At 39.8% G+C, this 144,179-nt stretch overlaps 6 protein-coding genes across 14 annotated transcripts in view; 1 reads left to right on the top strand and 5 right to left on the bottom strand.

Moving 5' to 3' along the window:
• Window positions 1-15,632: 15,632 nt before the first annotated feature.
• On the bottom strand, window positions 15,633-23,422 carry ALKBH7 (alkB homolog 7, RNA demethylase). The gene is made up of 4 exons (XM_026681967.2): window positions 22,960-23,422; window positions 20,245-20,418; window positions 18,160-18,284; window positions 15,633-16,994 (listed from the first exon to the last, which is right to left on the bottom strand). Exons 1-4 carry the CDS (start codon window positions 23,233-23,235, stop codon window positions 16,859-16,861), a joined length of 711 nt encoding a protein of 236 aa, XP_026537752.2. The 5' UTR covers window positions 23,236-23,422; the 3' UTR covers window positions 15,633-16,858.
• A 1,317-nt stretch (window positions 23,423-24,739) lies between these two features.
• Window positions 24,740-48,112, bottom strand: LOC113421556 (afadin- and alpha-actinin-binding protein-like). The gene is made up of 12 exons (XM_026681989.2): window positions 47,900-48,112; window positions 44,173-44,388; window positions 42,009-42,119; window positions 40,343-40,478; window positions 37,918-37,993; window positions 36,924-37,074; window positions 36,419-36,503; window positions 34,314-34,453; window positions 32,479-32,652; window positions 30,873-30,999; window positions 26,289-26,460; window positions 24,740-25,255 (listed from the first exon to the last, which is right to left on the bottom strand). Exons 1-12 carry the CDS (start codon window positions 48,098-48,100, stop codon window positions 25,126-25,128), a joined length of 1,719 nt encoding a protein of 572 aa, XP_026537774.2. The 5' UTR covers window positions 48,101-48,112; the 3' UTR covers window positions 24,740-25,125.
• A 5,277-nt stretch (window positions 48,113-53,389) lies between these two features.
• On the bottom strand, window positions 53,390-58,671 carry CLPP (caseinolytic mitochondrial matrix peptidase proteolytic subunit). Of its 2 annotated transcripts, none has more exons than XM_026681984.2 (7): window positions 58,607-58,671; window positions 57,623-57,724; window positions 56,956-57,027; window positions 56,164-56,260; window positions 54,607-54,794; window positions 54,288-54,393; window positions 53,390-53,834 (listed from the first exon to the last, which is right to left on the bottom strand). In XM_026681984.2, the coding sequence occupies exons 1-7, from the start codon at window positions 58,622-58,624 to the stop codon at window positions 53,665-53,667; spliced, it is 753 nt and encodes a 250-aa protein (XP_026537769.1). In that variant the 5' UTR covers window positions 58,625-58,671; the 3' UTR covers window positions 53,390-53,664. The 2 variants fall into 2 exon arrangements, with proteins under 2 accessions (XP_026537769.1, XP_087813115.1); XM_087956989.1 differs by having other exon boundaries at window positions 58,248-58,619.
• Window positions 58,672-66,286: 7,615 nt separating this feature from the next.
• MISP3 (MISP family member 3) lies at window positions 66,287-91,854 on the bottom strand. Of its 6 annotated transcripts, none has more exons than XM_087956982.1 (4): window positions 91,745-91,854; window positions 76,499-79,095; window positions 73,980-74,062; window positions 66,287-69,926 (listed from the first exon to the last, which is right to left on the bottom strand). In XM_087956982.1, exons 1-4 carry the CDS (start codon window positions 91,819-91,821, stop codon window positions 69,831-69,833), a joined length of 2,853 nt encoding a protein of 950 aa, XP_087813108.1. In that variant the 5' UTR covers window positions 91,822-91,854; the 3' UTR covers window positions 66,287-69,830. The 6 variants fall into 6 exon arrangements, with proteins under 6 accessions (XP_087813108.1, XP_087813109.1, XP_026537767.2 ...); XM_087956983.1 differs by having other exon boundaries at window positions 73,998-74,062; XM_026681982.2 differs by lacking the exon at window positions 91,745-91,854 and adding an exon at window positions 81,512-81,612.
• Window positions 91,855-91,923: 69 nt separating this feature from the next.
• PALM3 (paralemmin 3) lies at window positions 91,924-132,267 on the top strand. Of its 2 annotated transcripts, none has more exons than XM_087956988.1 (8): window positions 91,924-92,071; window positions 108,015-108,066; window positions 114,423-114,503; window positions 115,176-115,300; window positions 118,530-118,629; window positions 122,874-122,904; window positions 123,614-123,721; window positions 128,653-132,267. In XM_087956988.1, exons 2-8 carry the CDS (start codon window positions 108,022-108,024, stop codon window positions 131,004-131,006), a joined length of 2,844 nt encoding a protein of 947 aa, XP_087813114.1. In that variant the 5' UTR covers window positions 91,924-92,071; window positions 108,015-108,021; the 3' UTR covers window positions 131,007-132,267. The 2 variants fall into 2 exon arrangements, with proteins under 2 accessions (XP_087813114.1, XP_026537744.2); XM_026681959.2 differs by lacking the exon at window positions 91,924-92,071 and adding an exon at window positions 100,672-100,874.
• Window positions 132,268-138,911: 6,644 nt separating this feature from the next.
• The window catches only part of IL27RA (interleukin 27 receptor subunit alpha), a 19,275-nt gene continuing 14,007 nt past the window's right edge, over window positions 138,912-144,179 (bottom strand). For both annotated transcript variants that reach the window (XM_087956980.1, XM_087956981.1), the window contains 4 exons: window positions 142,366-142,494; window positions 141,040-141,115; window positions 140,797-140,911; window positions 138,912-139,833 (listed from right to left, as the gene is read on the bottom strand). In XM_087956980.1, coding sequence (XP_087813106.1) covers window positions 139,609-139,833; window positions 140,797-140,911; window positions 141,040-141,115; window positions 142,366-142,494 — 545 coding nt within the window. In that variant the 3' untranslated portion in view covers window positions 138,912-139,608. The remainder of the gene's footprint in view (window positions 139,834-140,796; window positions 140,912-141,039; window positions 141,116-142,365; window positions 142,495-144,179) is intronic.

The following is a 144,179-nucleotide window of genomic DNA, read 5'->3' as shown; positions in this document are numbered from 1 at the left end:
CAAACGTCCCAAGTTTGATTTATGTTAGGAAATCACTATCTCCCAGCCTGGAACAGTAGCGGCATTCCTCACATTGTTCCTTACATGCTAATACCTACTGTGGTCTCCACTGGCAGTAGAACAACTTTATAGATGTCCAAGCTAAAAATAACTGGCTTGGGATAACACCTGCACAGAGACAAGAGTTTCTAGCTGCTTCAGGCTTACGGATGAGTGTCAGCCAGTGGGTCACTGTGCCTGTAAATAGAGTAGTTTTCATGGACTTTCAAAGACAGAATTTGTACTCCTTCTGTATTAAAGTCGGTAAAATTAAGTTGCATGCAGCCATCTAGCCTTTTCTAGGACAAATCCAACAACTGCAACTGACTAACCCTGTAAAGATTCTTTCAAAACTTAAGCTGAACTTCACTATGACTATTCTAAGTGTAAAGAAACAACCTAAAATGGCACAAGTATATTGGTGGGTCTTAGTACTCACAGCACCTAAACCAGACTTCTTCTTTTTTGTAAAAAAAAAGTTTATATTGCAGTTTATATTGTTAGAATAATCTAAATGTCAAATAAAAAAGACCTACACATCAGTCAAAAGGAATGTGGGGCTCTATGCAAAGTGAGGTCTTAACTGGACAATAATGGTGGTGAGTTATTAAGTAATGTTGCTTGTCCTATATAGTTATAAACTATAACTACCAAGATTTATATGTAGATCCATACTTAGTTTTCAGTGATGAAACTAAGAGCATCTCAAATTGATAAAAGCACTTTAAAAAAATTGCAAATTCCTTAAAATAAATTCATTCATTCGTATCAGTTCAAAACATGTAAATCATACTCAAGGTAAAAACAAACTCACCAATACCAAATCAGCAAAGCTACTGTAGAGGCTTAGTCATACCTTATGATTCTCAGGCCCACTGACTATACTAGCAGAGGTTGAAGCCTCACTCATGAATGCTGAAAGAACCATCCAATTGCCCCTCAGCTACTCTTTCTGGAATTCAGAATAACTCACGAAATCAATATTTTAAGAAGATTCAGAAAACAATGGTTTGTATTTGGCACTGAATAAATATAAAAGGAAATATGTTACAATTTTATGTTGTGTTAAATGTAAATATCAGTTAAAGTCTTCTGCTGAATTTGAATGCTTTGATCAACAAGTTTGTTTCTACAATGACCACTCAGATAACAGATAACAAATAATCAGAGTTGGAAGGGACCTTCTAGGTCATCTAGTCCAACCCCACACCCAATCGGGAGACCCTACACCATTTCTGACAAATGGCAGTCCAATCTCTTCTTGAAAGTCTCAACTGATGGCGCTCCCACAACTTCCGAGGGCAAGCTGTTCCATTGGTTGATTGTTCTCACTGTCAGAAAGTTTCTCCTTGTTTCCAGGTTAAATCTCTCCTTGTTCAGTTTCCATCCATTATTCCTTGTCTGGCCTACAGGCGCTTTAGAAAATAGCTTGACCCCTTCCTCCCTGTGGAAGCCCCTCAAATATTGGAAGACCCCTATCATGTCTCCCCTGGTCCTTCTCTTTACTAGACTAGCCAAGCCCAGTTCCTGCAACCGTTCGTTGTATGTTTTAGCCTCTAGTCTCCTAATCATCCTGGTTGCTGAACTTCAGAAGGTGGGAGCACTTAGAGAATACTTTGCTTTGAGCTGATACCGGTGGGAAAACAGCCTTACAATTATAGGTAGTCCTCAACTTCCAATCATTCATTTGGTGTTTCACTTAATAACTGTGGCAAGAAAGGTTGTAAAATGGGGCAAAACTGAGTTAGTGTAGCAAGAGAAATTTGGGGCTCAATTGTGGTCAAACATTGAGGGCTACCTGTCCAGCAACATATATCATATGGTAAAAGCATCTTCAGACATCCTTGTCTGCAAAGTTTGCTTGACCTTATAAGGCAAGAAAAAGAACCAAGGAGCAAGTCATTGTATTTAAGAGGCATACACAATATTTCTGGGTTCACACCAATACTTAGAAATAACTACCTCCTCGTAGCCAAGTACCAGGAAGAAGCAACAAAGAGGAAATTTTCTTGCAAATCTACTTGCTGCAACTCATTCTTCTGAAAGTAGCAAGCTTCTTACTTTTAAGTTTGAAAATGGGGAATGGATGAAAACCAGGAAATAAATGGAATAAAACCAGGATATGTTGTTCAGAAACTAGAGGAAGCCAAGCACATACTCACAATGGAAAAGAATTTTTCATTTTTAAAAACAAAGGGCTGCCCTTCTTTCAAGCATTCCTTCATGCACTATTTATGGGTTTCCAAGAAGGCCTCTGCTGGAAATAGGTTGGTTTTTTTTATGCACACCCCCACACACACACACACATGCATACACACTTACCTTTTTAAAAAAAGATTTTTATTATAAAATATTAGAATTTCTGCATGCTATCTCCAGATGTGTTGAATTACAGCCTTACAATTATAGGTAGTCCTCAACTTCCAATCATTCATTTGGTGTTTCACTTAATAACTGTGGCAAGAAAGGTTGTAAAATGGGGCAAAACTGAGTTAGTGTAGCAAGAGAAATTTGGGGCTCAATTGTGGTCAAACATTGAGGGCTACCTGTCCAGCAACATATATCATATGGTAAAAGCATCTTCAGACATCCTTGTCTGCAAAGTTTGCTTGACCTTATAAGGCAAGAAAAAGAACCAAGGAGCAAGTCATTGTATTTAAGAGGCATACACAATATTTCTGGGTTCACACCAATACTTAGAAATAACTACCTCCTCGTAGACAAGTACCAGGAAGAAGCAAGAAAGAGGAAATTTTCTTGCAAATCTACTTGCTGCAACTCATTCTTCTGAAAGTAGCAAGCTTCTTACTTTTAAGTTTGAAAATAGGGAATGGATGAAAACCAGGAAATAAATGGAATAAAACCAGGATATGTTGTTCAGAAACTAGAGGAAGCCAAGCACATACTCACAATGGAAAAGAATTTTTCATTTTTAAAAACAAAGGGCTGCCCTTCTTTCAAGCATTCCTTCATGCACTATTTATGGGTTTCCAAGGCCTCTGCTGGAAATAGGTTGGTTTTTTATGCACCCCACACACACACACATGCATACACACTTGCCTTTTTAAAAAAAGATTTTTTATTATAAAATATTAGAATTTCTGCATGCTATCTTCAGATGTGTTGAATTACACATTCCCGAGTTCCTACGGAGAGCATCAGAAATTTGAATTAGATAAAATTATGCTTTTTATCTAGTAACAGTTATTAACTAAAATAATTAGAGTAATATATATCCTTCATACCAAATGGTACAAACAAACAAAGGAAAAAGGTGCCACATTTTGCTGATTCAAAATGTCTTTTGGACCAAAAGAAGAACACTAAGGAAATTGTTGTGATCTGATTTAGGTTAATGAGATGCAGGTCAAGTTGTAATCCACTATTAAGAGGATTAATAAAATAGCAAATCAATGAGATGTTGGTTGGGAAGCTGTAGACTGTCCATGCTAGACTTCAACTAGCCTTTCAACCAGCAGAGTCAACTGCTGCCCAAGGTAATGGAATTTGTACCACAAAATATATAGGCAACATCTAATTCCAAGTGTCTTGGGGAAATACTCTCCCTCATTCCCATTTAATCAATCCCCTCCCAAAGTAGAGTGACAAAAACTGAAAAATGTAATCTTTCTGTGTTCATCTCTGAATATGTATATTAAATGGGAATATAAGAAAAAGCTAGGTGCAGCACAAACTTCTATGCTACATTTCAAGGAACTTCAAGGACTCACCTGCGTCCAAGAGCATAAAAATCTGATAGTTTGACTGTCATTTGAAGATATCCTTTGGTAAAGTCAGATTCTGAATCTTATTCTTTTCGTAGGCCTAACTGAATCCAAATTCGCCTGTGCAGTTTCAGTTTTTTGCCCTTTGATATGTGTGTGTGTATGTGTGTGTGTGTGAAAGAGAGATAGGGGGTGGGGTGGGAGAGATGTGAAACCTCTAAAGATTGTGGCATGGAATAGGTGGTGAGTCTCTACATCATATTCAGTCCTTACAATATAATGTGAAGGTTTGCTGGACCTCAATACAGCCTGTACAAAAACATATAAAGGTGAAACTCAAAAAATTAGAATATCGTGCAAAAGTTCATTTATTTCAGTAATGCAACTTAAAAGGTGAACCTAATATATGAGATAGACTCATTACATGCAAAGCAAGATAATTCAAGCCGTGATGTGTCATAATTGAGATGATTACGGCTTACAGCTCATGAAAAACCCCAAATCCACAATCTCAGAAAATTAGAATATTGTGAAAAGGTTCAATATTCTAGGCTCAAAGTGTCCCACTCTAATCAGCTAATTAAGCCATAACACCTGCAAAGGGTTCCTGAGCCTTTAAATGGTCTCTCAGTCTGGTTCAGTAGGAATCACAATCATGGGAAAGACTGCTGACCTGACAGTTGTGCAGAAAACCATCACTGACACCCTCCATAAGGAGGGAAAGCCTCAAAAGGTAATTGCAAACGAAGTTGGATGTTCCCAAAGTGCTGTATCAAAGCACATTAATAGAAAGTTATGTGGAAGGGGAAAGTGTGGAAGAAAAAGGTGCACAAGCAACCTGGAGAGGATTGTCAGGAAAAGGCCATTCAAAAGTGTTGGGGACTTTCACAAGGAGTGGACTGAGGCTGGAGTCAGTGCATCAAGAGCCACCACACACAGACGGATCCTGGACATGGGCTTCAAATGTCGTATTCCTCTTGTCAAGCAGCTCCTGAACAACAAACGTCTGAAGCGTCTTACCTGGGCTAAAGAAAAATAGAATTGGTCTGTTGCTCAGTGGTCCAAAGTCCTCTTTTCTGATGAGAGCAACTTTTGCATCTCATTTGGAAAGCAAGGACCCAGAGTCTGGAGGAAGAATGGAGAGGCACACACTGCAAGATGCTTGAAGTCCAGTGTGAAGTTTCCACAGTCTGTGTTGATTTGGGGAGCCATGTCATCTGCTGGTGTTGGTCCACTGTGCTTCATTAAGTCCAGGGTCAACACAGCCGTCTACCAGGAGATTTTGGAGCACTTCATGCTTCCTTCCGCAGATGAGGTTTATGAGGATGCTGACTTCATTTTCCAGCAGGACTTGGCACCTGCCCACACTGCCAAAAGCACCAAAACCTGGTTCAATGACCGTGGGATTACTGTGCTTGATTGGCCAGCAAACTCGCTTGACCTGAACCCCACAGAGAATCTATGGGGCATTGCCAAGAGAAAGATGAGAGACATGAGACCGAACAATGCAGAAGAGCTGAAGGCCGCTTTTGAAGCATCCTGGTCTTCCATAACACCTCAGCAGTGCCACAGGCTGATAGCTTCCATGCCACGCCACATCGAGGCAGTAATTGCTGCAAAAGGGGCCCAGATCAAGTACTGAGTACATATGCATGCTTATACTTTTCAGAGGTCCGATATTGTTCTATGTACAATCCTTGTTTTATTGATTGTGTGTAATATTCTAATTTTCTGAGATTGTGGATTTGGGGTTTTCATGAACTGTAAGCCATAATCATCTCAATTATGACAAATCATGGCTTGAATTATCTTGCTTTGCATGTAATGAGTCTATCTCATATATTAGGTTCACCTTTTAAGTTGCATTACTGAAATAAATGAACTTTTGCACGATATTCTAATCTTTCAAGTTTCACCTGTAATCTAGAACATAGCCTGCACATTGAAGAGGATGCTTAATAAGGTGACAGGCCTTCATTCAGACAAACTATAATTAAGAATGACTTTCAATATTGTGTCCTTAGCAAAAGTCTGAGAAAAGCCAGGATTTTTCTAGATACTTTTAAAAACTGTCTTCTAGAACCTGATTTTCCAGTTAAACTGAGGTTATCCTTTGCTTTCCACAAGAGAAGATGGAATCCAACTTTCCTTCCACATCAGACCAAACCTTTGGGTCCAAAAAGGTCACATTTCCTGGCAGTTAACAAGTTTCCACCTCCTATTTATATTAATTTAAAAATAATGAAGGGGAAGCTAATATCCTGCAAAGCAAAGTTCAAGCATAACCTATGTATCTGAATTTACATCTGGATTCCATATAGACCCAAGAGGCATCTTTGGGGGGGGGGAAATGATAATGGTTTGAGCCTGAATGCTTTGTTATAAAGTGTACCCATCTGTCATTTTTTCTAAAGAAAAACAAATGTGAACTGTACTGGTAGGAAGTATTTTGAGAGGATAAAAAGGTAGGGTCTTTTGATAAATGTGTTGTTACAATTGGCAATACCCACAAGAGCAGACATTTTGTGGAACTTCCGTTACACATTTTCAAAATTCCAAATGAGCCCATTGGCTCAAAAGATTGGGGTCCCTTGGCCTAACCATAAGAATCCACCTAACTTCCAGTCTGTTCTTCCGTTCTTATGATCCTCCAGACTGTTTCCACTCCTGCTAAGCCTCCATTGGGTCCTGTTGTGGTATGTGCAATGCCAAGTGGAAGGAATGTACTGTTTGGAGAGACCAAATGCAAACAGCAGAGATCCTTCTTGTGTCAGCCTGATGATGATTTATGGGCTCTACCATGCCACATACAAGCCCTCCTAGCCTCACTAAGGCTCAAGAAGATGTTCCATACACCACAGGGCTAAGCTGACAATCAGATGACAGCTCGCCTACCCCAAATTCCTCTTCTTCCTTTGCTGACCTTTACCTCGGCATCTCAGGAACGCTAGCAGCCATGGGGGAAGCAGATTCAGAATGTAAAAGAAGCCCAAAACTATCAAATACACCAAGGAGAAGCTCTTGAAGGTAGAGCAGCTATTGACCAATAACAACCACTTCTTAGTCACAGACAATGGTGAGTCTGTTCTGAATTTAGCAACTAGAGAATTTCAGCTCATAGCAGAATTGAGCACAAAAGCCATAGAGCATCTCTAGTTTCAGTAGCTGCCTTTTAATTGTGATCATGTCTCTCTCCCTCTCCGGACATGCTATATGATACGATATCTCCTAGAACACTGACCAAGACCACTGGAGGAAAGATACCATCACCATTCTCCTACTCTTTATTTGCATGGCACAAATTGAATGTTCTGAACTTCTGAGCCGAAAACAGTAAGATAAATCATAAAAAAGAGAACATTTTCAAAAAGTAATAAATCTACTCTAAAAATATCAATCCCAACAGATCACAAAGTGACAAGAATGAATTATACAGTCATATACCTGCTAGTTCACCCAATAATCACAACATACTTATGTCCTGAGGTAAATGAACTAGTCAGGTTTTCATTGCTTTCCTGAAACTCAGGAGATTAGGAATAGACCCAATCTCCATAAGGAGGCAGTTCCAAAGCATCAGGGTAGCAGTTGACAATCTCTTTAATGTCATCTCAGATGACTTTCTCAGTTAAATGGGACTGGGCGGCGTTAATCCTATTAATCTGATCAGAGATATAAAAATACAGGAAAATGTGGTCCTGTAATTTACCAGGTGTAGGGCCTTAAAGGTAACTACTAGCATTTTGGCATCAGAACTCTTTTTACAAACTTATCTAAAAAGAAATATTAGAAATCAGACTAACGTTGTCCAAAATAATTGGACTTAGTGAAGGCTTCTTGAGCAAGAGGCACAGAAGAGGGAAACAGCTCCCTCCCCATAAAAAAAAGTGTTTAATTGCTGCCCAGATCTAACCCCGTCATCTCATAAAAGGCCTTAACTAGCCATGAGGGGCAAGGATCTAGCTGGAAAGTGGTGGAACCAACATCACAGGAGTTATATTGACTTCCTTAGATTCCTTCTAGAATCTGAGCAGGAGCCCTTCTATTTTAGCCCCTCTTACTATATTTAACAGCAAGGTATCAGTAACAGAGTCTTTCAAGTTTTGGGGTTCTATAATCTCCTGGATTTGAAATAGAGACATTGGAACTATCATTAAAAAGATATAAGAAGAAATGTTCTTCCTGTGTCAACTGGACTATACAACTGCAACACAATTAGTGAAGTCCATATCTTCCAGATTGCTGCTCCTGGAGGCCCCCTCGACTTCTATAGAATCCTACAAATGACAGCTGTTCATATCAAGGCATAAATACAAAGCTTTCTGCATCCCATGTTGGCTTCCAATGCCACTGCAGGCTATTCCTCACTATTCTGTGTCTGATTCAAGATATCAAGAGTGGAATCCATATCTGTTGTCCACATTGGAAAAATCACTGATGGACTCCATATCCACAATATAATAATCAGCCATGGAGTCCACATCAGATAAATCACTGATGGACTCTATATCCATAGCATATTAATCAGCCAATTATTAGAGATTTTTCCAAAATAAGGGTCCACAATTTTTCTGATCTGAATTCCATGGCTGATTATTATGATGTAGATGTGAAGACCATTAGTGATTTTCCCAATGTGGACTGTTAAGGACATTCAGGATATATAAAAAGAGCAACAACGTATTTTATTTTTGCAGCTCTCACATGAAGAAAGAGCCATTTGTCCGTTTTGTCCTATTCACTATGCTGTGTGCAAACTCAGAGACACCATACCTGATACATCCCTCCAATTCACTCATCCAGAGAGCTGAGAGAATATGTATAGTTCCCTTAATGAACTAAGGACAAAAGAACTTAGGTGCAAATTTGTATATGATGTTAGGCAATGCCCACAATAGGTTGTCTCCATTATGTTGTAGCCAGGGAAGTGTTAATAGCAGGGTAATGAATAGAATAGCTCCACTCAGGGCTTGAGATAGAGTACGCAGTTCCTATTGCTCTAGCCTCAAAAAGAGCAAAAACATTCAACATTTATCTGCCCAAAACAGATAAACACTAAAACATAGGTTTTGAGAAATGTCATTTGAATGAAATGGAGTACAATGGGATTCACTGATATACTCCTATTCAGCTAAGTCCAAATGATATATCAGATTCTAAAAGGGTGTATATCAGAGGTGGAAAGAATAGCATTTGCTTATTTATTTGAAACAGTCTTTATATTATGTATTTCTCATTAAAGGAAATCTCATAGCTCTAAGTACGTTTTACTCCATTTATGAAATTTATTCACCACCTAAATCTAGGTAGGTTCTAGACAATTTCTATTCTATCTTGAATTTTTCTTCCCACATCCTGCTTTTTTATTAATGGTGAGAGAACAGACTTTATACAAGCAGACAACACTGAAGGCCAACATGCTTCAACCATGAAACAAAAAATAAGAAGTGACTGGAAGTAAAAGGGAAAAAATATTTGGGAGAAGATATTGGAAGGAAGCTAAAAAGGAAAATATGGGAGAAAATTAAATTTGAAAAATAATGTCTGGGAATGCATTTTGAACAGTATTTGGAAGAGAATACTGAAACTTTACAGAGAAAGTGTTTTATTATAGCAGGTTATCTAATTTAATTATTTCAAAAGTGTGTAGAATGGTTTCTGTTGGACTATATCAGACCAACATATTTTTAACCAAAAAAGTCACCCATATTTCTTTCTTCTATGTTCCTGGTATCTAGTACTAAAAGATGGTGCATCAGAACGCAAGTTTCTGTTGGAATCTAAGGCATCTGAAAGTTATATTTTTCAATGTACAAAGAATCAAGGAACATCACAACTGCTCTGCAACTTATTTAACAACTGGATACATTTTCCTTTCAAACCATGTGGCTGCGCTTCATTGTCCAGTTCAGTGTCCCATCATGTGCACACCAGGAAGTATATGTTTTCCAATCAGAAGCAAAAATCGTCACTATCTTCAAGTTCTCTCAAGAGGAAGGCCTAGATCCATCTCTTTACCAACCATCTGTGCATGAAAAGGGAGTCCCTCTTTCAGGATATCTCACAAAAGCTGTATCTCTAAAGCTAGGGCCAAGAAAGTCAGTTCAGCATGTTCCATATATGAATAATTTATGGAGTAGCCTTTCTTTCCTCCACACATACCCCAACTCCTTTCAAAGGCATTTCAACACAGCAGGTCTGGGCATAATCAACTCCAGGAATTTCCATTCAAGGATTCATGTTTTTTTTTTAAAGATTTAACTCAAGAGTTCCAAAATGTGAAACCCACTATTTGTGGGCAGGATTAGGCAATGATGTTTCAACTGCCACAAATGAAAGACAGCACCTGAACTGCAATTCTGGAGAAGAAATGGAGGACAGTGTATGACTTCAAATTGGTGTAACATTACAAAGGACATTATTTTTTTTAGTGCATCCTCAAGATATTGCAGATGTCAGCATTATCAGGTACATCAGTAATGGTGAACTTTTTGGCCTCAGCATGTCCAACAGTCAGAAAATACTTAACCTGACTCTGCTGCCATGTCATGTACTCCACCCCTTGAACAAAAGAGAAACAATTATTTACATATTCATTTTTAAAAAAAATATAGTCTAATCACATGTGGTGCTATATATTATATAAAAAAACATCAGATAGTTTCAAAAATGAAATAAATGTAAATCAAACGTAAAACAAATTCATTTTCGGAAGAAGCCTGATAGCATGTTCCTTTTGTGCAACCTCTGGAGGGTCCAGAGCCCGTGAGAAGCAAACTCCATTCTTGCAGTCACCAAAAATTGTGTGAGAATATGGCTGCTGGGGGTTGGTAAACACTGGCATGTCATTCAAAAGATTGTGGCATGTCACTTTTGTCATGTGGGTCATAGGTTTGCAATCAGTGCAACAGACCACACAGGAAATATGGCCAAATAAACTAGTAACTGCAAAGCTACATTAACAGAATCTTGCAAGTCTGAAAGTAGCATTCTCCTACTGCCATCCTGATAATGTAGGGAGCATCCCTCCTGAACCTCTTGATCTTTATGCTCCCTCTTATCTAACCATACCCTAGACAGCATCTCTTTGCTGGGATATCATGAAGTCTGCTGCTGCTTCAGGTGATCACTTGGGCTTTGCACATTGTCAGGCAGGCTCAATCTTTTTCTTGGCAAGGAGACTGCAGTGGATGTTTGCCATGTTCAAGCATGGCTATCAATTGTTTCTTGGTTGAGAGGCTCTCACAGTGATCTAGAGGAAAGGTTAACAGGCTGTTGGAAAGCCTGTCCTGAATACAGATCTCATCAAAGCCATTATGATTTATGTACTGAGCGTCTTAAGCCTGCTTGGAGGAACCCTGTTTGCATGATCTGTAACAGTTTAAAGGGGCATGGGTTAATACTTTTGTTCCAACCAGTCTACAGGCAATTCCTCCTCCCACCCACTCTTTCAAAGAAGATATAAAGGAAGAGAAAGATTTATCTTCCCTATAGAACTTGGCCTTGCTCACTGGGGAAGGAATGGGCACACCTCAGCTTGTCTACGGTCTCTCTCTCATCCTGTTGATCCAAACGACTCCTTCCCAACTCACTGATGGCAACATGATGCAAAAGTCAGGCACCTGGATCAGAGACGTATTACAGAGACAACTAGGTATGACAACAACTGCTTGGAAATAGGTTAAGGACTCCTACTATTACTGACTTGATTCACCAAGACATGGAACTGCCATGCACTAGGACACCAGCAATGGTGATAAAAGGTTACTCAGTTGACAGACTATAGCTCATTAATCTTATATTTAAGCAGCCTAGGTTTAAATACCTACTCTTCTGCAAATTTCCAGGGTGGGTTGGTGCATCATGTTAAATCAGGTCAAAAGACGACCACGAGGCTCCATTTCCCTAATTTACAGCTTGCTATTTTTTAAAAAACTTTATTATAGTTTTCTGTGCTATAATGTATTGGGCAACTTACAGTGTATTTAATGTGTTGCATGTACATGGAAATGGATTAATTTAGTAACCAAAGTAAGTACATCATGTAAACTCAATTCCTATAATGTTCCAGAACATTGCTAATGTTCTGAGTTTTACAGAAGTCTATCTACTTTGGCAGTTGCAGAGAAGATTTTTGAAGTCCTAATACAGGAGTATAAAATCCAAAAGGTGCATTCTATTTATAAATCACAGAAGATGCTGAGAGATTCCTGGAAAAAGAGAGTGGCATGGGGAGGTAAACAGTGGGCATAAATAGTAATAGCAACAATTCTAAACGCTGCATTAAATGAAAGCAGAAGGACGTTTCAGAAGAGGCAGGTGAAGGAGAAAGGAAGGGCAAGTAAGAATGGAATAGAGTCAAGAAAATCAAGGAGGTTGGGAACATCGTGGCTAGATGTGGGGGGATAATGTAAATGGAACAAAAATAGCATGAATGAAAGAAAAGGCTATCAATTGCCAAATGAATTTTTAGCATCAGGGTATCAGTAACCAGAATCTTACAAAACAAAATTATTGAATTGTTTTAGGCATCCAACACCTAAGAAATACCTGTGCCTTAGGTCACCCATACATTAAGATTTCTATCTATTTTATCATGGTACTTAGAAGATGAGGGAGGAAGAGAGATCTCTCTCTTTTTTCCTTCTTGTTGAACAATCTTACTACACTAACCTTCTTCTCGGGAATAGAAAGATATGGAATGCACAAACACATACACACCCCAAGCATTGCTTGAATTAGAATTAGTTATCATAGCATAGCCAAAAGTAAGTAATGATAAAAAATATAATGTAGTATCTGAGGCACCACAGGTTTCTTGAAATGTGACATTGTTTGTTTGTTTTTGCCTTTTTCATTAATTTTAGGCAGAGACAAAGTTGAAGGAAATGTTTGGTATACAGGGAAAAGCATGCACTGTGTGATATTCTCTCTATTTGGTAGATGTGTATTGATATCCATTATTCACAGTTCAGAATACAGTACATGCATTTTATAAGGTGTAATATGTATTATTAACAGGATAACTGACAGCTTTTGATAAAGTGGACTACTGCTAAAATGATAGAAATGTAGACCAGTCCAATGACATGAAAACTGAGATGGTGTGGATTTTCAAAGCAACAACAGCTCGTTGTCCATCACCAGCCTTTTCCTCTAGGCACTATTCTTTTAGACCTTGTCTACTGGAAAAGAGGCTGAAAAGCCCATGGCTTTTCTTTTTACAAAACTTGATCTACTCATGTCCCTTGTTTTATATCTGAGTAGCTTCCTTTTTAAATACCTGGAACTCCTGTTGGCATACCAGCCTTGGTTCTAGTTTATAGTCCTTGTTTCAATCTTAGCCATGAAAGAGAGATCCATGAACTGAGCCATGAGCTAGAGACAATGACATCTCCCTCCCTTTCTGTTGAGAGCTGACAGCCCTCTCAACAGAGGTGGGGAATGGAGATATCATCTATCTCCACCTACAACAGTCCTTTCAGCAGTTCCAAGAAGGCTCCACCTCCATTTGCACTACTCAGGCAACCCTGAGGACACAGAGAAGCCTCCAAATAGCCTCAATGACCCTCTAAAAGAATGCAAATGACCAGCTGCCTGCAAGGAATATAAATCTTTCCATTCCCCACCATCCAAAGCTGAAGAAGCTACTTCAAAAACAAAACAAAAACAATAAAAACCCAAGGAAGTTCAGTTGCCTTTTGAAAAAACACCTTTGGACCTGGAATGACTGAGACTCTCTGTAGACATCTTCACTAGCAATTCTAAAGTAGTGTGTGCATATGGATTAATCTACTAAATATTTCTACTTTGGGGCATATAAACTGCATTACCCTAGGTGAGATAACTGGATCACACAGATTACTACTAGGCATAGGCTCTTCATAATCTTTTTCTGCTACTCTCTATTGTGTTTCCTGTTTTATTCAGAGGTAGTAGATATTAACAGTAATTCACCACAAATTAAGAAAGCACTAACTATATTAATGTTAGTGTAGTGTATGACTACACTAACATTAATAGGAAAATTCTGAAGGTGTTGCCAGATGTTATTTATTATACAATCATACTGCTTTATGTTGTTCCTGACCAAATGTTCTATTTGTAACATTCTTTTTTTCCTAGCTTTTTCTAGTTTTCTTTTCCACAAAGTAGACAATAATGAAAAGGTAAAACATATAATTAGTAACTTTAGGAGTGCGTGATAAAGAAGCATACTCTGTCTTATTCCATTTCTTATTCATATTTAATGTGCAAAGGGAAGAGAACTTGGATTTTTATTGCAAGCATCAAAATGCTGTATTTGAGTCTACCAACCTGAATTAGGTTTCTTTGGTTATTTTAATCTAACCAAGCAAGGGTTAAACACTGATGTATTATATACACACAAGATGAATTATTTATTTCCAACTCCCACACTTGCGCACTCTCAGAACAATACACATAGAATCCTTTCCTGGACATAAAGCCTAAGCATTCCGGTTGCTTAAATCTACTAATGGCTAGTGCTCCTATTCAAAGTAGATCCAATACAGGATTATGTAAGATAATGCCCATTCTTCCTTTAATTTTAGTGCTTCCTCTTTTTCTCATTACAGAAACACAGTTCTTTAAAGGAACATTCACCAGTGCCACAACTCTCCAGAACAAGCCTTCAAATCGCCCAACCCCATTGTTCTCTGGCCCAACCAGGATTAGGCCAAAGAGGCATACGTGGGAGAGACCAGAGGAACAGGAATGTCAATTACGAAGTCTGCTGGTTCGTATCAAAGATCTAAGTTTGGGCTACAACTCTGAAGAGACCATCCTTTTCAAGTATTGTAGTGGGACCTGTCCCAAGGCACATAGTAACCATGACTTGACCCTCTCAATTCTGTTGCAGAAGAGTGAGATCCCGGCATTGGGAAACCCCTGCTGTCGTCCTATACACTATGAGAATGTAGCTTTTCTGGACGACAGCCACCAGTGGCATGAAGTGGAGAAACTCTCAGCCTCTGCGTGCAGTTGTGTGGGCTGATGGTTATGGAGGGGGGAATGGATGCAGACTTATATGGCAGCAGCAAAGCATGATTGTATATTTAGCTACAGAACAAAGCTCTATTATTTTATCTCAATCCAGTCCTCAGCACTTACACAAGCTTTTAAGAGGAAGAATTGCAAAAAACCCTACCATGTGATGTCTACATCCTTCACTTCAAGCACAGAACAATTCTACAGAATGACCCCTACTTAGCAGAAAGCAAGAAGTACGTTCTTGAACTGGGCATATAATCTATCAGTCTTTTCACACTCTTCCCAGATATATTTCACTTAAACACATTGCTGGCTTGATGGAATCCTGTCTAAATTAGATCTGAAACGCTCGGGCAACCATTCAAAATGTTTATGGATTATTTCTAAATTCTTTCTTTCCTGAATTCCTTCCCAATTAGAGCTCCCCTTGATATTGTGTTTAATTTATTTGTTTCTTTTCTTGGAAGGCTGAAGTTATTAGTTCCAAACTTGCATTATGAATGATTGATTGATATGTACATGCTGGTATCAATGAAATAAAAGTAAAGCAAGGACAAAAACAGTGTCTCCGGTTCTGGGGTCAGGATCATTCATTGGGAAAAATTTTTTTTACATTATTTACATTACTGATGCCCCAAACATCTTAATATTGATCATTGATAGTCATTCAAACCATCATGAAGGTAAGCAGTCAAGATCAGACTAAAGCCACATGCCTATATTTTTAGCAAAAGATATATAATACTTCTTTTTAAAAACAAAATATCACTCATTAATCCCAACAAAGCTGTCTCAGCCATTTTTTTTTTGTTTTGTTTAGCAGCATAAGGGATTGTCAAGAATACTGCAGAGATATAACAGGGTTTCAAGAGGTCTATTTTTTTTTTAGGAAATGGAGGGAGGAATAATAAAAACAATACAGAGAAGAGTCAGGTGTAAATTTCTGGGTTGTAAATAGAACTGGATTCTAGTCCTGAGCAACAGGATTCAGCCCTAGACTTTTCATATTTTACCACATCCCAATTTTTTCCAAGATTAGATAAGTACTATTTATTTTCACATTCCTCAACACTTCCTTTTTTATAATCATGACTCTTCACCTGTCTTCCACTTCTTCACTACCTCTTTTCTCTTCAGCATTTTGATGCTGCAAGTCAAAATGTGGAAATTTCTCCTATTCCCACTCACTGAATACCTACCACAGTGAAATCCTCATTTAGAGATACTCCAATTTAGCTTTATTTAGTTTTAGATACATAAATGTTAAAGCTAATCTTGTGCTTATGACACCTATCAGAATCTCTGAAATCATTTAATTCACAGAAATGACAACATATTCAGTTCCAACATCAATTGTGAGAAAATAAAAAATTCAAGTACTTTTTTTACCATCTGAAAAATTGGCAATACATTTATAAAGAAAAAAAGGTGTAATTAGCTTAGGCCTGGCTCTCATCTACATATTTGATAGCTGTAAGCATCAAAGATGTAATTCTCTTTTTTAGCCAATCTCTTTTATAGAAAGAAATCATAGCACTGGAGAACAACTGTATAGCTGCTTTGCCAGATTCACTATTTTGAGGCTCAGCATGTGTGATACATTTGAATACTGAGCTGAGAAGAAAACAATGTTCAATAGTTCAGTAACTGGAAAAGCAATTAAAGGATAATTTAAAAATTACAACACACTAGTAACCCCTTAAAACAAATCTGTATGTTTTAATTCTTAATTTCATCTCTACCTATGATCGCAGCAACACACATTACAGAAAAATGTTACTTCCTGAGTTTAACAGTGTTGTGGTTCATTTTAGTTAGATCTACTTTTCAAATTGTTGCGAAGTTCCTTCTTCCTACCTGTTAAGTGCAAGAGGCAGAACACTTTCTTAGACTATGTACACTTTTAGGCTCCCTTTACTGCATGGAGGAAAGCTTCCATCACTTATTGTTGGACAGAAAACCAAAGTTCTGTGGAACAGGAGGTCAGAGCAACTTCTTTAGAAAGAGCACCACGTCAATTAGACAAAAAACTGAATTCCACTGGGAGCAACAGTCAGCCTTCGCAGTATCACCTGGCAGTTCTAGGATGATTCTTCTGGTAAGGGCAGGTTTCGACAGATGACAGAGATCCTTCGCTCCCTGGCGACCTTCCTTCCATCAAAAAAGGACTCCTCGTCTTTAAGAATTTCATGAGTGAATTCATAACGAGCAGGCCCTCTTTATTCAAAGACATTAGAGAAGACATCAGTAAGTTACCATATCTTGGAAAAGAGTTTTGTCCCAACTGAAGCCATACACAATTAAGAGTCTGAAAAGAAGACTCATGATTCAGAAACAAAATTCTTAAAAATATCTCTAGTTCTGTTCTCAGCAAATATCCAGACTATTTCATGCATATGAACAGTTATAGCTTTTCATTAATTTCTGTAAGCTATAATCAAATTAGATATTTCCTATATCTAATATCTAAAGCACCTGCAAGGAAACAACACAAACTCCTCCTTATTAAACAAAGCAAATTTCCATTAATTCCAAAGTTAGGGAATTGCAATCTGACAGAACAACCCCAAATGTGAAACTACAGCTTGATTTTATTTTATTCTAACAAACCAGTCTTCCTTAGGTTTTGATGTAACAGGGCACCATGATTTATTCACAACAGAAATAGACATTTCCAATCTTCTCTTAGCAATAGAGGAGGGAAATATGCAGTATATAAGCTCAAGACTCATGAAGCTGCATACCTGTCATATTAATTAATTAATATTAATACACACATACACACACACACTCATTTTTCCATATGCTTAACAGCATTTTCCTGCAATGTAATACCCTCTGAATTAACTGAACGTAACTCCTATTAAACATAACTAATATGATGAGATATCAGGTCTGATAGAAGTTGTAATCTAAAATATTAGAAGAGTGCCAGGTTCAATAAGGTATTTTATAACTATGGCAATGGCAGAAACTATGTCTCATGTTTAGGGAGAAAAATTAGTGCATTTGACTCATGATTCTTAAGTGAAATCTCTACTTAAAGTTAGTACATCTCAAACTGATGGATGAACAGGCATTGTTCAAAGAATTTCTCTGAGCCAATAAAAAGTAGAATTTGTGTAGTTGCAGGATAAAATATATATGGAACCCAGGACTGATCTTGGGAACAGAATACATTCCAAAAAATGATGGTGAAGGATATCACAATTAGTCTATCAAAGGCTGATAAATACAATAGTTACACTGGACTCCATATATAGAAACGGTGTATCTCTGAAAACCATAACCACAGAAGCATCTACTTAGTCACTATCGGGAAACAAGATTCTAGACTAAATGGCCACTTAACCTGATTATTTAACAAAGCAATTTTTATTACCTAAGAATGTAGAGAGATCGGCGCTCCAGCAGAAGATCCAGCCAGTCCTGTGGATTCTGTTCACTAACCAGGTGCATTACACTTGTGGACAGGAGGGACAGGCCTGCAATGCTGCAGCCACAGAACTAAGCAAAAGGAAATATAAACATTATGGGATTAGAATAATACAAATTATCTATCACTTATTAACTAATATTAGGACGTCAAGTTGTCCAGAGTCTCATGTTGCAACTGGACATAGACATTCTTTTTCTATCACCTAGAAAAAAACAGTATTAGGACATTGTGGAGATTTGCCATCAGATTCATGACATGAATACTAGGAGCAAGATACCAAATTTAAAAAGACTTTTTCCAGTGACTGAATCACATTTTCATGCTGTCAAAGATGGGGCTTACTACTGTGTAAGCATGTATAGAACTGCACAGTTGATTTATTATGGAAGAAGGCTTCAATCTTCAATCTCCTTATCAGAACAATCAATTTCTCATAGGAACCAATAAGTCCACAGAGGAATAGATGAGTGCAGTTGCCAATGTTATTTCTTTAAGTTTATAAAAATTGACTACATTGAAGTTGCATATGGAAGTTCACATTACCAAATTCTGTAGAGACAGACAGATATGGAATATAAGGAAGATTACCAGTTTGAACCTTTCTTTCTTACAGAGATAATATTGCATTTCATGGAATTGTTCTGCATAAAAATTTACAAATTTACTACTTTATCTTAACAACTAAGGGCCACTAGTACAAATGAATATAGTTACAAAGCCAACTGCTTTTCTCATTAAAAAGCAAACTGAATTTAAGTCCCAAAGGTGCTTTGTCAAAAGGCAACTGAACTTTGTTTTTCCTTCAGTTCTGACTGAAGAATGGAAGCTGGAAGGGTTTATATTCCTTGTGGTCATCTGGTTGTTAGCACTCTTTCTGAGAGTGATTAAAGCCACTTGGAGTTTTATCTGTGCCTTCAGGGTCTTGTGGATAACACAAATGGGTGTGGAACCTTTTTGGAACAGCTGAAAGTATTGTGTTATAAAGACAGTGTTGAAAGACAGCAAAGTCCACATTCTAGATGAGAGGACTGCTGGATTGAAAGAGGGGTTATAAAGACCATCTACAATAAAATTAAACAGCCCTCTCTCAATAAAGGGGGAGGGATACAATACTACCTATCTTCTGTTTACAACACAATAATTTCAATTATTCCAAGGGCACAAATAAATCTCCAAATGTCCTCAATGATTCTCAGAAAGAGTACTAGTGACCAGATGACTGCAAGGGATATAAATCCTTCCATCCTCCACCATTCAAGTCAAAATTGAACAAATTTCTTGGATGAGAAGCAAAATCCCTTGAAGGAAAAACAAAGTCCAGTTGCCTTTGAAAACTTTGGACCACCATGACCTGGATGACTGAGAATCTCCATAGACAAACTAAATTTAAGGACACTGCTAAAAAGTAATGGATTCTTGCACTACCTTCAAGAATCATCTCTTCAATTTATAGCCCATCTTTGGGAACTCTTCTTAATCTGATTAATATCTAAAACTGCTGCCACCTTCATTTTACATTTGTTTTTCTGATCAAGGTTAAAACACATTTCCATTGGCAAGTAAATTTATAAAACAAACTTTCAACTTGATGAGGCCAAGCTGTATGCATCTCAGCTAAATGTTATTTCTCAAAGGGCAGATGCCTACATCTGCTTCAGGGCAAACATGTTTGCTTATCCTGAAGTTTACTAGGGTTACAGAAAAAATGTTTGACGCTTAATATTGGAGGAAGTTCTGGAAATTCAACCAAAACATGCTTATTATGTAACTTTCCCAAAAGTAACGAATTCACCTTTTTCCAATGAGAATTTTTTCTTAACAATCAATTCAAGTTAAAGAATAAAATTTCACAGGAATAGTAAAAAAAAAAAAAAGTCATTTTGAAATAAATTGCAATAAAAAGATTTTATTGTATGTGCAACAACTTATCAAGCCCTCCTCCAAGGTCCATCATGCAATTCTACGAAACTACCAGAAAAACTACAAAATAACACTTTCTCGGCATCTATAGATTCTATGCTATCTTACCTTGACACTGTCTACATGAGGCTTTATATAGCCACTTTTATCCAAATCCAGAACGTGGACTTGAGCGAGCTGTGGCACTCCGGGAGGAAAAGCAGCATTCCGGACTCGTTGTAAGATCTCATTACATTCTTTGCTCCAGTATGATTTTTCTGTCTCCCGATACTTATGAATAGCCTACAGGAGTGGAAAGAGATGGCATGAATATCTGGAAAGAAAATGAGATAGCCATCTACAACTTTGATCACCCATATATATGCACTCCTGTGGTGACTACAGAATCTCATGCTAATCACTGAGATAAAACACCAAATATCATGGATAACCTTTTTACATTGCCTTACATACATATTTCAGTTGAAACAGCTCATAATCAAACCGAGTAATCAGTTTGAGAATATGGTACCATCTTTTCTAAAGAAAGATGAGGAGTGTGGACAACTTGATAAGTGTTCATCTAACATTCATTCCCATCCCACTATACTGAGGTTTAACTTTGGTTAATATGGTTTATTATGTAATATGAACCCAAACAACATAGCTTTTTCATTAAACTATTTCTAAACAAACCATAATTTAGCATGTGTGAACTCAGTCAAGCACTGGGCATTTCCACGAACCAAATTTTATATCATCTTTAGCCAGTAGTTTGGGAAATATAGAAAAGAATAATCTTTGCTATAAAAATAAACTGCACCAAAACTATCAGGTTTTGCTTTAAACTGACCGATCAAATGCCAACAAATGTATGGTTTGCAAGAAATGAACATAGCATTATAATAAATGATTAAGGTGCAGAATTATGTATTACTGAGCCATTTTAAAAAGCTGTTTTTACTGTGAAGAGAAAAGATGGGTAGGATATAAGAGAAAGAGGGAGAATACAGATGAAAGAATTGATCTTAAACACTTATTTGCAAATGAACATTAAAACAATAAATTTCCAATAAAGGAATTTAGATTTAAAACAAAATTTAGATTTAATATTCACATCCTGATTTATTAGTAAAGAGCTAGTTCATACCAATAAGATATAGCCCAGATCTATTTTATTTAATAGTTTGTATAAAATTGCTCAATTTGTATTTTCCAAATGCAAGTAGTCCTCAACTTATGACCACAATTGAGCCCAAAATCTATGTAGCTAAGTGAGAAATTTGTTATTTGAATCATTGCAGTTGTTAAATTAGTAACATGGTTAATTGAATCTGCTTTCCCCATTGATTTTGCTTGTCAGGTCACAAAAAGTGATCACATGACCCTGAGACACTGCAACTGTCATAAATGTGAGTCAGTTGTCAAGTATCCGAATATAAATCGTGTGACCAGGCAGATGCTGCAATTGTCGTAAGTGTGAAAAACAGTCATGTTACTTTTTTCAGTGCAGTTGTAACTTTGGTCACTAAAGGAACTGTTGTAAATCAAGGACTACCTGTACTTCACATAAAAAGGATACATGAAATAAACATTAAAGTAGGATAGAAATACATCACCAAGTTAAAATTCTATTCACTGACTTAATATATGCTCAAGTTTACAAACGAATGGCAATTAAACATCTGAGCCAAATTCATTAAAAAGGACATTTAAATCAAGCAATGAAGAAACTTATTGCATAGGCAAGATTGGGTGCAATAGTTAATATGTTGGATCTTCCCATATCCCACCCCCTTTCAGTTGATATTTATACTTCTAATCCATGAACAGCACAACACCTGGACTGGACATATTTATGATTATTCTGAATGATTGAACCTTAAGTAAACTATTATTTATATTGTCCATCTCTCAAGCCACAAATAAGGAAACATTAACCCACGCAAAATTAAAACTGTACAGAATGTTGAGTGCAGTTTCCCAGTACTTCCCAACCTCAACTTCTTGAGAAGTCCACAAGATATGCATAGTTTCCTGCTGTACCATCTCAATAACGAGCAACAAAGACATACTTGTTAGCATATTGCCATCAAAGCAAACAACTTTCAGTAGCTTCACCAAGCAGCAGCCAGTAGCAGCAGCTCTTGGGTAGCGGATGAATGCAAGAAATCAACATTCAGAGGATGTATAACATGCCCAGACTACAGATGTCTTCAAACTCAATCCTACCACTTCCAGTCAGAAAAGAAACAAGTAAAAACAATATCAGGCTAGAATGGCTATATAACAGTAGAATACAACTGTTTGTATCCTCTTTGGGATACTATTTTTAAATGGGGGGGGGGGGGCAAGATATTTCCTTTATACTTATGTTGTTCCACACAGTAATATTGTCCCATAATCTTACAAAAACTAGAATGCCCATCTTCCCATTTTGTGACCACACAATATTCGTTGTCCGTACAAGGCACAATAAACTACAAACTAGCTAGCATCATTTTAACCCAACGTATTGGGCAAAGTAGTCCAAAAGGCTTGTTTATGGTTTATTATAGTATGTTGTGTAAGCCCAGAACATGTGGTTAATTTGGGAACCCATATGCATGCTTAGTAAGATCCGTTAAGACTACTTGGTCTCTCCAAATATGTTTTAAACTGGGAAGCTTGAAAAACTTAGGTTCACTCCCGTAAGTGGTTTGTTGAATAAGCACTCCAATCCTAAACGGCGCAAAGGCCAGGCTCACACAAAACACGAAGCCGATCTTAGCCAAGCCAACTACACTTCAGCTTCAACATGGGAGCCAAGGATCCTTTCCCTCGAAGCCACGCAGAACCACCCACCCCGTCCCAGTGTTCGTCTTGATAGCGGTGTCGGCGCAGCTGCGGTTCCAGCTCCCGAGCCAGCAACGCCTCCTCTTCCTCGCTAATGAAGTCCGGCGTCACCGAAGCGCCGCCGGCCTGCAGCTTTAGCCAGAGAGCCTCGCTCGACGCACAGACTTCGGCCGGCCATGGACGCAGCTGCACCTCCTCCGCCGCGCAGAAGGCCCGAGGCGCTGGCGCGGACCGCCACAGAAGCCCCAGCAACCGTCGCCCGGCGATCTGACCGCGCGACAGCATCGCAGGTAGGGCACCGAGAAATTAAAGCGCCCGCGGTGCATGATGGGCCCGACCTCCGTTCATTTGCATACTGACGTTCCGCTTTGGCATAAGAGCGAAGGAGCCCGCGTGGTGCAAAACGTCCTTCAAGGTGCCTTTTCTACCTGGACTCAGAAGAGCTGCTGGAAAGTTGTCTGTGATTGTGTCTACGTATCACACGAGGAGGCGACGTTTGGCCTATTCAGCCTGGCACTTAGAACAAGTAGAGGTCTTGGTAAATCAGTAACCATTGCTACCTTTATGGGACTGAAAAGAACATGTGGGAGATGCTAGTCTTCACTGTCCAGGAAATATGACTTGTGTCAAATTGCATACAGGCCTTCAATTTACGACCACAGTTGAGCCTAAAATTTATGTTGATAAGTGAGCAATTAGTTGAGTTGTGCCCATGTTTTACAACCTTCCTTGCCACATTTGTTAAGTGAATCACTGCAGTTGTTAACTTAGTGACAAGGTTAAGTGAATCTGGCTACCCCATTGACTTTGCTTGTCAGAAAGGGGATCACATGACACTGACGCCATAAATTTACGTTCAGTTGTCAAGCATCTGAATGTAAAACACGTGACCATGGGGATGCTGCAAAAGTCATAAGTGTGAAAAATCATGTCACATTTTTCAATGCCATTGTAACTTCGGTCACTAAGCAAACTGTTGAAAGTTGAGGACTACCTGGACTTATCCAGTATTATAAGAGCTACCTTACAGATATATTCACATGATACACAACTGTAAACTGGGCAGTGTTATTTTAGCCTACTGTAATAAGTAGGGGACGTGCATAAGCACACCAATGTGCCTACTGTCCCTGTCCTAATGTTTCTTTTTTTTTTATTCGCGTCCATTTCATGTATTCGTAACCATGTTTATACTTATACCTGTTATCTAATAATCGCTTGACAAAATAAATAAATTGGATTCAGTTAAAAAAAAGGGGGGGTGACCAGTCTTATTTTGTGGGAAGAGCCAGAGGTTCAAGCCGTATATTGGATGGCAGGGATTTTGCAATTATCTTCTTTAGCCCATTTATATATTTTGTAAATTTTGGATAGGTGTGTGTAAATTTGAGCAGTCTCTCATGCAGACAATTTGAAGTCCAGATCAACTTCATTTCAATGAATGTAAAATTCAAGGCAAAAACCCTTGAGACCTCAATTGCTCTTCATTGTCCCACACAGCATTATGAAAACAGAAACATGCCATTGAATTAGAAGACTTTGCTCAGTTTTATAATCAAGTATATTGTTTTTAGAATCTCATCAGTATGGAAATCACAATTTTTAAAGGAATGGAGAGTTGACATCCCTCCAGATACTTGAACCACTGCAAATATTTTTATGCAGATCTTAGGCAAGGCACTTGGAATTTTGTCCTCCTCAAGGTGCTGACATAAAAGAATGGTTGTAAGAATATAACAGTCATCTTATTAGAACAGAACTGAATTAGAATCGAAATCACACATTCTTAAAAATATATGTATATTTATTAAAAGAATAGGAACACCCAAAAGAAATCTACTTCATTTTTGGTCCCTGTTTCCACATGCTTAGAAAGGTACAAATGTTAACAAATACAGTCTAATAAATTTAACCCAGCATGTTCATAAAGACTATTTTCACTTGTATATTCTGTGCTGTAATAAAATTCAGTTGCATGTCAAACAATAGTTCCCAGTATAGGCATTTATTTCTGTTGACCTTTCTTAAAGTAGAAGCAATATGTTACGTCTAGAACACAACTAAAAGAAGGAAATACGTTTTTCAATTTTAGTTCAATAGAACATACATTTTGATACAGTCTTCATGACAACATGCATTGAAACTAAATTAATAAGAGTGTGGTGAAAGAAATCCCTAGAAGAAACTGTTAAGGAAGCGATCCAAACTATCATTCTGGAGATCATCCTTCACAACTATTTCTGTTTGGCAAGCTGTATGTTGGTAGGTTTCTCTTCTTTTGCTGAGCTGTTGTGGAGAATTTGGCCTAAAAAAGGGTAAATAGACAAATAAATAAACGTGCTTCTACTCTTCCTTATGAATATGCCCAAATCCAGAGAGGGGACAAAATTTAATTATTCCATAATATCTATTTTTTAAAATCCTAAATCAGTCTTTGTCAGTACAATTAACTGATAGACTACTATATATTATGTATTGTGCTATAATGTAATAATTGGTTTCATTTTAATGTGAATCTGAACCCGACCTTGGTTTATTAAAAATACCATGGTTAAAAACAATCCTATTTAATACAGTATATGAACCTCATCACTGTCATTCCTTCTTCCCATTGCCAGAAAGTGTCTCTTTCATATGCTGCAGAAATACACCCCAAATTAACTGAACTTAAGAGGGGGGAAAATAGACAAATTCCAAGTTACTATATATACTTATTAAAGATGTTATTAAGAACTTTTTAAAAATCAAAGATTTTTTTTAATGCCACAGCAAACTTAAAACGTGGACACAACCAACCGAGATCAGGTACAGACGTATTATCTTAATTATAAATTGATACACTATCTGTAGTACACAGGAGTTAGAAGGTATTCCTAAATAGGAAAAGGTTATCATCTTAAAGCTACAGGTGGTCCTTGAGTTACAACCATTGGTTTAGTGACTGTTCAAAGTTACAACAACTCTGAAAAAAGTGACTTATGACCATTTTCACATAACCGTTGCAGCATCTCCATGGTCATGTGACCAAAGTTCAATGCATGGCAATTGGTTTATATTTATGATGGTTTCAGTGTCCTGGGGTCACATGATCACTTTTTGCCATTTCTGACAAGCAAAGTCAATGGGGAAGCCAGATTCACTTTACAACCATGTTACTAACTTACCAACTGCAGTGATTCACTTAACAACTGAGGCAAGAAAAGTCATAAAATGGGCTAAATTCACAAATGTCTTGCTTAGCAACATAAATTTTGGGCTCAATTATGGTCGTAAGTTGAGCACTTCCTGTACTTTAAATGTGTTATTCAACAAGACCAGGAAAAAATATAAAATATTACCAGTTGTCTGAAAGAATATGCTCCTTGCCTGTTACAGGGCTGCTAGTTTTACAGGAAAGCTGCTTTCTTTTAAAGAGGTCTGTTGGGGTGTGGCATGGTGTGATACGAAACTTGGGGTATGGTGTACAGACTGGTCTGGCCCACTTTTTTACTCTGGGTGACTCTTCACAGTCTGCAGTCAAAGAGAAAAAAAGCTGAAGTTCTGAAGTTCTGCTGTGTAAGGTCAAAGATTTATTTTGTCTAGCATCCTGTTGCCACTAGCAGCAGATAGATTTCTCAGGTAACCTTACAAACAAGAGCTTTCTTATCCCCACCCCCTGACTCCACACAATAATGGTAAGCTGCTACCATTAATGAACATTAAGCTTAGTTGATGTTCTTCGGGCCAATGGCTGCATTCACTAACATTGCAGATGCAAGTTAGCATGAAAAAAGGAAAGGAGAAACATCATAAAAGAGGCATGGTAGAAAGAAACAGAAGGTTATGTATCTTGATAAAAATGATTAACTGGAAACTTCCAAAAGCTATAGAAACTCAGAAACAATTTAGAGAGATAGCATACTTTTATACGGTGATATGTTTACCACCATTCCCATACATATACACTCATCAAGTGACTACATCAATCAAAAATATTTCTGAAGGACATTATATGAAATTTATCCATGTCTTAAAAGATCCTATTCAAAATATCTGAATATCAAAATATTTGACAAATTTCCATTTTTTGAATTTCCCTCAACACTATAATATTACTATTAGCATTACTATTACTATCAATCCGCTCATCGTTCCTATCACCCATCCCCTCCCACTTGTGACCGTGTGACTGTATGACTGTAACTTTGTCGCTTGTATCCTTATGATTTATATTGACTGTTTCCTAGTATGATTTGATTGCTTATTTGTACCCTATGACTATCATTAGGTGTTGTACCTTATGATTCTTGACGAATGTATCTTTTCTTTTTGTGTACACTGAGAGGATACGCACCAAGACAAATTCCTTGTGTGTCTAATCACACTTGGCCAATAAAGAATAAAGATAAAGATTTCTGATCCTTTGCTACGACAAGACATTTTATCTAAGTTGCTGAGAATCAATTGCAAAATAGAAGGCATTTGTCAGCATGGGAGTTGCCCACCTTAGCTGTAAACTGCTTTTAGATCTGTCTCCAAGAATTGGTCCATTAAAAGAAGCCACCTATGGCTACAACACCTTATAGAAGTACATTTCAGAAGGTAAGCTGTGTTCTGTATAAAGCAAATTTCATTATATTGCTCCTGACTTATGACCAATAGATAAGTTTGAACATCCAAGGTCTAGCATTACATATGAAAAAGTATATTGTCTGCATTAGGTTATTTGAAGGAGTGTCTTTTCCCAATCGGATCTACCCAGCCCACCAAAGTGCGGGAGCAGGGAATGCTATCAGTCGCCGTTCTAAAGAGATCCATCTGCTGAGACCAAAAGGAAGGGCCTTCTCCATGGTGGCTCCCTCCCTATACCTCCCTCTGCATCATCCCTGAAGAGGTAAGATTGGTCCCCACTTTGACACTCTTCACAAGGTTGAAAAGACATGGTTCTGCCAATGACCATAGGAACCCCAGAATGATAGGGAGGCAATCAATCATTTATTGTTGTCAACAGTGAGGTGGGGTGGTTATTGCTTTTTGTATGTTTTTTTTGTATTGGGATTTTATTCTTGTAATAAAATTGTGGGTGAGTTCGCCAGCCATATAAATTTAAATTATAAATAAACAAACAAAAAACAAATAAATGTAGCTTCATGAATTTACATTATATCCACACTCAATTTTTATAATAAATTAAGTAAATGATCTTCTTAGTTTTTCTTGTAAGGAAAATGATCCTATCCCTTTCTATTGAAACAAATGAGTATGTTATTCAAAAACTTGGAACATTACAAAATAAAACATCTTATCCCCTGGAGACCTGAGATGAAATTAGAATGGAGAAGCCACTACAACAGCTTCAGAAAAAAATCACCAGCTTCTGGAGTAGAAAAGAAAGCAACACAAAAACAAGGAGAAAAAGGAATAAGGCAGGGACTATGCACAGTGTAAAATAAGGAAGAACAGAATTTTTTTATTCCTCCAAAGTAAACAAAAATTGCCCTAAAACTACTATTATCAAGAGGGCAATGCTTGTGGAATTTCCAGAATTGGAATGTGGAAACAATTTGTGCAGATGGATAGAGATATATTAATCATTTGCAGCTCCGATTGTTGGAATCCTGGAGATTCATCAGTATAATCTCATTGTCACCACTTCTCACAGACATTCCCCAAAGTGGTGTTTTCCAAATCTGTTGTTATACACCTTCCAATAGCCATGCTATACTAAGCTTAAGGAATGTCTAACACATTTTGATAGAAGAAGGCTGGGAAAGACTCCATCAAATGCTTTCTCCCAAAATTCTTCAGAAATGGCAATTAATATTGAGAGGGAAAAATACTGTTTTTCTTTATACTGGATTTGCAGAGGACAGGGGCAGTCTTCTGCAACAGACGCTTTACTCAAGTGAAATGCCTCCTTTCACAGATACTGAGTAAACTCAACATAGGGCAGAGATGCCCTTGTTCCTATTTGCAGGTTATACAGGAACCTGGAGGGAAGGCAAAATTTCACTTGTAGCATCAGTGCCCCCCAAAAATGAAAACCCAAAGTAGAAACAGAACACATCTATAATTGCCTTTGGCAGAAGCATGTCCTCCAACAATTGCAAAGGATCTGGGGAAAGGTAAATTGCAACCTCTAATAGATCTTAGACTACTAATCCAGGCTCCGTGTTTTGGAATTCATAGACCTTGAATATTCCAAGAAATGTGGGTCTCTCTCAGCAAAACTCTACAGCAGCGGTCCCCAATCTTTTCGTCTTGGCAGCCTGGTGGGGCGGGGAAGGGAGAAGGGATGGTTCTGTGTGAGAGGCAGGCCCGCGCATGAGTGCATGCAGCTCCATTTACGCAAGCAGTAGATGCACGCACCCACCACTCGCACAAATTGAGCTTTGCACATGCACGCAAGCACCCACTGCTCACTCAACAGGAGCTGCACATGAGAGAGTGCCTGAACAGGCTGCAGCCCAGGACCCCTGCTCTATGGCAGGGGTCCCCAACCGCCGGGCCGCGGACCGGTACCGGGCCGCGGAACAAGCCTTACCGGGCCGCTGGTTGCTGGGCGCCACCATCTTTTTTTGGTAAAAAAGCGCTTCTGGTGAGCTTTTCTGGGTAGAAAGCTCACGGAAGCGCTGTTTGTCATAAAAGATGGCGGCGCCAGCGTCTGGTGAGCTTTTCCGGGTAGAAAGCCATTTCTACCCGAAAAAGCTCACTAAAGCGCTGGCGCCGCCATCTTTTTAAACAGCGCTCCGTGACGTCACGGAAGCGCCTTTTCGTCATAAAAGATGGCGGCGCCCAGTTGACGCGTACCGGGCGCGGCGCCAGCTGATGCCGGAACCGGGCCGCGGCGTCGAAAAGGTTGGGGATCCCTGCTCTATGGCATTAGTTGATAAAGTGGCAGAACCAAACATAGTTCTTTTAAGAACCAATCTGATGTTCTCCAAATGTATTAGGCTACAATATCATCCTCAGCCAGCACGTGGAAGCTGAAAAAGGCTTAAATGTATCACCCATTTTAAATATCCCATCACCCTCATCACATTGGCCTGCCGAGTGCTCCACCACATTTCTCAATACCCCCATCACATCAACTGTCCCACTTAGTCATGCAGGGAAATTATGTTATGGATTCTGCCAGTTAAAGAATTTGGATTGGCGGGGTCAAGGAAGAGACCTTTTCTGTTGTTGCCCCTATCCTCTGGAAAAACCTCTCCCCCCCCCCCGGGGAAGTGAAGCAGGCCCTCACACTCCTGGCCTTTTGAAACAGTTTGAAGACCTGGTTCTGCCGGGGGATCACAGAATGACACACAACTCTAGGGTTAGGGTTAGTCCCTTGAAATCCCTCCCCGATCTTTAAAAAGTTATATTCTTTTTTTTTTTTTTACCTCACTCCATTTATTTATTTGATTTTTATCCCAGTTTTATCATTTTTGATAAATAATTAAAGGTGCAAACATAATGCTCCTTTCTCCTATTTTCCTCACAACAACCCTGTGAATTGGGCTGAGTGAGTGTGACTGGCCCACGGTCACCCAGCTGACTTTCATATCTAAGGCAGGATTAGAACTCGCAGTCTCCTGGTTTGTAGGCCAGAACAACCAAGCTTAACTGGCTCTCACCCATTTTTCCTTTTTTTATTGATACTTTGTCTTTTTATGTCATTTATATGCTTTTATATTTTAGATGTACAACTCCCAAAGTCACTCTGAGAATGAGATGGGCAGTACCTAAATTTGACAAATAAATACTGGTAAATATTTGTTTTAGGAAAGACTGTAGGTTGGTCATTGCCACATTAAACAGGCAGCTATTTGAAGATACACTATTGTTTATTTCTTTGTTCAATTTAGCTTCTGCCTTCCCTTCAGGAACTCAAAGTGGTGAAATAGCATTCCTTCCTCCCATTTTTCCCACAACAACCCTGTGAAGGACAATATAGTTACCATGCTCTTCTCTAAGAGGAAGTGGTGCAGAAAGTCGCCACTTAGTATTTCTCCTGTCTAGTTTTGCAAATGACTTCAAAAATTCTTGCTTCAGGAACTGAGCCTTCTGTTCTTCGAACTGTTTCCTCTATCAAGAAACAAACAGGAAATATACTTATTAGGATTGTGCAGAGCTTTGCATTCAGGCCTCAAAAGTTGCTTTGGAATATTCAGGTAGCATTTGCCCAGAATAATTTAAATCACTTCTGTCTTTTCCTAAGCTAGTGTCGTGGCTTTAAGGTGCTGCAAATACAGTATATGTTCTGGATGCATGCTGTTGAATCACATGAAGCAGAATCTCAAATATTGAGCTGCCATTATCTATTCAAATCAGTAAGAGGGCATACTGAGTGATACCTAGAATGATACACTGAGTGACACCCAGCCACTCACTGTTATTACTGTATAGTTCACTACATTGTATTTTATCCTAGTGTAGCTTTAAAAAGAAAAGTCTCTTCTCATTTTCTCTTAGTCCCTTCTCTTAATCTCTATTGCCCTTTCTGCTTTCCCTTTGTTCAATCTAATCAATACCCTAACCTAAGCCTAACTCTGATTTTATCACAAGCATACGTTTAAAATTCTTCCTGTTGCCCTCAAAGCTTGATTGGGCCACTATCTCAATACGTTTTTTGAGTTATTGTACCTAGCCCAGTGCAGAATTGTTCGACCTCCTAGCCATTAAAAAAAAGCTCCCTCTGCCATGGTTTCTAGATTTCTTCTCCTTGTTTGCACTGTCCTATTGCCTCTAAAACAAGAAATCCCTCTGCTACACTTGTCCCACTGGTAGAATTTAAAATAAACCATCATTGCTGTTCACCTTGCCTATAAGTGCTGCTAATTTTTTAAGCAGTATAGGTAAACCTCGACTTACAACCACAATTGAGCCCAACATTTCTTTTGCTAAGCAAGACATTTCTGTTGCCCCATTTTACAACCTTTCTTGCCACAGTTTTTAAGTGAATCATTGCAGTGATTAAGTTAGTAACATGGTTAAGGGAATCTGGCTTCCACATCAACTTTGCTTCTCAGAAGGTCACAAAAGTTGATCACATGACCCCAGGACACTGCCAGCGTCATAAATACGAGTCACTTGCCAAGCATCCAAATTTTGATCACATGACCAAGGAGATGCTACAAATACAGTCATAAGTCACTTTTTTCAATTCCATTGTAACTTTGAACAGTCACTAAATGAAATGTCATAACTCGAGGGCAACCTTCAGGAGTTTCTTTTGGGGCCTACAAACATTCAAAATTTGAGAATAACCAGGGAGCATTGTCACTAAAAGTCTTCCATGTAAAAGAAGGCTCTAAATGTTCTATCTCTCCCTCATTTACTCCAAGTTACTTAACTGTTTCTCCTCTGCCCATAATATTGGTTGATTTTAACAAAGATGATTTTTTTTTCTTATGGGCTACCATAAGACGATACTCCCAAACACAAAGGGAGAAGTCCAGATGAAAATCTAATGTAGGTTTTAAAGAGGAATTGCTGGTGTTGGCTATAATATAAAAGTATCAACTTGGCCTTGAGGAAGCAGGGGGGATGATGACAGCTCTCTACCTCCCATCCTAGTCGAATGGCTGCTTCAGTAAAATTCTTCCGTTCCACTTCAAACGTTTGTTTCTGCTCCTCAAACAGCTCTCGCTCCTTCTGTAGCAGCTGTTGTTCCTCTAAGAAGTAGGAGCCCTTCAAGTGAGCAGGCAGCTCTGAATTGGCAGCAGACATCAATTGCTCCTGAAAAAAATAATTGAATTAAATGTACAGACAGATCCATAGAGTTCAAAAACATGAATTTTTCATTAAGGCCAAGCCTTTGTTCCAGACCTACAGTTAAGCTATTGCTTTACAATAGCCTAACTGTTACAACTTTCCTTAGCAAATCCAGCAGATGTATACTTTGACGAGGATAATTAGAATTCTGCCATGAAGAGTGAAGTGGGTCTCTCACAAAACTACAGCTCCCAGCATTCTTGGGAAGAACAACAAGTTTATTAACTAGATGAATAGAGTGTCTTTTGCTGCTTGAACCAATAGAGGGAACTAGAAGGCTAACAAAAGGAAAAAGAATGAGAGTTTCTTTGAAATGCCCCAATTATGAGAACTAAAGGTATGTTCAGTGTTTAATTAGGTTTTATAGCAGCATTTTACTTACTGTGCTGCTAAATCGCTTTTTAAAAATTAATATTCTTGGACTCATTCAGAAAGGCCGTTTATATGCAAATAAATGTGTTTGTTAATTCAGTAACTGAATATGCAATTAGGTGATATCAAACTAATGCAGAGTAGACCACAGAGCATAGAATAATAGGGTTGGAAGGGACCTTGGAGTCTTTTAGTTCAACCTTCTGCCCAAGCAGGAAACCCTATACCTGTGATGGCCAACCCATGGCATGCATGTCACAGGTGGCACCAGGAGAGGGCTTCAAAAAATTTAACTGGTTCTCTGCCTGGTTGCTGGGTAGGCATGGCCATGGTGAGCGTGGCCTAGTCATCCTCCTGCACCATGATGGGGGGGGGTATTTTTGCCCACCCCAAGCTCCAGAGGCTTTCCTCGAACTCTGGGAGGGCGAAAACGGGCTCCCCAGGCTTCGGGGGCTCCAGAACTTCCAGGAGGCCCATTTTCCACCCTCCTAGCAGGGGCGGGGGGACAGGGCCAGCCAGGAGTGGAATCTGCTGGTTCGCTGAACCAGCCATAAAATTAACAACCGGTTTGCCCGAACCGGTGCGAACCAGTTAGCAGCCCACCCCTGGGTGACATGCAGAGCCCTTTCTGTGGGCACGTGAGCCATGGCCCACGTCAGCTCTGCCGCACATCTGTGCATGCCTCCTGCCGGTCAGCTGGTCTTCGGGTCTCTGCTGTGCATGCGTGGGGGGGTGGGTGCATGTGTGGGGGGTGGGGCGCATGCGCAGGGGGTTGTATTGCATTTTGTAGATACACACGCTTGCGCTTTGGGCACTCGATGCCAAAAAGGTTAGCCATCACTGCCCTATATCATTCTGGCCAAAAGGCTGTCCGGTCTCTTCTTAAAAGTCTCTAGTGATGGAGCACCCACAATTCTGGAAGTAAGCCATTCCACTGATTAATTTTTCTCATTGTCAGGAATTTCTTAATTCTAGACTAAATCTCTCCTTGATAATTTTCCAGGTGTTACTTCTTGTCCTGTCCTTAGGTGCTTTGGAGAATAGGTTGACCCCCCTCTTATCTAAATTCAAAACATCAGCATTAACCCATTGGGTCGTTTTTTGGTAAGGAGTTGCTTTCTGCTTTCTCTGAATTAGGGAGTAAATGACAAATACAAATAGTTCTCCTTACAACTACCAGCCTTCAATATCCCACCTGCACAAATGGCTAGGAGTACCAGGAGAGAGCAAAGCACCTGGAAGCAGCCATTTACCTGGAAGCACTGCTGCTGCAATGCAATCAGCCCTCGGCTCTCTTCAATCTCTTTCTTTAGTTTCATTATTTCCTTGTCATGATCTGTCACAATGACCACAGGGTTTGGGCCATCTCCCTCAGACATTTGGCAATCAAGAGCTGGGCAAAAAGATAAAAATAGAGACTTGCTTGGTGTACTTTTTATCTGTAATGGGGTGTGGTGACGCTAGGCTTCTTGACTGGAAGTTTGAGACCCAAGCACTGTGTGATGGAGTGAGCTCCCATCCTTGCCTCAGCTCTTGCCCACCTAGCAGTTCAAAAGCATAAGTAAATAACTAGGTACCACTTTGGTGGGAAGGTAACAGCATTCTGTCAGCCTCAGTGTATAATCATGCCAGCTACATGACCATGGAAGCATCTACACACCATGCTGGTTCCCTCAGCTAGGAAACAAGGATGAGCACTGCGCCCTAGAGACAGACACGACTAAACAGAGGAAATCTTTACCTTTACCATTATAACTTGGTTAAGAGAGTTGGGAAGCTGGCTCTACACCTTTTAATGTTTATCTCTAATCTTTCTTTGTATTGGAAAACAATCAGAGTTCTACCTTATAGGCTTGTAAACTAGGTCAAATTGTAAAACTGTAAATAGAATCAGAAACGAGCATTTATCTTATACATTCTTTTTTTAAATGCCAACCTTGCAGACAACCAACCTTTTTAGGTGATATTAAACTCTTTACAACAATCTGATGGCTTGCCAACCAGTTTTTAACTGGTTGTCTTCCATCCCATGCCTTTGCTTTATAACAACTGTTAAGTCACAGTGTAGCCTATCGAGAACCCTGGGCCATGTTTTGATTATAAGCAGCTATTTGTTTTCAGTAAATATGCTTAAATTAGAGGCTTGTTCACTCATGAACTTGAGTTTAAGTTGCTTTTGGATTAGATCCAACTAGAAACAAGGCTCACCAAAACAAAAAGAGTAAGTCATATGCCATGTCAACCTGGCAAAACCTGCCCTTCACAGGTCGTTTGTGAGTTGAGTTCAAGACAAGGGGAGAATAGTCACATATCACTTTAGTACCAATTCCAGAACACCATACAATATTTTACAGTTGATCTGAGCTTATATATATATATTGCTGTTAAATTATTTATGGAATACCACAAAATATGACAGTATGAAGCATTAATTTTTAAGATTCCAGCTGCTGTCTGTTGCCTTGCTGACACATAGTTTACCTCTGTAATGGAACATGTTGGATAGCTCAGATTTTGGGAATTCTCCTCTTTGGACTTTCTTCCTTTCCATATATTTATTGTGCTGCTATATCCTCTGTATTTGTATGTATATTACAGTTTTGATTAACTAAACACCAAGCATATAGTGGAAATAGAGGGAAGAACAAGACCTGTTTTTCTGAACAGGCCAGAAATGTCAACATTCTATTCTAGGAACCAAATGCCACCCCTGGATGCTCCCAAACAAACATAAAAGGGTCTTCCTTGTCCCTTTTCTGCTTGGCTATGTTCTCATCAAGCTTATTGTTCTTATTTATTTTAGGGCAATTTATTGTCATTTTGGAATGACATTGTTGGAGCACTTTAATCCAAGTTTAAGCGCAAGAAATCAGGAGTGAAGGTTGAGTCCAAAATTAGTACAAGTTTATTCCATGCTACCTCTAAACAAGAATCCGAATTACTAGTGAAGAAGGCAAGTTGGTGATAGACAACAGTCAAGGGAATTCAAGGAAGGCTGGACTTAGATCTCTTGTGCACATGAAGGGATTTCAAACTAATAATATGCTTGACTCCTCCCTCAGGCTTGTTCTGATCACCAGGTTGCCTGTTGATTTAATATTTTTAATTGTTTTCTGGGGGGCGGGGGTTAGTTTTGTGCATCACCCAGACCTTACTGGATTAAGTGGCCAATAAATTTAAATAAATAAATAAATAAATAATTCAAAGTGGCAAACAAACAAATTGCAAAAAGTATACCTTCTTATCTCATATCACCTCCATGAATATGTGCAATTGCCTTTAGAGTTAGCCCATTTAGAGTCTTGTGATAACAGCACTGAAATTCTCTTTGAAGAGTATGATGTGGGAGTTACTGTACCTTGGTTATGAACAGCTTTTATGGTATTTCTGAGCCTACCCCACTGTTCCTGGAAGGACTTATACGGACAACTTTGCTCTGTGCCCTTGAGACAAAAAAAAAACAACCCACCAAAAAGATTAAAGGAGGTTAACCAAAAGGTAAAGCAACAGATACTCCTTGCTTAACAACTATTTATTAATGACTGCTTTAAGTTATAATGGTGCTGGAAAAGTGACATACAACTTATACTTTCCCAGGGTCACATGATCATGATTCAGGAGCTTGACAACTCTTGCACATTCATGACAGTCACAGCATCCTGCAGAAACATGTTTGCCATTTGCAACCTTCTCAGGCAGTTTGCAACAAGTAAAACCAATAGGTAAGTTGGCAGGGAAAGTTGTAAGTTGTGATCACAAAATATCTTGCTTAACAATAAATATTTGGATCCCTATTGTGGTCATACATTGAGGACTACCTATATAGCTACCAACTGCTAGAAGTATCCCCAGGACACCCTTACTCTGGCACTGCCCCCATCGGTGGCCAGCATCTCTTCCAAATCTTGCGTCACTTCATTCAGCAACTGTTTCAGTTTGGCATTCTCAAAAGCCAGGCCCTGTTCCCGTTGTTCCTGCTTGGCCAATTGGATGCGGTAGAGCTCTTCCTCCTTTCTACAACAGTAGAAAACAGAAATATACAGCTGGAATATTGCCAGCATAAAGCAAAATGTTCTTTAATCACTAATTTTTGCAAAAAAAAAAAAAAAAGAAGAAGCTTCTAAAGCATTCCATTGTAGTTTGTGTCCCATGGTTCAGCTCAGTACTTGATTCTCTCTTAAACAAAATGTGAGCTTAGTTCCTGGCGATGGAAACATAAGTTATTTTCTTGGCAATTATATGAGAGCCATTTGCTGTTGCCTTCTTGGATTTTCCCAACTTACCAGGTTCAGCTATAGCTATGGATTTTTTCCCCATTTCCCATCCAAGTACTAACCAGATTCCATTCAGCTTTTTCCAAAACTGATTGCATAACAGCTTGTTGGAGCATTATCATCTACTTTATCATTAGTCATTCACCACCCTAGGAATACCCACAGTTGTGCAAACATAGTAGTTTCATGCCACTGCTAGAATAGTCCTTAGGAATCAGCATTCCTAGATTTGAATGTTATAAAAGTCTAGTTGAAAATGCATGATGATGGATGAAACGTAGCAAAATCTCAAAAACAGATAGTGCTGTCCATTTCTTTATAAATTTCAGAGGTTACTTCTCTTCTATAAAATGCTTCTCATGCTGAGAGCCACAAAAATGTTTGGGGGCATAATCTAGGTACTTATTCCATAATCTGAGTATGTCACATCTCCCATAATGATTTTTGACTTTGTTCTACCGCAGATATTCATGCCACCTAAATCTCAGGTTCTGTCCTCCTCTTGGTAGGCCAAATTCTTTCAAAGGTTTTGCACAGCAACATCTTTCTGAACAAGAGGTGGAGGTAAATGCCAGCAACTTACCTCCCCAGGGATCTCCCAGTTTTCCAAGTGGCCCTCCTGCCATCCATCCGAGGAAGAGCATTGAGAATTTCAATTGCTAGGAAATAGTAAGCCATATGCCTAAGTAATGAATCCACTCACTTTCCCCAGCCTTCTTTCCCAGATTTCACACCCAAAAATCAGAGGTGAACATTTGCCCTCAAGTTCTTCTAGCAAAAGCTCAACACCTCTTCCTTTCATTTCCGCTATTTAAATTGCAAAAGAAACTTCTCCAGTTTAATATTTCAGAACCGTCATTATGCTGGCTTCTAATCTAGCCTGTGGTTAAGAAACTGTCTGTGTTTCCCAATTGTCAGAATACAGCTGAGGCAGTGGTAGGGCTTTCCTGACCTATTCACTTAATAAATTCAAGAAAGGGGGGAAAAACAGACCCAGGAAACCACAGACCAATCAGTGTAACATCAATATCTGGAAAGATCCTGGAAAAGATAATCAAAAAAGAGATCTGCGAACAAACTAGAAGCAAATAAAGGTATAACTAATAGCCAGCACAGGTTTGTTAAAAACAGATCATGCCAAACCAATCTTATTTCATTCTTTGATAAAGTGACTAAATTAGTAGATCAGCTAAATGCTGCGGACATAGTATACTTAGATTTCAGTAAGGCATTTAACAAAATAGACAACAACCTACTTCTTGGTAAGATAGAAAAATGTGGAATAGACAACATCACCACCAGATGGATTCGTAGTTGGCTGACAAACAGTACTCAACTGTACTATATCCACATGGAGAGAAGTAAGCAGTGGGGTACCACAAGGCTCCATCTTGGGCCCTGTACTCCTAAATATCTTCATAAATTACTTTGATGAGGGAATTGAAGGGGAACTCATTAAATTTGTAGATGAAACTAAGCTGGCAGGAATAGCCACCACCCCAGAAGACAAGTTCAGAATCCAAAAAGATCTTGAACAATGGGCCCTATCCAACAAAATGAATTTTAATTTGGAGAAAAGCAAATTTTTTACATTTAGGCAAGAAAAATCAATAACTACAGATTATGTGAGACCTGACTCAAAAACAGTAACTGTGAGGGGGACCTTGGAGTCCTAGTGGATGATCACTTTAATATGAGCAAGCAGCCCAAAAAGCTAATATGATCCTGGGTTGTATAAATAGAGACATAGAATCAATCTCACATGAAGTATTAGTACCGCTTTATAAAGCCCTAGTAAGAGTAGACCACACATGGAATACTGCAACCAATTTTGATCACCATACTACAAAAGATGGTGAGTTTGGAAAGGTTCAGAGAAGAACAACTAAGATGATCAAAAGCCTGGACACTAAAACATATGAAGAACAGCTGCAGGATTTGGGTTTGGCTAGTGTAGAGAAAAGAAGAATTAGGGGTGACACGATAGCAGTATTCCAGTATTTGAGAGGCTATCACAAAGAAGAGGGGGTCAAATTATTCTACAAAACACCAGAAGGTAGGACAAGAAATAATAATTGGAAACTGATCAAACAGAGAAGCAACCTGAAATTAAGGAGAAACTTCCTAACAGTGAGGACAATTAACCAGTGGAACAGCTTGCCTCCAGAAATTGTGGGTGCTCCATCACTGGAGATTTTTAGGAAGAGACTGGACAGTCACTTGTTTGTTATAGTATAGTTCTGCTGCTTGGGCAGGGGGGTGGATAAGAAGATCTCCAAAGTCCCTTTCTATTCTATTCTATTCTATTCTATTCTATTCTATTCTATTCTATTCTATTCTATTCTATTCTATTGTTTATGTTTTACTTCAAACATAATGTATGTCTGTTAGCACTCATTGATAGCTGGGCTCTGAATCCATCAATAATATTATGAACATTAATTTTTTTAATGAAGCCTTTATTTTATGCAGTATTATTTTAGAAATCATGCATATCCTTAAGATCACATCTTCCAGCAAAGACTCTTGCTGAATTTAAAACTTTCCTCACTAGTAATCCTTATCATATCTTAGATCCTTTAAGTCCAAAATCATGGCTTGGTAGCTGGCTAATAAAGTGCATTTGGGGAAGGGAGAGAAGAATACTTTTGAGTCTTCTGCTTGGCTTATGAATAGCTGGTGGCATTTATATTTTTCCCAGGAACAAGTCTTGGAAATCTACTAATAATTGATTAAAGCTGGTTTGATCATATACGTATTCTTCCCCAAAAATGTGGGGGTGGGGTGGGTGGAGTTATACACATTGTGAAGACTTCAGTAGGAAAAGTTGATTATTTTCTGCTCATTCTAAGATCAACACAAGTTCATCTTAGAATATGAGTGAGATAAGATCAGTGTCCCACGATCCAGGAGCCATATCAGGGTTTCCAGATGGTTCTGGTACCTGTAACAGCAAATAATAAAAGGGCCTGCAATTTTTTACTCCCCACTTGTAACTGCTTACTTACTTCCTCTCTTGTCTGTCTTGTTAGTTAAAATCTGGCTCATCTTGTCTTTCACTCGAAGCAGTTCTTGTTCCTTCCTCTTCATTTCATGACCATGCTGGTTCTTTTGATTAGCCAGAGAACTGAGGAGCTTGGTGATCTGCTGGGAGAATCACACTTACATTCAAAGCTAGGAGAGTAGATAGGGTCTTTCCACAACTCCAGAAATCCAAGCAGTCTTTGCTTTAATAGACCACTATCAACTTTCTTTCTCTCTCATACACAAGCAAAAGACATAAACTGCTCTACAGGCCAGCAAATTTCAGGCCACATTGATATATTAAATGAAAAAAATGAAAAATGAAAAAAGCATTGTATTTGGGGGTAGGGGGAACTATGGGTAAAGGAGGAAGAAAAGGCATCACATATTAATCGAGGATAGCATGCTTCTATGAAGTTTTTAAATGTAATTGTAGACAATTTAAAAGTCATTGATTAGTAACAGTTATCAAATAAAACTGTAGACATTCAAACTAAAATATTTTAAAATCAAATCCATCAGCATTTGTTTGTTTTGCTTGTTTCCCACCTTTATTATTCTCTACAAATAATTCCAACACACTTTCCTCTTCCTATTCTACAAAAGAGACACAAGATCGGTTGAGAAATCTTCATTCTTTTAGAATAAATACAATCTTAGCTATTAAATCTTGACAATATTTATACTTATGGAGAGACCAAAAGGTGTTTACAGTGTATATACTTGTCTAAATTATGACTGTTGAGTGTACAGGTCACGTCAAACCCAATTTCATGACACCTTCTTTTGCTGTGCATACTTGTACTGCATTTAAAGTAATTCAAACGTTAGTCTGTTTTCTTACACTCCTTTTCTCTAACCTGTGCTTTTCAGATATGTTGGATTAAAAGTCCCAGAACTTCCCACTGTTCTAGGCTCTACACATTTCAACAGGATCAGGAAGTTTGTCTTAAAATGTTCAATAGCAATCATTAATAATATAAAATTTATTAAATAAAAACTAGAAGATGGGATTGTACCTAGAGCTCAAAATGAAGGATTTGCAGTACAGGTAGCCCTCAACCTACAGCCACAATTGAGTGCAAAATTTCTGTTGCTAAGTGAGACATTTGAGTGAGTTTTGCCCCATTTTACGACTTTTCTTGCCTAAATTGTTAAGTGAATCACCACCGCAGGTGATAAGTTAATAACCTGGTTGTTAAGCGAATCTGGATCCTCCATTGACTTTGCTTGTCAGAAAGTCACAAAAGGTGATCACATGGTCTTGAGACACAGCAACGGTAGTAAATATGAAACTAGCATCTGAATTTTGATGGAGATGTTGCAAAGGTCATAACTGTGAAAAACGGTCATCAGTCACTTTTTTCAGTACCGTTGTAACTTTGAACAGCCACTAAATAAATTGGTGTAAATCGAAGACTATCTGTAATTTAACTCCAGATGGATCAAGAGTGATGTGAGGAGCAATTTCTGGGAGGCTGACCTGCCCATCCCTCAGAGATGCTTTTGTGTTGCTCCCATTCTTTTTGGTGACCCAACAGTTCTCAGCAGGCTGCATCCATGTTAATTCAAGAGAGAAGACATTCAATAGACTCAACGCTTTCAATATTAGAAGGGCTGAATCAGTCATTCTTCCGTTGCTTCACTCACCTCCTCCTTCTCTTCTTTTAGCATATCATTCAAGTGTTTGTTTTTGCTTTGAAGCTGCTGTTCCTTATTCTGCACAATTGCAATTTCCCTTTCAAGTACTTCCACGCGTTCCTGTAAGGGTAGGGTGGGGAAGACAGACAAGAGAAGGAATCATAGCAAAGAATTAAATCAATTATTATAATTCTCCTGACAGACCCCAAAATATAAATTACTTCATTAATTGTATGACAGAACTAAGACATTAGTGTAGGAATTACTAGGAATGAAACTCTCACTGGAGAAAAGGAACAGCATCAGCAGTAATTCCAGGCTTGGAGGAAGGATGTTTTTTCTCTAATCTGGGGTCAGAACATACAGTGGATATAAAAAGTCTACACACCTCTGTTAAAATAATGAGTTTTTGAGATGTAAAAAAAATCACATAAGGTAGATCACTTCAGAATTTTTTCCACCTTTAATATAAATTGTACAATACAATTCAATTGAAACACAAACTGAAATCTTTTAGGGGAGAAAATAACAACAAAAATGTACAATAATGTGGTTGCATAAGTGTGCATTATAAGTGGCTGCTTTGGGGCTGCTTTTCTTCAGCTGAAACTTGGGGCTTTAGTCAAGGGGCGGTGGGAATTAGTAGAAGGAATTATAAACAATTCCAAATAGTCAATTTTAACTATATCAATACTGCTGTATATACCACTATCCCAGATTTTTCTTTTTTTTCATACAGGACAACAATAAACTGATATTCACTTTTTTTGTACTGATGCATTGCCGGAACAGAATGGAAACGGCCAGAGATATGGCAAATTATTATTTAACGAAATACTGGAAGATTTTAATAACTATCTTTGCCAAAGTTCAAATATAGTTGCCAAAAAAAATCATGTGCAATTTGAAATGGAAATCTGCCCATTTTAATCAGTTGGATGTCAATAATTTTATTTATATAAGCAGAAGAGGAGATAATGTATCAAAACGTGCAACTGCTCTATATCAATGATTGCCAAATATAGTCACAATTCACTGCTACTACTATTTTGATGCAAACTAGCATGAATATTTACTTTTCTGAAGTACTCCCAAGAAATTATCTCATAATATTTTGGAGTAATGGGTAAAATGAAATTGGGGGGGAAAAGGCAATTACATTCTTGTTGTGACTCCCATATATATATATATATATACCATATCTTTACTTGTGTAAACAGGGAATACTACATTCCTAAGAGGTCTGTAAGGGGCATGTCTTAATGTTCCCTTTTATTATATCTATATCTATTTCATGTATTAATAATCATGTTTATACTTATATATATTATCAAATGCATGCTTGACAAAATAAATAAATAAAATTTAAAAACCTTTGCATTTGAAAAAGTTTTCTGGTTAGGTGGATGGTACGCAAATATCTATGTAATCAAGCAAATGAAGGGGCTTTTAAGCAACCTGGGCTTAAGTTGAATTTGAACAACTGTCCATCTCCTTAATTATTCAGGATTACAGTATACCTATCTCTTCACCTGTGCTGTGGTCATAAGTAAATCCGTAGCTTTACCCAGAATGCTTAGAAAATTACATAGGTTGGGGCTGTGGGCAGGATCATAGCAATATTCAAAGCCTACACCACCCCTGTGCCCTGACAGAAGAATCCAATAGATTGCGATATGTCCGAAACCTTCTAACAAATGTCAAATATTCATCACCCTTTAGAGCATGTAAGCATCAAGAAAGATATTACACAACAATCACTATGTATAAGCAATGGACGGTTTGAGAAAACCAGAACCATCATCACACTACTTCTATTTATACATCTAGTTTATGATGAAAAGGACATCTGAGCAATCCACATTTATATTGCATATTTTTACTTTGGGTAATTATTAGAACATTGTAAATTGAAAGGTAGTCTGGTGGAGCTGTTGAGCAGGCAGGCAAGACATTGGGGAATACTCCATGATTATCCCTATTAGCAGACTATCTGAAAGGATGAACTCTGCTGCATGAATTCCTGTTCATTCCAAAATAATTGTACATAAAATTTCTTGGCAGATTGTGCTCCATTGCCATTGGTATTGGGTTTGTTTTTTTATAAAAATGTTTGGATTCCAAAGCATCTTCTGTTAGTCACTGATACATTACAGGATCTAGAAGTTCTGACCTTGAGTTTACCCTGCTGTTCCCTCAGATAATCCAGCTCTTCATCCCGCCGCATCTTCTCTGCCTCCATGTCACCCAGCTTGGCTGATGCACTTTGGTACAGATTCAGCAGTCTGCAAGCCCCATTAACCAATTCCAGGATGTCAAAGCCGTGCTCAATACCGTCTCCAGAACCATCATCCTTATAAAGGGCAGGGAAGCCCAGTGCTACTAATTCCTAGACAAATGTACAGTAGAAACATAGAAGAGGTAATAGCAATAGCAACAGCAATAGTACTTACACTTACATATCGCCTCGTAGTGCTTTCCAGCCCTCTCTAAGCCAGTGGTTGCCAACCAGTGGGCCGGGTACCACTGGTGGTCCGTGAGAAAATTTTGGTGGTCCGCAGAGAAACGTCACCGCCAAAGCACCCCCCAAAGCAATTAATCCAGGCTGTGCAGGAACACAAGGCTGCACTGCCCACATGGCCCGTGGGAACACAGGGCTTGTGTCGCTTGCATTGCGAAAAACACGAGGTAGTGAGTGGAGGGGGGACTTGTCCCACTCGCCCCACACGCCTTGCCTGGGCACCGGGCTGCTTCTTTCCACTTCTTTCTTCTTCTGCTTTTGGCTGCATGCAAGGAAAGCAGCAAGTCTTTCTTTCTCTCCCCCAAACTCCGCCAGAAATGAGTCTTTGGGACCCTGCTCCAAGGCATCCTGCTCCAAGAGGCTGTCCATTCTGGTGGAGTTTGAGGGAGAGAAAGAAAGACTTCTGCTGCTTCTGCTGCTTTCCTTGCATGAAGCCAAAAGTCTCTCTCTCCCCCTGAGAATGGGGCTGGAGACGATATCCTGCGATCCCAAATAAAGAATGATCGATCGGTAGGAAAACAGGGTGGGGAATTTTCCTGCAGACTTTTTTGGGGATTTTCTCAGGGTCTCTGGTCCGCGGGATTTAAAATTATGAATTTGGTGGTCCCTGAGGTCCAAAAGGTTGGTGACCCCTGCTCTAAGCGGTTTACAGAGTCAGCATATTGCCCCAACAATCTGGGTCCTCATTTTACCAACCCCGGAAGGATGGAAAGCTGAGTCAACCTTGAGCTGGTCAGGATCAAATCCAGGCTGTGGACAGAGTCAGCCTGTGATCCTGCATTCTAACCACTGCGCCACCAGGGCTCCTAAAACATTTCAAAAGACGTGATTGTCATTCTTAATAAATAACTAGCATAAAAATACATAATAGAAACAGGGTGGTATCTTTATATGATACACAAGTGCGTTACAAGATTTCCATTAGGCACAGCAGCCTCAAGGTTTTAAGGCCTCAACATCAGGCCAAACAAAAGAGAGAGAGAAGAGAAAGAGAAGGAAGTGTGGTCGTTTGTACTTAACATCTAAAAATGTCGCCTTTAAGGTCTTAATAGTAATTGATTTTCTTCTCATTATAAATTATAATTGCAGGACATCCCACTCTAGGGTATGTTTATGTCCAAGCACAAGGAAACTGCAAACCACATTTTTTTAGGTCAAGCAGATATCCACCATTTTCTGCTTCTAAGTCCATGAGCTTGAATGTAGTAGCCCGCCCAGAGCAAGTCCGTCAATTAAATTTGTTTTTCTCACATCATAAAAAACTCAAAGTCAACCCACAGAACCCCAGAGCTCCTAAAGAGTTGATAGAGGCACAAAAGGCCCACTCATCTCCATTCATTTTCCTCTCATTATTTTTCAGCTAGTTGCTCACTTTTTGTAGCTGCTCCTTGATCAAGTTACTCATTGTTTTTAAGCAATCTTTTTCCAAGCACCAGTACAATTCTGAAGGATCAGCTTACTATGAGACTTTAAAACATTGACCCAATCTGGATTTGTTCTCAGCATTATCAAAATACCAGAATTACAAATACTTAAAGAGTGAAATTGAGTGAAATTCCACACCAATAGATCTGTTTACATGTAGATGATTTAGTCTAGCTTTTCTCTTAGCAAGCTGATACAATTACTTAGAAATTAACTCTCTGCCCAAAGTTACATAAAAAAAGACTCTTAATATTTTAAAAGATCTCAGCAAATGATTAGAAGGCACATGGCAGTTGCTCACTTTCAATTATTAGGGCTATGTAGCACTTCCAATTCAAACACTCTGAAGTTCCTGGAGATACACATTTAGAACCTGTCTACAATTCCAAAACATAAATGCATTTTTCCTCCGGAATAAGGCTATACAACAGAGATCGAGGCTTATACTAGACTAACATATGGTTTTAATGACACTTCATAGCAGCTGTCTACAATTCCAAAACATAAATGTATTTTTCCCAGAATGAGGCAGCAACTGCAAAAAAAAAAAAAAAAAGGCCTTTCTCACTTTGGTAAGGCCAGAGATCAAGAGGCTAGACTAACATATGGCATTTCATAGCAGCTCACCTTCATGGGAAATGTGTACCGTTTTTTGGGGGGGAGAGAATTTTTTTGGGGAAATGGTGGACTGAAGGCAGCCCTGTGAAAAAGAGAGTGATGACCATGGGACTGGAGATTGGACTGGTTCTTCAATAATTAATTCCACACCAGACAATGAGAGCACCTAAGACTGTCCACAAGTCCTTGCAAGGAAAACACAAGATAGCAGTCTGGTGGATTTAGCACTCTGGGAGGTAGGGAAATAGACATCTTGCTCAAACTATGGTTAGTGTCTTTGAAAGGACATTAAGCCTGCATACTTTCTAATCATTTTCAGAAATTCCTTGTTAATTGATTTTTAGCTATTATGAATCTTTGGACTGACAGGTTTTACAGTACCAGGTGAGTTTCTTTCAATCTTTTGGGGAAGAAGTTTTAACTACAAGTTTAAGCATGCACATACACACACACACACACACACACACCGTGTTTCTCATAAAATAAGGCTGGGTCTTATTTTTTTTTTACCGGCCGATAGAAGCGACTGATGACTCTGCCTTTGGGGAGCTTCCATCGGCTGATAGAAATGGCTTTGTGGTGAGAGGAGTGCACGTGGGCGCTCGCCCCAAGGCCGCTTCTACCGGCCGATAGAAGCAACTGGTGACTCTGCCTTCGGGGAGCTTCTATCAGCCGATGTTCTATCGGTAGTAGATTGGGGTATTCTACATGCAGGGTGCTCCTAAAGGCAAGTTTTCTCCCCCTGTTCCCCCATTTCTCTTCACCTCGTGTAGTTTTAATGAACAATGTGAGAAATTGGGGAAACCCATGGATTAAATAGGCCTAAATTTGGGGGGCAGGGCTTAATTTCACCTCATGCCTAGAAATCAGGCTGGGCCTTCCTATTGGTGGAGGCCGTATTGTTGGAGAAACAGGGTATACACACACACACACACACACACACACACACACACACACTAAGGGTCCAGATAAATTTGAAATAACATTTTAAATTAGAAAGAATCCTTCCCAAAGGAAATACTTTTCTTTTGATTTTTTAAAAAATCATTATCTTTTCTGTGTCTTCTACCTTTTCTACTTATTCTTTCAGTTTTTTCAAGTTTGTATTCGTTTTACTGTTGCTATTCATTCAAAGTGGTCCCCAACAAAAACAATAAGTAGCAAAATGTTGGAAATATCTAAAAATTCTCTGAATGCAAATAACATATGAATAGATAAGCTTTGTCTTTTGATATTTGGGAACTTGACATAATCAAATGCAGTGGAAAGACATATCAACATTCAAAAGACTTGATGCCTTTTCACACATATTCTTCCCTGGCCAGAAGATGCCTACCTTATTGAGGTAGGCAATACAGTGATCCATGTTATCACTCCAGCAGACCACATTATCTAACTCATGAAAGCTTCCCTGTAGCTCCAAAGAGTCAGTGAAGTGGGCTGGACTGAATGCAGACTCAGCTGGTGAAAAACCCAGCTCAGATATATACTTGTTCATGAAGCACTGTTCATCTACAAGGAAAAGTACAAATAACATACAAAAGGTTATAACAAGATGGGGTTATAACAATTATAAGAAGAAAGAAGAGTCCAGGGATATTGAAAGCCAGTTATCATAGTTTGGGTACCAATCATAAAACTCTGTTAGTCCTAAGAAAGGAAATATTTTCTAATGACTCAAAGTAGGGAAGAGCAATGTCCAGGCAACTTGCTCATACCAAGAAACACTTTGTTCCACACATTTGTGATCCACCACTAATACACAGCCAAGGGCAGATCCGAATGCAAGCCATCCACTCATGCACGCAGCACAGCAGATGGCAGCACTACCAAATGTTAGGGATTCCTCATCCAAAAATGCTAGGCATTTAATTAGCAGTTGGATGGAAGGGCACTCAAAAACTTTTAATAGCTAAAAAGATGGGCAGTTGAAAAAGATCCTCTAAAAAAGCTAACAACAAATCACTTCTGCATTGCTATTGGGAAAATTATATAGATGTATCTATGAAATTAATCAAGTGTTGAGTGCAAATCAAGGGAATGTGCAATGAACAACTGCATTTTGCAGACCATAACCCCAAGCTTTCCAGTAATCAGACTAGGCTTTCTTCCCAGCTGCAGTATAATAATGTACACACTTCAGTGATGCTCCTTTTTCTTGTCAGAGGAGGAGGAAGAGCTGTTAACCATAAAGCAACAAACACAAGAGCCAACTTGCTGTATTAGATGTCAGACAAGGATTATAGACATCCATACATAGCATTCAGCCCTGACTTACCAAATAAACCAAAACATTTTTGGGTTCATACAACATGCTCATCTAAACCATCACTTACTAAGCTCAACAGCTGGTTTTAATAACATACTGTACTCAAGTCAAATGCCCATGAATGGAATGGTTATATTAGGTGTGAACCTTGTGTACATATTTCTGCAACAACAGAATAACAGGACTACTCCTGTGGAAGTTCAGCATACTATGAATAATCTCATTATTCTAAGAACAGAGCAGTCAACATGCATAGCTCTTGACTTCCCAAAGAAAGGGAGAAATGAAATTGACCAAATTAGCAAACATTGATGGAGAATTAAACATTAACAAATATTTGCTCCTAAAATGTCTTTCCAATTGGAATTCAACAGTTACCTGCTAACAACTCTGCTCTTGGTGTGGCTGGGATGCTTAAAGGTTCCATTTTCTCCTTAGCATTCATTCAGACACCTTCAAAAAAAACAAACCCCAAGACATTATGCATTCCTTTGCAGCATGCTTAGATCAGCAAAGAATCAATTATCAAACCTCTTCAACACAAAAACAACTTGAATATATCCCTATTTTTGTAATTAATACTAAATTGCTGGTGTGGCTTTACCAGGGCTCACTGCATTGTTCCACTCTGCTGTGATCAGAACCTTTGACCTGCTAGCCCATAGTTAAACAATGACAGTGACAAATTGAAACAAGCTCATACTCCCATACCTGGCCTTGGCTGATACTGAAAGGCTGAGTAAGTTTAAGTTCAGTGAGTAATTGATTGGGAGACCATAGGAAATCCCAGGGCTTAGAAGCCAAAAAATTCCCTAAGGGGAAAATGGTGAATTACTTTCTAATGTTGCTTTAAAAAAAAAAATCTTCTATGGCATATCCATTACACAAAGTCACCCTTCCAAGGGGACTTGATCTTAGTCTGCAAGAGATACAAGATGGCTGGCAACTCCAAACAAGGAGGCTCAATCCTTTAAATAAGTATTTACTGTTTATTCATTTGTGCTAAATTTCTTTAGAAGCTGGGCTGTAAGCACATTAAATAATGTTTAATAATCCAGATTACATTCAAAGGAAACTTATCTTCACTGAACAGATTACTGTATGTCATAACAAACATATTGCTTGATATGATTTACATTACTGTATTTAGTGGTCAAGGTATAGTACACTGCTGTATGATAGCATGCATATTGATCAAGCTATGTGTTAATGTTATTTAATGTATTTACATCTCAACTCTTAAAATTTTACAAAGCAAAAATATGAGCAAATAGTAAAGGGCTTATATCTAAATCTTCCTCAGTCCTTATCTGATCATTCTCTCTGCATCAGATTGAAACATGATTGCCATCTTTTCCAACTATTTTATTAATTTGAGAACAAATATTAAAGGATCCAAATATGAGTGCTTTTCTTCACCCCAAAAATGTGAAAGCGACATTATACATTGGCATGTAGTAGCTAAAAGTTTTGAAAGTTATATTTTTCTTTTCGTATTTCTACTGATCTGTGCATGAAAAGGCTTAACCAGAAAACATCTAGGCCAAAATTTGAAGGAGAAACCATTCACTTTTTCTATATCTCACACATGTACATCTTTAAAGCCAACTGAACCTTAAGTTGTTGACATTAGAGTAAACCAATGTTTAACCATAGTTTATAAAAATATAATTGACTGGTTTACACAACTGTAACAAGCTAGCTATATTTTAGCAGTCACGATCCACATTTGTGGCAGCAGTCAAAATCATATTCAGTGAATTAAAACAATCTTTAGTCCTCTCCTCCCCGCCTCACTCTAACTCACACAACACACGCAAATACTAGAACAAAAAGGGTCTATTCTAAACCCATCCCTTATAAACTAGTTCTCCAAATAGCCTAGTGTTTATAGATTGTCCAAAGAAAACTATAATTAAAACAATAAAACCGTAGAAATGACTTAGAAATTATCAGTAAGTTTTCAACGGCGAAGTATGATAATTTAGCCCTATTTAGACTCTTTAGTTTCCCCCAATGCCGGTTGGTGAAAAAAGCCCACCACGCCGTCCCCCAGCCGAGACTCGCCACCCTGTAATTGAAGTCCCTTCGAACGCCTTTTCTAAAGTCCCCGCCCTTCTGCCGCGCTATTCGCTATTGGATAAAGTCCGGATTCGGGAGGGATTCTGCTTTGAAGGCATGCTGGGATGTGTAGTTCAACAACATCGATTTGCTAGGTATCTGTGATTTGATGTACATAAAGCGTGAAAACAGCAACCTGCTTATTGTCTTCCTTCAGCCTGGGGGTGGGGGCAACCTCAGCATTTTCGCAATCTGCTCTACCGCAAGAAAACCAAAATAATAACTTTGAGAAACCCTTGAGTTTAAAGATCGAATCTGCCGAGGGAAGGACTTGGAAGATAAGAGCCAAGATAGCAGTAACTGTTTTAAAACTTAGAACGACATGAGATGAGAATACATGGCCATATTTTTAAACTACTAGACGCCATTTATTTTAAAGAACGTCTTTTTCTTTTAACAATGAAAGAATAAACCACAGGGCAGAAATAAAGGTCATTACTGAAAAACAATTACAGGTAGTCCTAGACTTAGACCTAGACAGTTATTTTAATGCCATTCAGTTACAATAACACTGAAAAAAGTGACCTATGATTTTTCACACCTGCAACCATTGCAGTATTTCCCCATAATCACATGCTCAAAATTCAGATGCTTGGCAACTGACTCATATTTATGAAGGTTGCAGTGTCCGAGGTCATGAGATTACCTTTTATGACCTTCTTACAAGCAAAGTCAATGGAGAAGCCAGAATCACTTGACAACCATGTTACTACTTTAACAACTGCAGTGATTCACTGTGGCACAAAATGAGGCAAAATTTGCTTACCAAATTTTTCACTTAGCAACAAAAATTTAGGGCTCAATTGTGGTTTTAAGACTACCTGAAAGCAAAAAGCAGTACATGCAGGGGATAAGACTAGGAAGGCCCAGGTTCACAGGATTAGCTCAATATTATACCTCACAGGATTGTTGTAGGGAAAAATAAAAAGAGGAAATGCTGTGTACAATGTCTTGACCCCCTAAATCAGGTCTCCAAACATGGCAACTTTTAAGATTTGTGGACTTCAACTCCCAGAATTCCTGGCTGAGGAATTCTGGGAGTTGAAGTCCACAAGTCTTAAAGTTGCCAAGTTTGGGGACCCTTGCTCTAAATGAAAGATGAGATAGCATAGTGGTTAAGGCACCCAACTGGAAATAAAGAGACTCTGAGCTCTATTCCCGCCTTGGGCATAAAAGCCAGCTGGGTGATCTTGGGACGGTCATTCTCTCTAAATAATGAAGGTGAGATGTAAATAAACCTCAGATACTAACATCCATAAAATGTGAACTTAAAACTTCCCAATTTGCAGCATGAATTGAGATCAAGCTTTTCCAAACTACCTTGTATCAATGGACTAAGAACATTGGCCATGCTCCAAGAATATTCATGAGCCCAAGATTGGAAAAGCTTTAAACTTGGACAACCCTCCAGAGAAAAGACCAAGTAGGTACAGCCAGGAAATTGTTACACAGACATCTTTTGCAACTGCTTGATGTAATATATCCAAAGACAAATATTCATCTAGAACCTTGTTCATATTATCTTGTTAAACTTTGATTCATAGCCAACTGATAGCAATAATCAGTTGAGTTTCTACAAGATATCAACCAGAAACCAAACAATTATCTTGTGACTTAGTGCTGAATGAAAACTCTATGTTTAATCCAAAATTAGGGTCCTACCATAGTAGATTGCCCAACTTACTTTTATCATTTCCTACTAAATGGTTTTCTTTCATAACAGCTTAGGAGGAGCAACTGCTTACTCTAACAGTACGTACTGTATGACCATGCAAGGTTGCAAGCTCAAATAAACAGAACTATTTTTCAATGATCACTCAGGAATGACAAGTATGCCAAGACAGAACCGCTGTGGTTGATGCCATAGGAATAAAGAAGAAACTAACAATCCTGGTTCTTTGTATTCACTTTCCTTTGTATTTCATTTTTACTTTTCTGTGAGTACCTACATGACTCTCCACGTTCTTATGTAAGTCACAAGAATATTTGCACAAGGTGTAATAAATATACACTGCTTCATAAAAGCCTTACTTGCAGTTATAGGAAAATATACCTGTTTTACATGAGCCTGTGATAAGAGAATTGTAAACCAGGTAAGAGTTTTCCAGTTGCAACTGGAGCAGGAATTTGGTAGGAGTGGAGTTTGGACAACAAGTGAGGACCTATTTCAGATCAAGAAAAGGTACCTGCCCAATAGTTAGAGAGCAATTGATGAAGTTAATCAAGGTGATGGGGGAAAACTCTGCTATGGACATTATGTGTACAAATGGTCTGTTTTGCAACTTATGACCTAAATAGTTTTAATCTACAAGTTGTATTTTTAAACTAGCTGTGCTCAACACACCCAGAAATTTGGGGGTGGGGGGGGAGCCTCAGGATAGGCTTTTATATGCTACAGAACATTTTTAGAAATAAAAATAAAGAATATCCACACCATACAAGTCAAGGTTTAATTTCAATCTATTTAAAGAATACCATGAATTAGGAAAGAAAATAAGGATAGGATAACAACTGGATCCCAGAGTGAACAGGTCAAGAGACTGGCTTTTACAAACATTGTCAAGTGGCTTCTTTGGAGCATTCCTTAGGAGAAGAGCTAGTTAGATGGACATTCCCTGGCAATTGTAGTGAGTTTGATCAACCAGCCCCATTTCCATTTCACTGTTATAATCCATGATGCCACAACGCATCTAAACAAGGCTACAGATCCCTCAGGGTTCAGCCGAGGAAGGGGAAATAATAGGTACAGGTGGCGTCTCTTTCTGTACCAGCTCCGGTTCATCTTCACCATCATGTGGAGGATGGACAAGCACCTTGTCTAAGATGCCAAATTCCTGGGCTTCCACAGGGCTCATGTAACGATCTCTCTCCATTGCAGCCTCTGTAAAGGTAACACATTTTAACATGATCTTGGTTAAATACAGATAATCATTAACTCACAAGTACACTTACTGATGTGCCTATATATATTTACTCCCATGCAAGCCTTCAAAGCTAAGCATATAAATTTGGGCAGCTTTAGAAAGACAGAAATTTCTGAGAGGAAAGAAGGGAAGGGAGAACTTTGTTAATTGCAGAAAAGGCATCTCTCCCAAACCATGAAATTCATCTAGGTGCCCAAGTGAAGAACAGATGGAAAGTGGTGTAACGAAGGGCTCCTGTCTTATCACACTGCAGTCTGAACAAGCGGACTTTTTAAAACTGGGAAACAATTTAGGCAGGAGGTTGGCCTTCCTATACTCAGCTACTTGCAACTGCTCCCCAGACAGGCTCTTCCCCAGCCCTTCTTTCTGCAGTGGAATACTGACTGCTTCAGGGGAATGAAAGTGCTTACCAATCACATCCAGGTTCTGCTTGGTGTGTTTGGCGTAGAGGCCATTGATCTGTTTCTTCAGTTTGAGGATTTCTTCAGCTTGGATGGCAATGTCTGTAGCTTGGCCCTGTTAAGTGGAAGCGGACAGAAAATATGGATGGCTGCCTGCTAACACATTTTAATCATCACTAAGGACCAGAGGTATGCGAGGGGATCATGATCTTTCATGTACCTGCCCACCTCCATTTCTAACTTCATGGGACCAGTGCCAGTTATAATCACAATGGCTATGTGGGGATATACAGACATCTCTAATTGGAAGCAGCAAGGCCAAACTTACCCGGGCCCCACCTGAGGGCTGATGGATCATAATGCGGGAGTTGGGTAGGGAGTGGCGCATGCCTGGTGATCCTGCAGCCAGCAGCAGAGAGCCCATACTGGCTGCCTGTCCCACACACCATGTGCAAATAGGGTTCAGGATGTACTGCATGGTGTCATAAATAGCTAATCCTGATGTCACTGTACCACCTACAGGGAGAACCAAGTTTATTCCATTATAGTGATTCTCAGATAAGGATAGAACAGGCTGAGTAGAAGAGACTCGGTGGCGCAGTGGTTAGAGTGCAGTACTGCAAACTACTTCTGCTGACTGTCGGCTGCCTGCAATTTGGCAGATCGAATCCCACCAGGCTCAGAGTTGACTCAGCCTTCCATCCTTCTGAGGTGGGTAAAATGAGGACCCAGATTGTTGGGGGCAATAGGCTGACTCTGTAAACCGCTTAGAGAGAGCTATAAAAAGTGATATATAAGTCTAAGTGCTAATGTTATAGTAACCTAAATTTTCAAAATTAACACACACGCATCATTTTTGAAGATAGCTAAGAAAGCTTATAAGCAGAATAAAAGTAGTTCCCAACTTACAACCACAACTGAGACTGGAACTTTCTTCATTAAGCGAGGTGATGAATTGCACCCACAATTTTTGCCACATTTATTAAGTAAATAACCATGGTTAAGTAAATCTAGCTTCTCTCTTTGACCCTGCTTGTTGGAAGCTGGCTAAAAAGATCACAAGTGGCAATCGCTTGATCCTGAGATACTGTAACCATCATAAATATATACTAGTTGCCCCAATTTTGATCATATGACCATTACTATGATGAGGACAAGTTCCACTTTTTTAGTGTTGTAACTTCAAATGTTCATTAAACAAACAAGGGCTATTTGTAAAGGAATGCAAAGTAAGGAAAGATTGTGACGATTAAATACATGCTTGTCTTGAAACATGGCTGGATTTGTACACGTACCAGGCTGAAAAAAAGTTAATGGCTTGTGTGTGCTCTACAAAACCAGCCAATGTGATAAGTTTATGATATGGTATAGTTATTATTATATCTTGGGGAGAGATGACTTGTACACAGAAAACTGAGCATCTTCAATCTCAACTTCACAATTTTTCAGTAGGAAGAGTTCTGCACTCTAAAGCAGAACAAGAAACACAAGATCATAGTAAGTAATTCGCCTCTTTTGACTGAAACACAGCAGACAATAATGGGGGAGCACTCTTTAAGAAATAGGGAGAAATTAAAACAGATCACAATTGTTTGTGTTTCCATCACAAAATTCACTGCCATACTGGGAAAATGTTAATTGTAACTCTGTGGACTAAAATGGCCTTGCCCGATTTAGCAATCTCCAAATGGATTACATCCCAGCCAGTATGACCAGTGGTGGCTGAGATACAGCAAGAGTTGTAATTCAGCACACCTGAAGGGCATTATGTTAAAAAGCAACTAACCCTATGTATTTGAGAAAAACAAAAGATACAAGTAGGTGGAGTTGCTAGCAAGGAGAGAATGCATTCCTCTGTAGCACCTTCATGTTGAATATCACTCACCTGGGCTATTTATGTACATATGAATGGGCTTCTTATTGCTTTCTGACTGCAAGAAAAGCAGTTGTGCAATGACCAAGCTTGCAATACCATCATCAATCTGTATAGAGATCACACAAAGATTATAGCATGAATAATAAACTCAATTTCCCATTCTTTTTGCTTTCTTTGAAGTGGGCAGCCCAAAACCAGAAAGGAACTCTCACCAGCTCAGTCCCTCTAAAGCAGGGGTGTCAAACTCACATCGTCATCACATGATGTATTGGGACTTTTTTCCCCTTTGCTAAACTGGGCGTGAGCAGCATAGGACGCATCCAGCCCAAGAGTTTGACAGCCCTGCTCTAAAGAGAGAGAAGTTGGCTTCAAGATGGTGGCCCAAATCTGGCTTTCAAAGACAAACATTATTTAAAATTCACATTATTTAAGGGCCATTTTAAAAAGTGAATAATTGGAAATCAATTTTCTAAGGAAAGCCGATACTACAAGTACTTAGAGCTTAAAAAATTAATATGGTTAAAAATACTCCAAATCCTGCACTATATATGCTTATTACAAAACTTCGCATATTTTGAAGTCTGCATAATTTCCTCTGGATTTGCTAGTTATTGAATAACCTAAGACTTATCTGTTGGTATAAGGAAGCTTTCTCATGCTATTTTTCAGCAAGATTTCAACAAGCACCACTCACACATTTTTCATTTATGAATAGTAGAAACCTATTCTTCAGCACAAATTCCTCAAAATATTGGACAGTCTGGTCTTATTGCTTACTGTGGAAATATTTCATACACTTACCGGTCCCATCACACAGACAATGCGCTCTTTCAGAAGGCGAGAGTAGATGTCATAGGCTCGCTCACCACGGCCCTGAAACAGACTAAAGGTCAGGACAAGTATACTCCAAATACAAGAGTGGAAAAGAATCCTGATATTCTGCAAGAGGAGTCTGACATATAAATAAACTGTTTACTGCTCAGGTTAACTGAGGCAAGATTCTTCACATAGAATTAGAGTTAAGCAGCCCTGAAAGATCAATAGAGCTATGTATAAGGGAGTTGAAAGAAGGATCAATGATCAAAACAGAGCTTTCCAACTATAAAGGATTCTTAAGCAGAGTTAGTCCATTTTCTGGTAACAATGTTTCATTCATGATTCTTCTTTTCATAACAATGAAAGGCAATAGAAGGCAAAATATACAGACAATAATTTATCTCATCATTCAGTAAGGAGCATTTTGTCAAGGAATATAAAAGGAATGGAATGCCAGATCAATCAATCTTATCTTTCTGAAGAATTTTCATTAGATCTCCTTTCATTTTGCATTGATGTGTCCACACCATGCTTCCAGTCTTTCCCTTTTCCCCCAATGACTTACCATGTGCCTGAAGTAAAATGTTACCTGCCAAAAGTCTAGTTTCCTGCCTGCTTCCTTTATCATATTTAGAAAATGATGCCCACTTACTGTCTGTTCCACTACAATAGGGATGAGAGGAATGTAACTCCTGGGAGTTTGATGGAGCTTCTGGGACAAAGAGAGCTTGTGGCATCCCAGCCGTATAGGGTGCTAGGAAGAAGAATGAGTAGTTTAAATACATTTTCATTTGTGTACCATTTTTGATGTATCATCTCAGCCTGGTTCTCATTCCTAGTTGGCTCTCTTTCTCAAATGTTGTTAACAAAAAACTTGCCTTCCCCCTCTACCTCCAGGTATACACAAACACAAATTCACATCCTGAAAGTCAGAGAGCAAAATACCTTGTCTGAGTGAAAAGACTTCAAAGAGCTAAGCAAAAAAATAGTTCTCTGGGTTGTTTTTATCTAGAAAACCTAATGCACTGTTTTAAATCCATTTATATGCCACCTGACTTACCAAAGGAAAATGTAACTCTGGCCTACTATCTAGAAGGGCAGGAAAGTATGAGAAGGGTAACTGTATAAAATCAGAAAGAGCATCCTGTAAGAGTAATCTGACATGATACAGATGTACATCAAATTACTCCCACAATTCTCATCTGCAGTGACAGCTGAGAAAAGGTAATTTAAGTAGTTATTGTTATCTATTTGCATAATGATCAACCTCTAATCACATTATATACTTGAAGATGTGTAATTTCAGGACAGAAAATATAAATAACTTGTTGCACCATGTTACCTATGCTGCCACAAAAAGCGGGAACCATTAGATGAGTATCTTCAGAGATTAAACAAAACTACAGAAAGCTACAGGGAAAAAGTAGGTACCAGCTTTTATATAATGTGGCAGCATAATTAGAGTATGACTATATCGATCCAGTGTATTTTACTACGGGGGCAGGGGTGGGGCGGTTAAGATTCATTTCATCTCCCGCTTCTGGTTTTCACCATCCGAGCGCCCTAGGTCATTGCCACCCGCAAATACGGGTGGACCCGCTCCCGCAAAGCTTCCTACACACGCATTTGCCCTCACCACGATTCTCTGCAGCATTCTGCCCCGGAAGATCTTTCTTTTGATGCTTCCCACGTGTTAGGAAGTGGGGCGGAGTATAATCGCAAACTGTCGCATGTGCCGCGTCGCGATGTATCATGGGATATGTAGTGCCAGAGTGCTTAGAGGCTAATGCAATTAAATTAATTTGCTTTCTCATCGGCTTCCCTTTGTAAAAGAGTATTTGTTTTTCACAAATGTAAATAGCTCCCCCCAGATTCTCGTGTACGTGTTGAGCTATCTTCCTTCGCAGAATTTATTTATTGTAATATTTGTTTTATAGACAGGGTATTTAATATGTATCGGCGAACATGAGCCATATGCATGGTTGTTGAACTCAAAAGTAAAAGTTGAAGAGGATCTGTAGAAAGGACCGCAATCTTTCTTGTGGTGTTGTTCCTCTTCTCACAATAAATAACCGTGTCTGCGGTCTCGTTGTACACAATGTTTTCCTTCCTCAAGTCCAAAGATTTGTTTATTCCACGATAATAACCATACCCAGAAAATGCAAACATTGCTGTGGTGGTTAGATATAATTGGTAGCAGAAACCGCAGAAGAAGGGGACCCGACAGTGCATTGCGAACTGCAAGTAACTTGGGCCTCATTCCTAAAAAATTCACTGCACATCTGTGAATATTTTGAATTAGACTCAGAAAACAACTACCAATCAATGCTGTTGTTTCAACAAGTGATGACATCACACTCCCGTAGGTCTCCCTTCTCTAACTAAGGGTGCAGCTAGTTTACCAACCAAGCTGATAAAAGGTCAGCTTTGCCACAAATGTTATGTGGCTGTCTAGCAAAAATACCAAATCTGGGGGAAACTGTTCTCTAAGGGGAAATTTGGTCCTTTCCAAAATAGCCAGGTTCCTTGAACTCTGAAATCTAGCCCTGAAATTGATTTTTGTCCAAATTCAACTTCAGCCTGTTTTCCTTCATCATACTGCAGTGCTCTGGAGATACTCATGTCAGAGTTCCAGGAAATATGTACCTTACCGGTGGTGTACCATTCCAAACTCGTATATCAACAATTACTTTTCAATAGCTCTATATAGATAGTTGATAATATGATAGATAAGAAAGATCTTGAGGACACTCTTCCCTGGAAGAAGCCCCAAAGGATTGAAGGGATATCTCCTAATAACCCATTTTGATAGCATCCAATAAGGTATGAGCAGAATAATTACAAAGCAACACTTCTAACATTCAACTCTCTCCATTGCTCCCAAAAGATTCCATGATCTGCTAAGAAATCCAGGAATCAAATGGAAGAAGGCCACGGTCATCCTATATCTCCCTCATGATTGCTGCTGGTCTAGCCATGGGCTGAATCTAAACCAGAAAACAAGGATCAGAGGTGGTATTCAGCAGGTTCTGACCAGTTCTGGAGAACTGGTAGCAGAAATTTTGAGTTGTTTGGAGAACTGGCAAATCCCACCTCTGACTGGAGATTTCACAGTATCCTTCCCCTGCCATGCCCACCGAGCCACTCCCACAGATCCGGTAGTAAAAAAAATTGAATCCCACCACTGGAAGGGATTCAGGACATTTTATCTTAACTTGTGTTAGAACTTTGATAAAAAGTTCTAGATAAAAAGTTAGACAAAAAGTTAATTTTTTAAAAACAAATCAAGAAAAGAAAAATATATAAAAAAGATGTTCAGACTCTAGAAATTCAGAGAAGAGCAACAAAGATGATTAGGGGACTGGAGGCTAAAACATGAAGATCAGTTGCTGGAATTGGGTATATCTAGTTTAATTAAAAGAAGGACTAGGAGTGACATGATAGCAGTGTTCTCAGGGGCTGCCACAAAGAAGAGGGAGTCAAGCTATTCTCCAAAGCACCTGAGGGCAGGACAAGAAACAATGGGTGGAAACTAATAAAGGAAAGAAGCAACTTAGAAATAAGGGGAAATTTCCTGACAGAACAATTAATCAGTGGAACAACTTGCCTCCAGAACCTGTGAATGCTCCAACACTGTAAGTTTTTAAAAAGAGATTGGATACCCATTTGTTTGAAATGGTATAGGTTTCCTGCCTGAGCAGGGGGTTGGACTAGAAGGCCTCCAAGGTCCCTTCCAATTCTGTTATTCTATATATTGTATATTCTAAAGATTTCCCTGAGGGCGCTGGGCTCTTACAAACAATCATTCCTCATATTATAACGCTCTTGTTCCTGCTCGGATTCATTTTTCAGTTCGCATCCTTGTTGGTCAAGGCCAAAAAGCCTGTGATATTCTTGATGCTTGTTTTCTTTAGCTGCAAATCCAAGACAAAGGAAATAACATTATGGTGCAGTCTGCTCCTCATGTAACAATTCCATGTAAAGAAAGCAACAGAAAAGCTCTCACTCTGCAACAGTTCCTGTTTGTCCTACATTCAGTCCAGACATAGAACACAGTGATAATTCAAAATGTAGGTCTCTAATCAAGGTCAGGATATGCCCTCCTACATTTCACAGATAGGCTTCCATCTTGGAAACCTGTTCTCACCCCACAATTCACATCTCAATACATCCATCCCAGCAATGAGTGATAAAGGGAAATTTCTAACCTCTGAAATGCTGCTCTGCCACATATAATAATTTATTCAAAGCTTGCTGCCATAGCCTGTATTCATGAGCTATACAAAAGACTGCTGTTACTGTACTTTATGCTGCCTTCACAAGGAAGGAGGCTTTCCAATACACTAGAAATAAAAATTTCCTTTTGACTTGCAGATATAAACATACCTACTGTTCAAACATAGGCAACAATCTTATCTTTCAAACAAGGTATTGCTGACAGGAAGGAAGAATGCTGAACATTGTAATAAAGAATTTCATGCCCCTCTTTTATGGTATTAACCTCTTGGAGAGGAACGAAAGTAAATACAATATATGGAACTTTAGAGAACCAAGAATATGCCTTTTTGTTCTCTCTTCCTCTGTAGTTACATTCAACCCCGCAAAAATAAAGATGTGCAAAATCCAGCTAGTGCAGTTTTCCACAAGTGCATTTAACCCTCAGTCACTAAATCTTATGAAACCTGTGGTTTATGAACATTAAATCCCAATATTTCCAGAGCACACCAGATTGTATAAATTATGAATAAACATTTTTGCCTCTTAATAACTCCCATAACACATGTAGCCAGTTACTTAGTTAATCCAACTTTCTAGGTTTTACAAGACACATTGAAGTGTAAAACAGGAATACAGTACAGGCTGTGCATATAAGACAGGCTAAAATGTGCTTAGCAAGTTTCTGATACAGTATGTCATGCAAAGTCGGTGTCTGCATGCAGCTGAAGCTGCTATTAAAGTCTTGGCAATCTTCAATAAACAGGGTAGACTTTGAGCAGACCCTTGTAAAGCTTCACAGTAAACAAGCTTATAGTATTCATTAAGTCCTAGGAGGAGCTGGGAAATGCACATCACCCAAAGTCCAAGAAAGTGCTTGAGTCATTAAGCCTTTGAGAGCCTGTGTGTATGTGATGTAGCAGTAAAGATGTTGGACATGGAGCATGAAGACTGTGATTCTACTTGCCCTTGGGCATGGAAGCCAATGGGTGATCTTGGGCCAATCATTCTCCAAGCAGGTCAGGTTCTGCAACAAGAGAGCTAACAAGCAAAACTTTTCCATGCATCATGCATTGATGGCTTTGTTGTGTGGAGTAGACAAGTGCAGTGCAAAAGAACAGACCTTACTACCAAGTGGGACAAAGGTTAAGAAAAATGAATGAATGAATGAATATACACAAATTCACACATATACAAATCTCTTTCTTAGGAGAACCCAACAGTTACAGGATAATAATCTATAATTTTGTCCTTCCTTACCCCTTTTTTCTAAACAAACTTCAAGGGTTTTTAAAACTTGACAGTTTGCAATAATTTTGTATATTTTCAAAGAAGTCAATAAAAACATATTTATAAAAGGCACATCGAGAAAGAAGTTGCTTTTTTGAAAAAGCCCAACTTTCAGCTTGTAACAGAATTAACAAAGAAAGGAAGAGGTTATGCCTACTGCACAAAGATTGTAGGCAAAATAGACTAGGGTACAAAAATAACAATCCCCCCTCTCTCTACTGTATGTCCCAGCTTGCTATAATCAGTATAACCAGGATTTATTCTAAAAAGTAATTGCACTAATTGCACTGTTAATTTCAAATAAATCTGCATAACAGCAGATAATAACCTGCAAACATTTATATTTTCCCAGGTCTAGCAATGTGCTCTTCAATTTTGCGGCTCTGGCAGTGGGTCCCATACCTCATTAATATTAAATTAGAAGACTTTTGCTAAAGTTGCATTTTGTTTTGGGTGTTATTTTCCAACAGACACACACACACACACCAAACTGCAACACTAGCTATATCCAAATTTAAAAAGTCAATGTGTGTATTTGGGAGTTCATTCTTACATATATTTAATTCAGAACTCCACAAAATTTACTTCCACTATATTGGTTGAGTTCTGGGGAAATTATTTTACTGTTCTATGCCATTTCAGTGGCTATCCCATTCAATCTGTTTTTCCATTGTCCTTATGATTCCTCTGAAAAGACAGACTTTTATCTAACTTCAGAAAGTTCTTTGTCAAATTGTCTTCTTGAGTACTCAGTCTACTCAATACTCAGGTTGGCTAATTACAGAGTGTTCACTAACCCACTGCCACTAGGCATACCATAGCATACAGTGGCAGAACAAATGTCCAGATAACAGAAGGAGAAACCAAATAATATTGTCACTACTTTCCCAAAGCAAATTCAGAATAAAAACTGGGTACCACAAATGATTATCACTGCTGTTGGAAATTTCATAGGAACCTTAAATTGAAAATCAATTTGTAAAAATGATTACTGGAAATATTTCTAATTTATACCTGATGTCTTAGCAATATTGTTTAAATGGGCAGTGTGGAAAAATTACTTTTATCTGTATACTTTTCAACCAAAGGTTATAGATTAGTATTGGAATGTTTTTATTTTGAATAATTGAATAATTGAAAACAGTTTCTATCTAGATGAATATATCATATTGCACTGGGAATTAGTTCTGAAAGCAGTTATATATTCAGAGAATGCTCATCAAATCATTCCTTGAATGGAATCATCACAACTGCATTGATATGGAAGTAATATAAGAATGCAATGTGTCAGCTTTGTGTGTCATGTGCTTTTCAAATATGTTTCCAGTATTGCAAAAAAAAAAAAAAAAAAAACTGAAGCAAAGAGATGTTGGTACTGTATTTATTTTTAGTATGGCATTTTGCTTTAGATATTCTGCTCTTTCAGAGAGAGAAATATTGTATGGGAGATACCATCAATATTTTGTTGTTGGTTTGCCACCACCCCTGACTAATGTGCCTGCTGGAAATTATTAAAACAACGATAAATAAATCTGAATTTTTAAAGTTTTGTGTATGAAGTTGTATAAAATTATGAAGTTGTACAATGATGACTGTCTGTTTTTTTTTTTTACTATATCTCCTCAAGATGGTGCCCTCTTAAAGTGCTGGAGTGAATCTCCCATCAGCCCACATCAGAACTGACAGCGCTGGTTGAGAGAGGTTGGATTTTGTGTCCAAGAAAAATACCAGCTTTGGATAACGTAGAACCTTGTCCCAAACCCTCAAAAATATAAGACAGCCCTTCTTTAGCACCAATATAGGTAGCCCTCAGCTTATGACAATTTGTTTAGCAACCATTAGAAGTTTTCACAGCACTGAAAAATAACTGACTTATAACTTGTTCTCACATTTATAACCATCATGGTATCCCTCACGGTCACATCATTGTGATTTGGGTGTTTGGCACATCCAACCAGCATATATTTATGACGGTTACAGCATCCTGAGGTCATATGAAGGCCATTTGCAACCTTCACAACTGGGTTTAGATGAGTCAAGTCAATGGGGGAAGTTGGGTTTACTTAATGGACATAGGAAAAAGGGTGTAAAATTGAGCACTGCTCACTTAACAACTTACTTTTGGAAGTTCTGTTTCCAATTGTGGTTGTATGTTGAGAACTGCCTATAGAGCTCTGGAGAATGAAAGTGTAGAGTCCAGCATCTCTGGCAAAATTGCTCTGCAAGAGACTTATCCTGGTGACTCATTACAAAGCAGAGAAGTAACAAATTGTCTTAAACCAGCCCTGATAGTGTTTGGCAAGTGGTGACTTGTGTTCGTAACTCCATTCTTATAAAAAGACCATCTTGCTCCAACCTAATTGCCTCCAAGTATGTTGGACTTCAACTGCAACTTCCAGCCAGATTGAGAAAACTGTTCAAGAATATGAATAATATCCAGAAACCTATTTACTCCAAGAATTCTTCCTTTCCCTGCTTTGTTTGAAGAATATAATCAGGGTGATTGGTTAGAGGAGTATATTCAGCTTTGCCTTACATCCTGGCACTATTTATTACCCAAATTCCTAATGGCTCACAGTCTATGACTTAACTTTGCCTCATGAAGAAACACACAATGACAGAGTTGAAAGGGAACTTTTCTAGTCCAGCCCACTGTGAAACCGGAGACCCTATACTATTTTGAACAAAAGGCTGTCCCAGATCTTAAAACCTCCAGTAATGGAGTACCTACAATTCCTTGAGGCCAGCCATTCCACGGATTAATTGTTCTCGTTGTCAGGAAATTTCTCCTTAGTTGCAGATTGGATCTCTCTTTGATAAGCCTTCATCCATTTACCTTAGTTGTTCTGCCCTCAAGGTGCTTTGGAAAATAGGTGGATCCCCTCTTCTCTGTGACACCTCCTCAAACATTGGAAGACTGCTATCATGTCACCTTAGTCTTTCTCTTCCTTAAACTAGACATACCCTGACTTTTTTTTTGTTTGCCATGTTAAAAGAATTGCTATTAAATTCTAGTATCTTGGCCCTCTCATTGCTCACTCATGAAAAAGGCTGTGTGTGCCTTCCAATGTTACTTACATACATACATACATACATACACGCCAACAAGAATGGAATTCCTAAAGCTCTTTTCTGTGGCCTGCAGAACTTGTGCAGATTCAGCAGAAAAGTACCATATTGTTCTGATCCAGCCTTAGCAGAACCAAGAAACAGACTCTTTATCCCGAAAAAACCCTCTTTATTTAGTTACTGTGAATTCATGGCATTCACATACAGAAAGTCCAGGCAATAATCCTTCCAAGGATTAATATCAAGAACAGACCTTATCAGTCCTTGGCCAGGCTGAAAGCTTCCAGTAGCAACGCTGTAAATTAATTCCTGGCAAGCAGTCTCTGAGGCACGAACCACGATAAACAAATATTCTGAAAGAAATATGAACTGTTGTCTCCTACAATCACCACTCCCCTTTTGTTTCTATTTATTCCCCAGCCAGGGTAGGGTCATTCAGCATCCAAGTGTGCCTTTTTCCCCAAGTCAGTTCCTGTTCCTCAGTTCTCTTCTCCTGACAGCTTTGTGCATATGCACAACTGGAACAGTCCCCAGCTGTTCTTCTTCCCCACTTATCTCCGACTCCAAAGCCAGCTGGGAAATGTTGGATGGCCCTGGCTCTATCTCTGCTTCCAACATAGAGCATCCATCAGAGCCTTCCCCAGACTCCAGGATCAGCCCAAGTTCCTCCCCAACCTCTTCATTGTCTGAGTCCGCTGCTAGCTCCGCTGGCAGCTGGCGCGACACAACACATACAGTATAATGATGGTGGAATTTGTTTAATTTTCAGTGACAATCCAAAATTAATTGGGAATAGAACCAAGAAGGTGCTTAAGCCCAAGTCTAGATAATTAGAGGGAAAAAATCAACACCACGAAAAAAGACCCAATCTTATCCCTGCTTTCCATCAGCCAGAAAATCACCGTGATCACAATTATCATGGTAGAAGGCATGATTTTTTTATATCAGAAAGAACATGAACATCCTAAACATTATCAGTCCTGTTACACTCTTGTGCTGTAATAAACTGGTCTTTCTCTTTGTGTTTGTTTATTTAGGCAAAGTAAATTTTGCACTCCTCTACCATTGAGAATTCCCTCCACCTATCTCTGTTTTTTTTCCTTTTCTTATCCTTTTATTATTCCCATTAGTAAGTTACTAGAAGAAAGAATAGAGTTTAGCTATTTCATCAAACACTTCTGCATCTCTTTTGCCAGTTATTTTAATAGTAAAATAAGTGGATTAGGCCTAGTAGAGACTTACACTTTTTTATTTCCTGTTTTGCGAAGGAACACCTACCAGAACATTACATTCATTCCTGCATTATTCTACAGATGGAGTATATCTATATATATCTATACATATTGATATCAATATCAATATTGATATATAGATATATCTATATCTATCTATCTCTATATAGATAGATATATAGATATAGATGTAGATATATATGTAATCACAAGACTACATCTGATTTACTTTGGGCATGTCATGCATGCAAATTCATTGGAGAAGTCAATGAATGGTTAGTGGACAAAGAAGAAGAGGCAAACAAAGAACATGCTGGCTTGATAACATTAAAACTGATACAAAGATGAATATCCAACAACTGAAAGAAATTGTGTTTAACGGGGTAGCATGAGGAGCACTTGCTTATAAAGTCACCAAGAATCGGACATGACTGAATGGTTAAAACAATAACCATAACTGTATGTAAGAGAGGAAAGGACACAGTCCTGCCCATAAGCATCTAATGAAAGAGACTAGTATCACATATGTCACAATGCCATGATATAAATGTTGCAAATGTATAATTTGTGTCTGAAATTACATATTTTACATACATGAATTTTGTAAAGATGGCATCTTTTTCTTCTGTTTCCCTACAGACAGCATTGGTCCCTCCCTTCTCAGTCACCCACTTGCTTTGCTCCTAAGGCTGGCATACTACTCAGTTGGCTCTCTGCTCCACATTTTGCTTTGGGGCTCCTCTTAGTCATTACTGCCATCATTTTATGACAGGATCACCCTCTCCCCATGGTAGCTGTAGTTCCCGTGACTGATACACTCTAAACATTTCAAGAAACTTTTCTCCAGCTTTAATTCCCAGTGCTATTCTTGATTCTCTCTCCAGAACACGCATGTACAGAAAACCTAGGAAGGGGATGGAGGGGAGGCAAGAGGTAGAGAGACAAGGCTGTGCGATTCATTGTTAGTATTAAAGATTACACTTGGTTATGATTTCTCAAAAAACTAAAAAAACAGAAGGAGTGGCAATTCTGGGGTTTAAGCATCCCAACTCCAACCTGTTAGCTCATTTCAGGCTGGAAAAGGCTTTTGTCAGTTCTACGTTGCAGAATGTCCTTTTATTTACTTAAATATTTACAGAATGCCAACTATCAAAGAGAGGTTTGCAAAACATACAGAGATAACAGAGATAATACAGTCATTGTTTTATTCATTTAAAAGCCTGAGTAAAAGAAATAATGTTTCCAAAGGGAAGGAGTTTAGGAAGAAGTGCTTTAAAGAGTTTGGGTGTGGCTACTAAGCTGTCCTGATGCCAAGTAAGCGTTACACAAGTGGCACTAACAAAGGTTATTCTTTCACATTGATTTTAAGAAGTGGTAGAGTTATAAACGGTAGCATAAATTCTTAAGAAATATTTACAGCATTGGATTTGGCACTGCTAGGAATAAATCTACTGGTTGAAAGTATGGCTTTGGTTGGGGATCATTCACTTTTTTACTTGATGAAATACTGCCTCTAATACTCAGATCCCAGAAAGGCATCAGAAATGAGCAAAGGGTGTGGCAAATGAAGAAGCTGGTCAGGGTTGAACCTGTGACCAAAACTCCGTTTCTATGAGATCAATTTGTACATATTTCTAAGCCACCTGTTGCTTCCTGATAAAATGTGGTTTTATGAGTCAGACAAGTAAAGTCACCTCAGCAGACCAAGCCTTTGTGGAGGACTCTCACTCCAGCCAGATGAAATAGGATCCCTCCCCACCTTTTTAAACTAGAGATGTTGACATAATCATTTCTCTGTTGCCACAAAGCAGAAACACAGCCGAGGCACAATAGTCAAGGCAGAGAGTTCCTCTGCCAGTTAGCTTTTATTGTGCATTAAATGCCCTGTTAATTCAATAAATCCCATTTACTTACAAAAGGAAATGCTATTATAGATTTAGCCTTTAAAATAACAGTTAATTAAGCAAGTTCACTCTTTCCCTTAAACGGCCTTTAGCTCTGGGGGAAATACGACTGTCCTTTATTTTCTCAGTGAGGAAAAACTTCAGACAAAAAATCTTTTTAAGGGCCACAGAAATAATTTTAAGGACCAGGATTCTTGCTGCATTTATAAAAACTAGCAATTTGGGGTTACTCATACACAAAATAATTTTTAATTTTAAAGAAACGAACAGAAGCCAGAATCTCCTGTAAAATGAGCAACAGAAAGGAGCTTTGCAAAGGTATATGTATTTTGTTACAGTTTCTCCCCTATGAATTGGAGTAATATGAAGGGCTTACTCCTACCGTATGTTGTTGTGCTATATAAATACCCAAGGGCAAAATCCACATGCAACATGTTGAATATGAGCAAACCTGAGGACAAAATAAATCACATAGGAACTGGTAATCTAATATTTTTCTTTCGTGAGGATATGTATCCAGAGACGTAATCAGCCCAGAGAGCCAAACAGTTAATTGCCAAGCTCCCAAACCTAAATATAATCTTCTGTCTTGTGTACCTAGACATCCTCAAGAGAGTCACCTTGCTCGGAGTGTACATCCATGGATCTACTTGAGAAAAATTGCATGTGGTGGGAACCCATGGATCAAAACTATAAAATGTAGGAAAAAAATTATGAATATAAAGTGATTTAAATGAGACATCAGTGTCCATCCAGATGTCCCTACATAAATACAAATTAATAGTTGCACTGCTTTAGATTTGGAACTTAATTTGATTTATTGATTACTAAAATGATACCCCATCTTCCTGCTTATATAAGCCCTCAGAACAGCTTGTAGTCTAACTATAGTCTTTCCTTCTCACTCCAGTTTAAATCTCAGAAGAAGGCAACCAACTATAAACATCCTTTCTGCTTATGATCAAACATAAGGCAGACAGGCTTTGGAACATTTCTGTCAAATCAAAAGGCTGAATAGAAGGAGTGCATGATAGGCTCCAGAGAGATGCTTGCACACGGCACTTATTCTTGTGTGAGACACCCCTTGAGAAACTCCGGTATATCTTATGAAAAGAGGTCAACCCATTGCTTCTTCAGGCTGTGGCAGCCCTTAATCCTGATTCTCCTCATTGCCAATAGCTCCAGACTCCCAACGCTGGATTAAGACACTCCTCTGGCGACGCAGGAGTCGAGGACTTCTCTCCACCTATGGGGTTGAATGGGGGTGGGGGAGGAACAGGAAGCAACACATGAAAAAAGCAAGTATGCAAACTATAAGTGCAAGTATGCTGCCATGACTAGTTCAGAACGAAGTAAAACACTCAGCATAATTTTCCCTATTGAACTAATATTTATTTTTTCCAACCTCCAAGGGACACAATTTGATTGCACTGTCAACATCAGTAGTTGCCTTTACTGGGCAATGATTATGATCCTAGCATAATTCAAAAAGTAATTCAAAATTTTATTAATTCATAAAACTTCATTATGTGCCTAATATACCCTTTATAATATGATTTATTGCAAATTAAGCTTTTTCCTAGATCTAATCTTAAAAGGGAAAAATTTCCAAATCATGCCACCTCAAATGTTACTGTGGTTTGGGAATCATGGTTTCTATTTGCCAGTTCACAAGTCTATACAATGCAACACTGCCTTGAGTTGTTTGCAAAAATAATAAAGGCAGGAAACAAATAAATCTGGAGGATGGCTGGATTCAGTGGATGCACATCACAGCAAATCTATCAGGATTACTGCATTTGAAGAAGAAAATCCAAACAGGATCTGCTTCTCCTCCTAATGGAAATGGGAGCTGGGTATGTCATGCTTTCTCATATTACACAAAAAAGCTCACATGCTTGAGACCAAGTAAGTTTGTTCCTTTACACTTACACTATTCAAAGTGGAGACTGGCAAGGTGATTGATTGATGTGTGACAATCTGAGCCCCATTCAATTTTATGCCACGATGGACAGCAACAATGGACTACAATTAGATTGTAATCTGCCAACGGACCACAGTTCCCCTAATTTTTGATGGTGAAACTTCTCACGGTTATTTCCTAACAAGATCATGGGTCACCTGTTCTGGCAAAACTACACTGGCTTCCTTAGCAATTTTAGCCAAATTTAAGCTACACAGAGATTTGTTGCCAGTTTGTCTCTAACTTCCCTGGAAGTACTGTAGGAACTAACCCAGAGGGAGGCTCACCAAGAATTGACTAGATGTAAGGCTTTCTTGGTGACAGCACCAACCTTGCACAATTCCCTCCTTCTAGAATTAGAATTACTTCATTCTCTGGTTTGTTTTAAGAAGAAGTGAACAATTTATTTTTTAAACCCAAGAAATCACCCACTGCTCCAGATATGTCACTGAAGAATATAGAATGGATTTGTTTAAGGACTGCAGCTGTACAGACTAGTGTGTTATTTCATTTGACAGTATTTCTGACAGCCCCAGTGTAAAAAAAAACCCAGAAATTTTATAAAATCTGTGATTGTTTTAATCATATGGTTGCTCTTTTGTACTTTTAACATTAATCTCTGTTGGCTTGACTGAAATCAAACAGGATAGAAATATGTTAATTAATAAATAAATCAGCTCCAAATTGTTCCAGCAAAGGCACAGCTTGTAATCATGTCCTCTAGTGCAGAGGTCTCCAACCTTGGCCACTTTAAGCCTGGTGGACTTCAACTCCCAGAATTCTGGGAGTTGAAGTCCACCAGGCTTAAAGCGGCCAAGGTTGGAGACCCCTGCTCTAGTGCTTGTAGTGCACATACAGACATATTATTGAAGAGCTGGTACCAGCATGTTGGCCATTCCAGGGTCCTCTTCTAGGAAAGGGGAGAGGTCCAGGCATAAAAAGGAAACACAGGTAAACCCCATAGAAGCCCCTTGAATCTTGTAACAGGTCAATTGCTTCTTACTGGAACTTCAGACAGAAAAATCTGAGAGGCCACTGCTGTTGTTTTAGATTATCACAATAAAGGACAAAAAGAAACTGAAGCATGTGAATTTCTTTCCAATATCTGCAACCACATGAGATTAGATATGAAAACTCCTAAGAATAATAGCTCAGCACTACTTTTACAGTTTAATTATTTTCCTGCTGCTATCAAGGACAAAGGAAACAAATGTAAATGTATTGCAGTACAATGAGTCCATTGAAAGAGTTTTGTTTAAAAAAAAAAGGGGGGGGGTCAGCATTTTTTCCACTGTTTTAAATAGCAGCAAGGGTTTTGTGTTCTGCAGAAATGCATTCAGGTCCGTTTTGTGAGAATGGTTATCTTGTACAACTATCTGCAAAAGATAAGAGTGTGACAAAGTTGAGCCACTTTTTGTATGATAAATTATAGCTATGAGTAGACATGAGTTAGGTACCGTGCCATTCTTGTCTTTTTTAAAGAGGCACATGCAACAGAAGGAGCTGAACAGTGCACATTCAGACATATTATTGAAGAGCTGAATTTGCAGGAGCCTCACTTTAAGCATGTACACTCCTAGCTGCATTTTTTACCACATAAAGGATAAGGAGCTCAATTTTCTCTGTCCCCTTCTATATTTATTTTATTTATTAAATGTCTACACTACTCATCTCACCTAAGTGACTTTAGGTGATTTGTAAATAAAAACCATAAAAGAGACATAGTTATAAACAATATTAAAAGTACAGTTAAAAAATGTTAAAAATTAAGAATTGCAAAAGTTAAAAAAAATGTAGAAGGAATAGCCCAAGTCACCAACCAACCCCAGAGCTGCATTTCACTCTTAGACTCCCATGCCAATTGATCACCCATCCATCCATCTAGCGATAAATTCATTCAATCTCCATTCACACCATGTCATAAAATGGGACTTGGCTAATCATAGATATCCCTAGCAAACCTCTCACATATTTCAAAGGAAATTTCAGAGTCTGATCTTTGCAAAGGAGCAGATTCTTAGCAAAACTACAATCCTGCAACTGCTTCTATCGGTCGCAATAAAGTTCGGGGTTATGGGGAAAGACCATGGGGAGATGATGACTGCAAAAGCAAATTAACGCTGTCAGCTATAAATAGTGGGCAGGCCCTTATTGTTATTTTAAATAGTTTATTTAGTAAATACAAACCTTTGAAACAGCAGAATAAGTTACAAGAACAAGAAAGTTGGAATAATGAATCACAGCATTAACAATCTGGAAGATGGCAAAGAGAAGGAACAAGTAGGAGGCAAAACAAGGAAATGGTTTTGCATCCACAGTATTTATATACTTTGCAATCAGGTAATTCCAGGTTCAACCCCCAGCATCTCCAAGTGTAGCCAGGAAAATTTGCTGTAGAGTAGAGCAGCCTCATCTTTCAACTTTATTATTCCTAGGTATATGTTGATTGCAAAGCCCATTACCCCTGACAATACCAATGTTGTTGCTTGGAATTGGAGGGAGTGATAGGTTAGAGATTATAGAAAGCTTATAATTTAGAGATTTAGAACTTCTATTGGTTCCAGGGCTGTAGTGGTTTTTTCTACAATACAGCATGATCCATATAGTAAAAGGTGGGATCAGACTGATCACAATCAAAATAATTTCTCTAAATCACTTTGGATTAGGTTGGAGAATTGCAAAAACGGTGGAAAAAAGCTAGAAACCTTAGTCTTGCTCTGAGGCCACAAAATGAATGTTGGAACTTCTCATTATCCTTGTATTTTTGGACCCTTGTTACAGGCCATTGACTGGGGAAGGGGCAGCTTGAAAATGGAGAAAGGCTCTAAGAACCTGAATTTTGACCTGTACCAAAGATAATCACTTATATTCCTGAGAGGAGAGCTTAAGGCAGTATGAAATAATTGTGAGGAACCAGATGGAATATGGTGAGCCATGGTTAATATCTCTTGCAAATATCTCCCCTTTTAACCTATCTCTTATGACTTTAAGTGCTTTAAGAATGATGAGTATTACCCTCATTAATGGGATTTAAAAATATATATAATTAAACAAAGATGGTGGGGAAACATGGGAAGTTTTGGAAAAAAACAAGAAAAAGTTATCCGGACATTCTAAAATAAATACATGAATGAGACAGAAGGATTAAGCCCCACATTCTTATAGGATCATAGTTCTCGCGTGCTCTCTCTCTCTCTCTCTCTCTCTCTCTCTCTCTCTCACACACACACACACACACACACACACATTTGGGAGTACTAAAAGCTTATTATATCTAGCTTTGTTCCACAGACATGTCACAGCTGTGAGGATAATTGTGGCTACCCTGCTTGTTACCTGGTGGAGGCCATTCACCTGAATGTTCTCTGAAGTGCTAGGAGGGGGCCAAATGACCTCCAGTTTCTTGCAGGAAGGTCTCTCTGCAAAGGAAGAAAAAGGAAGCCAAATCAGTCTTAGGAGCTATGTAGTCTTATTAGCAAGGGAATGCTTCTCTGTGGTCATTCCCCCAAACTAGCAGCTTGCAGCCACTTCTAGCGTAATCGTCTATCATTATGCCAAATTAACAACAACAACAATAATAACAACAGTCAATTGAAAAAAGTAGCTTTACTTGGAACAGCTTACACACTGAGATGATATCTGTAACACTATCAAACATCCAGATCTGCCTATCCCAGATTTTGGAAGGACTTGACATGGCCAGACAGAAATGCCAAATCCAGTCTGGACATCTGGCTGACTGTGTGACAAACCACAAATCATGTCAACAATGGCTGTGGATACTATGAAGGTGTTACAAGTCAATAGTGGAGAAATTGCCTGAGCATATACAGAGCTTTTTTTTCTCATGCTTAAGTAACAGATAACATAGAAAGGCTTTTAAATTCAGACAGTAGCTGGGTTCACACATATATTTAAACTTGGTTAAACGAATGATTTAGAACTGGCAGGGCCCATACTCTACATCATGTTTTAAAAAACCCCTACAGATTACAAGCCATGATGGTTGGGTTTGCACAATACATTTAATCCCAAGATACTTTATGGCTAGGCATAAGAATGAGGACAGCATGGCCTGCCACAGACAATTGAGAAATGGGTCCTTCTTCCTGCTGTGTTTCTGCCACATTTCTTCTATGCGTTCCACACCTCTTTTCAGAATCTACTCAGAGCCATAAGCATTCACACCCAGCTTTCCCTTTCAGTCTTGCCTCTGTTAAAGTTCAACCCAGTGTTTGCTATAACATCCTAGAAACCTATTTCCACCCTCTGGATACACATGCTGGATGCCAAATTCTCATGCTATATTTCACTCTGTATTAGCTGATAGGTAGATAGATAACCTTTATTGTCATGTTTTATTGTGGGCACACTGGCACACATTAAAAATGAAATTCTCTTGTCTGCTCTCAAAGGTGTACACGCACATAACACACATATACTCATGCTATATACATATACTTACATACACCCCCACCCATACATATAAATACATGTATACTACAGATAGACTGATGGCTACCAGGTCAACTGATGAAATTAAAGAGATTTGAACACAGATTTTCCTGCTTTTGTCTAACATTCTTTTATCACTGCATCACATTCCAGAGATCAACTGCAGCCCATGCAATATTCTTAAGCCATAGGAATCAGCAGAGGGATGTTAGGAAGGAATAATATAAAACCTGTGTTGTTTCAACCAAGGCCTCGTTTTCACACTTCCTTACTATCAGCTCTCTTGACTGGGCCTTATGGGAGCTAAAGGCAAAACACTTTATATCATTAGCTTATTTTATCATGTTGAAATGAGGAGGAATCAAAATGCATTGCTGTCTTTAGGATGAGCGATGTATGAAAAAGCTAGTGGCAAACAGACTAAATCAAGATGAAAAACAGAATTCTGTGGCATCAATGTAGAGTTGTATGACATCACAATTGAGCATAACGTATAGTTTTCCTCTTTCTTTCTTAAGCTTGAACAGGTGGCATCAAAAGTGGGCCAGGCTACCCATTCAGAATCCTTTCTCCAAACTTTTATCTTCAGGTTTCTGTGCATTCCCGTTTTGCATTATTTTTTAATATTCCAGACCAAGCAACAATTTCAAGGTCATGCAGAGAGACCAATATGATTTGACGGACCAGATCAAGCACTTTAACCTCTTGACCCCAGCAAACTAATCTCAGAATGATTGGGTTTCAGAAGAGGCCTGCAATAGGAGAGCAACTATACATCTGGGTTTGCATGCCTCTGTTGGATGCCCAGAAGCCTCCAAAAAGCACAGAGTGCTAATAAAAACATGTTTCCCAGCTTACATTCAGAGTTATGCTGCTTCTAAAAAGTGATGGTTTTGTCCATAAATCGGTGTAATTTCCCCTTAGAGCATCTAGCCAATCTTTCCCAAATAACTGTTCTCCTACAAATGAACGGGGAATTCTTGGAGATATAATGCCAACACATCTAAAAGTCCTCAGAATGGAGAAAAGTGATCAAAGCTGCTGGCTATTATTTATAAGTGGAGTGAATTCCACAGTTTTTGTTATGATCTGTTCCTGAAGAACTTTCTTTTAGTTTTTTCTTGCCTCTCTAATTTCACCCAAATTCTTTTTGCTCTCATTTCTAATGTTTTAATAAAGTCTTTCCCAAGTTGGCATTCTCCAAATGGGCTACATATCCCGCCTGGGATAAATAGTCCATTAGAATGACAACAGTTTGGGGGGAAACTGTTTCTGGGAAAATTGAAGAGAAGAATGGAAAAAGGATCACCCACTTGCTTCGATTCTTCAACTGAAAGCCAAGCATGTGATCCTTTTTCATTCTTCTCTTCATCCCACCTTTCCCATCCTACAGTACTTACCTGGTGGGGAGGGGACTTCCTCATCTTGATTGGAGTCTTGTGTTGGGTGGCAAGGCAATGATGAGCCATACAGGGCGAGCCTCTGCCTCTGCAGCTCCTGTTCTCGTTCCTGGACCTCCCGGACCTCCTGATACAACAGAGACTGAGAGCTTTGGGCACGCAAGCAGAAAAAGGGGCTAGCCAAGGAGGCTCTCCCTGGCATATGCTGCTTCGGTTCTGCTGCAACACCAGAGTCCTGGATGATCACATTGGGCATCCGATTGACCTCAGCAAAAGGTGGTCCCCTTGCATTTTCTGTGGAGCTGGTGCTTCTGCTGCTATGCCCCATCTTTTTGAAGTCTGGTGTCCCAGGGTGGGAATGATGCTTAAAAATCATCTTCTTCTCCTGCAGTTCTTGGGGTGTACCACGGTCATAGGTACCTCTCACCTTGCCCAACTGCACTAGGTCCTCTTCACGCCGACACTCCCGTTGAATCTCCCTCTGCATCTGGACACTAGCCCACTGACGCTCCTTTTCCTTTGGCGTTATGGATGATGCTATACTTTGGTTCAAGATAGGCTTGATGCACACTTCCACATATTCCTGGGTACCTCGAGAACTGCCCAGGCCTCTCTCCCTGCGTAGAAGCTCTTCCCTTTCCAGATGTAGACGAATCTCTCGCTCAATTGGGGTCTCAGTAGCATGAGAAGGGTTCTCAGGCTCATCGGTATTATTTCCCATCAGGTCTGTGGGACAATCGGATTCTTCAGTCACCAAGTGTTCTTCAGCAGGAGGTGCAGCAAGAGGTGGATCTTCTGGGTTCACCAGATCTCTGGTACTGGTGGGGTTTGCAACATCAAGAAGTAATCCTTTTCGTGGTGTTGGATTTGAGCCAGAATGCTCTGTAGCAATATCTAACCCATTAGCTAAAGAGGCATTAGCTAAACCTCGACAGTCTGCTCTGTTCCTGGTATCTAGCAGATCTTCCGCACTGGCTAAAACCATTGCACTAGCTGCCTCTCTGGGACAAGTTGGATCACTTGCACCCGTCAGGCTTTGTGAGTCAGGAAATGCTTCGTCCAGTTTGTTGGCACCAGACAGATTTTCTGCCTCCTCTGGCTGGCTGGTATTTTCTCCAGGCTCAGAGTCCCTGGTCGCTTCTTTTTGCCTCTCAGATTCCAGCACACACTCTGCTCCAACCTCACCCTGGGACTGATCGTTATTGCCGGCTCCTCTTGACTCATGAATAGTCAATCCTTCCCTGTCTTGCCCGTCACATACAGGAGCCAGGCCCTGGTGGGCAGGTCCACAGGAGTCATTGGTTGCCACAGGAGACTGTGCCAGCAGTTTCGAAGGTAGAGTGTCACAACCTGTACCTGACGCCCCCTGCTGGCAGCAGAAGTCAACATCTAGCTGGGAGCCTGCTAATGCCAGGGAAGATGAATTTGGACTGCAGGAAGAATCTTGGGTGACCTGCTCGCCAGTTTCCTGAGAATTATCTTCCAAGGCGTTTCTCAAATACTGCCCATTGACATGACCCTGGCAATCTTCTGAAGCTAAAAGTAACTGATCATTCTCTTTATTGGTTATTATTTCTTCATTACCTGTTTCTGTAATTTTTTGGCAGCTTGGCTTTCTTTCTTCATGAATGTTGGTAGGGTGAAATGTTCCCTGAAGTTCATCTGTCAAATCAAAATTAGAATGACTGGAGATAAAACACTGTCCCTCCCCTGCTTGGTTTTGACAATTGGTCTCCAGACACAACAAGTTGAGAGATTTAGGTGAAGTGAGACCTTCGCTTTTCTCTTCACAGGCAGGAATTTGTTTGAGGCTACTGGTAAGTTCTGGTTTCTCTGGTGAATCTGAATGCGCGACAAAAGATTTGACAGAATGATCTACAGTGTCGTCTTCTATCCTTTGGTCTGGTTGATTAGAGATGTCATTGGAGGTCTGCTGCTCTGAAGTAATATCTGAAATAGTTCCACTATAAACAAGAGGATCCTTTTTAGCCTCTTGGACAGATTCCAAAGGTTTCAGGAAATCAGCAGGCACAATGGGAACTTTATCAGAGCAGTGATATAGCTTGCTCTCCACTCCTTGAACCTCTTGCATTGAGGTTCCATTTGAGTGCTTAAATTCTGGAAAAACATTTAAAATATTGTTATGACACTCAAGACAGCTGCCAGTCTCTCCTTCTTCCAACTGACATGAAGTACTTGCTTTTTCCTGCTGCTCTGAGCAGACATTTGGCATCTTGATCTGGCTATCCTCTTGCCTTTGGTCTAGTTGGTTGTAGACAGGTGCCATATTCATTCCATGAATGGCTGGAGATGAGGAGGCTTTCTCCACAGGGGCATCCTTTTGTATCAAGTTGGATAATTCTTCTAGTGTATTTTTTTTGGAGATGAGACTGTTGACATCTTCAAGTGGGGGTGTCAAGAGATTATTAGATTCAGTGGTTATGGAAACATCCTTGACCACGTCCTTGGTTCCCACCATCTGCCTGAATTCACCCACTTCTGAACTCTCCTGGTTGCTGTGCTCCAGCCCAGACTCAAGAGGGGGCAGGAATAATGCTTCTGTGGTCATATGGAAAATGATTCTTTCTCCAACAGATCTGGAACAAAGAACATTCATCTCTTTAATGTGACTTGTTACTTTTCTGATATTCCCCTCGTCTTATGAGTTTCAACTGGGAAGGCAATTGCAGCAAAAACAGGTTTCTTTTGGCAAATTAGTGCCTTATAATTTTATTGTTGTATATATTTCACGTTAATAATTGAGGTAATAACCTATTTGTAGAAGACATAGAAACATAGGGCTGGAGGTCTGCTAGTGCAGGACCCTTGCACTATCCCAGTCAAATGATTGTCCACTCTATCTTTGAAAACCTCCAGTTTTCAAAAATTGTTAGCCTTTCAGGTGCTGCTACATTTCCTGATTTTAAGGAAATGGGAAATTTCAATGAGACAATGGCTCCCCCTTCTGACAATAAAAGAAAAGAATATTGAAGGGCAAAAGACAGATTTGCAAAATGCAGGTACGGAAATATCTTGAACAGAATATATGTCAACTCGTAAAACATTCCTATGGATAACACAGCAAGAATAAATATGTTCCGCATTCCCTTATATTTTGGATATCCCTTGGATATTTATGCCCATGTTATTGCATGTTGCTTTTAATATTTGCCTGCCCACATCAGTAGAGGTTGAATTAGAAAGACTCTTTCAGCTCACCTAATCTAATTTTCAATTATTGGCCAGGGCTGCCCTTCAGAGTTCTCCTGAAAACCACACCAAAAGCATGGCAGACTAAGTACTGTAACACTTTGTTGGTTAAAATTACAAATATTACAATAAAATTACAAATATTTGCATAATAGTGGTGATATTTCTGGCAATTCCCCCCAAAGCCATCAATTAATTACCACCAATTAGCATTAAAAAGTATGCATTTTCAGTTTCAAAACTAATACAATTCCTTCAATGTTGACTCCAAAGTTATCAAAGAGCAGTGGCTGCTCTTCTCAAAGTTTTTTCTGACCCTTCCTTTGTTTTCTATGCAGCTGAATGGAACTTTACAGCAAAATATTTAACCTGTTGCTTAAAATATGGCAGTTTTAATGAAAAGCCTCAAGTACTCACCCAGCCTTAGAAGAACAACAAAAATGAGTATGGCCAATTTTAAACTACTCTCTTGGTTAGTGAACCATGTGTCATAACTGCATTTCCCTTGGATTTCAAAAGGCTGGTAAGTACCAACTGGTCTCCCCCTCTACCCAAATCTTTCTTCTCTCATATACTTGGATTTTTTAAAAAACCCCAATACTTGCCTGGAAAACAGAACGAAAAATCTATCACCTGACCCCTTTTTGGAATAAGATGCCAAACTTTAAAAAAGCCATCTCTGACCATACTAGAACTGTGCATGAAACAAAATGCTCCCACAAAAAGCAGATGTACCAGCATAGATCAAGACTTACCTTCTACAAAAACAGACCACGGGTCAGGAGAATGTTCTGCTAGCCCTTGAGGAAATGCTCTTCCACCATCTCTTTCCTTCTGTCTCTGGGAATTGGGGGGAAAAGGAGTTTGGAAAGTTCCTTCTTCAGCTCTCTTCAACAGGCATTCAGCTTATGTCCAGAGCCTCATTTCATTACCCCCTGCAGTTACTGGCTTTATGGATTTTAGGCAGCCAAGGGGTAGAGCAGATGCCTTGCATAGCTAATCCAGTTTCAAGTCCTTCCACTGATACAATTAAAAGCTTGCAACTGTATAATTAAGGAAATTCTCCATCTGCCAGCATAGATCTTGGTCTGGTTTTGTGAAAAACAGGTACAACAACATTTCTGTTCTTAACAGGCAGCAAGTGAAGCTGATTTAGGAGTTGGGAGAGAGAAAGCTCAGGAAAAGGGAGTGGAAGGCATGTTCTTAGAAACAGACAAAATTAGATGCTAAAGGTATTTCAATCCACTATTTTAAAAAAATTCTTTCCTATCTTTTGGTGATAAAGGCATTTGCCTGAGAGCAATGGCTGTCAAAGAGAAGTGACCACTTGGATGCTTTGATGTACTTTCCTTCCAGCCAACAAGTTGTAAATTCATGAATGGTGAATAGATAAAGGGACAATAGTTTGGGGGATGGCACAACTTCAATGTCTGCAATACCACACCTGAGTCAGTCTGGAATAATGGTTAAGGCACTGAATTAGAAACTGGGAAACCGTGAGTTCGAGGTCCGCCTTAGACATAGAGTATAATTTTGGATGATGTGCTTTTTCTCAGCCCAAAAGAGTGGTTGTCGTGGGGAAACCAAGCTTAATAATACAAAATAAATGCAGGCTGTACATCTAATAAATAAACAGGTTCTTAATCATTTTCTTTCTCTCACTCCGTTCTTCCCATGATTCTCAGAAGAATTACACAGCACATAATTGCCTGCTTAGCAACCACTGTTTCTTTCTTCATCCCTTCTTCCCTGCAGCAATGCCCAGCAGGGGTTTCTTAGCAGCCCAGCTGGGACTCGTCTTACCTGCCTCTGATGCTCTCGATCTCGCCTGGCCAGTCTCCTAGACCCTTACTCCTTCCCAGCCAGCCAAAAATGCATCCAGTGCTTTGTGCTAAGTGCTTAGTGCCTCCCAGTGTTTTATGCTCAGCCACTCAGCCAATTACATGCCCAAGGCTAATCTGCTGGCAAGGCTCCCTCAGCTGAGACTACAAAAAGAATTGGCAAGAAAATATATAACTCCGAGGCCCGAAACGCAGGTGTACAACCAAGCCCAGGCAGCTGGCCACAGCGTTAAAGATCAACCTTATGAAAGAACACATCTAGGCTCCTTTAAAAAGCCAAGGTGGACCTCTGCCTGTCAAAAGTTCTGAGATGGAGCTTCCATGTACAGAAATAGTACAGCCCCTGATACTAAGCACGCACTGTGTTTACAAGAGGGAGACCATTGTCTTTCTATTGTGATTATCGATTTGGAGGCATTTGTCTAGACTCTAGTCACTGTTGGAACTGGGCAGCTAAAATAATGAGCCTGTCTCTGACCCAGTAAAGTATTTGTTTGTGGGGGAAGGGACTGCATTTGTTCACAAGCTACTAATTTGAGACGAAGAATATTTTATGCAGATAAGAATTTTCTTAGAGAAACAGGGAGGGAAAAGGGGGGAGGGTAAAATTTTCAGTGCAAAATAGTTCTTCATTTCCTAGTTATATCCCCATTCCTGTTCTGTCTTTCCACAAGTAAAATGACTCCTCCTTGCCCATAGCATCATTCCCCAGTGGGAAATGCCATGCCCAAATAAATTGGGAATCCCCTCTGAAGCCTTACTGACCCATGATGTGGAGACAATGGATGGGTAGAAAAACTGTCACCTCCCAGAAAGAATGATTTGGGATCATCCTTATAGATCAAGAGCTTTCTATTTTTATTCTTTTATTCTTTTCTAATATTATTGCATTCTTTTATTACTTTCTATTTTCTTATTTATGTATAAAATGTCATGTCATGAGTGGGTAACTCACTCAAAAAGTCAATCATGCTGGAAGTGATCAGCAGAAGAAGGAGAAGGAACTGCTCAATGGCTGGACACGATAAAGCAGTGGCCCCCAACCTTTTTTGTGCCATGGCCCGGTACCCGCATCACAAAATGATCTGCAGCCCGGTACCAGCATCAGCACGCATGACAAGGCAAGGCAAGCCGAGCGACCAGCCAGCCAGCTGTCCCCCGCTTCTCCCCGCCACCTTCAACTCCTCCTTTGTACCTTTGTCGATGGGCTTCGGGACGGCTTCGGGATGGTCACTCGGCTCGCCTTGCCTTGGGTGCTGAAAGAATCCTCACGCCTTAGTTTCGTTCGAAGCCGCCCCCCCCCCCCCTTCGATGAAACTAAGGCGCGAGGATTCCTTCAGGACCCAAACGCCGCTTTCCAACCAGAAAAGCTCACCCGGAAGCACTTTCTCATCAAAACAAGATGGCGGCACCCAGCAAACCAGCGGCCCAGTAGAAAATGTTCCACGGACCGGTACCGGTCCGGGGCCCGGTGGTTGGGGACCCTTGCGATAATGGATGACACCAGGATGACCATGGCAGATCTGAAGGGGGCGGTGAGAGACAGAGGGGCATGGAGAGCGCTGATCCATAGAGTTGCCAAACCGAATGGCTGACAATGACAACCACATATAAAATGTGCTACTTGTTTCCATCACAACCTAGCTGTCAAAAGTCCATAGGGGGCATTTGGGAGGCAAATAACAAAATATTATGTCATAAATGTACATTGAGAGGTCACAATTGGCATACTTTCAGCAAACATGCAAGTACGTAAGGCTGGAGTCTGAGTCATGATGTTAGCCTGCATCTTGGTTTGCCCAGATGTCTATAAAGGATGTAGTCCAAGAACATCTGGAAGGCCACAAGTCTCCACCACAGGTCAGTCTCATCTGGATGTTACCAGCAGTGCTTTCATTAACAAGCATTCCCAAGTAGTTTCCTCTCTCCACTAGATTATTTTACTGTCACTCAAGTATAGCATCTACTTGGTTAGCATAGATCAGGTGTGCTAGAAACAACCATGCTCATGGCTTGAGAAAATGCAGAACAGAAGACAATTGGAAGAGAAATGTTGAGCCATGAAATGTTTACATGCTTAAATGAGCTTAGACGCAAACCATCAAGTCAGGGGATATCCAGGTTAGCAATCTGAACTGGGGATGTTCCCATACTGAGAACTGTGGCAGGAAAGTGGGAATAAATTTAGTTTACTTCATTGTCATTGCATTTCGTACAACAAAATCAAACACCATCTTCAGTGCACATCATGACCATGACCATGAAAATAAACACAAACACACATCCTTCAGCCTTCACACATTGAACCGGAAACCCCCGACACCACACCAACACTGCACTATACAGCAGAATTCAACAGAGCTACTGCCCTGGGAGAGAAGCTGTTTTTCAGCCTATTTGTCCTTGTTTTTATTATTCTGTACCGTCTGCCAGATGGTAATAGTTAAAAAAAAAAGGATTCCCAGGATGAGATGGATCTTTGAGAATGTTATGAACTTTCTTAAGGCAGCGGGAACTATAAAGCTCTTCCAAAGAGGGGAGAGGGCAGCCAATGATCTTCTGGGCAATGACATTAACCCTCTGGAATGCTTTCCTATCTGCCACTGTGCAATTTGCAAACTTCACAGAGGTGCAGTATGTTAAAATGCTCTCTATGTTAAATTGCTCTCTATGTTAAAATGCTCTCTATTTTCTACCAAGAATTCAAGGCTGTCTTAGAAATCCACTAATTTCAAGAAGCTTAAGAGCTGGACGCCAATTCTTCTATGTCTCACAGAATCCCAAGATGCTTCTGTTGGACCCTGGAGGCTGCTTGACAGCTTGCCGCTTAAAGCACCTGCTTGGATCAGTTGTCCTCTGGGACATTCCTCTCCCCTCTGTTTGGGGGTGGGACAGAAAGACTGAAAGAGAGAGAAAAGAAAGATCAAGTTGTGTTGTTTGGTAGGATTAGAGGACATTCAAGGACTTGATTAACTAACACTCAGACTACAGACTTTCCTGAGTCACACTTTGCTGCCTGGCACAGACTGGATCCATCTGGAGGGGAGGGGAGAGGGCAGGAGGGGAGGGGAGGGGAGGGGTAGGCAAGGGCAGGACAAGTACAATCTATGGAGGTACCAAGCTCCATATAGGTCTTTCCAGGGATTTGAGGTATAGCAAAGTCACCTCCTGTCCCAAATATGTTATTATTATCTGGGCTGAAACCTGAGCAATCCAGATTCTAGAGCCTGTAGCAATGAGAAGGAAATGTTCCTTCAATATGTTTCACGTCACCCTGGGGAGATTAGGATCAATTTGCTGAATGGAAAATAAAGAGAAAAAAAGCACTAAAGGAAGGAGAGAATGCAAGGTCAACTATACACAAAGTAAACCTGACTACACCAAGCTCTCAAGCTATGTTGAAGAACTGATAGAGAATAAAATAGTGAGGGTGCCAATGAAGCCATAAGTGGGTTTAGAAGATCCCTCATATTCCCATACCCAGAAAGCTTGGATATACGAAATGGCTGGCTTCGCACAATGCAGTAAGACAAACCTAAGCAAATTATATTTTGGCTTAATGTGTTGAGCAAACAATTTATGGGAACTGGGCCACAGAGTGCTGCAAGAGATCTTGGGACAGCCTCCTGAGATAAAGCATAGACATGACTAACTTTTTGGATCTACATTGGAAATCAAATAAGACAGTGGTGAATTCTAGAAACCAGAAAACTGAATTCTAGTTGTACTTTTGGCATGAAAGCCAGCTGAGTGATTTTGTACTAGTCACCCTGAGCCTATGATGTCAGGCTCAGGTAATGAGCCAATCAGTCAATTCCTGTTGCAACCAATGGATCAATATTCGATTGATTAAAAAAAAAGTCAACCCTGCACTTGTGGAAAAACACTAGGAAGGAAATAATTGAGAACCACATGGCAGAAAAATTGCTGCTCCCAACAACATGACTTAGGATTCAATCCATGTATCACAACCACCCTATAATTCACAAATGAAAACATTCAGGTATTTGTAATATCTATATATCCTTAATCACGGGTTGGTTTATACATCACATTAAGCCACAACTTGCTTTAATCATGTTGTGTTTATTAAGTGGATTCACATGTTGCACTATGCTATAATTTCAGCACAATGGCTGGATTCAAATGTTGTTCCAAGACAAAACTAAATAATCTACAATCTACAGACTAGCTTCACTACACTACCATGCTAAGCCATAATAAGATGATGACCACCTCCTTTTCCTGCTCTGTTTTGCCTTCAAATCTGACTTAACTCCTGTAGGCAACATGTTCAGAAATGGTTTGCTATAGCCCAGTGGCCCCCAACCTTTTGGGCACCAGGGACTGGTTCTGTGGAGAGAGGTTTTTCCGTGGACCAGAGTGGGCTTGGTTTCATGTGCTGCCTGCATCTGTAGATGGGACTTCCTTAGTTTGTGTGGCCCAATTTCTGGTATTCTGTGAAGCAGTGCTGGTCCATGGACCGGGGATTAGGTACCCCTACTATAGCCAACAAGACATCATTGGACAGTGAATTTCACAAAGTAGCAATTAAAATATAAAAAGATGATATGCAGCAGACAAAGTGCTCTACACACTCTACCACCTGCTTTGAAATGGGTAGTCCAGCTGTTTGCCAGATCCTCTAGGGTGTAATTTTCTTCATCGGCTACATCCCCTAAAGTTAGAATCCCCCAGCTCATTGAGTTTATTTCATCTGAGAAACCCCATTCTCTATCCATGTCCATCCAAAGAAGCAGGCAGGCATATAGGCAAGTGGCAAAATGACACAACAACCTCTCTGCAAAAGTCTAAATTATACACTGGGTTGAAGTCAGAAAATAGTAGTATTCTCTGATGTAGCAAGCAGAAATAGGATGGCATCACAAAACACAGTGAAAGCTCCAGAGAAGAAAATAAACTGAGGTTCAAAAACAATACTGACATTTTGACTTGCAAATTATCCAGCACATTCTGGATGTTTCTCTGACTGGTTATGAAATTATGCTGTGATCCAAAACAACTGGAGGGCACCAGGTTAATTCCCTCCCGCATACCGGATTGTGCTAGTAACAACCCTGCACAAAATTATTCATCAAGAATACAGAGATGGAGATGGAGGGAAGAATTCAAAGAATACAAGAAAATTAAAAGGAAACAGTCTGCTTGTAATTAGACTTGGATATTAATGGCCAGACAGTAGGATACACAGTTATGGAGATACTAATAGAATTTATTCCATTTTAGAAGGATAAAGTATTGTCTATGATGCTTTGCCAAAAGTGCATTCACAAATGATGGTGCCAGTAGGGACTCAGTATATACACCGCAAAAGAGAACATTCTCATCACCAGGACTCTAAAATAATAATAAAAAGACCCAATAATTTTACAAATCTAATTTTGTACATAGTTTGAGTGTTAACACACCAACATCCACCAAGCAAGGATGTTGCAAAGATTCTGGGGAGCACGTCTTGAATCATGTATTCTAATCACGTGCAGGAAAGTGATCTTCTTGCACACCGTGTCTATGGATCTCCCTTCTTCCCAACACCCTGTAAATTAGCCTACATCAATGTATTTCTATTTCTGTCTTGCTAATCACCAAACCTTTCCTGGTGGGGCAGTGTTTGGTACACAGCTGTCTTTAGAAGACTAAGCTGCTTAATACTCCTGAGAGATGAACTTGAAGGTGTCGAAGGCAAACAAAAAAAGGCTTTTGGTAGTTAAAAATAAACACAGGTAACCAAGTGTCTTTAATGGTGGAGGGATGGAAAGAGACTCTGTCAGGAGTCAGATCTTTCGTTTCTTTCTCATCTGGATTCTCTTCTCTACTCCTTAAAGCCAGGACTGGCATTCAGACATTTTATACATTCTAAGGCTCAGCTACACTGACATGGAAATAATTTGTGTGGTTATACTGTATTGTAAAATGCTTCTGAAATTAAGAGTGAAACAGCAACAATGGCATTCCACTGAATGCCTGAATATAAACATTTTAAATTACTTAAATGAAAATGAAACTATCTCTGTTAGGATTGCAGGGCAGGGAAAACTATAGAAAAACACACGATTTATAAAAATTGTCATCTCATAATATACTAAATACATAGAGAAATAGAACATAAAACAGATTGCACATAAATCTTAACCAATTTTATTAATATGCTTATTTTTAATGTAAGTTCCACCTGTTTCTTAAGGCTGAAGATATTTTGGAAGAGAAGCTAACATTTAATTACCAGTTTGGAAAAGGGAGAATAGTACGCTTTTTGTTTGGCATGCTTATTTAAACTTTGAGCCAAAAAGAAAAACTGATATCAGAGGTAGGAGTGCAAATTTTCTTGGTTGAAGACAGTGTGACTCAGTAATCACAGAACCACATTTCATTCTGAAAGATCAGATCCTATGGCAGTTTCCCCACTAAATAGCTATGGAAAATAGTGAGAATAAAGAAGAACGGGATATGTGTTGTGGAGAAGTCTTTTGAAATATGGAGATAGCAGCAGTTGAAATGCGGAAAAAAGGCAAGTACTGTAACTCAGGAACTACATTTCCTTGCCAGCAGGGGTTGCAAGAGGATTAACCACAATAGAAATATTCCTGATTGCTATCAGAATCATAGGGCTGGAAGGGTCCTTTTGAGATTTTCTAGTCCAACCGCCTGCCTTAAGCAGGAATAATTTATTAGTCATTAACAGATAAGGAAGACAGAAACATAAATAAGGATGGTGACAGCATCAGGTTTAATGCTGCTGGTTCCAGCCCACATAGTTGCACTGGGTTGTTTCAGTTTTATGAGGCAGAACCTGCAGACCTTATAATAAATAACAGCTGTTGGAAGTTATAACCCACCCCTCTCCTAGAAAAATGAAATATTTTAGGATATACTAAAAAGGAAGAATATTTCCTCTAAAAGAGAAGTAGAAACTCAGAGAGGCAGAAACTCAGCCCTTTGTCAATGGGCCTATTCTACATAGCTAAAGATCTATCTCCTCCAGGTAGAGTCATAATAGGAGATGCCCAAAGCCCTTTCATTACATCATCATCCAGCAAGGCTCAACCAAGCTCAGGACTCAGGACAGCCTACAGAGTTGCCCCTGCATGGCTCCATGGGAGTCTGACAACCAATCAGAATACAAGCTCAAATTCAAATCCCAACAGAGGGCATAAAACCCAGGGACTCTCAGCATTTCTGTCCTTTTTCCCCCAGGAGCTCCCAGGCATGTGGTCCTGTCCACCATTAAACCATCTTTCCAAACAGCCTCCATGTTTCTAGTGTCCTTTTCCCCACTTGGAACTGAACCCAGAAGATAATTCTTCCAACACAGCTTAACGGATTCATGACATAACTGTGATTATGAAGGGCTTCATTTGTGGTTTTTATTTCTTCTTTACAGACTGCAGGTTAAAATTACTTCACTATAAGCTAGCCAGATGTCCCAGGACCATAAAAAGACAGTGACAAAAATGCCATTGGTCCTCCATCTCAGTAGGACATTGTTGTGGCCACAGTTCCCCAAAGATTCATATGCTCTTTCCAGCACTACTTTGAGGCACTGGTAACTGAATTTAGAGCCTGCTATATACAAAACACACAATTTCCCCACCAATAGGACAGGGGAATCTGTGATCTTATCAGTATTGCTGAATTAAAGTTCCTACTAGCTCCTTCATCATTACCCTTACTGGTTTCCCACCCTCAACTTGAGATCAGGTAAATAGACAGGCAAACTGGTTCATAATCCTTCTGGTTACCAGAAATTGGATCTACATTTCAAACCACGTTATATGGGTTTTAAAAGTATGCCTATTACATATGGGCTGCAAAACCCTGGATTAGATGGCAATGAGGCGTTAAATGTTTGCCTTCTTAGCTTGTTTGTCATGATGTCTTCTTTGCATAGAACTAACATGACAGCATTAATAAATTATATTCCCCAAATTGATGTGATCCATTAACTCCTTAGTGCACTGATCATTTGATCCACGTCTATTCTTTTTCCCTTGCTGAGTTCAGGTGCTCTCCACATAAAATTGCATCAACATGGAATTTGCTGTTCGGATTACTAATCCTTATTCTGCCACTGTCATATTGTTTCAAGGCAGAATAGTCAATTGTTGACTTTTTCTTTAGCATATAAGCATGATCACACTCTATTGAAATTTAAACATCTGAGGGCTGTCTTAGATGGTGGCAGAATAAGGAGGAAAATGCTTCTGGTAACATTATGGATAAGTGACATCTGTCTCATTTGTAGGTTAAGGCCTTGATGACAGCTGCATTATAAGAATACAGCAGAAGAAAAGATGTCTTGTTTGTGTGCTGATTTGATGCAAGGAAAGGTTTTAAGATTTGAAAGTGCTGTTCTAGGCAAATGACAGGAAATATATATAAAAAAAACCTCAAGCCTACACATTAGCTTCATAAAACCACATACGAAACAGAATTAGAGTACCAGGAAGAGGAGGTAAAATGTAATTCAGGAAGAATCATTTCTCTCAGATTATGATTGGGGACAAGACATTGTGTTTTGCTGATACCCTCCAGTGATCTTGGGAAGCTTTAATAAAAGCTTCTTTAGATCACCATAAAAACCACAAAGGCATTTTGGCTTTTCTGCTTTTTAATGAGAGCTGATTTGTAAGAATTAGATAAGAATGGAATCTGTGTTATGACACCTTTATCTTTTAATCTTTATAGAGAAACCTGTCATTCTCTGGCTGCATTAACTTTGTGAAACTGTTTAAGAAAATGCTAAAAATGAGTTCTTCCAAAGGAGAAGTGTAGGAATGACATTACCTAGGCTGAATATATTGAATTGATGGGAATAGGCCATATGTAGTTGCTATTATTTACTGTAATATTTCATCCTGGGTATTTTGCTGTTGCTGTGAATATTTTAATATTATTTTAATAATATACAGTATACCTATACTTGACTGCTAGGAATCTTGACTGAATTACAGCAGACTAAACTGGAATGAATGAATGCATGAACAAATGCATTACAAAGAAATACACAAATAAACAAACAAATAAATAAAATTATGGGTGTTGAAAACCAGAATATTTGGGCGCAAGGTATGAGGTTGGCTCTATCAAGGATCACCAAAATGTTCCCAAAGCATACACTTTTTCTTGTACAGTTTTAGGAACCTAAGGAGACATACACAGCCATCATTTCTCCTATTTTAATTCATAACCACAACCCTACTTTCTCCCACCCACCTTACTAACACAAAGTAGGTGTGTGGAGAGTGTTCTGAGTTAGTGGTCCAAAATGAGTTATTAAGCTTCCATGGCTAAGGGAAGACCTGAATCTGGGTCTCCCTGATCCTAGTCCACATTTTATCGATTACACCAAACTTTGAGAGTGCTAAAAGAAAAATAACAAAGCCATTTTTTCTAAATACATGCTACCCCTGTATACTATATGAATTCAGCCAGCATGGTGTTCACATCAGGGGGGAAAAAACCCAGTTTTTTACTATGGTACTAAAATCCAGGGAACAGTAAGATGGCAGCAAAGGTGTAATTTTGTACCCCTTTGCTGACAGCTAATAGTGATCCACATTGTTGCAGTCAGATCATGTAAACCCAGAAAAATGGGGTAATTTTGAAAACCGTGGGTGTATTTCTGAAAACCCGGTTGCAGAGTCTCCTGTTAGCTGAACAGCTTTTGAAAAGAGAAATGATTATAACATAAGCCCTTTGCCACATAGCCGATTTCATGAAATGAAAACCTTTGGCCACTTCATTTTTTTTTCTTTTTTGCTTTGTTCTATTGAGCCATGAAAGAGCCAGGGAGAGCTTTGCACTGGGGGAAAGGAGTCAGTTGGGCAGAAATGGGATGACCCAGAAGGAGGGTCCCACAGGAGCTGTGTATGGCCAGCCTTACCATTAAGGATCGGGTTTTAAGCGTTAATGGAGTGTGACCATTTGAGCCTCAGTGGCAGCTCTCTCTCTCTCTCTCTCTTCTTTTATTTTATTTTCTGGCCTTAAGATGGTCTCGGAGGAGGGAGGACAGAAAATCAGAAGGTAACCAAACAGCTCAGGAATGCTGGTAAATAATTCAGCTAGACAGCTGATAAGTTACTGACCCAGCAGTGGGGGTGGGGTGGGATGGGATGGCAGGCTTTCAAGGGCACCAGGGCCCAGCAGTGCTGGTGCTGCCTGTGGGGAAACTCACCTCCCTTCGTCCAACTCTGCCTGCCTCTCAGCTTTTTCCAAACTGAAACCGGCCTGACCAGCTCCGGTGAGCCTCATTTCTTTTCTCCTCTGTCTTTTGATCTAGGCACTCGCACACACAGAGAGAAGAAAGGCTTGGAGCCAAGTAAGGCCCTGCTAGGATGGTGGGGATGTTAAAAGATGTATACGCTCTTTGACTTTGCTCTTCTGGTTGCATCCCACTGAGTGGGAAAGAAGCTCTCCCTATCCTCTGCTCATCTACTCTCTTCTGCCTCAGAAGAAACTCTGCAAAAGACCACTGGCTGGCTGGACACCCTGTGACTGACAGGTAAGGAAAGCATAGGAGGTCTGGGCAGCTCTGGTAGGTGCTGGCCTGTGGGCTTGGAGCGTGAAGTGGGGAAAGCAGGGCAGAATGACCAGGCTGGGCTGTTGAGTTTAAACCAGGCCAGGGCAATTCACCCAGAGAAAAGAGGAGCAGAAAAAGGAACCAAGCTAGTTACTCCTACAAGACCCCTGTTTTGCAAAGATCCTCATGCCATTTGTGACCAGAGGCAAAGAAGGACAGCTGTGGTTCCCTTTAATAATTCCATACATGAAGGAAGATGGCAGGTGAAACTTGTTCTATAAGGAGCAGCCAAGCTGCTTCACTCAAATAGTTATGTTTCCCCCCCCTTTTTTTTTAACTTCCAGTCACTTCGCCTGGAAAACCCTGTCCTAAAGCACCTCCTTAATAATTAGGGCTGCAAAAAAAAAAATCACTGTTAAGGAAAGGGTGGACTTGATGTTCCAGACAGCAGCAGATGTTGTTTATGTGTACAAGGGGTTGTCAAAGAAACAGGTGTACATCTTTTTCATCAGAACCCCCACCTGCTGAAAGATATCGTGCCCAGGTGTATACATAGGTATTTGAAGAATGCACGCTGAAGATGACTTTTTATAGGTGATTTCTCCTTAAAATTCTTTAAATGTCCTGTTGGATGCACCCTCGGTTTGGGTGTCTTGATGTATGAAGTTTAATCAAAGCCTTTCACCTCTTTCTCAACCATAGGTCTAGATACGATCATGAAACAAAAGCATTAAGCTGAGTTTGTCAACATGTTAGTTTAAAACGTAATTGGTTAGTTTCTGGCTGAGTGTGTTGTATGAATCCAAGCAATAGTTGGTTTGTGATTCAATGGTCATCTACTATACATCCAGATCACTGGATTCAGTAAACCAAGTTTATGTTGATCATGGATATATGTGTATATCACATGACCTAATTGTGTTTTAACAATGTTATATATAAAGGCATGAAAGGTCTTCCAGACCAATTTAGCAAGCGTAAAAGCGTCCAGTAGATCTGTCTCTTGTTTGTTCAGTAGCAGCTTTGTCCTTGGCTTGGCCTTGAAATGATTTAGTGCATTTGAGACTGGAAATGGAGCCTTCAGGCCTTTTGAAACTTGCTTAGCTTTGCTCGTTTCTTCACTGCTCTCTGGGCTTTTTCCACCCCCACTGAAATGTACAGAGGAAACTGTGGCCCTCCTGATGTTACTAAGCTACTTGAGCAATCATCAATGGTTGGGGCATCTGGGGGTTGCAGCTTGAAATAATGTATATCAACAGATTTTTCTATTTGTAATAACCATGTGAGAATAGAGTGGTAAAAATCCTATGTCCTCTTGATTTAGGCGCCTAAAATTGAGATAACTTGGGGGTGGAGGGGGGGGAGACTGGACAAGATTTGTTTGCAAAAGGACATTGTTGCTAAAAATAATCCTCACAACCTGCAGTCAAAGACAGCGTGTACCCCAGTTTTGGGAAGATTAAAATCCAGGTTAATGTACTAGTTCTTGTATTGTCAGAGGTAAAAATCTCATTACATTACACCCTTTCTGTTAAGTTTGAGGCATGGGTTTAATGAACGGAGACCAGACTGTAAACCGTGAACTTCAGCTCTTTATTCACGAGCATAACAGAGACAAAAACCCCCGGCTAGCAGTCACTCTTTTATAGAGTAAGCTGCTATCCGGATAACCAATGGATAGTGTTATAGCGTTTGAATCTTGGCGCGGCCCGCCAACAGGCAGTCAGATTGCTCGGAATGAACCAATCATAACTTGCCATTATATGGGCCAATAGGACGTGCAGGATTACGATCCTGCTAGGCAAATGAATCTTTATTAATTACATTTCTTTCGTTCACAACACTTTCTTATGGCGCTTACCTTTCTTTTCAAGAAGTGCCTAGCCATCCTTGATTAGCCATTGCTAGATTTCCTGGAGGATTCCTCTATTTTAAGAGGAGAAGGAAAGAAATTCCTGCTGTTGCCCATTCTTCTGCTAATTAATACCCTCATCTCACCTCAGTAAGCACAATAGACTTTCTTAGCCAGACACCAAAGCTGCAAGAATAAAGACCTCACATTACCATCCCAACAAGATGTTACATTCACTATAGCAAGAGCTGAGATATAGTAAGAGTCTCCAATGAAAAAAGATTTTGGTTTGCTCATCCAAAGTGTTGGTTGAAATTCACCAATATCCTAGCAACTATCATCCCAAGTACATGGATAGCATGAGAAGCCTAGCTTTCGTGGCATTCTGTTTCTAATTATTGATAGCTGCTTGTCATTGATATTCTGGGTAACAATCAGGTAAACATTCCCACAATTATTAATGTAGCCCATCTTCTTCCATTGCTTATTTACTGCCACTGTTCCAGCATCTAGATGAAAAAGTACCAGTAGTGCTTATGTCTGTTAGAAGATGATGGTTTCCTTTTCATTCATTAGTTGGCTGTTTGCCATCCCATGATCTAATTCTTCTAAGAGAAATTAATAAGCGAGTTTATCTTTAAAAATCTATTGCGTCCTATTAATCATTGATTTATCCATGCCAATTGAATCAGCTCTGGTGCGTCAGTTTTCCAAATTTCTAATAACCAAGATACCCTTTTCTGAATTAAAATTGGAGACTCTGTTCAGTTTGAGACGTCATTCCTCTGATTCTGTCATGGGATGAGTCATTGTTCCAAATGTGCCATTTCATTAGTAGTAAGTAATTCCAGAACAATAATTCACCCAGTAAATATTGAGTGAATAAATGATCCACTTGTGCAAGAGATATCAAGTCCCAGTAGAGGGAGTTTCTCATAGGAGAGAGAGACACAGTGGGGACCTCTTGAGCTAAGATAGTAGGCTCACCGAAACCTTAAAACAGGGGTCCCCAAACTTGGCAACTTTAAGACTTGGGGACTTCACACACCCACCCCCCATAATTCAGTGGATAGCCCTGGAGACAGATCAGGGAAGGCAAGATGCAACTCCCCAAAAATAAACAGACGTGCATGATTACTTTTATTTTATATTTTCTATTTATTTAAAACATTTATAGAGCCACCCATCTTTCAAACAGCCCTGGGCGGATACCAGTCTCCCTTACTGGTGGAAACATTGCGAAACCTGTAATACTTACACACTCATGCAGTACCAGCACTATAGAGCACCTGGTTTACAGAGCAACAATACGAAGTGCTTCCCTGGTTTAAAATGACTTATCTCTCCCAGCACATAAAAACCATATGCTTAAAAGAAAATAAGTCTGTCCTTGTTTCAATAGAGCTCTAAGATTATTTTCAAAGAATAGTTTTATTAAATATTTTTTCAGATATAAAAGGTAAAAGTAATATGAAAGAAAATGAGAAAGAAAAAGGGAAAAAACTGGGAAAGAGAACAGGATAAGAAAAATACATGAAGAAGCAACTCCTTACCTCTTTTATAGCAGTTACAAGTAGACAATTTTTCATATCTCTCAGTTTAAAAGCGCATCCTATTTCCCTTTACATATTATATCCCTTTAATCAACAAATCCATAAATAGTTTTTTTTCCATTTCAGAAAAAGTCTATAAAGGTCTTTTGTAAAATCTCTGATCAAATAGGTCAATTTTGCCATTTCTGCTAATGTTGTTGTCTTCACAAGCCATTACTCCACTGTGGAGATTTCAATATTTCTCCATTGTTGTGCATATAATAATGTCACTGGAGTGAGCACATATACTAAAGAATATGCTAGTAAAACAGAGGGAAGAATTGGCGGAAGTCCTGGAAATCCAGGTCACAAATAAGGTTATATACCTGGGAATATATTTGACAGCAAGATGTGGCACACTTAAAGAGAATAATTATAATAAACTCAAGCAACAGATTGTGACAGACTTGGCAAAATGGGAAAATTTACATGTATCATTAATAGGGAGAATATCAACAATTAAAATGAATATTTTACCAAGAATTTTATATTTGTTCCAGACAATTCCAATTAGATTAAGGAAAGAGTATTTTGATGAGTTGAATAAAATAGTGCTGAAATATATCTGGCAGGGGAAAAAAGCAAGAATAAAATTAAAGTTATTACAAGATGCTAGAATAAGAGGTGGGTCTGCCGAATTGGGAGTTATATTATCAAGCGACAACTCTGATGTGGGTCAAGGAATGGATTACATTGAGAAATACTAGACTATTGACACTTGAAGGACATGATTTGTTGTTGGGTTGGCATGCTTTCCTGTGGTACAAGGGAACTAAAACACATGGATATTTTAGAAGACACTATATACGAGAGGCTTTATTATTAAATGGGGAGAAGATTAAAAAGCAACACTATTTGAAAATTTCAGTCTGGCTTTCAACTATAGAAGCGTTTTCATATCCAGTGATATATAAAATGGAACAAACAGTTAGATATGGCGAAATTATGAATGAAAAGTGTGAACTTAAATCTATGCAAGAACTGGAGCAACGAGGTATAAGGATGAATTGGTTTTCATATGCGCAAATACATTCTAGATATGATAAAGATCTCAAAACAGAAAGTTTTTATGATAAACTGACTGCTTTAGATAAAATTTTAACAGGTACTGATGAAAAGGTGATTAAGAAATTATACGGATATTTTTTAGAGGTTAAATTAGAAGAACAAGTTAAAGAAACAATGATTGCATGGGGGGGGAATTTGGATACGGGATTGACTTAGAAAGATGGCAAAAACTATGATCTCAAAATTATAAAATGACAATGTCAACTGCATATAAAGATAATTTGTATAAGATGTTTTACAGGTGGCATCTTCCCCCACGAGAATAGCAAGCATGGTTAAGAATAAATCTGAAAAATGTTGGAAATGTCATCAAATACCTGGCTCATTTTACCATATGTGGTGGACATGCACAGAGGCGAAAAAAATATTGGACTACAATCCACACATGGTTGGAAAAGATGACAAAAAGTCATATTGATTTTAAACCAGAAATATTTTTATTGGGTATTGTACCAGAGATATACAGTAGAGAACTGATATATTTGATTGTGAATGTTTCAACAGCAGCTAGAATTGTATTTGCAAAGAATTGGAAAAATGAGAAAATACCAACACAGGAGGAAGTTATTAAGAAAATAGTGGAATGTGCTGAAATGAGTAAATTGACATTTGAAATTAGAGAACAAGAAGAAAAACAATATTATAAGATATGGGATTTATTTTATCGATGGTTAGAAAAAAAAGTGTGGAAATGATATATTTTATAGATAACTTTACAATATAAAAATAATAGAATTGATATAAGAATGTATTTTTTATTAGATGAAGTGGCAATGGAAGTTATATTACATATTGGTTTAAAATGTTGAATATCCTATATGGTGGAACAAATAGTTATTGTTAAATGAAAGAACCATAATGATAATATATATATATACATACATACACACACACACACACACACACACACACACACATATATATATTCTTAAGTTTTCGCGAGTACTTACATGTATGGTATTCAGCTTTGTTCGGGTATTTTCCCACGTCATTATAGTTGTGCTTTTAAAGTTGTACCAACGTTTTGGCAGAATCTCATCTGCCATCATCAAGCTTCTGTATTGTGTTCGTCTGTGAGTCAGACTTTTACAACTGTGATGCCTTGGGGGACATCACTGTTGACAGGTACAGAATTTGATAGGACGCTCCCAATTTTGACCATTTGTTGTCTGTTTGACAGGAATGCTTCTATCTAGTCATGCAGGTGTCCAGAGATACCGTAAGATTTTAGTTTTAGGAGTAGTTTGTCGTGTACCACTGAATCAAAGGCTTTACAGAAGTCTATGTAGATTGCGTCTATTGCTTTGCCCTGATCGAGTTGTGTAGTCCATATGTTTTTGCAGTGTAAGAGTTGCAGATTACAGGTTAGTTTTTTCCTGAAACCAAATTGTTTATTAGAGAGTAGGTTATTTGTTTCTAAATGGAGGATGATGGATTGGTTAATAATTGATTCCATGACTTTACAGGTGACGCAGCATAAAGAGATTGGTCTGTAATTTTCAACTAGGCTGGTGTCTCCCTTTTTGAAGATGGGGATGACCGTGGCTTGTGACCATAGTTTTGGCAAGGAGCTGGTCCTGAAAGATTTTTCAAAGATTATGCTTAGAGGTTCGGCTATGGCAGTGGGTAGCTTTTTTAACAAGCAGGCACATATTCCGTCCAATTCAATAGATATAGATGGTTTTAGATTGCGCGGTGCTTTTTCAACAATGTCTTCTGTAAAATTGATATGTATTAGATCATTGTAGTTGTCTGTGGTTCGACTAGAAAATACCGGGCATGATCCATTGCTGTTTACAAATACTGAGCCAAAGAATGTGTTAAAGAGGTTGGCTTTAATAGTGTTGTCTTTTCAGTCTTTACCATTAGGTCCCTTCAGGGGTGGGATGGACCTTGAGTGTTTTAGTTTGTTGTTTACAAAATTGTAGAAAGCGCGGATGGAATTGGTGCGTAGAAGGTTTTCTTCTTGTTTAATGTGATAATTAGTGCATTTAGTTTTTATCTGGTGGCATAAATTTTTGTATCGGCTTTTGAAGTTGGCAACGTGACCAGATTTGTTTTTCCGCCAAAGTGATTTCTTTTTGGATTGAAGCTTCCTTATTGTTATAGGTAATTTGTTTTTTCTGGTTTTGGGAGTTGTTAATGGTACATATAGTTTGATGACTCTTTTGACTTCAAGTAAAAATATGTTGTACTGGTCTTCTACAGTATTGCATACAGAGAATTCCCAGTCTGAAGCCCTCAAAATAGGTAAAATCAGAATTCTCAGCCAGAATGGCCAATTTATTTATTGTAGATTTTTTATCCTGCCTTTATTTTTAATTTTTTTATACAAATGACTCAAGGCAGAAAAACATACATATTGTCCTTCTTCCTATTTTCCCCACAACAAACCTGTGAGGTGGGTTGCACTGAGAGAGGATGACTGGCCCAAAGTCACCCAGCTGGCTTTCATGCCTAAAGCAGGACCAGAACTCACAGTTTCCTGGTTCAAAAGCTACAGTCCGAATATATTCAAAGGATATCAAATGAAGGAAAGCTGTCATAAAGACTCTAGTGCAGGGTGTCCAACCTTGGCAACTTTAAGACTTGTGGACTTCAACTCCCAGAATTCCTCAGCCAGCAAAGCTGGCTGAGGAATTCTGGGAGTTGAAGTCCACAAGCCTTAAAGTTGCCAAGGTTGGACACCCCTGCCTAGTGCATGGGAGTGCCCTCTCATGCAGTGCAGGTTCTGCTATCCACTTTTTGTAGAAAGCAGTGGGAATGCTTTGGAGGACTGGAAGAAAAGCCAATACCAAAGCAAAGATCAGATAAAAGAGGTTGAGCCCAGGCCAAGAAAATAATGGGAGTAATAATTTCAGACAAGTCTCTCCTAGTTCTCATGAAGATAATGGATGGGAGGAGAGAAATGCATTCAGGTTTGCAAGATTCTGTTATTGTAGCTTCACATTTCTTAAACTCATTTCTAATACCATTAATTTGGATTTTTTTAAAAAAGAATTTAATTTCCTTTTTTCTTGACTTTCTTACAAGTCACCTTATAGCCAAATAAAAACTGACTGCTTCCTTGAAGTGATTATAAACTAGCCAGAAGTCACACATTTAGGGCTTGTGATGCAACAGGCTAGATTAAAAAAAATGATTAAACTTGGCAGGTTTGAGGCAAGAGCAAGAAGTGAAAGACAACAGATAAGGGCCTGAAGAAATTGCTAGAATATTCTTAAAAACATATAGATTAAGGTGGTAGGCATTAGTCTCTATAGTCACCAGGAACCTAGCTCAATACTTAATCCTTTGGATGCATTGTAACTAATGTAGAATAGAACAGAATAGGATAAGAACAGAACAGAACAGAACAGAACAGAATAGAATAGAATAGAATAAAATTCTTAATTGGCCAAGTGTGATTGGGCACACAAGAAATTTCTCTCTGGTGCATAAGCTTTCAGTGTACATACAAGCAACAACTAATAAATCATGATCATAATCATAAAATACATTCATCATAAATCATAAAATACAACACTCAGTGATAGTCATAGAATACTAAATAAGCAATCAACATAAATCACACTAGGATACCAAGTAACACAATTAATATAAATCATAAGATACAAAGTTATAGTCATAAGAAGATAAGGAAGTAGGTAATAGGGAAGGTGGAATAGGATAATAGTAATACAGCCCTACTAGGTAGTTTGACATTGTTGTGGGAATTAGTTGTTTAGCAGGGTGATGGCATGGGGGGAAACTGTCCTTGTGTCTAGTTGTTTTGGTGTGCAATGCACTAGTATCCCCTAGTCACCTGGATAGAAAACTCCATTTGAATGATCATTGTTTGCAGTTAGGGAGTTAAAGGAACTCATGAATGTTCCCAGAATTTCTATAATCCTATAGTTCATCCACCAAAATCAACTGAAAATCATGCTTTTGTAATCTGAAGGATCAGAGATTGCAGTGTATGAAATGAGATGTGCTTTCAAAAAAAAAATTGTGAAGCTGCAGCTACGTGTCTGACCACTTCCTTTTGCCAAGAGTGCATAATTACTACTCCGTCAGTTGCAGTGACTGCTCTTCCAGTTTCTGTGCCCCATACAGAGAGTTGCAGGTTTAATTTCTTTTGCTGTTTAATTTACAAGAGCAGAAGCTTCCTCCATGTCTGGATCCTTTGAGATCTGCTGGTGAATTTCTGTTGGGGATACTACTTTTGCCTCACTGAAGTTGCAAAGTTAGCTTCCTAAAGTGCCTGAGGGATTCTAGTTGGTTTCAGAAGGCAAGTGAATTCTATTTTGTTTATGCGGGCGTAATTTGTCATTTGATCTATCTAATCTAATCAAGCAAATTACTATTCTCCATGTTCGTTTAAAGTTCATACGATGAAATGTCGTTGTTGTAAGGAAAGGGATGTTGTGATTTCAGTCTGATCTATTAACTTTGGATGAGCTGAAGGAGGTGATCAGTTGGCAAAATGTCTGGAAATCCCACCCCCCCTAGTTTTTTCCTTGGATTTTTGAAACACAGATTTAGTTATAGGAAAGATGGTAATAGTGAATCTTGGAGAACTGCCATGATGCAATGCTCAGGAATCAACATGAGTCATGTTCAAATTTCTGCTGGGCCACTTTGGACTACTTTTAAGCTCCTTTGCGGTCTAAATGAATATATATATACATCAGAAAAGACTTGATCAAGCTAGGAATTAGCCATTTGAATCCTACTGAATTCAGTGAAGGAGTTAAACAACATCTTAAATGTTTCACTCAGCTCCAAAGTGTTTAACTCTGGTGGGATTTATTGACTGCTGGTTTGCCCAAGCAACTAGTCCCTACAGATTTATAAGATTAACCTGTCTTTAAGCAATGGTAAACAAATCCTTATCATTTATCATTTAATAAAATAGTGATAGTAGTAATAGAAGTATGTTAAAGAATTCTGATGTACTTTAAGCATCCTTTTCCCATTATGAAGAATTGTATTTTTTCACTATCCGCTCTTACATTATTTTTAAAAATTGCCCCTCCTCCCCATGTATGTACACTATCTTTCTTAGATAAACGTTTTGTGTCTGCCTGAAAAATCCAACAGGGAAAAAAACCCTCATTGATGTTTGAAAATACAGTCCTACACATGGAAATAAGGGGTTTGATGGTACCTTTTTACCAACCAGCCAACCAACAGAATTACTTGTAGGATTGGGCCAAGACTACTTGGTTGCTGGGGCTGCCGACTTAGATGATGGTGGAATCACTTTTATCCTAGTTTGGAGGCCTGGCATCAGTAGCAGTCGGAAAGCACCTTCTGTTCCTATTGCCTGTTCTTTTCACCCACATAACCTTTGAAATAACCACAAGCCTCTCTTTCCTCTGAAGCAGCACTTTTGGTGGTTTGGGACATTAACCTCGAGGGAGGAGGCAGTCCACAGGGCAAAGTAGCCATTTCAGAGCAGGGCTTTTTAGCAGAAGTTGGCCTCTTGCACAAGTGCCCAGTGAAAGGTTAATGAGTGTCAGTTAAAGCAGGCAAGGCAAATGTTCTTTCATTGAAGGGCTGATCTCCCTTCTGCCAAAAAACAGACAATCTGCCTGTTGGACAAATGGGCATTCAATCAGGGTCATACTGATATTATAAAAAGCAACAGGGCTCCATAGTTTTTCAGCATTCTTTTCAATGGGTTGCCACCCAGAGGATCAGGTCTCTCAGGATTGAAGGCTGAGCCCTCAAAAAAACCCTGGATTTAGAATGAGCAAGCCCAGGGGCAGATATGTTCCATCAGCAACAGCTGCCTATATTTGCATGTAGATCTCTAGTCTCCATAAGAAGCATCTCTTTGGAAGATGGTTTAGTCTAAGACTCTTGTTCTTCCTGTTTGTGTATGTTCTTATTAGTGCATAGAAAATGCCCTTTGGGGTAGGTTAATTTGTTCTTGTACAGCATGTGTTTCTCCATATTTAGTTATATTTATAAACATTAACTACATTTCTGAATATGTGTCTGTACAGACATAGGCTGTGTATAGAGAGTAGTTGTACCAGAGATTCACTCAACTCACACCTGTGCCTGATTATCTCTCGGTCGCAGTCACTTAATGCCATTCAGGCTTTCTCCTCTATGGCTCGAGATTCCGCCTCCAAATTCTTTTATAGTGAGAGAGAAGCTATTTTCTGCATCTATGCCTTCTGGGTTCCCCCTCACCATATAAATAGAATTAATTACAAGTATTCCCAACTATTGAGGATTTCTCAGTAATTAACAGTTTACAAAAACTGCCATTAGGTACTCAGAAATTATTTAGTCAATCACCAGCTAGCATCTGCAACTATTTAGTAAAAAAATAATAATAATCCTGCCATATTATGGCAGACATATTTTATTGTTTGTGCATTTAGTGATTTAGCAGAAGCCAGTTTGAGACTGAAAGAAATAAAAGGCTCGCTCAGGGATCTGGCTTCCCTTGACCATTCTAGTTAGATCCCATAGCCATAGTTATCTATCCATGGTGGGTGAATAATCTCACAGACTGACTATTGAGATTCTCAGTCATCCAGGTCATAATTGTCCCAGTGGTGCTCTTCAAGAGGCAACTGGACTTTCTTGTTTTTCTTCTTCTCATCCAAGAAGCTTCTTCAGCTGTGTTTTTCTTTGAAGCTTCTTGGATGAGAAGCGAAACTTCTTCAAAGAAAAACAAAAAAGTCCAGTTGCCTCTTGAAAAAGCACCATTGGGACAATCTCATGGACTGATCAATGATTGCTCTCATTTTGCATTATGCCTATCAGCCTCCCTTCTGTGGGTGAGAACATGGCTACTCCTGTGATTTTCTTGTAGATGGGCAGTTGGAGCAAGCCGCGTAGGCCTCAACCCTCATTTTCATCACCTTCAGCCTGCCCTGGTACTTGTGGTAGAAGTAGGACTGTCAGTATTCAGAGGCAGAAGGGAAGTTGTGGTTCCAAAGATCTGGAGGCTGAGATAAACTGATCATATGTTGATAAAACTGACATATGAAATGTTCAGTTACAGTAATTCCATTTGACTAAGATGATATAAGAGTCCTGCTTTAAGCAGAGGGCTGGGCTAGAAGATTTCTGAGATCCCTTCTAGCTCTATGATTCTATGATTACCTTGAGTTACCCACCCCTACATGACTCAGATTACAGATTAACAGAGTTGGAAGGGACCTTGTAGGTCATCTAATCCAACCCCCCACCCAAGCAGGAGACCCTACAATTTCTGACAAATCTTCCAGTAATGAAGCTCCCACAACTTCTGAAGGCAAGCTGTTCCATTGGTTGATTGTTCTCACTGTCAGAAAGTTTCTCCTTATTTCCAGGTTAAATCTCTCCTTGTTCAATTTCGATCCATTATTCCTTATCTGGCCTTTGGGTGTTTTGGAAAATAACTTGACCCCTTCCTCTCTGTGGCAGCCCCTCAAATTGCTATCATGTCTCCCCTGGTCCTTATCTTCTCTAGACTAGCCATGCCCAGTTCCTGTAACTGTTCTTCATATGTTTTAGCCTCCAGTGCCCTAATCATCCTGGTTGCTCTTCTCTGTACTTTTTCTAGAGTCTCAACATCTTTTTTATAATGTGGTGAACAAAACTGGATGCAGTACTCTTAATATGTGGTCATATTAAGGCTTTATAGTGTGGTATTAGTACCTCCCTTGATCCTGATTGTATCCTTCTCTTAATGCAATTTAGAATTGCATTGGCTTTTTTGGCTGCCGCCGCACACTATTGGCTCAATTTAATCGGTTGTCCACTAAGACTCCAAGATCCATCTCACAGTTACTGCTATTGAGCCTGGTTTCACTCAGTCTATATGTGTACTTTTGGTTTGTCTTGCCTAAGTGTAGGACTTCACTTTTCCCTACATTTAATTTCATTTTGTTAGATAGTGCTCAGTGTTCAAGTCTGTGAAGATCCATCTGGATCTTGAGCCTATCTTCTAGGGATGTTAGCTATTCCTGCCAGCTTCAAATTTGGTAAGTTCCCCTTCTATTCTCTCATCTAAGTCGTTAATGAAGATATTGAAGAGTACTGGGCCTAGACAGAATCTTGTGGTACCTCACTGCTTACTTCCCTCCTTGTAGACTTACCCATTAAGGACTAGTTGTTGAGTACAGTTTGTCAGCCAGTTGCAAATCCATCTGGTGGTGGTGCTATCTATCCCACTTTTTTCTAGCTTACCCAAAAGTAGGTTGTGGTCTATTTTGTCGAATGCCTTGCTGAAGTCTAAGTATATTATGTCCACAGTATTTCGCTGGTCTATTAATTTAGTCACTATGTTGAAGAATGAAATAAGATTGGTTTGGCATGATCTATTTTTACAAATCCATGTTGACTGCTAGTTATTATTTTACTTGTTTCTAGATGTTGGCAGATCTGTTTTTTATTGTCTTTTGCAGTAACTTCCCAGATATTGACGTTAGGCTGGTTGGTCTGTAGTTTCCTGGTTCTGGCTTTTGTTTTGTTTTTTTGGTCTTTTTTTGAAAATGGGAACCACATCAGCTCTTTTCCAGTCCTCTGGTAGTTCCCCGGTGCTCCAGGATTTTTGAACGATGTGATACAGTGGTTCTGAGATGACCTCCGCCAGCTCCTTTAAAACTCTGAGATATAATCTGTCAGGTGATTTGTATTCATCAACATCAGACTGGTGTTCTCTTACTATTTTTTTTGCTTATTTTAATTTTTATTTCTAGTCTGTCTTTTACAGTTATGTTTTTGATAGATTGGGCTATAGTTTCTTTTTGCATGAAGACCGATGCAAAGAACGAGTTAAGTAGCTCTGCTTTCTCTTTGTTGCCTGTTACTTCCTTGCTGTCTTCTCTCTTTAGTGGACCGACTGTTTTTTCTTATTTATATGATGGAATAAACTTTATTTAAATTATCTTTGACTTTTGTTGCAAGTCTTTGTTCATTCTGAGCCTTTGCTTTCCTGACTCAGTAGCTCCTGCGGCTCTTTAGGCCTCTTCATTTATCTATCTATCTGTCTCTCTCTCTGTCTGTCTGTCTGTCTGTCTGTCTGTCTCTCTGTCTGTCCGTCCATCCATCCATCCATCCATCCATCCATCCATCCATCCATCTCCTTACTACACTAAATAGGAGGTGCTAAAACAGGAAAGATTTGCAAACATGAAAGTTGTAATGAAATTGAAAATATCTTTCAGACTTCCTGTGTCAGCTAATTGGCTGAAATATACCCAACAATATATGCTACCCATGGCTATCTTGCTTCATTTTCTCCTACATGCCTAGTTAGTGATGATCTGCTTTCCAATCATGACAGACATGATCGGGTTTCAACTGTTGGTTCTAATAGTTCTGCACTAAATGTATATGGTAGATAGCTTGTACTATATTGTAAAATTGGGCACTCTGCCCCAATACCATTTTTTCCACACAAGGCTTCAGTCTTCACTATATTTGTACATTTGCAAAACACTATTAGATAAACCCAGATGATCATACCATTAGAAATGCAGATTCTTCCTTCTTACCATCTATCTATCCATGAGCAAGCATTTTAGTAGTGCTAAAATGTGGAATTGCATTGCTGAAGCTGACATGAAAAAGAAATAATGGGACATGGGACAGAAACAGGAGGAGTGGGTAGGTGGGTGGGTGGGTGGATAGACAGATTTAACAGATAATCAGAGTTGGAAGGGACCTTGTAGGTCATCTACTCCAACCCCCCGCCAAGCGGAAGACCCTATACCATTTCTGACAAATGGCAGTCCAATGTCTTCTTGAAGGTCTCAAGTGATGGCACTCCGACAACTTCCGAGGGCAAGCTGTTCCACTGGTTGATTGTTCTCACTGTCAGAAAGTTTCTCCTTATTTCCAGGTTAAATCTCTCCTTGTTCAGTTTCCATCTATTATTCCTTGTCTGACCTACAGGTGCTTTAGAAAATAGCTTGACCCCTTCCTCTCTGTGGCAGCCCCTCAAATATTGGAAGACCCCTATCATGTCTCCCCTGGTCCTTCTCTTTATTAGACTAGCCAAGCCCAGTTCCTGCAACCGTTCGTTGTATGTTTTAACCTCCAGTCCCCTAATCATCCTGGTTGCTCTTCTCTGTACTTTTTCTAGAGTCTCAACATCTTTTTTATAATGTGGTGAACAAAACTGGATGCAGTACTCTAGGTGTGGTCTTACTAAGGCTTTATAGAGTGGTATTAGTACCTCCCTTGATCTTGATTGTATCCCTCTGTTAATACAACTTAGGATTGCATTAGCTTTTTTGGCTGCTGCTGCACACTGCTGGCTCATATTTAGCTGGTTGTTCACTAGGACTCCAAGATCCCTCTCACAGTTACTGCTATTGAGCCTGGTTTCACTCAGTCTATATGGGTACTTTTGGTTTTTTTTGCCTAAGTGTAGGACTTTACTTTTCTCTACATTGAATTTCATTTTGTTAGATATGGCCCAGTGTTCTAGTCTGTCAAGATCCACCTGGATCTTGAGCCTATCTTCTTGGGTATTAGCCATTCCTGCCAGTTTAGTATCATCTGCAAATTTGGTCAGTTCCCCTTCTATTCTCTCATCTAAGTCATTAATGAAGATATTGAAGAGTACCTGGGCCTAAGACAGAACCTCGTGGTACCCCACTGCTTACTTCCCTCCATGTAGACTTACACCCATTAAGGACTACTCATTGAGTACGGTTTGCCAGCCAGTTGTGAGTCCATCCAGACAGACAAATAAGATATGGTAGATAGATAGATAGATAATTTCAGAATAATTACTGAAAATCACACTCCTGTAATTTGTCAGTGCAATCTCAGGGAGAGGACATTCTGAGCTGAGGATAAACTGTGTGGTTCCCATTCCCGGTTTACCATGTCTGCAGAATATGCACTGCAGTGTTTTTATATGTGACAATAGTGGTCTGGAAAGAGATGCCTGAAGACCAGCAGAAGGGGGCTTCATGCAGCATTCTTAGCACACGATTGGCCATTTCACCTACCGATGGAGCCTTTAGTATCTGCCTTTGTGGTACACATACGACATGGCTATGAGTACACACCTTTGGGGATGTGCTTTTTAAAATTTGACATTCATATTTTACCTCTTTAAGCTGAGCTGTGTTGGGATGCCTTCTATATTTATTTTCCAAATTAAATAAATAAATAAAATAAACGATGCTGCTTCTCCATTGAAAAAGGAACACGGTGGTGAGTCAGGTGGTAGAAGTAGTTAGTGGAGAGGAATCTACCTGTACGCTTGCTACTGAAAGTCATTAAAAGACAATGACCAACTGTTGGGAGCCCAAGAGAGGGAGAGGAAAGGTCTACCAGAGTACAGGGAATAGAACATGTAAGAACCTGAGATGGGATTTGGGGAAGAAAAGAGGATGACATGATGTATACTGGCAACCAGTGTCCTCTGGACATATCCCAAAAGGCTCTTTTTCTCTTTCAGAAGGAAAATGGCAGAAAGCTCCTTATTTGCACAGCGGCTGCATGTTCTTACGGTAAGTGTGTTTTCCCATTCTCCCCTATGGCATTTATGCAAAGGAAGTTTCAATAGTAACATTCTACTGCAGGAATCCCCTCTCACCCACCGTCCCAAAATGGAACTAGGAAGAAGCGGGTGGATTGGCAGTCCCACTTGATCAGATCACCATTTTCAAAGTATGGAGCCTGTAGACATGGTAACTTGATTCATTTATGTGTGGTTCTTGTGGGTCCAGCTTGGCTGTAGAGAGATGGGGCGTGAAACTCAAGATCATGCAATTTGTATTATGCTCATGCAGCTCAGAATTTCATATTATGTGGTTTTAATTTGGAATAGACGTCAGTTAAAGCCTAGTTTATGATATATATCAACCCTCTGGGAGGCTCACTAAGATCATCCTTCCATTCACCCTGTGAGTGCTGCCAGATATGTAATCTCCCATTGAATAACAAAGTAAAGATAACAATCCTGCAGGAGCAGAATGTTGATGGCATGTGATTCTAGCAGGGTCTGCTGTGTGGATGGCAGTTTTGGAGCCTTTTCCTACTTGCACTTAACCACTTTGTTGTTGTTTTTTCCTGCCATGTCCTTTCTCATCCCCAGCCCATATCTGGGGTAGCTGAAAGTTGTCCTTAGCTATTACAGTATTAGTGTTTTCCCTCTTTAAACAAGCAGCAAGTTGAACTGGTTTTATCAGGGGTATCTAGCCTTCTTCATCCACCATGTGCCAGTCAGATAACTTCTAACTCCCTTGATCAGTTGAACCTGGTTGGGGTGGTCCCTGTTTCTCCACATCTTCTAGGTCCTTTATGCATTGGGCAACAGAATACAGATAGTCCTTGACTTAACAACAGTTTGTTTAGTGACCATTCAAAGTTAGAAAGGCACTGAAAAAAGTAACATGGCCATTTTTCACAGTTCTGACCACTGCAGAATCCTTATGGCTGCTTGGCAGCTGACTCATATTTATGACGGTTGCAGTGTCTTGTGATCACCTTTAGTGCCATTCTGACAAACAAAGTCAATGGGGGAAGCCAGATTCACTTAGCAACCATGTTACTCACCTAAAAGCTACTGGGGTTCATTTAACAAATGTGGCCGCAAAAGTAGTAAAATGGGGGTGGTGGTAGTAAAACTCACTTAATAAATGTCTCACAGCTACAGAAATTTTAGGCTCAATTATTCTCATAATCGAGGACTACCTGTAGTTTGGTTCTTTCATACCAGGTTCTTCAAGTCAATCTGCAACCTGGAAATCTGGATTAGCCTGAGCAGCAACTGAGTATGGGGCAGGACTGCACATTAGGGAAGGAGAGGGACAACTTTTTCTCTGGTACATCATTGCACAAATCTCCCCCGTTCCGGATGGTTCTTGTTTGGGCTACTGGTGGAATCATATTAATCCTATGTTCAAAAGGAGCCAAATGTCAGATGATATCATTTATTTAGTCTTTTGCTAGAATAGCCTGTCTCCTTTGAGTGCTATCCTAAAACAAAGTTATTCTAGAAGAATGCTAAACCCACATCCAGCTAATAGTTGCCCTCCTTTTGAATGCATTTATACTGTATATTTTAAAAAAACACAGAACATATTTTGACAAATGGATAAACTTTCTGTTAAAACTCACATCTTCCTCGCTCCATCCCACATTAAGGTGAGCAATTGGTGGATGCTTTCCCATTGGCTGTGATATTCAGTGGGAGGGGAAGGAAGCCAAGCTGAAAGAATATCACCAATTCTTGTATTCCATGTACCATGGAAAAGTAACCCCAAAAAATCTGCATGAACTAGTCACTTACAGTACTGCTTTTATTCAACCAGGCTTTTTCTAGATTTATGGTACTGCAGGTGTTCCCTCTCCCTCCTCCCGAATTTTGCTGTATTCTTTAATAATAGGTAATGCCTATGTTCCTTAATATCACTGTTGGAGACACAGGGCCAGCATTTATTCCCTTTTGTTTTCTGGCCATGCATGCAAAGCAATGCCACAAGAAGTAGTGGTAATGCTCTAAGAACACGTAAAACAAAAACAAAACCCAACACATGCTCCCTAATTTTTCCCTAGTTCACTAAAATGTGGGAAAGTATAAAAGGGAGGAGCAATATTACAATAATATTGCTATCAATGCTTCTTTTTTATTAATGTGACATGGTGCTTTCCTGAGTACAAACAGCATTTGCAAAGGGGAGCCTACAGTTTCGAATTTAACACAGATAAAATAACAAAGAAGGATCCTTTTGGACAACAGAAAGCAGAATGAAGATATTTCATTAGAAGCAAGAGAAAGGAAACTGGATTCCCCCACCACCATCAAAATGGCCTAGTAGGGAACTCTTTGAGGTTAAGAACCATTTTAATGGGTTGTTTTTTTAGGGGTGGGCAATGCAATGAGGCAAAATGGACATTAATAGATCACACACTCAGCTGCGTTTTGTAAAATGTATTGCAGCTTAATATATTTTGTGAATTCATCAAATTCCGGATTGATCAGAAAACTATGATTAAGCCAACTATAGGACCATTTGTGGTCCTAATTTCTGTCTCAGATTAAAAGGACAATAATAGCAGTGTAGCTGGATTAATTTAAAGGTTACTGAAATAATGCATTAACTACAATTCTCAATTCTCACTGTGCCAGTGGCTGTTTACAAAGCTGAAGAAATTGGAACAACCCATATAATTCCTTCCATTCATTAAAAAGTTGCCTTGCTGGGGATGAATTTTCTGAGATTCTCCCTCCACGGGGAGAGGCAGAAGGGACATCCCCCTCTTGAGAATAACGGCTGCTCTCCAGATTTCATTCGATCTTATTTTTGCTGGGAAAAGTTGCCAGATTCTTACTGATTTGTCCAAGGAATGGCTAAAATAAATGACAGGAATGTCCCAAGTAGAAGGGACCTCGGTGCCAGTTGTTCTCCACTTACAGTCTTTGACTTTATGCCCAGGGGCTTTGGGTTTGTGCTAAATATGGGCTGTTTGCCCTGCTCCATGGGAAACCTGGGGTAACCTGAGTCTCTTTCTTTGGCTTATCCTCTCTTCAAACAAATGAATAATTCAGCAGACAATAGCTTCAACCTGAACCAAACAGAAGGAGAGAGAACTTTGGAGCCTTGCCCAGACTTGGAGAAGCAGAGATTGGGTTGGGGTTGTTTCCTGAGCTGCAGCCCAGCTACAATTGTGTGGAGTCTCTCTCTCTCTCTCTCTCTCTCTCTCTCTCTCTCTCACACACACACACACACACACACACATCCTGATAATGAGCATGACATGAATGCTGCATTCCAGAGAGTGTAGCAAATATTTATTGTTATATGAATTGTTTTAGCTAATGCTTCTATGCAGGGATCAGATCTGGACAGATTTTTCCAGATCTGGACAGAGCAGAGTGCAGCAGGGGAAGAGAAGCTGTGAAGCAGCCTGTGACATATCACACAGGAGCGTAGAAACGGGAGCGTAGCGTATGTAATCAGTAACAGACACATCAGTGGCCATATGTCTGCAGCAAGGTGTCTGGTACACTCACAGACTTTGTAAGCAGCAAGTACTCTTGTGACAAAGGAAGCAGAGCCACCAGAAGGTCCATGCCCAAATAGAAATCATTTCTTGGTACTCACTGGCACCAATTAAACTAAAGTCAATACCAGTCTTTATTTTCCAATAGAATAGAATAGAATAGAATAGAATAGAATAGAATAGAATAGAATAGAATAGAATAGAATAGAATAGAATAGAATACTTTATTGGCCAAGTGTGATTGGACACAGAAGGAATTTGTCTTGGTGTAAATACTCTCAGTGTACATAAAGAAAAGGTACATTCGTTAAGAATCAAGGATCATAACGTACAACACTTAATGATAGTCATAGGGTACAATCAACAATCAAATCATACTGGGAAAGAGTCAAGTGGGAGGGGATTATCCAACCCCAAGGCAGATAAGAATTCCATTTCACCTGTTAGCAAGTGAACCACCCAAAATAAGGCAGCCCAAAGCGAACTAAACCATGCCACCTCCTTCCTGCATATGTGATGAGGGATCATAGAGAAGCCTCCTCCTGATCAAGTTCTTATTTAAAGAACCTTTTCTCAGTGACCTGGTACCATTTTGAGGAGCCCTGTTGGGTTGTTTATTAGGTATCAGATCTGTCTGTTTTCTGCTCTCCAAATCCAACGTGGCAGGCAGGGGTTTTATTTCCCTTCTTATCCAAAGTGGGGATTTCTGCATACCTGTAGTTCCACATTAAATCTATGACGTTAGGTAACCGATCTCTGTTAGCAAAAGGGGGAGGATCCTTCCTTTCCTAGAAAGTCATTGCCAGTGAAACGAATGAGCCCCATCCTCAAGAGTTAGATGTTCCAGATAGACACGTGAACATCACGCATCATTGATCGTAACTGGCAGGGAAATACCATCTCCTCTTTCTTAACCATCCCACCTCCGACTCTTTGCTTCCTGTTATAGAATCATTTTTCCAACCATGAAAACCAAACTCCAGGAATGGTGCCTGTCGGCTTTTGCTTCCTTGTTCATATGAATGGAATAAATCACCGGGGAGCCTGTCAGTTTGAATAAAAGGAAGCTTTAACAGATTTCAAAAATATAGATCTTAATGGAGCAGTTCAAGTGCCAAAAAGTTTCAAAATTATTATTAGCTTGTTGGCATTGTCTGAAAAAATAAAACTTACATATTCAGACCAGTGGTGGGATTCGATTTTTTTTTACTACCGGTTCTGTGGGCGTGGCTTGGCGGGCGTGGTGTGACTTGGTGGGTGCGGCATGGCTTGGTGAGCGTGGCAGGGGAAGGATACTACAAAATCTCCATTCCCTCCCCACCCTACTAACCTGCTTTCCAGCTCCGTTCTCCTGTGCAGGGCAACAAAAGAAGACCCAGCCAATCAGCTGGGACTTGGGAGGCAGAGAAGAAATGGGGGTGGGGCCACTCAGAGGTAGTATTCCAAACTACTCAAAATTTCCGCAACCGATTCTCCAGAACTGGTCAGAGCCTGCTGAATTCCACCTCAGATTCAGACGTATAGGAGGAATATTTAGAAGCTACAAGTACAGTAGTTCATAGTGAAGTTTCTAATTGTTAATGGAGGTCACATAGAATGCCTGGCTCTTATTCATAGCCTTCATCTATCATCTGAGCCTGAAACACACACCATTTTGTGTTAACAGAAACTAAAATTTGAATTGTTCCTTGAGCCTTGCTTATGAAGTCTGGTTTCTATTATTTCTAAATAGTGGTTGCTCCAGAGTCTGAAAACATAGTAATCTATGTTTTTGGTTAAAGCCATGTATGGAACGTGTACGGATATATGAATGGAATATGGATATGAAAGATGTTCACTTTTAATTTGACTGTCTGGCCTTATGTGTGGTGCAAATATTGCCTTAGGTGGCACAGCAGGAGAGGGATTTCTGGCTAGCTGCACACTAGCCCTGAAATAGCCTTCCCTCATTCCTATTTAAGTTTTTTTTTTTAAAATTCCGGTTACCTGGAAAGGCTGATCATCCAGTAGCTGTATGAAGATACAGTACTTAATGTGCAATATTACTTTGTCATTTTAAATTTTAATTCTGAAAATTTTAAATATTTTGATTTCTGATACATTGTTTTCTGCCAATACTTTAAAACTTGGTACTGTTTTACTATTAATATTGTAAATCAAAATATGCATTTAGTTAAATTGTGTACTCATTACTGGTTTCTTAAGTGCATGGAAAAAAAAAATAGAAGAAGACACCCAAAAGATCCTTCATAAGAAATCTATGCTAATACATCTGTTGGCATCAAAGCTGCCTTCTTAAGCTTTCCATCCAAAGAGGCGCGGGCTCTCTCTCTGTTCCCAAGGCGTTTGGGGTTTCTGAGAAAACGAAATCAAAGTTGCCGCTGGTAGGGCGAGGGGGTGCGGCAGTCTCTCCCGCGCCTCTTGGTGCTTTCACCGGGCAAGCGTTTCGGAGTTATTCAGGGTGCGTGGAATCGGGAGGCTGGGCGGATTGGGAGGCCTGTGGAGAGACCGGGAGTCCCCAAACCAGCCGGGGGAACGCAGAAGGAATGGACCAAGCGCGGCAGGCGGGACGGCAGTCAAGTGCAGGAGGAGAAGAGGCGCCGGGGAGACAAACGGGGAAAGTCTCGTTTTAAGCGAGGCTGATTCCGCTGGGATTAATCCACGGCGGCGGGATCGGTCAGGCAAACCAGCAGCCGGGTCTGCCGGTCGCCCACGTGGGCTCGGTCCCGCCCTGCCTCCCTCCGCGGCGGGCCCTTTGTCCGCCCTTTTGCAGGGCGGCTCCTGCCTCGCCTCGCCTCGCCACTCTCCGCCTCCCCTCCTCCGCCCACCCACCCCCGTCTTTTTTGCTTTGCTGCAGGAGCGGCGGAGGCTGCAAGAGCGCATCCTAGCCACCCGGCGGGAACTGGAGGAAGAGAGACTGCGAGTCCAACGCCTCAAGGTACCACCCACGAAAAGGAAACAGGAATGGATGGACCACCGAGAGGTGGAGATGGCTGGGCGAGGATCAGAAGCCAAAAGATGGGCGGCGGGAGGGGGGGGCGTTGAAGGCGGAGAGAAAATACTTTGTAAGCCACAGCCGATCTGAGGGGGAAGGAAGAGGCTGAGATGCGCTCTGCTGTGGGTAACACCGACTCTTCGGGGCTAGATATATGTAGGGAATTCCAGAAGGCTGGTTGGGTTTGCACCGTATTCGTTTTTCTTCGGCAGTCTTCTGATGCTTTGCCTTGAGCCAGTTTATTTGTTAGTTTTATATCTTATCTCTCCTCAAAGAACTAGCTCCAGTTTCTCCCCAGAATAAGCTTGTATGTGTGTGGTTGGTGGGGAGAGGGGGGCGGGGGAAGGGAAAGAACGTGTGCATTATGGAGCTGAGTATCTGCACTGGTGGGTGTGTCCAACATCTGCTGTCAAGCCATAGAGCTTCACATGAAATGTCATTTGTATAGGACCATATATATGGGTGTGGCTGAACAAGCATAGGAGTAGATACATGTATGTGTGCATATGCATGGGCTTCAGACTGGAACTCGTTTGTCTTGATGCATCCTGATGGCCCACGTGCATGTCCAGCATGAAGCAGACCCTAAAATGCAACCTCTGTCTCTGTTCTAAGAGGAAATCCCTGCGTGAACGGTGGTTGATGGAGGGAACATCAATGCCTGCTGATGACAAGGATCACATGTCTTCTCTTTGGAAAGCAGAGTCTCGCGTCCAAGACTTAGAACAAGATCTGTCCAGGTGGGTGTGTCCTAAGTGATGGTGGATGTAGAGCTTGGGGAATAGAGTAACTGGAAAGGGTTGCGCTTCTCATCATTTCAACCAGCCAAAGAAGCCGTCATTTCGTAAAGCAGAGTGCTTGTTTCAACAGAAGTGTAACGCAGCATTCAAAGATCATCATTTGCTGCTTTAAGAGGATTTCCTCCATCTGCAACACCTTTGGGATGTAGCAGCTGGGGAGAAGCCAGCCTCAGTTGCTGCTTAGATCATCCTGTCTGTGGCTTTTCTTCCACAGCTGCCTCAGAGTCTCCTGCCCCCTCAACAAACAAGCTCCCGTTAGTTTTCCAGTATCCTCAATGCTTGCCATCTAGAACACTCCAGCCTCCCACCACCCGCCTTGTTTCATGAATTTCCTCCCCAGTTTGCGAAGAATCTCCCACAATCCCCAGTGTCAGAATCATAGAGTAGCCAAATGCATGCATGTCCCCCTTTGGGAGCTCAGGAGAAGCGTCTCAGAAATATGCACGCTTTGATTTCTCCAGAACTCTGCACTTGCTGTTTTCCTTAACTTACACTTTTGGTACCTGCCGGCCTGAAAAAAGAGCTGTAAAGAAGGCAAAAGCTTGCACGCTTTTCTCTGTTATAAATGTTCTGCCCAGTTTTGAATTTGAGATACTTTTCTTCATGAAGCATAAATAACTGAATGGAGCTTAATGTCTTCTCCTGACTTCATTAATTGCCCGAACTTGTTTCCAATTCACTCCCCTCCCCACTGCTTTTTTTTGTTTGTTTGTTTCCCTAAATCACGTTTTTAAGTGTAAGCCACCCTGGGCAGCGACTTTTCTTCTGGTGTTGGTTACTAAATAAAGACCCACATTTACAGCCATTTGTGATTCTGGGTAGAGCTGCAAATAGAGACTGATGATGACATAGAGGTCCTCCGGGGACATCAGGAAGTGCTGCTTAGCTGGGCTTTGGTGTCTCCCTCCTGCCTCTATGAGCATTCTTTCCGGAAGAGGCTAAAAACAAAACTGAACTAAAAGTGTGTATGGAGTCGGAGGTAACAACACACAAGAAACTTAAAACCACTATCTGGCCTGAGGGAACTGGAGAGAGGGAGGATGGAAATAGTCAAATGAGTCAGCAACCCTCCTGAGACAATGCAAAGATAGCCACCAAGCATCCATGGCTGACCTGAAAAAGCTAAGCAGCATTGATTCTTGTTATACTTGGATGGGAGACCATCAGGTAATGCCAAAGTGGACCAGACTAGATTAGACTAGACTGGATTAGGAAGTTGGAAAAACATCTTGGAAGAAATCCACTTCTGGGCCATTGCCAAGAAAACTGCATGGCTGAGCCACAAAGGTGCTGGAGTCATATAAATCCTACCTTTTGAGAGATGGGTGGGAAGCCATAAAGGAACATACATAAATCCGATTGTAAATGTAGCACAGTTCTCTCACGGTGCACACACCTTAAACAGCTACTCAACAATTGCCCAAGAAAGTAAGTAGTGTTCAACTCACAGTATAAAGGACAGCTGGGTGAATTGTTTCTCGAAGGGAATGGGATCTGAAATCTATCTGACTAATGAGACACATTTATTTTAACATTTTTGCCCCTCTACGTAGCCAAGGAGCTTTCCAGTGGAGATTACAAATAGAATAAGAATATAAAATAAAAATAACAAATCAATAAATAATAATTAATTGAATAGTCATCTATATTGAAGTAATAAATTACATCCCCCGGTAGCTGTCTCAGCAGCTTGCAGATGTTTATGTCAAAAGCCAGCTTGTTTAGTACTACAAAAGAATTGAGGATGCTGGTTTAAATCTTCAAAATTCTAAATAGTGGAGAATGTCTGGCCTTCTAGATCCGGGGATTCTGAGTTTAGTAGCATCTAAAGGGCCACAGGTTCTCCAGGTTGTTTTATTCTACAACTAGAATCTCCTCTCTTAAAAAAATCATGTGGGTGTGGTTTGCAGATCAAATCTTTCTTTCATTTTGTGGAGAAAGGCAAATTATAAGAAATGGACCCTTTGGGCTTTCTCACTATGTCAAGCTTACTGTTGACTTTTGTTCAGAAACCAGCTTAAAATACCTGTTCTAATTTGGCTCAAATATATTTTAGGAACACATAAGAAACAGGCATTGAGTTGAACACTTATAGCCGTGATGGTGAACCTATAGCACGCATGCCGGAAGTGGCATGCAGAGCCAGTTCCACTGCGCATGCGCGCACGCCTCCCGCCAGTCAGCTGTTTTTTGGGTATCTGCCGCGCATGCGTGGGGGCAGGGCACATGAGGGAGATGCGTGTGCATGTGCAGGGGGTTGGGGGGAACATGGGGGGGGGGTTGTGCATGCATTGCATTATGGGTGCAGGAATGTGTGTGCACACACTTTCGGCACACGACAAAAAGGTTAGCCATCACTGATTTATAGTAATCTGCTCTAGAACAGGGATCCCCAACCTTTTCGACGCCGCGGCCCGGTTCCGGCGTCAGCTGGGCGCCGCGCGCCGGTTCCGGCGTCAGCTGGCGCCGCCATCTTTTTGACGAAAAATCACTTCCGGTGGCGTCACGGAAGTGATTTTCGTCCAAATAGGCGGCATCAGCGCTCGGTGAGCTTTTTCGGGTAGAAATGGCTTTCTACCCAGAAAAGCTCACCGAGCGCTGGCGCCATCTTTTTGACGAAAAATTGCTTTTTACCAAAAAGATGGCGGCGCCCAGCAACCAGCCCGGTAAGGCTTGTTCCGCGGCCGGTGCGGTCCGCGGACCGGCGGTTGGGGACCCCTGCTCTAGAAGATCTCAAAGCATGTATGATGGTGCCCCAGTCCATCAGTTCCCTGCTAAAAGAGTCTTCTCTTTGCTAACAGGAGTGGAGAAATGCTTGCTGTTTAGATGCTGTTGAATTCACTTCCCAATGGTCTTGCAACCTGGGAATGCTGGGTATGTAGCAGTACGTATCCAGAACAGTTTTCTCAACCTTGGCAAAATTGAGATGTACACAGCTCCCAGAGTTCCGCGAGCGTATATGTATATGCTGGCTGGAAAATTCTGGGATTGAAGTTCACACGTCTTAAAGTTGCCACGGTTGGTAAACCCCAATCTAGAGGATCCCAGGTTCTCCGTCTTTGATGCAGAACCTGGACCTCAGTTACCAATGTGCTTTAAGGGAATACTTCTCTTGCATTCCCCTACGGTCTGTACTTTTTCTAATATCCCATTCTTTCTCTCTCTGAAGTCTTCAGTCTCAAATGCAGGACCTAGATAATATGGACCTTCCCGAAGGACAGCAGCAGCAGCCTCTGAAGGAGGTGAAGCCATTGGATGGCATTGTGAAGGTACTTATTATTAATTTGTATGCTGCCAAATCTTGTAGCTTCACAGCAGCGTATAACAAAAGAGAAACAGAGTAAAGCATCCATGGTGAAAGATGCAATACATTTTAATAAATAAAATAAAAAGACAAGTCAGATTAAACAGCTGACTAATAAAACCTTGTTCTGGATGGCATTTAGTGGTCCTTAAAGATGCTCTGGAAGTATATTGCTATCTTCAGAACGCCATTCTCTCTCTGTGTCTCTCTCTCTCTCTCCCATCTCTGTGTCTTTCTTTTTGTATAAACCTATTGGTATCATCAATCCTTTTTATTAGTTTATAACATAAACTACAAAAATACAAAAGCAAATAATAGAAAAGATAGGGGAGAGGAGGGAAAAGTGTAGAGAAGAAGGGAAAAAGAAAGAAAAGGCATTGACGTCTGACTCCCTTTTGTATAGTAGAATAAGAAGCAACATTCAGAGGTGGTATTCAGCAGGTTTTGACCAGTTCTGGAGAACCGGTAGCAGAAATTTTGAGTAGTTCGGAGAACCGGTAGTGGAAATTTGGAGTAGTTCAGAATACTACCTCTGAATTGGCCCCGCCCCCATCTATTCTCTGCCTCCCGAGTCCCAGCTGATTGGCTGGGTCTTCTTTGGTTGCCCTGCACAGGAGAACGGAGCTGGAAAGCAGGTTAGTGGGGTGGGGAGGGAATGGGATTTTGCAGTAACCTTCCCCTGCCACGCCCACCAAGCCATGCCACACCCACCAAGCCACACCCACAGAACAGGTAGTAAAAAATTTTGAATCCCACCACTGGTAACATTGAATCTGAGCTTTTAACTTTAACATAGTAATATATAGTATATTAGTCATTTCTATAACAACAGATCTATCTAATCAGTAAAACCCAAAATAAAAGTTTAATCTTTTTCCACCTCAAGCACAAAGTCCAGATGCGGTTTCCAAGTAGAAACAAAAGTATTTGTGGTTTTTTTCTTTTATCAAAGCAGTTAATTTAGCCATGCATAAGCTTTTGTAGCCATTCATCCATTGTAGGGATTAAAGTGTCCTTCCATTTTTGCTACCGTCAACACACAGACACACACTAAAATTCCAAAAGTTTTTCCAAGTCTTTTTCTATTAAACCCAAGAGAAAAGTTTCTGCTTTTATCTTTATATTCACTTTGAGAATCTTCTGTATTACAATATGACTCCTACTCCAATATTTCTTTGCTTTATCACATTTCAACCATAAATGATAAAAGGTCCCTTTTTGACATTTGCATTTCCAACATTCATTCGAAACACCTTTATACATTCTTGATAACTTATCTGGTGTTAAATACCAATGATACATCATTTTATAAAATGTTTTTTTTAAATTGTAATTTAATGTAAATTTTAAACCTTTCATCCACATATTCTCCCATTGTTCAAGCTTTACATTGTATCCAAACTTCTTTGGCCACTGAATCATACAATGCTTTACAAAGTCACTTTCCAAATTCAAATTCAATAACATTTTGTAGATCTTGGCAATAATATGTTCATCACTACCACAAGATAGGATTTCTAATTCATTGTTAACAGAACCAAATAAAACCCACATTTCTCTTTGTCTAATTTAAATATTTCAGTTGTAAACCAGTGGCAGACTTGTCCTTCTGATTCTAGCTCTTTCTTAGACTTGAGGATAGGATCACAAAAATTAAAAGTTATTATTTTACCATAAGTCTACCAGTCTGGCTTTGCCACCATTACTTTTCTTTAAAAAGCTTTCTGGTGAGACACCCAGAGAGGTATCCTCAAAGAAAACCTTATTTTATATTTATTCCAAACTCTTACAATGGCATATCTAACAAAGTGATTGTTAAAAATCAACATTTACTTTAACCTTCTCATAACCATGCCATCCAAATCTTAATTTATGACCTTCTAAATCAAGTAGCCTAGAAGATAGTTGCAACATGAGAACAGCAGCTAGTACCGGTCAATGTGTAGAACATTGTAAATATCTAATCATACAGTTATGGCTTGTGTCACTATAGATATAAGCAGATTAAGAGCCTTTCTTTGCAGCCTCAAGGTTTACAAACGTGATCATGACCTTCCAGAGACTGTTGTCCAGTAGAAAGTTTTAATTCACATTAGAAGTCTTTGCAGCAAAAAATAAAAAAAAATAAAGCTGTGTCCAACTCCTACTCTGAAAATCTTTATTATGGTCATAGAACAGCATAGGAAAGGTGAAATAAAAAGCAATAATTTTAAAAGTGAAAGAGAATGTAAAATACATAAAGTTAAAACAGTGTGTGTGTGTATTGCGTGTGTGTGTGTGTGTGTGTATACACACACACACACACAATTTTTTAAAAAAAAACCTATAAAAAGGGATAAAAATTTATCCAACTCCTGGTGACTAATATGAACACATCTGTGCAATTGTCTTAAGAGAGATGCCAAAGTCATTTGCCATATCTTTCTTGTGCTGTTTTTTTTATGTAGGTTCCCAGTCGATCCTACAGTCTTGCATTTTACTGATTTTCACCTTCCATGTACTAAGAAGGGTTGACCATGGTTAGCTTTCTATATTATTAGATAAAATTATCCAGGGGTGGGATTCAATCAGTGTTACTACAGGTTCGGTGATTACGTTTTGCACGCTGCACACGCATATAAAGAAAACATCAGCTGTGCTGCACAGACAGCTGAAAAGCGCTGCACGCAGGTGCACAGCGTTTGAAAAGCCTCTTTTTCCCTGCTTTTTCAACCACAGCTGTGCCGCGCAAAGCAGCTGAGGTTGAAAAAGCAGGAAATAAAGGACAGGTAAGAGCCCGGGCGGGCGGATGGGCTAAACAGCAGCAAACACAGAACCGGTTTGGTGTCTGCTGCTCTTCAGAGCTACTGGTTCTATAGAGCCGGGCAGAACCGGTAGCATCCCACCCCTGAATTTATCTCATTTCACTGTTATTATGCTCAAACCTACAGTGAATGAAATCAATTTCAAGTCCAGCTTTAATTCAGGTCTCATTCAATGGTGGGATTCAAATTTTTGTACTACTGGTTCTGTGGGTGTGGCTTGATGGGCATGGCAGGAGAAGGACACTGTAAAATCTCTATTCCCCACCCCTACCTCATTAACCTGCTTTCCAGATCCGTTCTCCTGTGCAGGGCAACAGAAGAAGACCCAGCCAATCAGCTGGGATTCAGGAGGCAGAGAATAGATAGGGATGGAGCCAGTCAGAGGTGGGATTTTCCGATTCTCCAAACTACTCAAAATTTCTACTACCGGTTCTCCAGAACTGGTCAGAACCTGCTGAATACCATCTCTGGTCTCATCCCCCTTTTAAAAATCTTATTTGAAACTTGATTGCACTGTTCAGCTCAAGAACTCACCTCCCTTTTCATTCTTCTGCCATTCCAAAAATGGTATCAGATCAGAAGCAAGGCATTCACCAGGAAAAATATTCAGACAGATAGGTCAAGCTTTGAAATTGGTCTATGTTTTTTTTGTCTTTGGGAGCAGCATGCTGATGGTGAAGTTTTTCTAATGGAAATAGGCCTCAGCTGGAGCATTTGAAGAAAATGCTCTATCGCAATTTTCATGAATAAAAAAGCAAGATTATGTTACAACTACAATATGCTAAGACAAAATTAAACAATATGTATTTGCACAATCATTTCCAGACTGAGGGCAGTTCCAGATCGAATTTTAAGTACTGTGCCGGGAGCTATATTTTAAAAAGCAAAAACTATTTTTGATTTAATTTCAGTTAAGCTTCAAATATAATTAATATAATTTCACCCTCTGTTATGTTAAAAAAAATCATGCAATAAACAGTTTTAGTAGTGTCTGGGGGGTGATTTTCAGGTTTTAGTGACCACATTTGGTATGTGAGGCTTTAGATTGGGCACTTCAGAGTAGCATGAGAGATGAACCTGATATACAATCTGTTAACTCAAGTAATGAGCCTATTGTTTTAAAGAGTTACCAAACTGCTGTGGATGTTGCACAAATGGTATCCAGGTAAACACAAAACCTCCGGCCAAAGGCTTCTGATGCAATCTGGCAAATACCCGTCATTCATACCCCTCCCGACACAAGTTTAACCTTGAAAAGGAAAATGATTGTATCCCTATTCGTCGTGGTGACAATGTTTCCTCTGAGAATGATCAAGTTAAATATAGATAAAGTGCATTTAGCTTATTTATACAAAATCTCCTTGATTATCACCTTATCAAAAAAAAAAAATTCTTTTGTTTTCAGATTGATGGGACGTCTTCCTCTTCTCCAGAAAGTGAGTAATTTTCTATTTGGTAAGATGCAGACTGTCTGGAGTACTTTGTCACACCGGGCACAATCAGCCTGGAAATTCTTTTATGTAATTGCATTAAAATAAATAAGACTATTTACAGACCAATTAGTAGAAGAGATAACTAATGGTAATTTCATATAATTTGGGCTGCATTTATCTAAGTGAGTCACACTTGAATTGTCTAGTAGTTGCAGACCAAGTCCTCTGCTCGTACTTATGGATCAGTATAAAAAGTGCCTTGCCCAAGCAAATGGTAGTGTTATATCTCATCTGACCTAAAATGTTGTGGTCTCTGGCCTAAATTTCAAGTTTTTAACCTCTTTCACCCAGCTAAAATATTAAAATGATGAATTAACTAAAGGGCAAACTATTATTTACAAAGTTATCCATACGTTATCCATAACTACACTGCTCTACACTGCTCTACACTGAGGGTAAATTGGTTCTAAATTGGAAATCGTTCAGTTACTGAAATTCTTACAACTTTCATCTCAGTAAATCTTGTTAAATCCGAGTTTGTAAGACTAATTAGTTTTGTTTGACTTTGAACTGTCAATCTTAGCAAGGGTACCAGATTGCTTTATCACCAGGTTTTACATTTTGAGCTACAAAAAAACATATTTTGGCTCCAGCATTCTTCCTCTGCAAAGGGACCTGGTTAAGCTAACTGAAAGTAATGCTTTCTTTACAGAGGGAACTACTACTGAGACCAAACTTGAGTTGGCTTCTGTTTCTCCTCAAAAGCCCATGGAGGCAGCAGCCAAAGAACAACTGGAGAATGGAGATATGTCCGGAGATGGTGGGTATTAGCCATTGGCAAGGTCTGCCATTAGGTAAGGGATCAAGCCAGATCCTTGGATAGCGATAAAAAGGAAAATCCACAGTCCAAAGGACAATTGGCAGAACTGCTGAGCAAGTTTGCACACGTCACATGATTTCTCACAAACATGAACTTTGAAATAGGGTGGTAGAAAATTTGGCATCACAAAAATATATTGATTTCTGCTGTAAGCAGATTGGTCCTTTTTGGAGTCAGGACTTTTGAAGATTCATTCTGGTTTTAAAAGAGTAATCTGGGTTAAAATCACTTTATTTTGTTGAGAGTTCATGACAAATGAAATCCCGTGGTTCTCAGGAGCTCTCATTTGAAACATAGGCTTTTTTGCTATTATTGACCACTAAAATGCTAATACTTGGGAAGGATCCAGTGTGTATTGGAAGCACTGTAGCTTCAGGCAAAATTATGGTAAGGCCAATTTCATGAAATGAGGCTTTATCCTCTACTGTTTGTAAAATCTGCTGCATGGGAAACTTCTGGCCACATGAGAGTCACGTGATCTTTTTTTTTAAACAAATTTTATTCAGTTTTTCACATTAAAAACAAAAATCTCTTTTTAGTGGACAACATATTTCCAGGTCATCACCTTTACATACAAATATGACAGCAATTATACATTCATATATGCATACTTAATTCTATTATTACCTTTTCCATTCCAAATTTTTGGTAAGGAGAGAAACAAACACATTAATTTTAACCTCTTTCATTAATCTCAATCGAAACATCTTTTTGTTTCATTTCAATTATTTCAAATATAATCCTTTAATATTTATTTTAAAAATAAAGATAAACAATATGTGTTTGCATAATAATAATAATAATAATAATAGTTACCAATGTCTCTCCTTGCTTTTAATAGTCTATATTCTTATTTAGTTGGTTCTTTAGTCTGTCATATTCCCTTTCCATTACACATTCTTTTTATAAATTCTAGATTAATATAAATTTTAACACTAAAAAAAACCAAAACCAAGTATAGGTTTCCCCCCTTTTACTGTTTTGAATGTGACACCTCAATGATTAAAATATACCTTTATTCCCTCATCTTGATTCCCAATAAACCATTATTTTTAAAAAGTTACAATAATAATAATTACATCTTTTTATTTGGATTCCGCAGCATATTTCCCCCCCTTGATTTTTAATTAGAGTTATCAGTATCTATATTACCCTATTTTCTAAATATTTTTAATTGCAGAAATATTCTTATTACCCCTTGTCACCCTGCAGGATCCCCTTTTTAATTCATCAACCATTATCTCTGAAAAAGCAATTTCTTTTCAACATTTTACTATTCCGTATTTCTTTATTTCATGCACCTGTTTCTTACTGCTTCTCCTCCCCCTCTTTTCCCCATATCTTTTGTCATTCCAGTTTATATCCCTCTCTTTCTTAATATCTGATTAATATCTTAATATCTGATTAATATCTGACGTATCTGATATTAGCACAATTGAGAAAGTCCAGAAATATTTCACAAGAAGAGTTCTCCACTCCTCTACTCGTTGTAGAATACCTTATGCCACCAGACTTGAAATTCTAGAACTAGAAAACCTTGAATTACGCCGTCTTCGGTCTGATTTAAGCATGGTATATAAAATCATACATTGCAATGTCCTACCTGTCAATGAATACTTCAGCTTCAACCATAACAACACAAGAGCACACAATAGATACAAACTCAAAGTTAACCGCACCAAACTTGATTGCAGGAAATACGACTTCAGCAATAGAGTGGTCAATGTCTGGAATACTCTACCCGACTCTGTAGTTTCTTCCCCAAACCCCAAAAACTTTAACCTTAGACTGTCTACTATTGACCTCACCCCTTTCCTAAGAGGTCTGTAGGGGGCGTGCATAAGCGCACCAACGTGCCTACTGTCCCTGTCCTATTGTTTCTCTTATTCTTCTTTTATTTTTCTTATATGTACCCATTTCATGTATTCACAACTATGTATACACTTATACTTATTATCTTGTAAACAATTGGCAAATCAAATAAATAAATAAATAAAAATAAAATAAATATCTTCCTTTCCCCTTTTCTGCTGGGTCTTTCTGCCTTTCCTGACTTCACAGGTATTCCCCCTTTTGATTGCCTTCTTAAATCTCAACTTTTTAACCTTCCTTCTTTCCCCACTTCTTTGTAGTGTTCTTTGTGTTAATTGTCTATTTAAAATGTCTTCTCCTTGAGTCGACTCCTCCTCCTCTGAAGCTCTTTCTTCTTGTTCTTCAATCGCCATTTCCATTTTTTCTAACACAGAGCAAAGTGATTCGCCTCTTTCCTGTAGTAATTCTCTCATATTTTTAAGTTCCATTTTTAATTCCCGAAGAGATGTCATCATTACACACTCTTATATTTTATGATCGTTAAAGTCCACACAAAAAACCACTTTTACTTTCCTTCTTTCTTCTTTCAATTTTCTAAAGTTCTCAGTTATTCCAGCCCAGGGTCTATACCAAAAACATCAATCAATCCCACAGTCAGTCTTTCCTTGCTTTTTTCTTTATTCTGGTTCTGCTTTCACTTTCTAAGATTCTTACTTGGTTTCAATATTTCTTTAATATTATATCCACACAAGTTCATTCAGAAACAGGATGCTTTTCCCTTTTGTTTGAGCTCCTCCCTCATAAGGCCTCCCACTTCTGCCAAAGCCTTGATCTTTCCAGCCCAGCCCAGCCCCAATTTCTGTCAGAAAGATCTTATCTCTGATTGGCTGCTGATTGGAGATCAGGCTTTCCATAGGCACACAAGTACTATTTTGTACTGCAAACAACTTTAATAGCCTCTATAGTGGATAATGGAGATAGTTTAAATATCCTTATTAAACAGTAAAAGTGGGGTTCTTTTTTCCTAAAGACAGAAGAAATCTTGCCTTTCCCAAATGTGCCTTTTGACCCAGTACCACAGTAACTATCCATGGAGATTGTTCCACAGGGTTTTGTATTAGTGTAAATGGTATAAATAGGAGATGGAGAGTGGTGGGGAGAGAGACATGGTGGTGCAATGGGTTAAAATGCAGTACTGCAAGCTAATTCTGCTGCCTGCCGGCTGCCTACAGTTCAGTAGTTTGAGTCTAACAGGCTTGAGGTTGACTCAGCCTTCCATCCTTCCGAGGTCAGTAAAATGACCCAGATTGTTGGGGGCAATATGCTGACTTTGTAAAGTGCTTAGAGAGGGCTGTAAAGGAAGCGCTGTGAAGCGGTATATAAATCTAAGCGCTCCTGTGATATATGTTATGTTCTGCTTGCCCTGTGGGATACTCTTCAAGGATGACATGTAGGCTGTGGCCATTCTGGGCGAAATCTAGCCAAAAGTGTTTCTGGTTTTGTGCTATTTTCCTCTCCCTGCTATTCCTGCCCACTCCTCCTTTCTCTCCCCTTTCTCTTCCCACTTACCTAGAGGACTAAGGAACAATGTCATTTTCCCAGAGGGTGCTTTTAGAGAGCTTTTAAAATGAAGCTTTCAGCCTGTCTCCCTCAGCATTGCAAAACGGAGGGTGGGTGGGAGTGGTGTCATTATAGATGGGCACTGTACCTTCTACAATATGGAAGCTGTAAGCATTGTTTGGTGGAAGGGACATCTCGTGTGGGAAAGGTTATCTGAAACTTTTAAACGTGAAAAACCATCACATAAAAGTGGAGCTGGAAAGATAAAGTTATTGTAGACTTTCTTCAGTTGTCATCAGTGTATTTGTACTTAATGGAGCTTCTTGGCTAGCAGACAGATCCCTACCCAGGAGGCTACTTGCAGAGTTGGAGCCGTATGTAAGAGAAATAGGGATCAGACAAAAATGGGGAGATAGATCTGAGTAAATGCAGCAGACTGTGCCATGAATTTGGAAATAGGGATTAAGGGGCTAAAGTCGAAGGTTGCTTCATCTGCTGTGCAGTGGGGTGGCTGAAGTAGAAATTCTAAATTGCATTGTCCCCTTCCATCAATGCACAATCCCTTAGGGAAGATCTCTGGTGCAAGTTGCACTGAAATAAATAGAAGGCACAACTGCCCAGATATAAATCAAGATAGGAAGATAAGCCATATCATAGTGTAAATGTCAATAGTTGGGTTATACAGTATTCTAGCCTCCCTGATGCTGCAAGATCATTTTATATCCTCATGGTAAATCCACACAGATTTACAGAACTCTGTGGATTATCAGCTTGGTCTTGAGAGAGCCTGGTCTTAGTTGAAAGAAATGTTAATGTCATGAGCAACCCTTGTAAAGCTCCACCTTGTACAAAGGAGGCCTAAAACAGAGCCTTGGGCTATCCCATTGCTTCCTTCTCTCCGAGCAGATGTAATTCCATTAAAGACTACGCATTCAGTGTGGTTTGTCAGCTAGTTACAAATCTATCTGGTGGTGATGTCTATCTCAGATTTTTTTAGCTTACCAAGAAATAGGTTGTGGTCCACTTTGTCAAAAGGTTATGGAAATCTAAATATACTATGTCTACCACATTTTGCTGGTCCACTAATTTGTGGTCCACTTTGTCAAAAAATGAAATAAAGTGCCATGTCCAAACTAGGGACAAAGACGATTGGGCATCATCACAGAGGTAGACCAGCTGAATATGAGATCTCCACGTCAGACTGAGAGTTATACTGTTGTCAAAAAGCTATCACTCTCATAACTTATAAGACCCAGGTTTTGGAGGCAGGTGGAGGTCAAGAAAGCCATAATAAAGCAAACCATTATCTGTACTATATCTGCCAAAATCAGAAGTGTTCAGTAAACATAAATCAACTCTAAGAATTCTAAAACTTGTAGTTCTCATGCATATGGAGGGCACCAAATTGGGGAAGGTTGGCTTTTATCTTACTGGATATATTTAAAAAGAGAATATAGATCAGAACCAGAATATGTGACATTTCCTTTTGTTCTCCAAAGGTATTTCTGGCAATGAATGCAGCTCTGAAAAAACAGAAGTCAAAGTAAACCCTGTGACTTTAGAAGGTGGGGATTTTCAGCCTCATCAAGGGAAAATCGAGGCTGCTCCTACTACGAAGAATTTGGATCCTAATGAAGCCCCTACTGCTTACCAAAGAAAGCTGGCAGTGGAAAAGATGGTCATCAGAGATCATTTGGGGCAGGAAGTGGGAAGCATGGATGTTGTTGGGCAGACACAGAATTTCATTAGAAAAGAGGATGAGTTGGGAGACCATGATAACATAGGAAATGACTGTGAAGAATGGAATACTTCAGGTAGTCTTTGCAATGTGGTGGATCAAAAGAAGACTGGTTGTGCTACCGAAAACCACCTGGACTGTGATCTTGGTAGCCGTGATGGCCCAGATGGAGCGCCTCCAACTTCTCATGATCAACAAAATCCTTCAAACCTTCTGCAGGATAATGCTAACTGCTTTGATTCCCCCAGGAAGCAGGGAGATAGTGAACAGGGGATAGGCTTGTTGGTCAAGGAGTCAGTTCTGATGGAAATGGGGCAGAAAGAACTACCAGAACAAAATGCAGACAAGGCAGAGCCTGCCAGAAACCTGGCAATCTGTGATGTTGCTACAGAAGAAGCAGCAGGGAACCAGGCAAATCATACACAGAGGGAAGAGATGCAAGAATGCCATGGATCAGACACAATAATGCTGGAAGCAGCAGAAGAGGAGGAAGAGACCAAACAATCTGTTTCAAACCATATCATTCTTGGTCAAGAAACAATTACGAATCCTTTGGAAGAAGCTAAGCTAGATCCAGTAATGACTTCATCTTCATCGGATCAAATTCCTTCTCTGTCAGATACTAAAGTATCCCTTCCAGAACAGAATCCATTATCTTTTCAGGAAACTGAAATTCTATTCCTGGAGTCGGAACAGTCATTATTACCAAATCAGAGCCCATCACTCCTTTTGGACCAATCTGTTTCACTGCAAGAAAATAAGGATTCTCTTCTAGGTCAAACCCCATCTTCATTGCCAGAGTCCTTGATAGCATCAAATCCATCATCTTTGCAAGACCATTTTTCTTCTCCAGAACAGAAAGCATTCTCATTACAAGATGATACTACTACTCAAGAACCTAAAGGCTTCTTATCGAACCGGACCCCGTTGTCCATATCTGAAACTACTGAAAAAAATCTAGACCAGATCTCAACAGCTCTTCAAGAATGTAGTGATTCAGTAGTAGATCAAATACTGCCCAACTCTCCAGACCAGCTCCCATCTCTGCCAGAAAAGATTCCTTCCTCGTTACATGAAGGACAGAGATCACCCCACATCTTGCCAACTGTTCTGGGCCAAGAACAGTCTGTGTTGGAGATGAAAGGTTCCCTTCTGGATATAGCCCCTTCTGTTACTAATCAACTCTCTCCTCTGTCTGATCAAATCATGCCCCTTGAAGAAGCCAATAATCCTTCCTTGGAAGAAGTTCCAGTACCTTTGCAAGTCCAAATGCCAACTGTTACAGAAACTCAAACGCTGCTTCTTTCTGAGGGTGATAAATTTTCTTCAGGACAGACCCCATTAACTGAGAATGAAAAGAAGGAGACGCCAACAACTGGGCCAGACCAAAATCCCCTTGCCCCCCAGGACCAGAAACTCCCATTTCTGGATGGCAAGGAAGTGACAGGATCTCTAATTGATCATTCACCACTTCAAAATCAGACCTCTTCCTGTCTTCCAGAAGGATCACTTCAAGAGCAAGCTCAACCAACAGTAGTGGAGCACATGTCAGTCTCTCTGCAGGACCAAACCTCTTCCCTTAAAGAAACAGAAGAGACTCTTCCAGGAAAGACATCTCCATTTCTTGTGGAAAAGACGCCCACCCTGTTGGCTCAAACTCCAACCCCTAACAAAGACCAGGGTCCAATACTACAAGAGACAACTGTTCTTGATGCTTTGTCAACTGTCAATCAAGACTCTGCTCAACCCCTTCTGGATGCAGCTGTAAATTCAGAGAATCGGGAACTGAAAGAAGATAGAGATGCTAATTTGGCTTCAGAAGCCGAGACCACTGAGATCCAAGAAAATATTGCTGCTGAGCAACAACCCTTGTTGAATGAGCTGAAAACCACAGTAACCACCCAGGACATTTCCCTAGGAGATCAGCAGCAGTCCAAGAGTGGGATCCAAAAGCACCAGGGTGCCTCAATCCAGGAGGCCCCAATTTACATCACTACTGATGGCAATCCCGCCTCATGCCACCTCCAACCTGCAGCGTCACACCAGGAGGAGGATCAAGAGCAGGGGCAGAACAGACGTAAGCAGAAGACATGCCAGTGCTGCTTGGTCATGTAAGCTTGGCGTCTTTCACTCAGTTGAGGAGAACAGGTGTCATTGATCTGGTCCTAGCAGCAGGCTCTGAAAGTGGTAACATGCCCTGCTAATCATGTAGTGTAAGCATCTCACACATTCACGCATGCGCATGCACACACATGCATACAGTACACACTCCATGGAGGGATTTGAAAGCAAGTTGCCTAGATGGGTCCATGGAAGGCTTGCTGCATCACAAAAGAGAGAATGTTCAATGACAGGATTGTTTCTCTTTTATTGATTTCTCATAGCTCTCCTCCCAGTTTTCCTGGAGGCAGAAAATGAGGGATGCCCTGCTTGGGCAGATTGTATCGGCCCACACAATTCTCCTGCAGCATGCACACTTCTCCCTACACTAGCAGTGTAGACCTGCATTTTTCTTGGCGCTGTCAAATACTGTATCACCATTCCCTCCACTTATAGTTTATGTGCCTGCATGTCATCCTCGTTGTGCGTGCATGTACATTACACATTCAGAATGCACATGTGTTTGCACAAAGGTTAATAACATGCAAACCGAGATAGAGGCATATCCATCTTTTCTTCCTTTGGCTTGCAAGGTATTTTCCTATCTTGGAAAACACCTGAGTTATGTGCCATTTACAAACCTACAGGCTTCCACCACCTTTTCACAGGGCTGGACACAAAGGCTACAATATGCACGCAGAACTCCTGCCATCCACACTCTCCGCATGTGCCTGAACCCCGTCTGGTGAGTTGGCATGACTCACCAAGTCAATCTGGACCCATTCCAGACACTAAGCAATACCCTCTTCCTCCTGTTCCCACCTCCTGAACCTCTGCTAAGATGGCCAGCTGAACACAACTAATCTTGCAGGGCAGTGACAAACAGGACACAAGAGGACCTCCTGCCAATAGGCGGTGCATTGCAGGGACTTTGAACAAGGCACTGTTGGAACCTTCTCTCCTAAATGTGGTCTCCAGTTAAGATCTCGTGTGTGGTAGACTCAATGTTCTGCCTCCCAAAACGGACTGAGAAATCTTTCCTAGCTCTGATTCTTCCCTTCCTATAAAAAGCCTGGGTTTGTGTCCTGCTAGGTCACAGGCTCTTCCCTCAACCCTTCATGTCCTCCTTTCGGTGACTGTTTATTCTGTGCACTTTGTTTTAATTTTAGTTATATAACTTCTGTTGGGGCCACCACCTAAGCCAGTAAGAGCCTTTTAAATGTCAGTTTCTGGCTAATACTGATTCTCAATTAAAGTCAGATGCAATGACAAGCAATACCTGTGACTCTGCTTGGGGTAGGGACATGAGCATTTGCCTCCTGGGCTTGGAAATGGGGCAGGCCTGTAAAACTGTCTGATGATCCACTGTGTGCCAATTATCAAAGACCCAAATGTGATCTGGGGCTAGACGAAGGATGAAGAGTTGGCGATCCTGTCTCTTTCTCTGAAGTTTTCCAGTCCTGGGAAAGAGGTACCAGTTAAGAGCCACTTTACGATCCCTCCTTTTCCAACAAGGGCTTATCATGAATAATAAATAATAATGCATTATATTTATGTATGGCTTTCAAAGTGCTGAAAGTACATCCCATGCAATCTCAGTCATACTTAACAATACAGTTAAGTAGGTCAGTGCTCCATCAAGTTAGAGGAATGGAGAAGGGAAAGCAGAGGCTGGAAGGACAGACCCCCTTGCTTAAGATCTCACGCCATGCCTCAAACCTGTAGCCTTTTCCTTCTAGTGACGGTGGCTGCTGAAGTAATATAAGGAGGGGGCACAAGTAAGCACTGCTGGGGTGAAGTTTCTTCCAGGGCTCCAATTCCAAATGTCTCATGGGGAGAAGAAATAGCAACAAAAGTCATCTGAGATGCATAATATAAACATACCAAGTGTGTTCTTGGCAAAGCTGAGGTTTTGGACCTGGAATGGTGGTGAGAAGCAGCTCTTTCCCTCCCTCTGAATACTTTGGTCCACTGCATTGTGACAGTAATATATGTGTGTATAGAACAGATAAAGTACTTGATATCAATGTCTTGAGAACGAAATCCTTCCAGTTGAGGAGAAGCCAAGTAGATGGTGTTTGTTTGTATGGCAGGGAATCAGCCATCCATGTGCTCCAACAAACGGGTCACTCAAACTGCTGATTTCTGATGGCACAAAGTTTGCAATGACACACATCAAACAAATTATTAAGGTTTTATTTCAGAATAACAGAGTTGGAAGGGACCTTGGAGGTCTTTTAGTCCAACCTCCTGCTCTTATTTATTTATTTATCTTATTTAAGGGAAGTTTGAGCTGCGGGTGCAAAAAAAAACAAAAACCCTGCCCATTGCCTTGTGTCAGTTTAAGGACAGAAGTGGCATCTGAGTAAAAACAGAAAGAGTGCTCAATTTGGGGGCAAATATAATACATATAAAATTCACAGTGCTAAGATTACAACGTATATTTATAGACACACAAACACATACCTTCCCTTTCAAACTGACCAAGGACTGATACAAGAGAAAAACCACAGGAAAGCAAGCTTGATTCTGAACCCCATTATTAGATCTGCCCATTCCTGTCTGCACATAGGACCATCTTTTGCTGTCTGATGATTTTTCCACCCATCCAATATCACTGTTGGCCTTTTTGCCTGTAGGGTATTCCTGCCCCCTATTTTTCGTGACATCCTCCTCAAGGTCCTGCGGAATTTATATAACCATGGATGAAATCATCCAAAAGGACGCTTCTGTTGGCTTTGCCACCCAGTCTTCTATTTCTGCAACAGATACTTTTATTTTCTCACCTGAGTGCTTTCCTGTGGAAATTTAAGGCAACTTCCAACTTCTTTCTATGTTTCAGAAGTATGATAGTTGTGCTATGCAGCCAATACGGGTTTTGGAAGCTCCAAAGGACAGAAGATGAGGTTGGATGTTTCATAGTGTACAATGTGTGACAAAGCTGTACTTGATCCGACTTCGGCAGGGAGGGAGGAAATGGATTTGTCAGGTTTCTAGCCAACCAGGGCTCCAAAAGTAGATGTCTTGGAAGAAGTCTTGGAAGAAGAGTTCCAGATGTCTTGGAAGAAGAGTTCCTTGAAAGATCCTCCTGAGACTCAGACCATGCAGACTTAACTTGGCAAGAGATGTGAAATTGATCAGGCCAAGCCTTCATTCAGTGCCCAATAAGGCAGTGGGTTTCACAGCTTTGAGAAACAAGCACACGTCATTTTAATGTTCACCCAAGATCTGTGAGGGGCTCTTCACAAATAAGACAAAGTGCCATTTGATTTTACTAAATCCTACTGAGAAAAGTGAGCCCAGAAGCTTCTCTTCCCAGCTTGATCTACCTTTAGCAAGGCTACCAAACTCTGCTTTTTCCCCAAATCCCAAAGCCACGTGCTTTAATATGACAGCAGTTACTTTACCAATGCCATGGCTAAGGCTAGGCAGGGATTGGTTTTGTGTCACCTTCATTTATGCTCTTTGTCAGGCCTGCAGGAAAGCAGCATCATTTTTACTTTTGGTATAGCAATCTTGCAGCAGTCTGACATATTTTCCTTGCCATATTTGGTTCGTAGCATTTGGCATGTACACTGCTCAAAAAAATAAAGGGAACACAAAATAAGACATCCTAGATCTGAATGAATGAAATATTCTTATTAAATACTTTGTTCATTACATAGTTGAATGTGCTGACAACAAAATCACATAAAAATTATCAATAGAAATTAAATTTAGCAACCCATGGAGGTCTGGCTTTGGAGTTACACTCAAAATTAAAGTGGAAAAAACACTACAGGCTGATCCAACTTTGATGTAATGTCCTTAAAACAAGTCAAAATGAGGCTCAGTAGTGTGTGTGGCCTCCACGTGCCTGTATGACCTCCCTACAATGCCTGGGCATGCTCCTGATGAGGTGGCGGATGGTCTCCTGAGGGATCTCCTCCCACACCTGGACTAATGCATCCCCCAACTCCTGGACAGTCTGCGGTGCAACGTGGCGTTAGTGGATGGAGTGAGACATGATGTCCCAGATGTGCTCAGTTGGATTCAGGTCTGGGGATTGGGTAGGCCAGTCCATAGCATCAATGCCTTCGTCTTGCAGGAATTGCTGACACTCCAGCCACATGAGGTGTAGCATTGTTGTGCATTAGGAGGAACCCAGGGCCAACCGCACCAGCATATGGTCTCACAAGGGATCTGAGGATCTCATCTCGGTACCTAATGGCAGTCAGGCTACCTCTGGCGAGCACATGGAGGGCTATGTGGCCCCCTAAAGAAAGGCCACCCCACACCATTACTGACCCACTGCCAAACTGGTCATGCTGGAGGATGTTGCAGGCAGCAGAACATTCTCCACGGCGTCTCCAGACCCTGTCACGTCTGTCACATGTGCTCAGTGTGAACCTGCTTTCATCTGTGAAGAGCACAGGGCGCCAGTGGAGAATTTGCCAATCTTAGTGTTCTCTGGCAAATGCCAAACGTCCTGCACGGAGTTGGGCTTTAAGCACAACCCCCACCTGTGGACCCTCATACCACCCTTATGGAGTCTGTTTTTGACCGTTTGAGCAGCCACATGCATATTTGTGGCCCGCTGGAGGTCATTTTGCAGGGCTCTGGCAGTGCTCCTCCTGTCCCTCCTTGCACAAAGGCAGAGGTAGCGGTCCTGATGCTGGGTTGTTGCCCTCCTACGGCCTCCTCTGCGTCTCCTGATGTACTGGCCTGTCTCCTGGTAGCGCCTCCATGCTCTGGACACTACGCTGACAGACACAGCAAACCTTGCCACAGCTCGCATTGATGTGCCATCCTGGATGAGCTGCACTACCTGAGCCACTTGTGTGGGTTGTAGACTGCGTCTCATGCTACCACTAGAGTGACAGCACCGCCAGCATTCTAAAGTGACCAAACCATCAGCCAGAAAGTGGTCTGTGGTCACCACCTGCAGAACCACTCCTTTATTGGGGATGTCTTGCTAACTGCCTATGCTTTCCACCTCTTGTCTATTCCATTTGCACAACAGCATGTGAAAATGATTGTCAATCCGTGTTGCTACCTAAGTGGACAGTTTGATTTCATAGACAGTTTGATTTCATTGATTTCATTGTAACTCCATTGACTTGGAGTTACATTGTGTTGTTTAAGTGCTCCCTTTATTTTTTTGAGCAGTGTATTTATGACATACAATCCAAAGTCACATTATTGCTTCTGACAAGAAAAGTCATCATAGAAAGCCAGATTTACTTGAACAACCTCGTGACTTATTTAACAACCACAGTGATTCCCTTAACAATCATGGCAAAAAAAAAGTAAAATTGGGTACAACTCAATGATGGAAATTCCAGTCACAATTGTGGTAATAAATCAAGGATACCTGTACAGTATTTGCCTTAGTACTGTATTATAGTGATTATACTTTTTGCTCACCACTAGTAGGCAATATAAGATCAGTTTCATTCTTTCTTTTTTAAGTGATCCCCACAGGTTAAGCCTGATATATTGTATTCAACTTTATCAGAATCTGAACTTATGGTCTTTACAATATATAGTAAATATCATCACTGAAATAGAAGGTCATATAAATTCCACACTACAGAGAGGACCTGAGGTTTCCAGTATGAACCCCAGACAAAATAATACCTATAACCCTCTATCTGAGAGTATAAACTAATAAGAAAGGAAGTCACAGTTGAAAAAGCCATGGGAAATTATTTCAATATATGATCATGCAGTGAGATTATTATATGCACAGAGATGGAAAGATTTGCTGTCTCCACCCACTATGGAGGAATAAAGCTGAAGTGATAAATTGACTTTTCATTAGAAAAAAGACATTAACTACATTTATTGGTGACTAGAAGTCTCTTATGGACTTTTGCATAAATGTGAAAAAATTAACATGATTTATGTCTTTGATGATTAGACAAGATAGATTGCGGAAAGAAGAGATTCATGATGTACCTTTAGAGAGAGTGGTTAAAAAACAGCTGCAAAGAATTTCAGGAGCCACTTCTTTATATTTCTTTCTTTTCTATTTTTCTTCAGTTTTTTTTCCTTGCATGTTTTGCTTTTTCTTTTCATAATATTAGTTTTTACCTTCTTGTTTAAAAGTTTCAATAACATTATATTTAAAAAGTGCACCATTCATAACATCTACCTGCATTTGCCCACTTGCACCTAACTGTGGTGTCAACATTGGGTCAATAATCTTTTATTCTCTGCCAGTTATTGACTAATGGATTGAATTTCTAGGCTGCCCAAGGCCAGAACAATTCTGGGCGGCTCCACAAAATTAAAGCTATCATGTAAAAAAGACACCATTTGTCTGAAGAAATAACATTGCTTTGTTCCACATTTCCCTTCACTTAATGGGGCCACCCACCCATTGCCTTCATCTCATCTTCCACGATTTCAGATAAGTGACTGTTCTTTTGGACAGTCACTTGTCTGAAATGGTATAGGGTCTCCTACTTGAACAGAAGTCTGGACGAGAAGACCTCCAAGCTCTATTCTGATTGGTTGATTAAAGTTCTTGTATCTCTAAATCTTGTGATTTGACCAATTTTAAAGGGGGCATTCCCTAATTAATCTCTCCCTTCTCATTAGCTACTCAAAAACCTTCTCTCACTCTCTTTTCTGTTATAGTCTGGGGCCTAGTAGCACCCTAGAGGGAGATGCTGCTCAAAATTACAGCTCTACAATGGAAAATCACATGATTGTTACATGTTTTTCTTAGATTAGAATGATTACAAAGGAGACAGAAGTGAGTCTTCATAAAGAGAAAAACACAAAAGTAAAATTGTATCCACTTGCGGATAGCCAGACCTCTGCTAGTTCTTACAAAAATAATGAGAGAAAACGCAGGGATTATCTGAGCATGGCAAAATAGGAATGGCTGCTGAAATAAATCCTGAGTTCACACATCACACTAAACCATAATGTAGTGTGATTTTTGTTTGATGTAAACCCACATCAAACTTCATGGTGTTATAGAGAATTACAATGTGTTATCGTGTGGGTGTCAACTCTCAGTGATCAGGTAGAATTGTGACCAGGAGGATTTGTCCCCAAAATAATCCTTCCAAGTGTTCCAAAGGTGCACCCATCACCACTGTAACCGAGTCCATGATTCACCTTGTTGCTGGTCTTCCTCTTTCTTTCCACTTTTCCCAGCATTGAAGCCTTCTCCAAAGCTAGGTCTTTTATAATGTGACTGAAGTGTGACAACCTGATCCTTGACATTTTGTGTGCCTCAAGAGAGAACGGTGAGTCTATTTGTTCAATGATCCATTTGTTTGTTTTCTTGGCTATTCATGGTACACTCTGAGTTTCAAAAAATAGGATGACTGGTGACAATTACTTTGTTTTGGAAATAAAATCAGTTCAGCGCACTTGAACTGATCTTATTTCCATGTGGATATCCATCTACCAGCCATGATAGCCAAAGAGGACTCTCTCTGATCTCTATTCCTGTAGAAGAATTGGAGAGTAGTGTTTTGATGTTACTTGCTATCTGTCATTTACTGGTCTTGTTGAGGTACTTATCTGATCTAGCAAGCCTCTATGTCCTTACGAAATCATAAAGAACAAACTATGCCCCTGCCAATTAAATGGTAGAGCAGTAACCCCTTTTGCTCCACATAGACCCCAGGATTGATGTATAAGATCTTTCCGTAAGATGAAGCTTCAGCCCACAAGATTCCTTTGGAGAAGCACGGCTTTCCAGTATTCGACTTGGTGCTATGGCCAGGAAAAGAAGATGGACATTAACATTGCAATAATCAAAAAGTTAAGAAATGAACGATGGAAAAACATAGGACAAAACAAAGGAAACAACTGTATGCACGAGACAGCTTCTACATTGAGCTTAAGCCAGATGTATCCTTTAGAAGCATATGCTGCTGCTTTTAAAAAAAACATTTATGAACTACAAAATACAAATATTAATTAGATTTTTTTTTAACCTGGCCTTTATTTTTGGTCAGTTCAAAATGTACACTTTAGGTGCACACCTAAAGCTTATTTTTATTTTCCCTGTAAACTGAGTTGCACTGAGCGAGAGTGATTGATCATCCAGCCTATAGAGGACTAGATCTCATGGCCACCCAGTGGTTAATCCAGCACCTCAGCCACTCTCCTGGAACGGTTTATGGGTGATGGGAATCACCCTACCCTTTAAAAAGTAAAGTTTCACAGGCCTTCTTGGTAGAAAGTAACAAAAGTAGGTTTCCTCAGTTCCAGCCTGGGGAATTTCACATCTGCTGGGCTATAGCCACAAAGACCTTGTTTCTAGCACCTGAAGAAAAAGTCTGATTTGGGCATCCTTGAAGAAAGCACCCATCATTCAACTCTACTACCAACTCCATATTCTGGAGATGTGCTGAAGATCAGAAGGGATATCAGAAGACTCTCACCAGGAGTCTTGAAGATCCTGGAGATTGAATCTGGACCCTGCAGTCTCTGGCTTAAATTTCTTGTCCTCTTTGTTTTAAGCAGTTCAAAGGATGTTAACGAGACATTTCAGTCATTTATCCAAAGGCACAGTAGGAGCTTTAAGAGCCCAAGGAATGGTCCTTCCAAGAGAAATTGCATCTGCAGCTGGATCCAAAGTAGCAGCTGAGTATATGATCCCCAAAGATCAGGTCTCCCTTTCTCTTAGCCCAAAACATGGAGAAGTATTTCTTTCCTGCTCAGTCCAATTTAGGATTTCCTCTTGAGTGGGAAGAAATCGTTTTTCATAGCCAGAAATCACCATGGTATTTGATCCTGCTCGTGGTGGTGGAGATGGCTCAGGGATTTCTTCTGATATCTCAGCAATGTCCATAATTTCTGAAAACCAGCTCGAATGCTTGCTCAGGGTCTCCTGTGGGGAGGAAACGCAGCAAAGTCATAGAGAGCCCTAACTCAAACTCAGCAAGTGTAAGGGAACAGCAAAGTCCATTCAGGATATCAAAACATAGCCTCTAACCTTCAATATCTGACTCCCATTTTTCAGATTGCCAAACTCCTTAACTTCACCAAATTTGGCATAGTTTTCAAACCAGCCAGCTTTTGGGGCCACCCTTTTAAGAGTTCTCCATAAATGGCAGAAATACTGGATGAAGGGAACATGGTTTCCCACCATTTCTGCTAGGATAAGCCACCTCCCCACCCCCACACCCCCGCTCCAAGCTGTGGATCTACCCTTTTTCTTATCTATGGGAAAGGAAAATCTTTATCCTTTTCTTTGCAACATCTTTCCTCAATTTGGTTGAGCTGAACTACAATTCCCAACACTCCCAAATTTTGTCACACTTGTGAATGATGGGAATTATAATCTGATGCAAATCTGAAAGGGCTGAGGTTAGAGATTGATGCTCTTACATAATTAAGAAATGTTTCCAATGTTGAGAATACATTTGCCGATTCAGTTGTGAGCACATTTTTGGAGTGCAGCTGTGAATCAGCATTGAAGCGCAGAAATATGGCAAATAAAGAGGTGGGGAAGAGAAGAAAAACCACATATCTTTAGCACAATGTACAGGCATGATATTCTGCTTTGACCAGCCATCCATAGTGATCCACCCAGAAGATGAATGGAATACAATTTTAAAACGTACATAAAGTAATGCCTTGGTCAAATGTAGTCTGTCTGGACTATGTCCATCCAATTACTACTTAAACAACCTCCACCTGCAACCTTTAGTTTAAAGTTTTACTTTTAGTTCTTATTAGGACCATCTCTAGAAAGAGAAGCAGATGAACCTCCAAGACCTCAGAAGAAGACAATACCCCCTGCAAATGCACTTAACTCCTGCAATTATTTTTAAATCCAATTGCTTCTTACCATGGCTGGTGTAGTGCTCTCCTCGTTCATCTCCGCAGCAATCCCACTGTGTTTTGGATCTGGAATTTTCTCGTAACACCACCGAGGTAGGACCTTATGGCAGAGGCCCTTTAGCCTACAGAACAGAGATGTTAGAGATCACTTTGCACAGTATTCAAATCAGCACTTAGGCGACCAGTAAAAGAACTTGGGTTACCCATCCATACGGATGGTATGCCTGCATCTCTGCCTTTCATCACTTACCTTCTGTATTTCAACAGCATAATGGCACTCGCTATAAACAGGATTACCACAATTAAAATGATCCACCAACCAAAAACTGCAAGAGATTTAAGGACAACACTGTCATTTACTTTTGTATCAAATGTATTCATTGCCAACTCCATTCCATCTCATGGATGCTTACTTGCCAAAATTCAAAAGTTCCATGGTTCCAAGATAAAAACATCAACTTTAAAAAACATCCTCTGAATAAATATAAACTACTACAAGAATAATATTAAAACGTCTATTGTAAATAACTCTATCTTGTCATTCACTCACCATACTCAATCCCTGCTACCCAATACCGTAAGAGTATGAACTACTTTTAATTTTTTACACAAGGAGAACTGAGCAATCTTGACTCTAATGGAAAAAGGAATACACTTTAAAACATGTGACTCAGTGGTGACGATAATCCATTAAAAGTATGCAGTCACTCTTGTGAATGATGGGAATTGTAACCTAATGCAATGCTGGAGCTGCAATGATACGATCCATTCCAGAAGTATGTAGATACAGGTAGCCCACATTAACAATAATTATTGGTCCTGGAATCTCTATCACAAAGTGATGCGGTCATAAAGCATGATGCCATCGCTTAGCCACACAATCCCAGCAATCTCCATTGTCATCATTAAGCAAAGACCTTACATGACTGCAACATGGAAAGAATCCAGAATTGTTCGCTTATTCTGCTGAAATCAGCTAAATGAGGGTGTGGCATGATTAGGGAGGGGGAGGGGTATAGGTTGAGTGCACTGGAGTGCAGTAGACGTTGGGGAAGGTGTACTAGAGCGCATAGTAGCTGGCACAATGCAAGGACAAAAGGGCCTGGAAGGGGGGGGGGGGGTTGGAGACTTGATCCAGTGACTTACAAACTTTCCTGCCAGCTTCCCCACCGACTTTCTGGGGAAGCCGCAAGAAAGGTTGCATATAGTGAACATGTGATCACAGTCAGGATGCTGCAATTGATCATAAGTGTGAACTGGTTGCCAAGCATCCAAATTGCAATCATGTGATCACAGAGATGCAGGGAAACAACAAGGACCAATCACAGCGTTTATCTAGTGCCCTTCACAACTAACTAACTACTATTTAGTGAATAGTCACTAAACAAGTAGCTGTAGTTTGAGGACCTATAATTAATAGACAGAAGGTATCAAGGTACCAAAATCTTTAGTGAAATTGTGCTAAAGTGATTGATTTCACAGCTAGTTTTAGCACAGTCTTTCTTGCTCCTATACTCACCTCCTGTTAATATGCCAGTTTGGTTTAAGGAACAAAGCTTCTAGTGGTCTCTCCTACCTGATGTACTGAAGTGATGCACTGCACTAGCTGCCCCTTCTCCAGCTGATGTAGAGCCAGTCATCCAGACCTTGTAAGTTGTTCCTGGCTCCAGATCTGAGATGATGTAATTTCTTTCCATAGCATTAACTGCAGTGTAAAACAAAAAACAATATATATAAAAGAATACACTGCATTTACATTTTCCAGGCGGTAAAGGGAATCCCATATATCTTTCCCAAAGAGATGTCTTCAGCTTTTGGAAAAGAATGCCTTACAATGCACATTTAATATGAGGCATAAGGAGATCGAGATCTCTGCATGCTTCACCCTCACAATGGGGAAGCCAGAAGGAAGTTACAAAAGCCCCGGATGATTTACCAGCAGGCAGGCAGGTAAGTTTTTTAATGTTAGGTTTTATATATATATATTATTTATCAGTTATATTGTACACTGCCCAGAAACTCACTCGGAGGAAGATGGGCCATTTAAAAACATGAAATATAAATAATTATAAGTAGCTGCTGCTAGGTGGAGGAGAGTGCAAGGGTGTGTGTAAAGGTGCAAGGGAGGTGCGGCAAGGCTCAGGGGTGCCAGAATGCAAGAGGGGAACAGAAAGAGTTGGGATGTGAAGTAATGTACAAGGGAAGGAGGAGGATACGATGAAGGTGTGAGAGAATGGCCTGCTGAGGGTGAGGGAGGGTGTGCTAAGGATGTGCAGGAATGTGAGGGAGGCACGGCAAGAGCCAGGGAGGATGTGCAAGGATGAATGAAGGTGTACAGGAGGCACAGCAAGGATTGAGGAGGGTATGCAGGAGTGGCTGGTGTGGCACAAGCACAGAGGGGCTGGGAGAGACTATGCAGATGTGGGGGAGACTTATTCCAATGACTCGCGACCTTCCTGCCAGTTCCCTACTGACTTTTTGGAGAAGCCATTAGGGAAGGTTGCAAATAGTGATTCTGTGATTGCGGTAAGCTGCAACCGCAACAGCAACTAAGTATGAATCAATGGTGGGATTCAATTTTTTTTACTACCAGTTCTGTGGGTGTGGCTCAGTGGGCGTGGCAGGGGAAGGATACTGTGAAATCTCCAGTCAGAGGTGGGATTTGCCGGTTCTCCAAACTACTCAAAATTTCCACTAATTTCCACTTCTCCAGAACTGGTCAGAACCTGCTGAATACCACCTCTGGTATGAATCTATAATCATGTGATCGCAGATTGCTGGGGTAGCAGGAACTCCAAGGACCAGTCATAACCACAGTTTGTTTGAAAGACTGCTGAACAGATAGTCATAAATTGAGGACTACCTGTAGTGATTGTATCAACTGGAAATCTGTTTGTAATTTTGGGGAATTTGGGTTTGATTTCCACACAAAAGGTGGGCTCCAGAGCCAAAAAACACTCCTTCTCATACCTTTCTATAATATAATCTCTCATATAAGGGGATTTCGCTCCTAGAGATATTTTAGGCTGCAAAGGAAGAGTCAAACCAGAAGAACATATCCAGCCACATCAGACTCCCACCCCCCACTTTGTTATATAAAGAGGGTAGATAAATATGGTATCTCTCATTATGACTATTTGTTCCCCAAAAGTTATACAACAAATTTCTGGATCCACAAATCTTCCCTAAGTGATCTTTCCAGAGAAAAGCTGTAGATATCACCTAGTGTCAAACTAATGCCCTCGAGAAGTGATGAATTATCTCCATTTAATATGGGACTGAAGGGAATAATCCAACCAACTGGAGGACACCGGAGGAGAGAGCTGATGTACAGGCTTGTAATTAAGAGAGGTAATTTTAGGAGGACCCAATGCCTTCCTCCTCAGTTAT

The sequence above is a fragment of the Notechis scutatus genome, chromosome 2 (assembly GCF_049901735.1).
Source record: "Notechis scutatus isolate UNSWTSFEM ecotype Mainland chromosome 2, rNotScu1.2, whole genome shotgun sequence".
Classification (NCBI taxonomy): domain Eukaryota; kingdom Metazoa; phylum Chordata; class Lepidosauria; order Squamata; family Elapidae; genus Notechis; species Notechis scutatus.
This window is presented reverse-complemented; position numbering and strand designations above follow the sequence as displayed.

Coding starts and splice junctions, on each gene's coding strand:
- ALKBH7 (XM_026681967.2), bottom strand. CDS start 23,235: ATGCTGTCGCGCGGTCAGATCGCCGGGCGACGGTTGCTGGGGCTTCTG. Junction 18,285..20,244: donor CTCATGTAGACAGTGTCAAG/GTAAGATAGCAT, acceptor CCTTTTGCTTAG/TTCTGTGGCTGCAGCATTGC. Junction 16,995..18,159: donor CGATCTCTCTACATTCTTAG/GTAATAAAAATT, acceptor CTTTGAATAAAG/AGGGCCTGCTCGTTATGAAT.
- CLPP (XM_087956989.1), bottom strand. CDS start 58,340: ATGGTTCCCGCTTTTTGTGGCAGCATAGGTAACATGGTGCAACAAGTT. Junction 57,028..57,622: donor CTATTGTAGTGGAACAGACA/GTAAGTGGGCAT, acceptor AGTCTGTTTCAG/GGCCGTGGTGAGCGAGCCTA. Junction 53,835..54,287: donor GCAGAACCTGGATGTGATTG/GTAAGCACTTTC, acceptor TTACCTTTACAG/AGGCTGCAATGGAGAGAGAT.
- LOC113421556 (XM_026681989.2), bottom strand. CDS start 48,100: ATGTTATTTGTACTTTTCCTTGTAGATGAACAGTGCTTCATGAACAAG. Junction 36,504..36,923: donor CCGATGGGGGCAGTGCCAGA/GTAAGGGTGTCC, acceptor TTTTGTCTCAAG/GGCACAGAGCAAAGTTGTCC. Junction 32,653..34,313: donor TGCAGCAGCAGTGCTTCCAG/GTAAATGGCTGC, acceptor TATTTTTTTCAG/GAGCAATTGATGTCTGCTGC.
- PALM3 (XM_087956988.1), top strand. CDS start 108,022: ATGGCAGAAAGCTCCTTATTTGCACAGCGGCTGCATGTTCTTACG. Junction 114,504..115,175: donor TGCGAGTCCAACGCCTCAAG/GTACCACCCACG, acceptor CTCTGTTCTAAG/AGGAAATCCCTGCGTGAACG. Junction 115,301..118,529: donor TTAGAACAAGATCTGTCCAG/GTGGGTGTGTCC, acceptor CTCTCTCTGAAG/TCTTCAGTCTCAAATGCAGG.
- MISP3 (XM_087956982.1), bottom strand. CDS start 91,821: ATGAGGCTCACCGGAGCTGGTCAGGCCGGTTTCAGTTTGGAAAAAGCT. Junction 74,063..76,498: donor GGAAGTCCCCTCCCCACCAG/GTAAGTACTGTA, acceptor CTTCCTTTGCAG/AGAGACCTTCCTGCAAGAAA. Junction 69,927..73,979: donor AGGTGAATGGCCTCCACCAG/GTAACAAGCAGG, acceptor TCAACCCCATAG/GTGGAGAGAAGTCCTCGACT.